At 36.9% G+C, this 144,179-nt stretch overlaps 1 protein-coding gene and 1 long non-coding RNA gene across 5 annotated transcripts; both read left to right on the top strand.

The window, feature by feature from the left end:
- The first annotated feature begins 78,338 nt into the window (after window positions 1–78,338).
- Window positions 78,339–114,496, top strand: LOC129483164 (dol-P-Glc:Glc(2)Man(9)GlcNAc(2)-PP-Dol alpha-1,2-glucosyltransferase). Of its 4 annotated transcripts, none has more exons than XR_008657918.2 (4): window positions 78,365–78,692; window positions 79,883–80,080; window positions 111,779–112,180; window positions 112,282–114,496. XR_008657918.2 is itself a non-coding variant. In XM_063640401.1 (4 exons), exons 1-4 carry the CDS (start codon window positions 78,522–78,524, stop codon window positions 88,647–88,649), a joined length of 471 nt encoding a protein of 156 aa, XP_063496471.1. In that variant the 5' UTR covers window positions 78,365–78,521; the 3' UTR covers window positions 88,650–91,981. The 4 variants fall into 4 exon arrangements, 3 of the variants coding, with proteins under 3 accessions (XP_055136152.1, XP_063496471.1, XP_063496470.1); XM_063640401.1 differs by lacking the exons at window positions 111,779–112,180; window positions 112,282–114,496 and adding exons at window positions 85,971–86,013; window positions 88,591–91,981; XM_063640400.1 differs by lacking the exons at window positions 111,779–112,180; window positions 112,282–114,496 and adding exons at window positions 81,134–81,285; window positions 81,787–84,166.
- Window positions 114,497–116,115: 1,619 nt separating this feature from the next.
- On the top strand, window positions 116,116–132,230 carry LOC134736808 (uncharacterized). The gene is made up of 3 exons (XR_010121146.1): window positions 116,116–116,202; window positions 125,173–125,223; window positions 131,696–132,230. It is a non-coding gene; the product is annotated as an uncharacterized lncRNA (long non-coding RNA).
- Window positions 132,231–144,179: the final 11,949 nt, after the last annotated feature.

The raw sequence follows: 144,179 nt of genomic DNA, 5'->3' as shown, positions 1-144,179 counted from the left end.
TTTTGACCAGTTTCTAAGCATTTCTGAGAAATATCTCTGTATCCAGTTTCCAAGGCCCTAAAAAGTCTATTGTCTTGAATTTGGTACTTTTCTTTTTTTAATTTATTTTTAATTTTTTGAGACGGAGTCTCACTCTGTCACCCAGGCCGGAGTGCAGTGGCGCAATCTCGGCTCACTGCAACCTCCGCCTCCCGGGTTCATGCCATTCTCCTGCCTCAGCCTCTCCGAGTAGCTGGGACTACAGGCGCCCGTCACCACGCCCGGCTAATTTTTTTGTATTTTTAGTGGAGACGGGGTTTCACCGTGGTCTCGATCTCCTGACCTCGTGATCCGCCCGCCTCGGCCTCCCAAAGTGCTGGGATTACAGGCATGAGCCACTGTGCCCAGCCTGAATTTGATACTCTTTTATGACCTGGATGGTTCTGACAGTGAGTGGTCTGATGACTACAATTATATATTCATTTTCTCCAACAATAATAGCTGCAAAACATTAAAATAAAACTTCCTGCTAGTCATAAATTTTGTTCTTCTGACCCCCAAATAATCCTGACTCCTCGTGACCTACATATATAATTGACATGGAAATTGTCACAACCAATTGAGTAGTAGATAGGGCATGGCACCCAGGAGAGTCTTACCTTCATAGCTAGGCTGTAACTTATAGAAATAACATTAGAAGTTGATCTTTTGCACCAACTGTGGTTAGTGTTGCCTAGAATATAGTCTGTACTAAGTATCACGGCTTAGATAAACAGAAAAAAGGTTATTTTGTTACCAAATTGTATTTCCTGCAAAACTAGCTTCACGTTACCAAGTTGGCTCCTTCTCTAGGTCTTTCTTGGTGATCCCTAGACTATTCAGTTCAACTGGGATATAGAATAGGTGGACATTCAGAATTAATGAGAGGTCATTACATTAATAGCCTTTGCTAGTTTCATCATCCCTTTCAATGTAGCATACAGGGCTGCAGGAATTTCGAATTCAATTCATGAAGCTACTAATAGTATCCATTGCCTAATTGTGGTATAGATCATCAAAGGAACTTAAGTCTGAGAAAGACCCTTTCTGGCACCTTCACCCAAAAGCCCATGCCTATAATCAATAGATGTAATCAATGGGAATAAAATGGTTCTATATAGCATTTGTAAAACTGATCTCAAGGTTCAATCCTATATTAACATACTTATTTCTGTCCCCCTAAAAAATGAGTCCACACAGACTGTACCTAAAAGTCTCACACATTCAAATACATTGAATATTTAACTATATTGTCAGATAATCCCTATGCACTGTGGCAGTGCTGGTTTATAGAAGGGACAATTGAATAGCCCATTTTATGAACACATTTAGCCATACGTGTTGGGTTACACGTCATGAAAATTTAAGGTACTTCTTTTACACCCAGTTTTATACTGCCTTACTAGTGAAATGAATATCCTGGTTGGAAGAAGTGTAAGTTCTATGTCTTTATTGTTTCAATTGTTCTCTAACAATATTCCCCATTTCTATATCTTCTTTATCTGAAATCCTTTGTGGTGATAACTGGGATGGCATGAGCTAGTCTGAATCCTAAATACAGAAGACCTTCTGTCTTCTGTATCAGTCAGAGCCCAGTGAGGAAACATAAACGACACTAGTTATCTGTATAGAAAAAGATTAATATATAAAAACATAATAATTAGGATTCGTTTTCAACAGAGTAACTGAAAAGGAAAAATAACAGTGAATTATCAGGGGGATAGCAGTGATAGGAGGCAGCAATCATCCCTATGCCTGAGGAAACAAAGGCAGAAGGTTAAGATTAGTAAAACTTAAAACTGAGGATGAAGACACCTGCAGATTTGAAACACAGAGCTTTGAGGATGGCGTGCTCACCTGGTGCTGGTTCCTCTAAACACCAGAAGGTGTTTACAGGAGGGGCCCAACAGCAACTTTGTCTCAGATCTCTGAAGAGGGGGTGCCTGTAAACTTACTCTGAAGGTAGTTCTTCAAATTAAAGAATATTTGCAAATTAGACGCCTCTGCTGCTATGAGAAGGAATTGTACTCCTGGAGTGAAAAATCATTACTAGAATGAAACACGCAGGAAAAGAAAGCAGTCATGAAGCAGATAAATGCACAGGGAGGAGTAAGTTTCTTCTTCTTCTTCTGGGCTTTCAATGTCTCTCTAGCATACCTTATCAACAAAGCCTAAAGAATACCAGTTAGAAAAGTAGAATTGCGGTGTATAGAGATTGAGCCCCAGGAAAATAGAGTATGGAACAGTGTGTTTGGAGCTCAGAGACAATAGCTTCATGAATGGCACCGCTGTTCCCTTGTCTGATCCCTCCTGGCCTTATGGGTTTCGTATCGGTTAGATTTACACTGGTCCCTATTTCTGTTAACAAACAAAGCACAGTTTAATAGCCCTGAAGGATTCAGGAATATTAAGAAGAAAATGATTGATTACTGGTGCTGGTTGCCTGAGTGGTAATTAGGTATGTATTAATCAGAGTTCTCCAGAGAGACAGAACAAATAGAAATGGCTCATACATATATACATATATACATAGGTATTTATTATAAATGATAAATATATTAGTAATATATATAAGTAATATATACATTAGTTTTATATCTATATTATATATTAGATGTCATTTATATATATAATATATATATATATATATTTGAAAGGGGAGTTATTAGGAAAATTGGCTCACATGATTATGGAGGCTGAGAAGTCCCATGACAGGCTGTCTGCAAGCTGGAGACCCTGGGAAGTCAGTATCATGGCTCAGTCCAAGCCCAAAGTCCTAAGAACCCAGGAGGACACTGGTGTAAGTCCCAGAGTCCAAAGGTCAGAGAGTCTGGAGTTTTGATATCTAAAGGTAGGAGAAGAAGAGTGTATCCCAGATCCGAGAGAGAGAGACACCAATTTACTTTGCCTTTGTTTTTGTTCTATCTAAGTCTCCAGCCATCGGATGGTGGCTGCCTACATTGAGGAAGATCTTCCACGCTTGGTCCACTCAAACTCTCAGGATTATTTATTTCATCTGGAAACGCCCACAAGCATACTAAAAAATAATGCTTTACTAGTTCTCTAGGCATTCCTTAATATAGTCATATCGACACCTAAAATTAACCATCACAAAGTATAAGCTCTTCACAAGGTGTGTGTTTGTGTGTGTGTGTATATACACACACAGACATATATATAATATATATGTAAGAATATGTAAATATGGTTTGAAATGTGATATATACATGGTTTGTCCCCATACCTCTTAAATTCATTCAGCCATCTATGAGGTCATCTATGAGGAATATATAAAAATATCAAGCTGCCAATTCCCCATCTGAGGATCACATTGATGGAATTTCTCATGTTCATTTTGAAATTAGACATGATTGGAACATTTGTCTATAACTAATTACCCCAAATAGGCATACAACAACCAGTTATGTCCACTTGCTTTACCACAGTACAAGTCACTGGTTACAACTCTTGTGTTGGTGTACATCAAGCAAACAATATCTGTGTGATGCTGATTAGTCATGGCTAGGCAAACTACATGCATTTCAGCCTCTTACCATGAGAATTCTTATATTGTTTCACTCTGTTACCAGTTTTGGTCAGCTATAGTAGAGCATCTTTTCAGTGGTAGCCACCAGAATACTTGGCATTATCACCAGTATATGAAGCTCTGTTGTGTTGTTCTTTAACAATATTCTTAGAACAGTGGCATTGTAGACAATCTAATCCTAAAATGGGCAAAAAAAATGAAAAAAAATCTAAATAGCTAAAACACATGAAAAGATGATATATTTTCTTAGTCACCAAGGAAATGCTGTAAAGCAATCTCACTTCACATGCGCCAGAATGACTACAATTCCTTTTAGTTCTACAGGGGAGATGTAGAACAATTAAAATGTTCCTACTTTGCTGGTGGGAGTACAAGTTTGTACCACAAATTTGGCAACAGTGTCTGTCAGAACCCACTAAAGTTAACCACATGTATATCCTATGACCCAGAGTGCCACACCTAGTTATATCTGACAGACTTGTGTGTATGTACAAAAAGATGTACAAGAAAGTTCTTTAGCAGAACTATGAATAATAGACAAAAACTAAAAACAATGTGAATGTGTATTAACTCTGAAATAAATAAATTGCAGTCTTTCACAAAAAAAAAACCTGGAAAATAAATTGCAATTATACCTAACAGCATAAATCAATATCATAAAGCTAATGTGGAATTCAAGAAGCCAAAGACAAGAATACATACTATATTATCCTAGCTATGTAAAGTTCAATCACAAGTAGAATCAAACTATGGTGAGAAGCTATGATAGTGGTTGCAGTTGGGTCTGGTATGGGGCTAAGAAAAACTTCTGAAATAATAGTAATATTCTGTTTCTTGATTTTTGTGCTGTTACATGGGTGTGATACCTTCATGCAAACTTACTGAGCTGTATAAGATGTGCACTTTTCTGTACAATCTTTAAAGTTTTCAAGTAGAAGGGAAGAAAACGATGAAACCTTTGTGATTTATCTGATAGAAGTTCCCCAGAAGACACTGGAACTATCCACACTGTAGCTTCTACTGCTACATGTTCATGGTCCTGATATACTCTGCCTCCACCTCAACCTTTGGCATGTTCTTGGATATAACACCATTATTTAATGAGAAAGAAAACTCTGCCCAGCAACATGTTTTTACATAAATATTGCTCTAGTATAAGTTAGGACACAAATGGAATTTCTAGGTGCAGAGTAATCAACAGATACTCAATAATAGAACAAGCATTGTTTTTCAAATGGGGGTGGACTAGCCAGAATCTACATACGAGCGCTATACCATTCTCACGGTGTCTGTTGTACCTCCAGTCAGGGTGTATTATCATGGTAGGTAACTCAAGGATCATGGGAGCTTATGAGTCATTCGAGGTACAGTCAAGTCAGTGGGAATGGCCCTGGTCACTCAGGTCTTCACACAAAGTTAGCCTAAATTGGTAGGCAATATGAAAGATTTTCATTCTGCCTACATTATCAGAACCTGTACTTGGTTGTTCACTTGGTATTTTAGTGTTTGGAGCCACGGCCATACATGAAACACTTATGTACTAGTGACATATTCAGTTAATGGAGACAAAATTACCTCCACCTTGTGGAAGGCTCCATACCATTCAGCATGAGGTCATTGTTCTGCCTTATCTGAGAAAGGCCCTGTGATCTCTCCCAGGCAGAGAAGGTCAGGAAACCTTGGCCACATTCTCATTCTGCTTTAAAATGAAACTCTTTAGGCATCTGTTTCGGGTTCTCAGCTTTATGAACAGTTTTCTACCTCATGCTGTGTTGTCCACTCTACATTGTACTCTTTCTGTACAGGATTTGGAAAAACATGGCTTTTCTTTATATTTAAAGAATGTCAGTGGAAGACTCTCTAGGGGAATACTCATCTCATGAGCCAGTGTAGCCATAAACTCAAGCAAAGATTAAAAGAAAAATATAAATGTAACTAGATATAAATTCTTTCTCAAGATACCCGTCTTGGGAGATAATGTTTTAATAATTATTTTTTCAGACCTGTTATGACTCTCTGATTTTATTTCAACTAGTTTAAACCAACAAGATGGTCTATTTTAAATAAAATTATTTCTGAAACATAAAATATTACACCAATGTAAGCTTTATATATGTCAATTAAATGTGTTTAATTTGTGCTTCAAATTGATATTCTGCAGTAGAAATAGCAGAAAATTATTTCTGTGACTGTCCCCTCTGAGAATCTTTAAAAAAAAAAACACCTCAATTAGCTTATACTAAATTTTCACAAATCACAAAGCTCCAAGACACAGTTCTTTTCATAATGTTAAATTTCTTATTGTTAAGAATAAATATTTTAATTTTACATTAAAAAGCTATTCAGAACATTATATGATCTTCACATTTACAGTTAATTATGACCTTTGTCATCCTGCATCTTTTAAAAAGCCATTCCTATAGTGCAGAGGGCAGAATAATGGTCCCCAAAAGATAGCCATGCCCTAATTTCCAGGATTTGTGAACATTTTATACTATGTGGCATGATTTTGCAGATGTTATTGAGGTAACTGGATCTTGAGACTTTGTGCTTGATTATTCAGGGGGACGCAGTGTAATCACATGAGTCCTTAAAAGCAGAGAGCCTTTACTGCTTTTAAGATCAGAAAGATGAGGCAGAAGAAAAAGAAGAGATTCAAAATGTAGGAGAAACTTGACCCACCGTTGCTGACACTGAAGGTCGAGGAAGGGGACCACAAGCTAAGGAAGCCCCTAGAACCATGGGTAGCCTCTAGAAAGGAGGCCAGCCTTCAGCTGACAGCCAGCAAGAAAACAGTAACCTAAGTCCCACAACCACAGGAACTGAATCCTGCCCACAATCCATGTGAGCAAGGAATAGGCTATCCTGTAGAGTCTCCAGAAAGGAACACAGCTCTGCCAATACTTTGATTTTACCCCAGTGAGATTCATGCCAGACTCATTACCTAAAGAACATTAAGATATTAAATCTGTACTGTTTTAAGCTGCTAAGTTTGTGGTGTTTCCTATTTTTTTTTTACAGCAGCAATAAATAACTAGTACATGGCCTGAAAGTTTTATAATGTAAGGTAAAGATTTCTCAGACCTTCCCTTTCCATAGTTAAAATAGGCACTAATGAATTTTTAAATGGAAAATTACTAGTTATTTCCTTGAAGAGGCTTCTCTGGCCTCCTATATCCTTTGATATTACTCGTTAAGAGTCAGGAGAGGAGTTGTATAGCATAATTGGGCAATGAGCAAAAAGCTCAGGCCAATTCTTCAATTCCCTCTGAGGAATTAGCTCTTCATTACTTTTACAATATTTATTGAGTATCTTAAGATTTGTGCACTGTTCTTCATGCTGAAAATACAGAAATGAATAAACTTTATGTCATTGTAAAGATTACTTTCTAGTATGGGAAAGGGAGTCAGATATCAAACCAGTAATGTAATAAACATGTAATATTATCAGGGGAAATACATGCTATGAGTAAAAGTAAAGCAGTTTAACCATTCAAGGCCACAAATGAAAATAACCAGTATGCTGAAATTAGGATAACCTGAGACGACGCTGTGGTTCCAAGAAAATGGGGCATTTTTATGCTACCTATTCTCCCATCAGTTGGCCATAGACAGTTGGCTGGTGCAGTTGTAGGAAGTGTGCCACAGAGAAGGGCAGCTAGAGTTCCAGTTTTCTGTTTGGAAGACCGGAAAGACGATCACACCAGAGAAGAAGAAATTGCTGGGGAAATTATGAAGTAAAAAGAGCCTGGGAAAACAACCTTATAAATGTATGTTCTCTTGGGCTCAGCCCCGTAATTCTTCAATTTATTTAGGCAAGGTTAGAGAAACATCTCAGAGCAAGATGGCCAAGCAGAGAAGGCAGCAACGTGTGATATCGTGGATATATTCCGGCAGCCTCTTTTGTTTTCTGTTTTCTAAAACCTCAACCTCCAGACAAGCCAACAAATGCAATGGTTGTAGAAGTGACAGAGGTAGCAGTGAGGGCAGCAGGCCCTTAAAAATGGGAGATGGAAGAATTTCTTTTCTCATCAAAGGAGCTATGGTCTTAGGAGGATAGGTGAATACCCTTGCCCCTTACCTTTTTTTTTCTCTCTTTCTGTTTTCCAAATAGTTGTCCCCCGATGTGGGCACAGTCACAGGCCGGGCAGACATTAGTCACCAAAACCCAGATTTCTGGCTGAAGAAGCAAAGAAAGGAGCACTAGGGATTTATCCAAACTGAACAACAGAGAGGAAAAAAAAGGTTTTAAAAAGTGCATAGAGCCCCAGGAGCCTGTGGGAAAAAACCAAAAGATCAAACACTCTGGACATCAGAGTTTAAGAAGAGGAAAAATAATGTAGTACAAAAAACTTTAAAGAAATAATGGCTGCAAACTTTCTAAATTTGGCAGAAGGCATAAACTTACAGTTTTGAGAAGCTCAGCAAAACCCAAAGTGGATAAACTCCACAATGTTATGTCCAGACATAAAACAATTCACCTCCTAAAAACTAATGACAAAGGAAAGAAAATCTTAAAATTATAGAAAAACAGCATGTCACTTATAGGGAAAAAAATGGCTTGAATTTCCATTGATTTCTGATCGAAAACCATGGAGGCCAGAGGAAAGTAGAACAATATTTTCAAAGTATTGAAGGAAAAGAATGGTAATTCCAGAATTCTATATACAGACAAAATGTACTTCAGTAATAAAAGTTAAATGAAGACATTCTCAGATGAAAGACGACTAAGAGAATTGGAGACCTGTTCTGAAAGAAATTCTTCAGTTAGAAGAGAAATAATGCCAGTAGAAAACTTGAACTATCTGGAAGAAGGAAGAGCAAAGAAATGGTAAATATCTGGGTAAATATAATGGACTATCTTCTCCTTTTGAGCTCTTTAAATATGTTTATAGTTGAAAGCAAAATGTATAACATTGCCTAGAAAGAAGTTCAATACATGTAGACATAATACAAAGGAAAAAGTGCCAAGAGTTATCATTCTACTTGAATTGGTAAAATATTGATTCTAAATAGACTTTGAAAGCCAAAATACTAAAAATTCTAAAGAAATAATAAAAATACAATTGAGAAATTAAAATATAATAGAAAATGTTCAAACATTCAAAATAAGGAAGGAATGGGAGAGCTGTGAGTGGAAATGGCAGCTTCTGTTTCGTGTGAGAAGGAAATGAACTACTTTTCTTCGTTTCACTGTTACATGAGAGAATGACAAAAAATAGAGGTAAAAATAAGATGATAAGAAATTGAAACAGTACCTGCCATAACACGGGAGGCATACACTCCCAAGAGAGAGACAACAGTGGTGGGTGGGGCAGTGTCAGGGGTGGTTTCACAGCATAATGATACTCAGATGTTATTGAAATGACAGAAGAGAGATAGTTAGGAGTCCAGTTAGGACTGTAAATGAGGAAAGGGGAAGAATTATTGAAAGAAAAAAGTTGAGAAAATAATATTTGGTGTTTTGTTTGAAATAATTCTAAATTGAAAGATGAGTCAGTGATATCAAGGATATTGAATGAGAGAGGGATAGGCTGGTAGGAGAAGCTGCAGAAGATATAAAGGATGTGAAAGAATGAGGCAGGCTCTGTAGGGTAGCCCATTGAATACTACCCTATGCAGTGATCACTTACTACAATGCTATTTTTTCATATCTTCGTCTCTCCTGCTCTTGCTCTCAACTCTATCTTCCAGTATACTTGATATGTAGATTGTGGATATATTGTGTATACACAAACACATACCCAAACACACAGGCTCTGGGTATAATTGAACGCTCTTACCTTATATTCTCTCAGACTGCATGCCACACTCTGAGACAGTTATTTGTGCATCACACTTAAGGAGAGCTCCAGTGACTGCTGAAGTACACTGGTCTACATGGAATGTGCTTTGTAATATATGTAGTTTACTCCAGTAAAACTTGTTTATCACAGTCTAAGTTGTGCATTGTCCAACAGTTTTGACCCATAAACTAGTTGTGAAATAGTTTACAGATGATAGTGTAGAGATGATAGAGTCACAAACACTCCAAACCACCATAAAGTTTTCCTTTTAATGCCCAGTAAGGGGTGTATGTCAATATTTAATTAGCACAAAAATAAAGAGGAATTAGAATGTAAAGTTAATGAGAAATTAAGAATTCGGTATATCTGAAGAACAAAAATATATTTCTTAAAACTCATGATAATGGGATGACATCTTTAATGCTTTTCCCATTTAGAAAAAAAAAAAGTGCAGCTCGCTGCCAGAGTTTATTTAATTTTACGTAAACATAATCTTTGAGGCTGAAGCAAATCTGACTGATTTTCACTGTGAAAATAAAATGTAAAAACTATTCTTGGAGTTATTTCTAAACAGAACTAACATCAGAATCATCTGAATCATCAGAATCATCTATTTTGAAAAAAAATAGGATTCATCAACTGAATCTTTGGCCAACAATTGTTTGAAAACAATGTTAACATCACACATAGGAATGCTACAGTTTCTAGGATTCCACATTTTCAGGAACCAGGAATGACTATATTTTGTAAATGGAAATACCACTACTAAAAGCAGAATGCTGTACATAGTATGACGTCTTTTGTTTCCAAAGTGGGCTATACTAGGCCAATCTGAATATAACAATAAAAGTGAGATATTTCATGGCAAAGTTATCTTGGGGTAAATGTTGCAGCTGCAAACACCGCTGGCAAGTATTCTCATGGCAAACAGGACAAGGGTTAATGTTACTTCAAACTGCATAGTGCCATTAGTAAAAGATTGGCAGTATCTGTGACTAGCTATTTAAAAAGCTCAAAATAAGTGTCATAAAGAGTTGAAGGTTACACAAATATTAACTTAGAACTTTAGAACTAGAAGATATCTTAGAGAATACTTGGTCTAGCCCTTCATTATACAGATAAAGAAACTCAGTTACTAACCTAAGATCCCAGATTAGAAAATGGAAGAGCCAGAGAAAATTCAAACTGAGTCAAATAAGACCCAATATATCTGTCCTTTAATTTTTTGAGGATAAAACTGGAAGCTAAATGTCTTAAAACTCATATGACTAACAATAAAATGGCATGCTTTTCTATTCCCCCATTAATTTTTTAAATAATTCCAACTTTTATTTTCGATTTAGAGGGTACATATGCACATGTGCAGATGTTTTTTTGTTGTTTTTATTATTTATACAGGGTTTTTCTCTGTCACCCCCACTGGAATGGTATGGCAAGATCTCAGCTCACTGCAACTTCCACCTCCTGAGCTCAAGCAATCTTCCACCCTCAGTATTCTGAGTAACTGGGACTACAGGTGTGTGGCACCATATCCAGCTATTTTTTTCATTTTTTTTATAGAGATGAGGTTTGACTGTGTTGTCCAGGCTGGTCTCAAAGTTCTGGGCTTAAGTGATCCCCCCTCCTCAGCCTCCCAAAGTGATTGGATTACAGGTATGAGCCACCACACCTGGTCAATGCAGGTTTAACTGGGGCTATTGCATGATGCTGAGGTTCGGAGTACAATTGGTAGTGCCACCCAGGAAGTAAACAAAATAACCAATAGTTTTTCAACACTTGGCCCACACTCTCCCTCCCCTCTTCTAGTAGCTCCCAGTTTCTACTGTGGCCAACATTTTTCCAAGAATAAACAATGTTTAGCTCCCACTTATAAGTGAGAATATACAGTATTTCATTTTCTGTTCCTGTAATAATTTGCTTAAGATTATGGCCTCCAGCTGTACCCATGTTGCTGCAAAGGGCATGATTTTGTTCATTTATTGACTGCATAGTATTTCACAGTGTATGTGTACCACTTTTGTTTTTTTTCAGTCAACCATTGATGGGCACCTAGGTGGATTTGATGTATCTGCTATTATGAGCAGTGCTGCAATAAACATATGATTGCATGTGTCTTTTTGGTATAATGTTCTATATTCCTTTATGTATGTACCCAGTAATGGGATTGCTGCATCAAATGATAGTTATATTTTAAGTTTCTTGAGAAATCTCCCAACTGCTTTTCGCAGTGGCTAAACTAGTTAATACTCCCACCAACAATATATAAGTACTCTCTTTTCTCCACATCCTCACCAGATGTGTTGTGTTTGGCTTTTTAATCATATACATTTCTGATCGATGTGAGATAGCATCTCATTGTGGTTTCTATTTGCATCTCGCTGATCATTAGTGATGTAGAAGGGTATTTTTTCATATGTTTGTTGGCTGCTTGTATTTCTGCTTTTTAGAAGTGTACTTTCATGCCCTTTGCCCATTTTTAAAGGAGGTATTTGTTTTTTGCTTGTTGAATTAAGTTCCTTATAGGTTCTGGATGTTAGATCTTTGTTGGATGCATGATTTGTGACTATTTTTTCCCATTCTGTAGGTTGTCTGTTTACTCTGTTGATAGTTTCATTTGCTGTGCAGAAGCTCTTTAATTACCCCACTTGTCAATTTTTGGTTTTGTTGCAATTGCTTTTGAGGACTTAGTAATAACTTTTTTCCCCCAAGGCTGATGTCCAGGATGGTGTTTCCTAGATTTTCTTCTAGAATTCTTAGAGTTGTAGGTCTTACATTCAAACAGTTAATCCACCTTGAGTTAAATTTTGTATATGGTAAAAAGTGGACATCCAATTTCATTTTCCTGCATATGGCTGGCCAAGTATCTCAGCACTATTTATTGAATAAGGAGTCCTTTCTCATTCCCTACTTTTGTCGAATTTGTTGAAGATTAGATTACTGTATATGTGCAGCCTTATTTCTGGGTCCTCTATTCTGGTCCATCAGTTCATGTATCTGTTTTTGTACTGGTACTATACTGTTTTGGTTATGGTAGTCTTATAGTTTTAAGCCAGGTAATGTGATGCCTCCAGCTTTTTCTTATGATTGCTTTGGGTTATTCTGGCTCATTTTTCATTCCATATGAATTTTAGAACAGTTTTTACTAGTTCTGTAAAAAACAATGTTGGTAGCTTAATGGAATAATGTTGAATCTGTAGATTGTTTTGAGCAGTATGGATATTTTAATGATATTGATTCTTCCAATCCATGAGGCATGGGATGTTTTTCTGTTTGCTTCCTCTATGATTTCTTTCAGCAATGTTTTATAGTTCTTGCAAAGATCTTTCACCTCCTTGATTAGATGTATTCCTGGGTATTTTATCTTTTTATGGCTATTGAAAATGGAAGAGCCTTCTTAATTTGACTCTGCATGAACATATTGAAGTATAAAAATGTTACTGAAGGCCCAATGTGGTGGCTCACAACCGTAATCCTAGCACTTTGGGAGGCTGAGGCAGGAGGATCACTTGAGCCCAGGAGTTGGAGACAACCCTGCACAATAAAGTGAGACCCTAACTCTACCAAAAAAAAAAAATCAAAAATGAGCCAGGCAAGTTGACATGTACCTGAGGTCCTAGCTATTTGCAAGGCTAAGACGGGAGGTTTGCTTGAACCCAGGAAGTTGAGGCTGTAGTGAGCCAAGGTCACAGAATAGCCTTCCAGCCTGGTAAAGAGAGTGAGATTCTGTCGAAACAATATTAAGAAAAAAGAAATGCTTCTGATTTTTGTACGTTGATTTTATATCCTGAACCTTTACTGAAGTCATTTGTCAGTTCTAGGAGCCTTTTAGTAGATTGTTTAGGGTTTTCTAGATATAGAATCATATCATTAGTGAAGAGAGATAGTGCGACTTCTTTTCCTATTTGGATGATTTTATTTCTCTTGTTAGATTGCTCTGGCTAGCATTTCTAGTGCTATGTTGAATAGGAGTGATGACAGTGAGCATTCTTATCTATTCTAGATCTCTGAAAGGGGAATGCTTTCAGTTTTTGCCTGTCCAGTATGATGTTGGCTGTAGGTTTGTCATAGAAGGCTCTTATTGTTTTGAGGTATGTTCTTTCAATGCCTATTTTCTTGAGGGTTTTTTTTTTTTTATCATGAAGAGGTGTTAGATTTTATTGAAAGCTTTTTCTGTAGCTATTGGGATGATCATATGGTTTTTGTTTTTAATTCTGATTGTGAATCACATTTATTTATTTGCATATGTTAAATCGACTTTGCAATTTTTGAATGAAGCCTATTTGTCTGTGGGTCTGTGGTAAATTAACTTTGTGATATGCTGCTGGACTCAAGTTTGCCAGTATTTTGTTGACGATTTTTGCATTTACATCCATCAAGGGTATAGGCCTGTATCATCATCAGGTATATTTGAAGAACAAAAATACATTTTTTAAAACTCATGATAATGGGATGACATCTTTAACGCTTTTCCCATTTAGAAAAAAAAAAGTGCAGTTTGCTGCCAGAGTTCATTTAATTTTACATAAACATGCTCTTTGAGGCTGCAGCAAATCTGACTGATTTTCACTGTGAAAATAAAATGTAAAAACTGTTCTTGGAGTTATTTCTAAACAGAACTAACATCAGAATCATCTGAATCATCAGAATCATCTATTTTGGAAAATCAGATTCATCAACTGAATCTTTGGCCAACAAGGATATTGGCCAGCATTATCATTGGATGATGCCTGCTTCACAGAAGGAGCTAGGGAGGAGTCTCTCCTCCTTAGGAATTGTTTCAGTAGAATTGGTACCAGCTGTTTTTTGTACATCTGGTAGAATTCATCAGTGAATCTAGGGCCTTATTTGGTTCATAGGGTTTTTATTATTATTATTACAATTTTGGAACTTGATATTGGCCCATTTAGAGTTTCAATTTATTCCCGATTCAATCTGTGGAAATTGCATGTTTCTAAGAATTTACCCATTTCCTCTAGATTTTCTAGTTTGTGTGCATAGAGGTGTTTTGTAATATTCTGAGGATCTTTTGTATTTCTGTGTATTCCTCAATTATGACAGAACATTGGATTGTCTTTTGTTAACTCAATATCATCTTCACCCCTGCTAGGAATCCCTCTAAATAAATTTCCCAACATCTTCTTCCCTATGTGGTTCGATGTTAACATCTGTCAATGAGAAACCATCTCACGCTGTTTAGAAGATGTGACTAAAAGAGACAGTTGCAGGCAGACAAGTAGGCAGATGGCAGTTATATGATTTTCTGTCAGTCTCCTGTGAATCACTCACTACAGTTTAGCTGAAACATATGATAGTAAATTTTTGTTAATCACTTGAGTTGGTTCTGCAAATTAAGACAGTCAGTGGGAGGCTCCCAGAGGTTCTTAAATTCCCAGCAATTTCTAGGTGAAATCCACCTCAGAGTTCCAATTGAGATTATCTTTTCTGAATTCTGATTCCTCATCCTAGATAACAGTTATAGCCTCTAATTTCATGTGTTACAATTCTTTGTAATTAGAATATAGAATGTTTTCCATTTTCTTGCCTGAAGCCTGACTGATATACATAGACAAGACTCAATATTTCCACTACCAAAAATTAGTCCTATGCAAAATTTGGCTCTGTTATTTCTGGGAATACCTAAAATTGGATCTTAAGAGCATATAATAGATACAGTCACTGCAATGTATCATGTATGACACCCATAATCCCATTTTACACCTTGTAAAGACAATTGGAAAAGCTTAAGCACTGTCACTGCCCATGAAGACAAGGAATATTATCCATCCTGAAGAAGATTTTTATCTATGCTCTCACCACATATGTCATTTTCATCCAGAGGAAGGTAGAAGAGCCTCCTCCCTAGGTTTGAGACACGCTTTTCCACTGGAGGTCTTCTTGTACCCAGAGTTTTACAAATCTCTCTGAACACTCTCATGAAATTATTTCCTTCCAAGAATCTCACCAAATCTCTCATGAAAAAAAAAAGTTATTTCCTTTAACCAGATGACTTCATTTGCAGTACTGGATTGGGGACACTCCATAATATCTGCATAGTCCTCCTCCATTCCATTTTCACTCCCACCCACCCCTACCACAAAAATAAATTTGTTTCACCTAGTAACCAAAAATCCTTTTATCATATTAACCAATGCAAACCTCACAGGATGTTAAAATGGTATTTTTCTTGTCTCCATTTTAGCTGAAGCATAAAGACAATACATACATCTTCCAAAATGACAGCATTTTACTGCACTTTTAAAGTGGATAAAAGAAAAAATAATTCTTAACTCCATCATTTACATTAAGGACAAAAAGATTCCTAGAAAACTTATAAAGAGGGTATTTGGAAGTAGTTATTGCTGTGTGGGAAGCTTCAGTCTGCTCCTTGTCAAGGTGAAGGGCTAGGATTGGGTTTCCTTTTCTTCATCCAAGCCTAGTGTGGAGGCCATGAGGATCTGCACCGTAAACTTCCAAACTAAAAGCCCAGTTTCTATATACTGAAATCTATTGTGTTACCCTCAGGCAACAGCCTAGAATTAGAAGAATACTGTGGCCAACCCATTACAGATAAATATGGGACTTCTCTGATAGCCAGCTTTGGCTTACGAGTTCCTCCAACGGCCTTTGCTGAGCTTTCCTTAGACTGCATTGCAGTCTGGAACCCTTCCAACTTGGCTTCCTTCCTCTCTTTTTCACTGAGTCAGGCTTTTATTGCGGGTTTGAAACTTTCTCAGCCTTCTCCAACTCCTTCCCATGTTATCTCACAGACATCTTTGTTAATAATATCCTTGCACATTTAATCCCCTCTTGGCATCTGCTTCTTGGGAGATCCAAACTAATTTAGGTGGCAGTAGCAGCATAACAGATGGCTGATCTGACTTACCCACTGCCTGCCAGGTGAAGATTCTGTCTTGGTAAGTAGGGCATGGCTAATCCCTGGAGCAAAGTGATGGCTCAATTGCTAAAACTATCACAACCAATGACAACCTGGGAAAATGTCCCAGTGTATGGGAATGCTGTGGCGAGGGTAATGATGCAGGTACTTGAAAAATGGAGGGCTGTGGGGAGGTAACAAACAATGCATACAAAAATAATGGAGTTGACTGGTTACTGCTAAATTATGTTGACACCCTGCAGAAGGATAATGGGATTCTGAGGGCTTTTAGGAAGCAGTTTATGGCTAATTATGAAAGCCAAAAAGTCTCTGTGGTGGCTTATAAGGAGGTCATTATTTCCAACAGTAGAAGAATATATAGTTGAGCAGCAGGCTCAAGGCCTCATTAACAATGGACTCTGGAGCTTCTGAGATGTTTAAATGCTCACTAAATCAGGTCTGTTATGCAAAGTTTATCTACCTCCTAGAGAAAGCGTGAGATCTTGAAATATGGGACAAGTATATCTGGTTAAATGTCCCGAGTACATTGACTCTAACTCCCCTGGATCTTTGGGGCTTGCAGAAATACCTCACTCTTCCCTAGTAATTGCTAGTACTTCCACTTTCCCAAATGGCAATAGATCTCTCCATTCCCAGGAACTGCTCTCACATCCTCTCTGGCTACCAGGCTAATAACTGACATTAAATCTCTGTGTAACCTGGCTAGAAATGTGCTAAGCCTGGTATTGAGAGGTGAAGCTGGCTGGGCTTCTGGGTCGGGTGGGGACTTGGAGAACTTTTCTGTCTAGCTAAAGGATTGTAAACACACTAATCAGCACTCTGTGTCTAGCTAAAGGTTTGTAAATGCACCAATCAGCACTCTGTTAAAACGCACCAATCAGCGCTCTGTAAAAATGCACGAATCAGTGCTCTGTAAAACCGCACCAATCAGCGCTCTGTAAAATGGGCCAATCAGTAGGAAGTGGGCGGGCCAAATAAGGGAATAAAAGCTGGCTACGCAGTGCCAGCAGTGGCAACACACTGGTGTCCTGTACCATACTGTGGAAGCTTTGTTCGTTTGCTCCTCACAAAAAATTTTGCTGCTGCTCACTCTTTGGGTCTGCACTATCTTTGTGAGCTGTGACACTCGCTGAGAAGGTCTGTGGCTTCACTCCTGAAGTCAGCAAGACCACAAGCCCACCAGGAGGAACAAACAACTCCGGATGCACCACCTTTCAGAGCTGTAACACTCTGCAAAGGTCTGTGGCTTTACTCCTGAAGTCAAGTGAGACCACGAACCCACTGGAAGGAAGAAACTCCGGACACATCTGAACATCTGAACATCTGAAGGAACAAACTCTGGACACACCATCTTTAAGAACTGTAACACTCTCTGCCAGGGTCCGTGGCTTCATTCTTGAAGTCAGTGAGACCAAGAACCCACCAGAAGGAACCAATTCTGGACACAGTATGGGATGTAATAAACTATACATTTAAAGAATTGCAAAAGTTAGCACATATTTACCAGTAAGTGATAACAGGGCACTCCTGGCATTGGATTTTGAAGATTCTTTATCAAAGGGGCCAGATGTAAGACTGGATACACAAAAAGTCATTGATTTGGGAACACTTTCTTAGGACACAGGACTCAACAGCCTAGCAAAGATCCCAGGGGATGGAATAAACTGCCAAGTTCTTATAGAATTGCTAATTAAAATGCTCACATTCATGAGCATAATGGGCCCCCAAATAATAGAAGCCAGGAGGCTGCAATTACCATAATCATCAGTAAACCTGATACATTTCCCTTGTGTTTGGAGGGTGAGTAGACTGATGTCTTACTCCCTATGAAAAATCTAAATGGCAAGAGAATGGTTGGCTAGGATATGATGGATAAGCTGAAAGAGAGGTAACTTAATTGGGCAGGCTACACAAATAGAGCTTGTTATAACAATAAAACACAAATGTTTTCTATTGACTAGGTGTGGACCACCATAAAAGACATAGCCAGAGTGAAATCAGCTTAAATCTTGGCCAGCAGGACTTTCTAGAAAGTGCAGAGACCTCAGCAAACAGAAGCTGAAGGTATTTCCACTTGCATAAAGGATAAGAAAGAAAGAAGTGACAATCCAGAAGAGAAATACGTTCACCCGGTCAAGGGAACTGTAGAGAAAAGATTGCCAATAATGAAAAGAAGTCTCCACAACCCACGCAAGAATATCAACGAGATGGAGATTCAGGTTTAATATCTTCCAGAATTCTAACCTCCATGTGGCCTAAGCTCTAAAAGAGAAAAGATATAAAAGTTTACACCATCACAATGTTCTACATTCTAATTATTAACTGAGACAGTGTTTTGTGACCCATAAAGCCATCACCATCACAGTGCTTGCCTAAACTTGTCTTGGAGCAAGGGAATTACTAACCCAAATAAGTGAAAAAAAAACTTGCTTCGGAATTGCCTCACATGAGTCATAATTGATTCACTTTATAGTTAAACAAATTGGGGAAAACACTGATGAAGGTCTTGGTCAGTTAAGGCAACTGGCTCCCCAATAAGCTAACTAAAAATACCATGTTACGTAATTAAGGTGTATGCAAACAAGGTTAGACTTAAAGCTCTAATGATTTATATGGCAATGTGAAAATGATATAGAATGACAAAAGTCTGGCTTAAACTTCTTATAACATTTTTCATTCATTTAATTATCATATTTTTATATCCATAAATTGAATGACAAGAGTCTGGCTTAAAATTCTTATAACATTTTTCATTCATTTAATTATCATATTTTTATATCCATAAATTATGTTGAAGCAACTAAATGTTATTATTTACACATTTTTGTCCCCAATACACCAATGTTGCACATATTGATTATGCTACTCTGTAGCTCTGTTTTCTAGTTTTCATATCCGATTATTTTCTTTTTCAGATTATTTCACTGTCTTTTTAAGTAAATAACATGGGTCTCCAAAACAATAGGAAATGAAGAAACAAATCATTGTACAATTGTTACCTTTTCTAGTCCTTTAAACTCTCCCACAACCTCTAAAATTGCCTTTTCTTAAACTCAGAAAAGACAGAACTTTGGAGATATGGCCTCTATTTCTATACCTTCAAGATACCATAATCTTATGGTTCCTCTCGCATCTCACCTGTAAACCTAGTTGACTGCTTCTTTTTAACACTCCATGAGAAAGTGGCTGACTTGCAATTAGTACTGGTGGTTCTCCACAGATCAGTAGGTGGTTTGGAAGGTTTAGAAAAACAGGCGATAAAAGCATTTCATTTAAATTTAAAAATTTTAAATTTTATTGAATTACTTTTATTTTTTATTGTTTTTAGACTCTTTGTTATCCAAACTGGAGTACAGTGGTGGTATCATAGCTCACTGCTGGCTCAAACTCCTCGGCTCAAGCAATCTTCCCACCTCAGCCTCCTGAGTAGTTGAGGCTACAGGCACACAACTAATTTATTTTATTTTTTAATAGAGATGGGATCTCTCCATCTTGCCCAACCTGGTTTTGAACTCTTGGGCTCAAGTGATCCTCTTGCCTTGGCCTTCTGAAGTGCTAATATTACAAGTGTGAGAAATTTAACAATTTTAAAACATGAAATTAATTTATTTTCAAAATATTTAATATCACCTTGTCTTTAAAAAATAATTACCTTTTAAAAATGTATATGCATTAGAAATATAGCGTCTGTTGGTCTTGGCTACATAAATTTCACAGGGTGTGGTTGATTTTATCTAATATATTCACAATATTTAATGTAATATTTTAGTTTTGTTATATTTGTATTAGGCTATGTTATATACCAATATATGGTTTGTGAGTTAAACAAGTAAAACATACTATGTTTTATTAAACATGAAATTAGAAGAGCTTCAAGATGGCCGAGTAGAGGCATCCAGCACTCACCTCCTCCAAAAAGAACCAAAATAGCAAGTAGTTAATCACACTTTGAATAGAGAATCTAGAGAGAATTTTGGAGTTCAATAGAGAGATGATGGGCAACACTTAGGGCACAGGAGGAGAGAGAAGCAAGGCAGACACCTCCTCCAGGATTGGCTGCAAGACAAGAGAGGATCCCCAGTGCAGGGAAGGGTAAGGGAGAGATCCCCATGGTCCACATTCCCACCATGAACTCCTGAAGCCCTAGTCCTAAACCATTATGGGCCCTGAGACTACCAAAAGGAGCTGCCCAGAGATCAAGCAATGGCATTGCTACAGAGAAGGATCTCACCCTCCCTTCCCACTGCCACCCTACTGTCCCAGGCTTAAAGAGCTGCAGCATGTCATCATTTTGAGAGCAGACTGCAGGAACCCCTGCATCTATACTCCCTGGAGTCACTGACATCTCCCCGTTTCCAAAGGTGGGGCAGCAGAGGTGCAACGCCAGCTGGATCCAATGAAGTGGCAGGGTCCCCAGTACTCTAGCACACACAGCCTCTCCTGCACCTGGGGAACAAGTTCTGCAGCACAACAGAAAGACTACACTTGGGACAAAAGGAGCCAAAGCACATACACTCTAGAGCCTGATGACAGCTTGCCTTGGGAGGCCACCAAAGACAGCAACCCTGACCCCACAGTAGCAGAGCATATGCCTTAGTACAGGCTCTGCTGTCACCTGATAGTGTTGCTTCTTCTACCCTTAGAGGCTGAAGTGCATGCCACTGGTAGTGACCCTACCAGCTTTGGCAGCAGGGCTGTCATGTACTTGCACATACCCTAAGGAATGGCTTTCCCTGATGCTGCCACTGCCACTGCCACTGCCACTAAGGGCTAACGTGCATGCTACCCAAAGCCTGAGAACCTCCTGCTTATGGCTGTGGTCACTAACAGAAATCCCAACCCCTTCATTCTAGGAGGCCAGTGTTACTCTAATACCAAAACCAGACAAGGAAACAGGAAGATAAAATGATAGACTAATGTCCCTGATAAACAAAAATGCAAAAATCGTCAATAAAATACATCAAATCCAACAGCATAATACACCATGATCAAATGAGATTTATCCCAAGAATCCAAGGATAGTTCAATATATGCAAATAAATAAATGCGATACATCAACAGAATGAAAGACAAAAAACACATGAGCACCTCAATTGACACAAAAAAGCATGTGATAAAATTCAACATCTGTTCATGATGAAAATGCTCAACAAAGAAGACATAGAAGGAACATACCTCAACATAATAAAGACCATGTGTGACAAATCCACACGTAACCTCATACTGCATGAGGAAACACTGAACACTTTCCTCTACAAACTGGGACAAAACAAGGATGCTTACTTTCACCACTCCTATTCAACATACTGTACTGGAAGTCTTAGCCAAAGGTATCAGGCAACAGAAAGAAATAAAAGGCATCCAAATTGGAAAAGAGAACATCAAATTGTCCCTCTTTGCAGATGATATAATCTTATATTTAGAAAAACCTAAAGACTGCACCAAAAAATTATTAGATTTAATAAACAAATTCAATAAAATTGCAGGATACAAAAATCAACATACAAAAATCAGTACCAATTCAATACACCAATAATGAAATGGCTGATAAAAATAAATAAAGCAATCCCATTTACTATGGTTACAAAAACAACAAAATACCTAGGAATAAATTTAACCAAGGAGGTGAAAGACCTCTAGAAAACTACAAAACACTGATGAAAGAGATAGAAGACATAAACAAATGGAAAAACATAACATGCTCATGAATCAAAAAACTAATATTGTTAAAATGACAGTACTACCCAAAGCAATCTACAAATTCAGTGCAATCCCTATCAAAATATCAACGTCATTTTTAACAGAATTAGAGAAAAAGTCCTAAAATTTGTATGGAACCAAAAAAAAAGAAGAAAAAAAAATAAAGAACCCAAACAGCCAAAGCAATCCTGAGCTGGAGCTATTTAAAGCTGAAGGCATCACACTACCTGACTTCAAAATATAGTACAAGGCTATAGTAACCAAAACTGCATGGAATTGGTGTAAAAACAGATACACTGACCACTTGAACAGACAAACTTTCAGGAAATAAATCCATGTATTTACAGCCAACTGATTTTAAACAAGGGTGCCAAGAACATACACTGGGTAATGGAGAGCTTATCCAATAAATAGTGCTGGGAAAAGTAGATATCCATGTGCAGAAAATGAAACTAAACCCCTATTTCTCACAATGCACAGAAATCAACTCAAAATGTATTAAAGACTTAAACATAAGACCTGAAAACACAAAATCAGAAGAAAATGTAAATACTACAGGACAAAGATTTTATGACTAAGATCTCAAAAGCACAAGCAACAAAAACAAAAATAGATAAATGGGACTATTTTAAGTTAAAAAGCTTCTGGACAGCAAAGAAACAACCAATAGAATGGAGAGACAACCTGTTAAATGGGAGAAAATATTTGTGAACTACTCATCTGACAAGAAAATGATATCCAGAATATACAAGGAAATCAAACAACTCAACAGCAAAAAACCCAACAACAATAAACAATCTCATTAAAAAGTGAGCAAAGGACATGAATAGACATTTCTCAAAAGACATACAAATGACCAATGGGTATATGAAAAAAATGCTCTATGCAAAAAATGCACAACATCATTAATCAGGGAAATGAAAATCAAAACTACAATGAGATATTATCTTACCCCAGTTGGCATGACTGCTATCAAAAACACAAAAAACAGATAATGGCAAGGATACAGAGAAAAGGGAACTTTACACACTGTTGGTGGGAATGTAAATTATTACAGCCATTATGGAAAACAGTATGGAGATTTCTCAAAAACTAAAAATAGAACTACCACAATGAGCACAAAGTAATTCTTTTCATTATAAAGTTGATAAAGTTCATCATTAAACACAGAAAAGAACCTAGTTTATAGGGCATCTTTCAAGGTTGCCATTCTCATAGCAAAAAAAAAAAAAAAAAAAGTATTAATGCTGAGAAATATGCCAAATGATGTAAAGGCAAATATGCTCAGGGAAAAAGCAGAATAAACATTTGGCAAAATTGTTGAATAAATGGTATTTGTTCTTGTGGCATAATATGTAAGACATGCAATGTGAAAGAGACAACTATTTCTATGTTTGTACAATAGCTTTACAAATTGATAAATTTGTTGAATCTGGAATATAAATCAAGCCTTGATGTATGTGAGAAAGGAGCCCTCAACCACTTTGTTTTCCTGTGTATTAAAAACTTATGCCCATGCCAAAATGGAAGACTTAAAAAAATACTGAACTAATGCTATGGACTGAATAGTGTGCCCTAAAAATTCATACGTTGAAGCCCTAAGCCCAAGTGTGACTGTACATGGGGATAGGATCTTTTGGAGATAATTAAGATTAAATGAAATCATAAGAGTAGGATCTTAATCCTTTTGGACTGTGCCGTAACAAGAAGAGAAAGATCGCTCCTCTCAACCCCCAACCTCTGCCTCTCCATGTGAGGACACGATGAGAAGATAGCAGGCTGCAAGCCAGGAAGAGAGTCTTCATCAGAACACAATCATATTGCCACCCTGATTTCACACTGCCAGCCTCCAGAACTGTTAGAAAATTAATTTCTGTTATTTAAACCACCTAGTCCACGGGATTCTGTTATGGCAGCTCTAGCTAAGATAATTACTATCAACTTTTAAGAGAGAGCTGGTCTAGGGAGTTTTGGTTATATGAACATGGATAGCAATGGTTTTATTGAGTGAATAATAAAAGTAGCATCTGAAAGCCAGTCCACTAATAGTTTTAGCTACAGAAAATTGTTAATAGTAAATAATATGCCTCCTGATTTTGAGTGACTTTAAAAATTACAGCTACAAAATATACATCCTTTAAGATGATGTGCCAGGAAAGGGCAAGTAGACACATTCTGTATTTTCACACTAAAAAACACTGAGCAGTGATGACTTCCAATACTTCAAAACAATTCTTTTTAAGTTGGAAATATTTACAATAAATATCTTCATAAAATATCAGTATAGTTAATTCTGTAATTTCAAGTGCATTTCCTCAATTACACTTTAACAAAATAGTCAATGTTTTCATTAGTACAAATATATCACTTTAGGATCAAATGTCACATAATTTTTTTAAAAAATGAGAAGACAAACTGCAAACTTAGAGAAAATGTTTGTGAAAGACATATTTGATAAAGGCCATCTTCTAAAATATACAAAGAAGTCTTAAGACTGAACAGTAAGAAAACGAAGAAACCAATTAAAAAATGGGCAAAAAAATCTAGATCGACAACTCACCAAAGAAGACATAAGGATGGTTTTAGGTCTTATATTTCAGTCTTTAATCCATCTTGAGTTAATTTTTGTATAAGGTGTAAGGAAGGGGTCCAGTTTCAGTTTTCTGCATATGGCTAGCCAGTTTTCCCAATGCCACTTATTAAATAGGGAATCCTTTCCCCATTTCTTGTTTTTGTCAGGTTTGTCAAAGAAGAGATGGTTGTAGATGTGTGACGTTATTTCTGAGGCCTCTGTTCTGTTCCATTGATCTATATCTCTGTTTTGGTACCTGTACTGTGCTGTTTTGGTTACTGTAGCCTTGTAGTAAAGTTTGAAGCCAGGTAGCGTGATGCCTCCAGCTTTGTTCTTTTCACTAAGGATTGTCTTTGGTATACAGGCTCTTTTTTGGTTCCATATGAAATTTAAAGTAGTTTTTTCTAGTTCTCTGAAGAAAGGCAATGGTAGCTTGATGGGAATAGCATTGAATCCATAATTACTTCGGGCAGTATGGCTGTTTTCGTGATATTGTTTCTTTCTGTCCATGAGCATGGAATGTTTTTCTATTTGTTTATGTCCTCTTATTTCCTTGAGCAATGGTCTGTAATTCTCCTTGAAGAGGTCCTTTACATCCCTTATAAGTTGTATTTCTAGGTATTTTATTCTCTTTGTAACAATTGTAAATGGGAGTTCACTCGTGATTTGGCTGTCTATTATCAGCGTATAGGAATGCTTGTGATTTGTGCACATTGATTTTGTATCCTGAGACTTTGCTGAAGTTGCTTATCAGCTTAAGGAGATTTGGGGCTGAGATGATGGGGTTCTCTAAATATACAATCATGTCACCTGCAAACCAACAATTTGACTTCCTCTTTTCCTAATTGAACACCGTTTATTTCTTTCTCTTGCCTGATTGCCCTGGCCAGAACTTCCAATACTATGTTGAATAGGAGTGGTCTGAAGAAAACCTAGGCAATGCCATTCAGGACATAGGCATGAGCAAAGACTTCATGACTAAAACACCAAAAGCAATGGCAACAAAAGCTGAAATTGACAAATGGGATCTAATTAAACTAAAGAGCTTATGCACAGCAAAAGAAACTATCATCAGAGTGAACAGGCAACCTAAAGAACGGGAGAAAAATTTTCTAATCTATCCATCTGACAAAGGGCTAATATCCAGAATCTACAAAGAACCTAAACAAATTTACAAGAAAAAAAAAAACATCAAAAAGTGGGCAAAGGGTATCAACAGACACTTCTCAAAAGAAGACATTTATGCAGCCAACAAACATGAAAAAATGCTCAGCATCACTGGTCATTAGATAAATGCAATTAAAATCACAGTGAGATACCATCTCACACCAGTTAGAATGGCCATCATTAAGAAGTCAGGAAAGAACAGATGCTGGCAAGGACATGGAGAAATAGAAACAATTTTACACTGTTGGTGGGAGTGTAAATTAATTCAACCATTGTGGAAGACAGTGTGGCAATTCCTCAAGGATCTAGAACCAGAAATACCATTTGACCCAGTAATCCCGTTACTGAGTATATATCCAAAGGATTACAAATCACTCTGCTATAAAGACACATGCACACATATGTTTATTGCCACACTATTCACAACAGCAAAGACTTGGAACCAACCCAAATACCCACCAGTGATAGACTAGATAAAGAAAATATGACATATACACCATGGAATACTATGCAGCCATAAAAAAGGATGAGTTCATGTCCTTTGCAGGGACATGGATGAAGCTGGAAACCATCATTCTCAGCAAACTAACACAGAAATAAAACCAAACACCACATGTTCTCATTCATAAGTGGGAATTGAACGATGAGAACACATGGACATGGACACAGGATTGGAACATCACACACCGGGGCCTGTCAGGGGCTGGGCCGCTAGGGGAGGGATAGCGTTAGGAGAAATACCTAATGTAGATGACAGGTTGATGGGTGCAGCAAACACCCATAGCAAGGTATACCTATATAACAAACCTGCACGTTCTGCGCATGTATCCCAGAACTTAAAGTATAATTTTTAAAAGATATACAGATGGCAAATAAGCATATAAAAAGATGCTCCCCATCATATGTCATCAGGGAAAAGCAAATTAAAATTTATTATCTTTATTATTTATATATTGATTTGGTAAGATATTACTTTTAAAAAAGCTATTAGACTATAAGTGCCCCCAATATTTATATATGTTGCCTCAATGTTCAAAGCTTATCTCTTTTTTTAGCAAGTTGATCTGTGTCTTAACTTTAATTCTATGCTAATTAGAAAATCTAAGAAAATAACTAAAAGAAAGGACAATTTACCCAGTCCATCAGTGGTAGTCATGGCAGGAAACAGAATGCACAAACTAATTATTGCAAAGAGTTTAATGGAGAAAGTGTTCATAAACATGTGTTCAGGTTTATAGGAATCCATTAAAGGATCGTGAAATATCCTGAGGCAAGTGACATCATTCGTTAATACTGCTAGGCCTGAGAAGTCCAGGAGAGCTGACAAGAACACAACTAGCTTACAGTCCCACCAACAGTGTAAAAGTGTTCCTATTTCTCCACATCCTCTCCAGCACCTGTTGTTTCCTGATTTTTTAATGATGGCCATTCTAACTGGTGTGAGATGGTATCTCACTGTGGTTTTGATTTGCATTTCTCTGACGGCCAGTGATGAGGAGCATTTCTTCATGTGTTTTTTGGCTGCATAAATGTCTTCTTTTGAGAAGTGTCTGTTCATGTCCTCTGCCCACTTTTGGATGGGGTTGTTTGTTTTTTTCTTGTAAATTTGTTTGAGTTCATTGTAGATTCTGGATATTAGCCCTTTGTCAGATGAGTAGGTTGCAAAAATTTTCTCCCATTGTGTAGGTTGCCTGTTCACTCTGATGATAGTTTCTTTTGCTGTGCAGAAGCTCTTTAGTTTAATGAGATCCCATTTGTCGATTCCATTGTGGAAGTCAGTGTGGCGATTCCTCAGGGATCTAGAACTACAGATACCATTTGACCCAGCCATCCCATTACTGGGTATATACCCAAAGGACTATAAATCATGCTGCTATAAAGACACATGCACACGTATGTTTATTGCACCACTATTCACAATAGCAAAGAGTTGGAACCAACCCAAATGTCCAACAACGATAGACTGGATTAAGAAAATGTGGCACATATACACCATGGAATACTATGCAGCCATAAAAAATGATGAGTTCGTGTCCTTTGTAGGGACGTGGATGAAACTGGAAAACATCATTCTCAGTAAACTATCGCAAGGACAAAAAACCAAATACCGCATGTTCTCACTCATAGGTGGGAATTGAACAATGAGAACTCATGGACATAGGAAGGGGAACATCACGCTCCGGGGACTGTTGTGGGGTGGGGGGAGGGGGGAGGGACAGCATTAGGAGATACACCTAATGCTAAATGACGAGTTAATGGGTGCAGGAAATCAACATGGCACATGGATACATATGTAACAAATTTGCACATTGTGCACATGTACCCTAAAACCCTAAAGTATAATAAACCAGTATGTATTAATGTAATAAAAAAAAAAAAGAACACAACTAGCAAGATAACTAACTCTAGGAGCTGGGCCTCTTAACAAGACTTGTTTGGTCTTTGGTAGAGGAACACAGCCTCTTCCAACCCCAGTACAAGCAAGAGAGGAGCAGAACCAGGGGAATATACACGGAGGACCTCTTCTTTCTCCAGGATTATGATCTGCTTGTGACTGTTGATTTGCAGAACCCAACTAGAAGTCAAAGGGCAAGGGAGCCTTGGTGTAGTTGTGGTACATATAGGCCAAGTCTCTGAGGTATGGATCAAAGAGGTGAGGGGTGTGGTGTGTGTAGACAAACATGTTGTTGGGGGCAGATACACACACACACAGCTACTCTGATGAAAACTCTACAAAAGATCTGGAAGATAACTGAATTTAAAAATCAAGAAATTCATTAAGAAATTAAGGCTGGGTGCGGTGGCTCACACCTGTAATCCCAGCACTTTGGGAGGCCGAGGCAGGCAGATCACGAGGTCAGGAGATCAAGACCATCCTGACTAACACGGTGAAACCCTGTGTCTACTAACAAATATAAAAAATTAGCCAGTTGTGGTGGCAGGTGCCTGTAGTCCCAGCTACTCGGGAGGCTGAGGCAGGAGAATGTTGTGAACCTAGGAGACGGAGCTTGCAGCAAGCCGAGATTGTGCCACTGCACTCCAGCCTGGGCTACAGAGCGAGACCCTGTCTCAAAAAATAAATAAATGAATAAAAACCTGAGGTTCCCATTATTAGATGAATTGTTCAAGGTTACACAAAAATTGACCTCTAAATACATTTAACTATTTGTCTACCATAATTCTCAACATTTGTTGACATCTCAAAGAGATAGAAAAATTAGGAGGAATCATGGTCTATTTAAAAATTTTGTAAGCCAGAGGGGTATAAGAAAGCCAAAGCAGGAGATCTAGGGCCTTATTTTTACTAGAGAATATGAGAGAGAGAGAGAGAATAAGAGAGAGCGAGACAATAAGAGAGACAGAATAAGAGAGAGAATAAGAGAGAGAGAATAAGAGAGAGAGAGAATGAGAGAGAGAGAGAGAGAGAGAGAATAAGAATGGATATGAATATATAGGGAGTTTAGCTTTTGTTAAAATGATGCATTAACTTTGGAGAACATGCTGCACAGTAGTAACCATTACTCATTTTGAGCATTTTGCTCCAAAGTCAGAACATGTGTGAATTTAGATTTTCTTGAAGCTCACATGCAGACTTCAGTTTGGGAGGCATGATGGCATGAACAGCTCTGGCTAGTTCACTTTATGCTGACTCTCAGATAAAACAGAATCTTGATTTTGGCAGCCAGAGGTTTTACTGTTTTGACCCAAGGCTCTATCCATCCACGCATCCACCCACCCACCCACCCTTTCACCAAGGGTGGTAATAGGAGACTCAATATTCACTTTTAAAACCAATTTCTCATTTTTGTGTGCCTGTAAACAAAAGGCATATATAATGAGAGTCACTATGATTCTTTTAAACTGTGTTTATTATTGCTTTCTAAAGAACGGCAGTAACAATAAGAAGTACATTATGTAAAAGTGATTGGAAAATTAAAGTGGAAACGGATAGAACACTACCAGGCAGCCTCCATGGTTGGGTTGACATTTCACTCTCATTTTTACAAACACCTAAAGAAGATTAAAATAAGTTTCTGAAATGTAGTCTGGTTAAGCAACATTTTTGTGTCATTTTAATGGTTAAAATTAGTGTAGACTCCATTGCAATGTCAACGAAGTATTGTTAAGGAAAGGGACTGACAGTGCCGATTGGTGGCCTGCTCCCGAGAAATTGAACATAAAGCAATGCAAAACTAAACAGAAGTTCCAGGAATGTAAATTTGGCTTACCCCTCCTATAAGCCAACTTCTTAGCCTGGAACATGGCTTCTTATGGCAAACCATCCATTCTTGATATAAGACAATGATGTTTGAATAAAATAATTTTCTATGGATTAGCTGTCATTTGAGTGGTTGTTTATAATTTAATTCTGTCTTTCTATGAAAAACATTTTTTCCTTTCTGTCAAAACTAAAACCATTACTTCAATCCTAAACACATAAATTTTGTTTTTTAAATGTCACTACAAACAATGTCACAGTAACTTTATGAGTCCAAGCTGAATCAAAATTATTTTTAAAAAAATTTAAATGGAACAATTATTACATTGCTTCATGCATTTCCAATTCTTTTTTTTTTTTTAGAAAAGAAATTATTTTATTTATTTATTTTTTTTTATTTTTTATTTTTTATTATACTTTAGGGTTTTAGGGTACATGTGCACAATGTGCAGGTTTGTTACATATGTATCCATGTGCCATGTTGATTTCCTGCACCCATTAACTCGTCATTTAGCATTAGGTGTATCTCCTAATGCTGTCCCTCCCCCCTCCCCCCACCCCACAACAGTCCCCGGAGCGTGATGTTCCCCTTCCTGTGTCCATGAGTTCTCATTGTTCAATTCCCACCTATGAGTGAGAACATGCGGTGTTTGGTTTTTTGTCCTTGTGATAGTTTACTGAGAATGATGTTTTCCAGTTTCATCCATGTCCCTACAAAGGACACGAAATCATCATTTTTTATGGCTGCATAGTATTCCATGGTGTATATGTGCCACATTTTCTTAATCCAGTCTATCGTTGTTGGACATTTGGGTTGGTTCCAACTCTTTGCTATTGTGAATAGTGCCGCAATAAACATACGTGTGCATGTGTCTTTATAGCAGCATGATTTATAGTCCTTTGGGTATATACCCAGTAATGGGATGGCTGGGTCAAATGGTATTTCTAGTTCTAGATCCCTGAGGAATCGCCACACTGACTTCCACAATGGTTGAACTAGTTTACAGTCCCACCAACAGTGTAAAAGTGTTCCTATTTCTCCACATCCTCTCCAGCACCTGTTGTTTCCTGATTTTTTAATGATGGCCATTCTAACTGGTGTGAGATGGTATCTCACTGTGGTTTTGATTTGCATTTCTCTGATGGCCAGTGATAAGGAGCATTTCTTCATGTGTTTTTTGGCTGCATAAATGTCTTCTTTTGAGAAGTGTCTGTTCATGTCCTTCGCCCACTTTTTGATGGGGTTGTTTGTTTTTTTCTTGTAAATTTGTTTGCGTTCATTGTAGATTCTGGATATTAGCCCTTTGTCAGATGAGTAGGTTGCAAAAATTTTCTCCCATTGTGTAGGTTGCCTGTTCACTCTGATGATAGTTTCTTTTGCTGTGCAGAAGCTCTTTAGTTTAATGAGATCCCATTTGTCGATTTTGGCTTTTGTTGCCATTGCTTTTGGTGTTTTAGACATGAAGTCCTTGCCCACGCCTATGTCCTGAATGGTATTGCCTAGGTTTTCTTGTAGGATTTTAATGGTTTTAGGTCTGACATGTAAGTCTTTAATCCATCTTGAATTAATTTTTGTATAAGGTGTAAGGAAGGGATCCAGTTGCAGCTTTCTACATATGGCTAGCCAGTTTTCCCAGCACCATTTATTAAATAGGGAATCCTTTCCCCATTTCTTGTTTTTGTCAGGTTTGTCAAAGATCAGATAGTTGTAGCTATGCGGCATCATTTCTGAGGGCTCTGTTCTGTTCCATTGATCTATGTCTCTGTTGTGGAATCCAACTTACAAGGGATGTGAAGGACCTCTTCAAGGAGAACTACAAACCACTGCTCAATGAAATAAAAGAGGATACAAACAAATGGAAGAACATTCCATGCTCATGGGTTGGAAGAATCAATATCGTGAAAATGGCCATCCTGCCCAAGGTAATTTATAGATTCAATGCCATCCCCATCAAGCTACCAATGACTTTCTTCACAGAATTGGAAAAAACTACTTTAAAGTTCATATGGAACCAAAAAAGAGCCCGCATCGCCAAGTCAATCCTAAGCCAAAAGAACAAAGCTGGAGGCATCACGCTACCTGACTTTAAACTATACTACAAGGCTACAGTAACCAAAACAGCATGGTACTGGTACCATGCATTTCCAATTTAAGGTAACAATATATAGTCATCCAGATAGAACTCACTATGACTCAATGGATCTACCTTTATGATACTTCTTTCTAAATGTGCTATGTATATTGAGTACTATGACAGAGCAGGAAGTTGCTCAATAACAAATAGTTTTTGAATTGAACATTCTATATGTAGAGTTTACTTTCATAGCTCTAATCTTAACCTTAGCAGTAGAATAATAATTCCAGAGTTAACGGTTAAATAGATCTTAAAGGTGTAAAAGACCCACTAACTTTATGCCATAAATTATGAGGTACAGACTTCTTTAACTATATACTTGTTACTGTTCTTATAAAATCCACTTCAGAGATGGAGAAAATTCCTAGAACAGCATCCTTCTTTGCTGCTGTGTTCATTTTATTCATTGCAATAAAACAATTCTCATTTTGAAAGGCTTTGAATAGAAACCTCATATAAACTCTTCTCTATTCCATTATGTTCGCCACCTCTTACTCTAAGAAATATTTATTTTGGCAGGCAACTTCAGTCACGCAGATAGGTTAAGTGGTAAGATATTGACCATGGCTTATTGGAGAAGTGATAAGGCAACAAATCCCTTTCAAAAACATCTTCCCTTCCTACAAAACATACCACTGATAATTTCACTAATATCGTACTGTATTCCTGGCCATTTTAAAATCAGAATCAGAAAATAATTTCTGAAAAAATGTAATTAAGTCAATTTCCTTATTCAACAAATAGGGAAATTAAGTATCAGAGATATTCAATTATTTGGCTAAAGTCAACTAACCACACAAATAATAGATATAGGACTATGGGCTGTCTTCTGATTCCCCATCAGTATACTTTTGCTTCATTAAGCTTTCTTTAGCTTGAGTCACCAAAAAATGCTTAGCTTGAGTTAGTGATTTTAGCTTCCTCTTTCAGTTTCTTGTCTACCTAATCCAAAGCGTATACCCTGGTACAGCAGGATGTGTTAATAATTTGCACATACTTTGCCTTGGCTTGTAATGAAAAAACTATGGCAAACACTATCATCCATATATTTTTGATCCATAAGCTGCAGCTGCCCTGAATGACCTTTAGGCTGAGATGGGGGTCATTGTTACTTCAGCAAAAGTCAGGGACAAATTTCATGTAACCTTTCTAAGGGAATAATATTCCCTGTAGGTAAGCTTCCTGCAGAACACATGTCTGAGGATTTAGTCCTCTACCAGGTGTTTTCCATAAGCACTGGGCTGTTCCTGATAACAACTCCAAGGTGGAAATCATGGGGTTTTCATGAGACAGGACTTGTTTACACACACACACACACACACACACACACACTACAATTCCAGAGGACACACGTGGAACTGTTGGAAACAGAACTTAGAATTGTTAGAGATCCCTTCATGAGACACATCGCAGTGGTTGCCACAGCTCACACATACACACACAATGTGGTCTCCCACTGGACTTCCCAGTTTAATCCCAACAATTCAAGTTAAGTTCAGCCCCTGTCAAAGGGACTGCCCCAAGGCAGTCAGCTTCAAGTAGCCCTGCTTGCTGATGCCAATTCATCTGTTCCACAAGGTGTAGGCATCGGGAAATGTCCTTTGAGGAAAGAGCAGGAGCTGGGGCCATCCCCTGGTCTCTCACTGTAAAAGACTTCAGCAAAGGGATGGTTTGTTTGAATTCAAGGTGCTTGAAGCAGCTTGGAAAGTAGCGTGGGATAAATGGCCCATAAAAGCAACCTAAAGAGCTATACAGGTGATTTCCTCCTGGGAGGAAGGCTCCAGGAGCCATTTCTGAAAGACAAGTGTCATTAAATCCCCTGCCCCTACTGCCCGAGGAGCCTAATGTGTTTCCTCCTCAGGTGCCCTGGATTTTGCTATTCTTTGGTACAAAGTCTTCAGGTCCAATTTCATTAACTATAACTACATTTTTTCTGTCATTCCCTACTGAACTTTTCATCCAAAAAGTCGATGCAAAAGAAAAAACAAAAGGAGTTTCACAGAAACTTTTTCATGCAATCTAAACATATTGAAGTCCAAATTTCCGAAGTCCCCTTTACAGCCAGGTCGATGTGGGGTTACCTTTACGAGAAAGACAGTCACATCGTTCTGCCAAGGGGAATGCTCTGAGGGAATTCCTGAAATTTACAGTGTTTCTAGTTAATCTAAATCATTCTTCATCCTTTTTGTTCAAATCATAACCTAATTTTTAAAAAAGCCTGGTGAGATCGGCCTTATCATATGCCATTGCTTTTTATAATTTCTCTAATCTTGTAAACAATACTGCACTATTACACCAGCTCTATAATGATGAAATTGAAGTTCAGGAAGGTTTAGCGACTTTATAGGTAGCAGGTGGTCCCAGTATGAACTTAGTTTTGACTGTACCCAAACGTGGTGTACACTACACTTCAAAAATCTTTAAGCTGCCCCATAGAGGGGTTTTAGGTGCAGAAGAAAAGTGTGTGAAGTAGGGGCTGATTACAAAAAGGTGAAAAGAGCACATTCTAAACCTTCCACCCCGTTTGAACTAGATCACCTCCTCCTTGATGATAGATAATAGACAGGTAGATAGATGGATTCTGAAGAACATTTTGTTTGAATAGATGTTTAAGAACTAGACAGATTAAGTAAGCTAAGTAACTGCAAGGTAACTAAGTAGACTTTTAAGAACTTTTTGTTTTGGTAGATTTTTTAAAGAAAAAAAAATAAACCACTAAGCTTCACCATGCTGTATCTGCTTAAAAACTAAAAGGTAAAGACGCTCCCGTGTCAAACTTCATATACCACAATAGGCAAAAACATTCACGCACTATATATTTGAAATTTTCATTAGCGTTCCTAAAGATTGGTTAGAAGGCAGAATTTTGAAGAAAGAATCTCTATAAGTATGTGCATGGACTATTTAACCCAAAGTCTCTTTATGTATCAGTTTAGGAATTTCTCGAGAAAAGCAGCATTTATATTTACTGCAGTTACGGTTACACATCTATAGAGGCAACATGTGGAACAATAAAAATCCAGTATTGCCATATGTATCGACCACCTCCTTCAGGATAAGCCCTTTATTAGGCCTTGTAATAGATAACAAAAAAAAAAGAAGTCATTGTAGTATGACTAAATTTGGCTCTATTAAAACATGAGTTAAGTTGAGTTGCAACCTATGATAAGAGACCTACTTCATAAACATATAAACTCAGGTTTGAGTGTTGTAGTAGTAAGAAGTAATGATGGTATAGGTAGTGACATTAGTAGTATTAGCAATTACTGTAACAGTCAACATTGTCAACGGTTTAACCTGTGTTAAGCTATGTAACAAAAAGTTTTTATGCAGAAAGCTGACTCATTTAATTTCCACTTTAATTCTCAATTCTCAACTTCAGGTTTAGAAATACAGTATTAAATATAAAGCAACTAAAACTGAAAAGAAACAGATTGCTAGTAAGTTAAGCAACAGCTTCTCACTAACAGGCAAGCGTTCAGGTGCAGACCTCTCTGACTCTAGAGTCTGTGCACTTATACTACAGTTCCTCAGAGAAGACATCTGAGAAACCCGATTAGGAAGAGACAGAATAAGATATCCAGGACAAGGTGAGTCCTTCCTCAAGTCAGAAAGAACTACAGAAAGAAATCTGTTTAAAACAGGCCCAAGGGATTTATTTTGGACCTCCACTTCTGTCCAAAAGAGTGAGTAAAAGGAACTGGATTTATCTTTCTACTTAACACAGCCGAAAAAAAATTAATATATGAAATAGGCACTGGACACCTAGCCAATTAATGACCATGATTCTTGAGAGGTGGGAACAAATCAGGTGAGTCTATGATTGCTGCAGCTTACTGCCATGAAAGACACAACACAGGGTGGGGAGCCCAGGCAGATGCCAACATAGCCAAGACCAGGGAGAAGAAAAAAAGCCAGACTCAAAAATTCATAATAAAGTTCAAGGGCCTATAAGCAACAAAGCAATGTTGAAAAGGAACAAACATGAAAGACTAACCCTACAGCATTGCAACACTTAAAGTTATAGTAATCCAGACAGTGTGGCACTGGAATATAGGTAGACACATATACCAATGGAACAGAATAGAGATTTCACAAATGACCCAACACATATAAATGACTGATTCTTAACAAAGCTTACATGCAATCAACTGAAGAAAGGGTAGTTTAAAGAAATAATGCTTGGACAATATTCATATGTAGAAAAATATTATTTAATACATACTTCATCATAAAAATAAACGAAAAATGAATTGTGTAATTAAATGTAAAACCCAAAATAAGCTGCTAAAGGAAAACATGAGAAAATATTTATTAACTTGCATTAGGGAAATATTTCTTAAATACGATGTATAAAACACAAACCCTAAAAGAAAAAGTGAACAAATTGACTTTATAAAAATTAAAAGCTTCCACTTTTTTTTTTGTTTCTTTTTGGCTAGTCAAGTGAAGCAGTGGAGGTGGAGAAGGAACAAAGAAATCTGTAACTGGTAGCTATCAATTAGTTCTAAACACCACTGCATTCAGATGATCAAAAGTTTCTACTTTTTAAAGACACTTATAGGAGAAAACATTTGAAAGCATATATCTGATAAAGAATTGTATCCAGAATACACAAATAACTCATACTCAATAATAAACAGAATAGGAAATATGCAAATATTTGAAAAAACAAAGAACTGTGAATGGTACATAAACACATAAAATGATGCTCAACATATTTATTAGATAAATGCATATTAAAACCATAATGGTATACCAATATATGCTTTTAGGATGGCTAAAATGTAAAAGGCTCTCTCTACCAAGTAGTAGTAAGAATGTGAAGGAACCAAAATTTCCATGCACTGCTGGTTTCAATGTAAAATACTACAAAAACTTTGGAAAACCGTTACTTAAAATGTTAAATTTAAAGAAAAATTTCTGAAATGATAAATATACACTGACCATCTAATCCAGGCATTCTACTCCTGGATATTTACCTCCTCTCCTCCCAAAATGAGAATGTATATCCACACAGACTTGCACACAGATGTTTACAGCAGCTTTATTAAAATGTCCAAAAGTCAAAATGTCCCTCCAGAAGTGAATATATAAACAATCGTGGTACATTGATACATCAGTACTAAATAATACAAACGAATGAACTATTGGCACACAACAAAATGGATGAATCTCAAAATAATTTCACTGAGTTAAAGAAGCCAAACAGAAAGGAGGACATACTATGTGATTCCATTTATATAAAATTCAAGAAAATGCAAACCGATCCACAGTGACAGAAAGCAGAATAACGGTATTCCGGAGATGGTAGGGTGAGAACGGGAGAAGGGATTAAAAAGGGGGCACCAGGAAACATTTGGAAGGAGATGGATATATTTGTCATCGTGATTGTGGTGATAGTGTAATGGGTTATATGACATGTCAAAACTTATCAAATTTTACACTTAATATATGTGAAGCTTGTTATATATCCGTTAAATCCCATAAAACTATTTTTAAGAAAATAAGAGACATTAACCTCAAATATGTCCTGGTGAAATCAATTTAAACTGCAATTTGACCATGAATAACAGAAAAGGCTCAGTAGCTATTTTGTAATTGTTATTTCAATGTAGTTTCACTGATTTTCATATTTTGATTTTTGAAAATGTCTCCATTAGACTCCTTTCTTTCTGTAAACGACTTTTTTGAAATAACTTCTCTTGTTTATATCTAAAAAGGTCAAGTTAAATTGAATGGAAATCAAAGTTTTCCATATCTATCTTCAAACTCGGAATTGACCAGGTTATAATTGATCCCGGACACTCTGTCACAAAGAAATCACTTACATCATCTTCTGAAGCCCACCGAGATGCAAATTAACCAGCTATTCCCAAGAGAGCCGATTACACTGGCTTGTCAACTTCAAACACTTAATTAACAATTTCTTGGGCTGACCCCTCTTAGACACCTAGAATCTAAGAAAATAAATATAAAAATTAGGAAAGGATTTTAAATGTGTCATATCTTAGCATCAATTAAGGAAAATGTCAGCGTATTTAATGCTGGACTTTTGAAAGGTATTGAATAGATTTGGTATCAAAATAAATTATTAATTTTGGAATAAAGAAATTCATGGCTATAATACGATTGAGAATTATACTGTGCTGTTTCCGTGCTGATCTTGTGTTTCCTGCCCTATTCCTCCATCGGGTCCTTTTTACACTATTCTATACAATTCTATCTACTATGCAATTATCTGCTGTGATCACAATCACAGTACAAAACGATGTGAACTCCACTTATCCTGCAAGGCACAGAGGATCACGCCCCGCTAAAGAAGAAACTTTGGAAAAGATAGGCCATATTGTTAAATAAAGGACATAGAAAAGGAGGACTTTGGTAATTTTGCAAATATTGAGATAAAATATGATATTTATGATGCTATATAAAGTATTAATATTTGCAAGCTAATAGGAGATACATATAATACTCTGTTCATGCAATACTTGGCATATATTGCCTTTTGATTTGCTAGAAAAATTCCTTTGCCTATATAAAAAGCAGATTGACAGAAAAATCAATGCTTACAATTCAGAATGTTTGTCCATGGGATTTTTATCTCATAGTTTATCTAATATTATAACTCACTGTTTGTTCTGTGCATGGAGACTTGGTACATGTTGTGTGTCCTTCAACAGTCACACCTGTTTCTTACTGTTTTGAAAGATATCTCAACAATTTGAGGTGCATGTCCCTCAGGGTGAATCCACTACATTGCCTAAAATTTAAGTCAGACCATTTGAAACATACCGTCTACATATAATGATCAAAAATCTATTTTCAAGTATTTTAGCAGAAAAACAATAAGACAAAACATGATTTGTAAACATATTAGGCTAATATCAAAATCTAAGGAGAATAAGAATAATGTACCAACTGGTCTACCTCCTGCAACATTATGGTGGGTAGGCAAGAAGAATAAAGCACCTTATAAACATAATAGACATCCCAGGAGATCCTAAGGGTATGGTTAGGTATCCTATAAAGGAGAGCATTCTTAGAGAAAAAAAAAAAAAAAAGGATTCCAAGCTGCAACCTGTGATCTACTTCCTGACTAAGCTTTCCTTACTCAGTTAGCCTAAGTATGTAGAAGAGATTCAGTAGCTGTTTGTAGTCATTTGCTAGGGCTGCCTTAAGAAAATGCTATAGACTGGGTGGCTTAAACAAAATATTTATTTTTTCACTGTTCTGGAGTGTAGGAATCTGAGACCAAGGTGTCAACTGGGTTGATTTCTTCCAAGGCCTTACCCCTCAACTTGTGGGCAACCACCTTTCATCTGTGTGTTCATATGATCTTCTGTGGGTCTGTTTAATCTCCTTTTTTAATATTTTTTTGAGACAGTGTCTTACTCACCCAGGCTGGAGTGCAGGAGTGCAGTGGCATGATCACAGCTCACTGCAGCCTTGACCACCTGAGCTCTAGTGATTCTCCCACCTCAGGCTCCCTGGTGGCCACAATTACAGGCATGCGCCACAATGCACAGCTAATTTTCTGTGTGTGTGTGTGTGTGTATTTTTTGTAGAGACAGGGTTTCACCATGTTGCCCAGGCTGGTCTCAAACTTCTGAACTTAAGCGATCCACCTTCCTCAGCCTTCTAAAGTGCTCAGAATACAACATGAGCCACCACAGCCAACCTCCTTTTAAGGAAAACAGTCACATTGGATCACAGTGCACCCTAATTTTACCTTAATTATCTCTTTAAAGGCCCCATCTCCAAATACAGTCACATTCTTAGTACTGAGAGTTAGGGCTTCAACATATGAATTTGAGGGATAATATGGTTTGGCTGTTTCCCCACCCAAATCTCATCTTGAATTGTAGTTCCATAAGAGGCTTTTTCCACACCTTTCGCTCTGCACTTCTCCTTCCTGACATCATGTGAAGAAGGACATATTTGTTTCCCCTTCCACCACGACTGTAAGTTTCCTGAGGTCTCCATAGCACTGCAGAACTGTGAGTCAATTAAACTTCTTTCCTTTATAAGTTACCCCATCTCAGGCAGTCCTTTATAACAGCATAAGAATGGACTAAGGGGAGACACTATTTGGCCCACAACATCATTCAATGTGATACCCCATCCTGATATCACACAGATGCCATTCTGTCTATCACACACACAAACACACATGCACACACACACACACACACACGAGTCTTTTAGGCTATTATGTTTCACTCCAAGTTTTATAAATAGTACACATAGTATATACTACTATTAACAAGTAGGACATAGTAAATATTGAATGAAGAACTCAACAAATTTGGTGAATGATTTTATTTCTTTAAGTATTGAATATTTTTGTTAATGTTTGTGAATTTCTCCCTCATTGGATTGTTAACAAACTTGGAGAATTTGTGAAGTTACAGAGAAAGCAAGATGAAACAGAGAATAATTATTATAATCATCATTATCTCAGCCATATTGAATTTACCCCCAAAACTAAATGAATTATATTAAATATATAAGCCAAAACAAAACTGTTAATATCCCCTTTCTCCAAAATTTGGCCTTACTTCTATCTTCCCCTGAGAAAACAGATCCACCACTTTTATTAAACCAAAAACCTGAGTTGTCCGTGAATCCTTTCATTCACAAAACACCCACATTCATTTTATTAGCAAGTTTCACCAGCTCCACTTCAAAAATGTATCCCAAATCAATTCACTTTACATTCACTTTACTCTTATTTCTACCACTCTTGTCCAGGCCCCCATCTTTTATAATACGGACTACTCTAGTAGCTCTCCCCACCTCTAAATGCCTTACTCACTCAGGAGCCAAGGTAATCTGGCTAAATATTAATCAGATAACATAACTCTCCTATTTAAAGCTTCCTAGTGTCTTAGAATTAAATCCATACGCACTTAAAAAGAATATCATGACCTGGCCTCTGCCTACCTCATAGGATTTCCCTTCCACCATATGCTCCAATCATACTGTTCTTTCTATTACCTACTATGTAGGGTTTGCCTTGGAGTCTTAGTTTCTAACAGATAGAGCAGGTCTACTAACTGTTCTCTGATTAGAAACTTCTTCTGTTTAATCTGGGTATAGCTGAAATGTCACCTCCTCCAAGAAGTCTTTTTCTTATTCTAGTCTCAAGTGGCCTCCAAATCACTCTCTATTACCCTATTTTAATTTTCTGTATAGTGCTTATTGTTGTCTAGTATTTTTCTTTTTTTATTTTTTCTCTCTATGCATTACATGAGAATTTTGACCTTGCCTATCTTGATTGATGCTTTAACCCCAGAACATAAAACAATGCATGGCAGAGTGGTACCCAATAAATATTTATAAAATAAATGAGTTACCATCTGTTCTTTAGAATGACAACATGGGATTCTTGACCTTACAAGATGGTCATCAAAATTCACCCTATAACTTTGTTTCTATAGCTGCTCTTAAGATTCCTGAGATCACTAAAAGAAATGAACAGGACCAATTGCGCATATCTTTATTTCTTTTTACTCTTCAGTCAATGCTTTGCAACAAAGACAATGACTATGATATCTGACCCTCAGGAGCTCTGATGAGAATCTACTCTTGTCCAATTCACTAACCTAGTCACTAATGACTTTTGGCAGCACAGGCAAGAGCTCTAAAAGAAAGCAAAAATCAGGAAATTATTTCTAGCACATTTTGAATATTTATGAACTGTTGCTCATGGAAGTAACTATTAGTAGCTCAATGCCATGAAAAAGAACTTTCTATACAAAAACATACGTAACAATCACAATTCCAAAATGGCATAAAATGCTTTTGCTATCCTGACTTCTTACAACCATATCTACTAGAAGTTTTTGACTAGAGTATAATATTATATTAATAAGTTTGAGTTAGTGAGAGAGAAAAACTCATTACCTTCTAATTCTGTCAAATTCTGCACAGTTGCCTAGATTTACTCCTTTAGAGAATTGTAAGGAATCAACAGATTTTTTTTTTTACTTTCCCTGGGGATAAAGTATGACAAACTTCATCAATCTAAGAGAAAATAGTCACGATACCCTCTCCAGTAATCACCAACTTCTTCTTGGGGTATAGCAGAACATAAGAAGCACCTTGAGAAGCAGGGAAATATTAACTTTTAATGTATTTGGGCAACAAGATTTAAAGTCATCTGAATTAGCAGGATATATTGTTCGAGGAAGAGCTGGTGGCTTTTAATTAGTGCTTAGTTTAGAAGTACAAAGTTGAATGTGCCTTCGTTTTGTTGGTCCTCTTCCAACTGATAAATCATTTTCTGTCTCCAGTGAATGGGTTTAGCTTTGTCTTACCATAGATATAATTGTGAATTTTACTCCCAACTGAGCCATGAATCAATAAAAGTTTATAAAAATCTTTGTTTTCAGGCTTAAAATATGATCTTAAAGACTACACTGTAGACCACTGAGTTTTTATTCACTATCCTGCTGACATTTTTAGTAATGAATCCTCATGCATTTTTGGCTTTCCCTTTCTATTCCTTAGTCACAGTCCCTGTCTCCCTTAAAGTTTATTTCTTTTTCTAATTCCCCATTCCCCTCACCCACTGTCACAGTCACAGATCTTTTACCAGAAAACGTATGAGCTGAGAAACATTCAGTGTTTATCATACAGATGTCGAAAGAATAGATATCCCTTGATAAGAAAAAACATTAAAGTGTCATTTTCTAAGAATTTCTTGGATTATATATCTTAATATATATGTAAGAAAAATAATTTGTCATTAATTATAGTTATTCATTAAAGCTTTCTTAGTCAAACAAGCATCATGAAATTTATAAATCATACTGAGTTATTTTGGTCAGTTATCCAGTTAGAAATTTGCTCCCCAAAGATGACTCTTGAGGCTGCAAATACTAATTGGCTTTCAGTGGGTAACAGTGAGTATATATAGTCACACATTTAAGGAAAGAAGCCAGGCAGCTGGACTCCCCACTACTCAACAACGGTCTTGTGTCTAATCCAAAAGTACTACTTGACAGGAAAATCCTTATTGTCACGATTGCTCATGGTTGATGGTGTTTTTCTAACAAAGTTAGCTATTCACCTGAGGGCATCTTATTTCACACAAAGAGCAATGACTCACAGGAACTGGGAAGAAAAAGAAACTGACGAATTTCCTGAATACCTCTGCTACTGCTATATAATTAGCATTTGGCTATATGTATTATTTTATTTTTAGATGACATTTTAGGGAACACTATTAAATCATAACAGGTAGCCAAAAGGAGGCGGCCCGTAATCATGCTAAGAACAGAAGTGTAATGCAAAGTCAAAGAGTTGAACAATTTGGTTTGAAACCTGGCCCTGACATGTATTAACTATATTTCATTTTGAAAACTGCATAATCTGAGTTTTAATTTCCTGATTAGTAGATAGTAAGTACACTTAGTTTACTGAGTTCTTAAAATGATAAATGAAATAAATAAGGAATATATGGCACTTTGCAGAGTTTGTTTCACATTATATAAATAAGAATTGTCTATCATTATCATGAATGTTAACTAACTTGACTAACAGTTCATCAAGCCATTTCACCCTATGAGAAAGGAAACAGACATAGAGGATTAAATAATTTGTCCAGATTACAACTAGTTAGTAACAGCCAAAACTAAAACCCATGTTTCTAAATTTCAGAGCTGCATTCTTTCCATAGCTATGACTCCTTCCTCTGATGTTTCTGACATTGCTCCATGGATTTAATCAGACAATTTAAATATAGAGTTAGAATTGTCAATTAACTCACTGACAACCTCATGCAGCTGGTGAAGTGGGGGGTCTTTCTAAAGAAGACAGTGTTTATGTATTGAAATAAGGAGACATGGATAATCTGTTTTGATGATCAGAAGAGCAGACTTGTTCCAGAAAATCAAGATGCTTTTAATATAAGATGTTTTTTACTAGATCCTGTTCTTTTTTTGTTATTACCATTTGTAAGGGAGGGTTGGGAAATCAGGAATGGTTGCTGTTGGCAGCTATGAGGATTGCGTGTGTAGCTGCTACTGACATTAGCTGCTACTGACATTATAGAAATCAGAATAAGGAGTTTTGTTAGGAAGCATGAATCCAGCTATCTAGCACTGTAGCTAGCAATAATTATGTACATGTAGTGATAGTACACACATAACTGAAATGGATGTTTAATGATGTGCTAGCAAGTCAACTAAACCTTTTAATGGATTTTGTTGTGGGTGAGTTGATATAAATGGGGATATCTTGAAGTAAAAGAAAGTAGAAGCAGCTCATAGAAAGGGATATTAATTATTTTCCTGTAGAGGGACATCTTTTTAGTCTTTTTCTCTTACCTTCTCTCCCCCCTCCCCACCGTCCACACACACATAAAAAAGTATTTCTAAAGGAAAGAAATAATATTTACATTAGTATAAAAACAGCCCAAATATCACAGGTGAAGAGGAAAAATAACTAAATGACACGGAAAGTAACCATCAGAAAGCCATCGCAAGCAGCACAAAGAAAAATAGTGAGTTTAGTTGCACAGAAAGAAAGAAATCCGAGTAGAGAGAAAGAAAGCAAGCCAAAGAGTCACGATAGTATAGTGAAGAATAGAAAGTAAGGACACTGGAGGAAAAAAACAGGTGACAATTAATACTCTAGAGAGGAGACCGAGTTGAAAGCAGCAGAACACCCAGATGGAAGCCAATCCGTGAGCTGATTTTAGAGCATCTTTCTCCTTTGGTCACAGTAACTCTCCTCCTTTATGCACCTTCTCTGCAGATACCTGAAATACAAGGTAGCTATGACCTGCCAGGTCCTCTTGTTAAGAGGTTATCAAAATAGATATCTCATTTATGAGATAAGCAGATTTCATATAGGTGCTGAAGTTCCTAATATCATCAAAATCCCATTATTTTTGGAAATAGTTAAAAACAGAGAGGGAGCCCACCTGTTTCTGTAATGGTCAGTGAAGCTATTCAGATCACTCATGCCACATCACGGAAATATATAGCTAGACAAACATTTTTAATTAAAAATAACTTTAAATCTTTCATAAAACCATTATGGAAACGCAGTGAGGAAGAGCCAAGCCAAAAGTGAAGAGAATACAAGGACCCAGACTGAGAGGAAAACATTGAAGCTACTTTTGCCCTGAGAGCATTTGCTGATAACATAAAATTAGACTCCTAGTTTTCTCCATTTTGTGAGGTGAGAGCAACGTAACTTAGAATTCAGAACCAGCATAAGATATATTTTAGCAGATTTAGATTTCAGCATTTCTACTCCAAGCTGGGATTCCCTAAAGGTTGTGCCGTCAAGGTTAAGGAGAACAGAAAGTGAGGCAGTTATTACATGGGGAATTTCATCCCAGGCTTAACTTTCTTGGATCAGGGAATTTCAAAACCTAAACTTGGTTTAAGTAGTTACTGACTAGTAATGTGCTCTGGTGCTTGACAGAACCAAATGATGTCTCGTTTGGAGGAAGCTGTCTACATGATACATCACAAATCAATCTTGCAATTTTTCACATGCAATATTGAACATACATTCAACGATAATAGGGAACACAAGAAACTGGAGAACAAAAATGAAAGAATTAGAACCAAAGAGACATGAAAAACTAGAATTAGCAAATGCAGATGATAAAGCAACAATGCATATAAAGAAATGAATGTGTTTGGCAGTTTTTAAATTTTAATACATAACTGTTATGAGAGCTCTTTTAAGAAATTTAAGGTGCAAGGAAAAAATAAAAAGGAATTAATTATTCCTAAAATATATAAAGTAGCATGTATTAATATGTATGCATTACAATGATTTAAAATGTAGTCCTCTTCCTGGACAAATATTAACACAATATCTTTAGACTAATTAGGAAAAAAGCTTTAAATCGACAGGTTTTACTTGTGGTATGGGAGGGTTTTTGGCGAGATATCTATACAATTGAGTATATATAGCAGTGAGAATGAAACAATGATCTAAATTTCTATTAATAAAGATTGATAATTGGTCAAACATTTATTGCTTAAAGCCAAAATGCTAGCGATCTTTTTCTAAGGGTACCTTATTGAATTTTCTAAGGCTCACCTTTAAAAAGGGCTTAAGTGAGAACTATGGATAGATAAAGGGATAATTTTGGAATAAATATAATACAACCTTAAGCATGTAGAGACCCTCTAATTAGACAATGGATCTGTCTACATGTAATGATAATTCTATCTAGAGTCATGCTTCTTAAACTTTGAGACAGGATCCCACTCTGTCACCCAGGATGGAGTCTGGTGGCATGATCATGCCTCACTGCAGCCTTAGCCTCCCAAGTTCAATTGATCCTCCTGTCTTAGCCTCCTGAGTACCTGGGACCATGGGTGTGCACCATCATGCTTGGCCAAATATTTTTTTATTTGTAGAGATAGAGGTCTTACCATGTTTCCCAGGTTGGTCTTGAATTCTTGGGCTTACGCAGTCCTCCCACGTTGGCCTCTCAAAGCGCTGAGATTACAGGTGTGAATCACTGCACTCAGTCTTTCTTATACTTTAATGTGTACATGAATCACCTGTGTATCTTGTTAAACTACAGATTCTAATTCATTAGGTCTGGGGTAAGCCTGAGAGTGTACATTTTCTAACCAGCTTCCGGTGACGCTGATGCCGGGGGTTTTGACTAACAAGCAATGGTTCTTCAACTTTAGTCTTCATTAGAATCACCTGGAGGCTTCTTGAACTAGATCTGATCTCCACCCACAGAGTTTTTTATTTAGTAGCTCTAAGTTGGAGCCTGAGTTTTTTCATTTCTCAAAAAAAAAAAAAAAAAAAAAATCCCTGGTAACGCTAATACTGCTGGTCCAGGTGCTGGATTTTGAGATCCACCAATTTGTTGTATAGGATTTGAAACAGGCAATAGAAAATGCCAAAAACACAGAACGAAATAGCTTTGTTCATCATCCAAGGCTCAAGCCAATCAAGTTTCACTGGCGAAAGCACCACGAGGAGCCTGGGCTAATAAGCTCTGCCAGATATCTTGACTACTAATTAGCTCTAGTGATTGCAAACATTCCACTGGTATGCTGGGACACACTAGCTTCCTGAGCCTAGTCAGGAAAACAGTTTGAAGCTTAGGAATTAAACATAACTCTATTGGTATTATTTCATATGTACAAAAAACTTATAATCAACTGTAGCCATTTTTACAGAAAAGGAGGGCCAGGGAGGTTGCTTGAGATCACACAGCCAGTGGCACAATTAAAATCAGCAAGACCTCTATTATGATTGTGTAAAATGAAATATTATTCCACAGTACACGGTGATTCCACCCAAATCTTTTCTCCTTGAAGCAGATGTTCCTTGAAATGTAAGCTTACACTATGAGTTTGGGGAAGAGAAGTCACTCAATTATTTTCTGAAAGTAATTAGGCAGAAGATCAGGAATTATTTACTGCCAAGGTATTTAAAACACCTCTATTAACAGAAAAAAAGGAGGGGCAGGAAACTGGCTTTTATTGAGCAGCTATAATTTTCAGACCCTATGCTACATACTCTGTCCAACATATTTGTGTTTGATCCTCATAACACAGTTTAAGGATGAAGACCTTGGACCTAAAAATTAAAGTCACTATTCCAACGTCAAACACCTAAGAAAAAGAAGAGTTATTTATTCCATTTCTAAGGAATAGAACCCAATGTGCCATACTCTTGGCAAGCAGAACATTGGAGGAGGTAATGAAATGGCCCCTGGGTAGAGAAGTAGTCCAGTGATTTAGAAGAAAGACTAAAGATTGATTGAGTCCATTTCATCTACAGAACATATGCAAAATCAGCCCCCCTTATATTGCACCTAGACACATATATTCAATCACTAAATTGTTTTATAAGGATGTACCCTAGAAATGCTGCACCAGAAATGGACAAAGCTGAAATTACCTTTCCTCGAAAACTGATTTCTTCAATTGTAGGCCTTATTGTAGAAAATGGCAACATCATTTTAAGCAATGCTGAAACCTGGGAGTCATCTTGACTCCTCCTCTTCCAAAACCACTACATCCACATCTGTCACTAATACCTTTCAACTCTACCTTCTCATGATATCTTAAAACATCTATTCCTCTCCATCTTACTTCCCTCACCAGAATTTAAAAGTAATTAACTATGTTTTATCTTGACTATGAGAATATTTTGCTAACTGACCTTTTGTGGTATGAAAATATTTTCCTAAAAGTCACGTGATCTGCCCACCCCCTGGCCCCTCCACCAGGATCCTCCAAATAAACACCCTACGTAGTATATTCATTCTACCATGGTCCTGTTCCTGATATTTTTCTCAGCCTTGGTTCTCTACTCTCCACCAAGCTCATTGAATCATATTAGTTTCCTGAACACAAAATGCTATTCCACACTTTTTTGTCACGGCCAACCTGCCTGAAGGAGCACAAAATGTAGTTTATAGGTCCTAGATAAACAGCCTGTTATCCTCTGGAATAAAAAAACATTAATCAGATGCAATGTCAGACTCACTTGAAAGATTTCTTAAGAAAACTTTGAGTCTCCCGAATGCCACAAACCTCAGTCACGAATCCAAGCAGAGGTTCTCTGAGTGTTCCTTTTAATTTTTCTTTTACCTAATCAGAATACCTAATCAGAAAGGTTATCTGCAGCGTGCCATCGGTGCTGGAAGGGGTAGTAGGGTTTCAAGAGCTCAGAAGGTCCTCCAAACCTGTCAGGGTAGAAAATAAACACAAACCAAGTGCCTACTTTGGGCCAGGTGCCCTTGATGCCTAAAATCTAAAGGAGTACTTACCAAAGTTTTATGTGCATAGGAATCACCTTCAGTCTTCTAGGGTGGGGCTGAACTTCTGAATTTTATTGCACTTACTAGTGATATTATTGGTGTCCTTCCACAGAGTACAATCTCAGTAGCAAAGTTCTAGTCTATTACAACACATCCTGCTGACATGGCATTGGGTTTGAAATCCCCACAATTATTATTTCTTTGTAATACCCTGAGAAAAAGATGGTCTGCAGCTGATGGTATATTATGCATGTTTAGACATATATTACCTATTCGGGCACCCCATAGGGACTACAGCAGCCATGAATGAGATACATACACTTAGATTAAAGGAAATAAGGTGATAGGATGGCAAATTTTGCCCATAGAGAAAGTAAGGAGGTGGCAGTCTGAGGAATGCAAGGAAAAAAGGATGAGAAACACCAGTGACAAACATCCTCACGGTCATCATAACTATCATTTTGTGAATATCTGTTATGTGCCCAGGTGTGCACTTTTAAGATAGGCTTTGACTAAAACATATATGAATCATTTTCCTTTTCTGCTTCTATTTTGGCACAGAAAACATTTAGGATGTTGTAATATATGTAATGAACAAAAATTTTTCTTTGTCTTTTGAAGCTGAGCAGTAGGTATAAAATATTGTTTTGTTTCAGAAATGACCTTCATCCACTGACCTGAGTCTAAGCATGAAATGCTGCTTCTCCAACTGGCTGGATCATGTCTTCCTGGAGCAGATGGGTGGGTTATTTTTGCCCAAGGGCTAGGAGACTTTGATCCCAAGAAAACATGCACTTAAGGCATTTTATGTGTGCCCTGACTGGCCTGAAGCTGAGTCCCCTAGGGAGGCTGTGCTGCATTCCTCATTTCCAGTGAAACAGATTAACTGAGTTGTTTGTGCCCCAATCTAACAAAGAGCATCTTAGAGAGGAATACAATCCTGTCCATGCTAATATATATATATATATATATATATACTATATAGTTATATTATAGTATAACATTATATTATATATTATACTTAATATATATGATATATATAATATAGTATATATAAAATATAGTATATATTATATTTTATATATATGACATGCCCAGTATCTTTGTTAACAGTTTCCAGAAAGCTTCCTAGAAAATCAAAGTCAGTAGCTGTTATAGAGCCCTAGGAGAAGGCAATAAACTAACTTAGTGGCCAGAGTATCTTCTATATGTGTTTCCTGTCCCTTCAGCTACTAAACAAAATATTTAACAGGATCTGAGGCTGAACAAGACACCAAATCTATATGTGCATACTCAGTTACACACGTAGAATCACAAAGGCTGCATTTGCACCTACATATGACATGTCAAGCTTTCTACACAGTACATTTTGTATTAAAAGGCATAAAAATAATCATTAAAATTGGATTCTCCAAAAACTACAAGATAAAAACTATCCTTTGAAGTCTGTGTTACAAGGCTCTTCACCATTTTATTCTAGCTAACCTGTCACAACTCATCTCTTGACTTGCATACTGGTGCCTCTTATAATGCTAAACACCTGTAATATTGAACTATCTGTTGTTTTACGAATGTTTCAGGCAATTTTATACCTTTATCGGTTTTGTGTGACCTATTCCTTCTGCCTTTCTCCGTATTTTTTTTATAGTAAACTCCTATTCATCCTTCTAAGTCCAGGTTAAATATCACTTCCTCCTGGCCGTCTGCTTCTTCTCCTGAATCAATCCATATTTGATCATGGTGCTATACTTCATATGTTCTTTTCTTATTATACTTATTACTCAATAAATTATAGCTATTTGTTTATATGTCTGTCTCCTCTACAACCATGAGTAATTTATTTGTTTTCATCTTTATAACTTTAGTACCTAATATAGTACTCAAAAATGCTTGTGAAATTGAAATTAAATTGAAGAACCTAGAAGAAACTGCAGTAGAATCTAGTTCACTGTTGACCAAGCACCTTTTAGAATGGAAAGAGATTTTAACAATCATGAGGTTCAGAGGTCGAATTATACAGATATGGAAATGAAGGCCTGGGGTGGTTTGTTGACTTGCTAAAGCTCATAGTTGGTTAATGGCATAGCCTGAATTAGAATTTGGTTCTAGGCCATACCAGTGCTGCCACAAGTTGTTTTTCTTTTTGTTTGTTTGTTTGTTTGTTTTAGAGATGAGATCTCATTCTATTTCCTGGGCTGGAGTACAGTGGGATGATCATAGTTCACTGCATTCTCTAACTCCTGGGCTGAAGTGATTTGCCTGCCTCAGCCTCCCGAGTAGCCCTAACTACAGGCACACACTGCCTCATCTGGCTAATACTTTTTATTTCTTATAGAGGTCGGGTCTCACTATGTTGACCAGGCTGGTCTCAAGCTCCCGGCCTCAAGTGTCTCTCTCCTCAGCCTCTCAAAGTGTTGAGATTGCAGGCGTGAACTACTGTGCCCAGCTCACAAGTACTCTTTGAACATGTAAAACAAATGCTGGACTATCTTTTATGAATCTGTCTGATGATATGCCTCACATGTTCATGGATTTGGTGCTATTATAGTATCTTTCCTTATGTAAGCAATAAGCATAATTCCGTTATGTCCGTGTTTTCTCCATGTGACAAGAAGGTGGTAACAATAATTTTAGTTTTATCTTGAATAAATAATGCCATGGGACATTCAATTGTACACTATGCCTCCCTTCCACTTAAAGTGGCCAAATTCATAAACCCATGAATATATTTATTATGGAAAATATTTTCCCCCCTTATTCAATGCTGTACTGTTTTTCTATTCTATGAATTACAGAATGAAGGAGAAATTGGCCACATACTAATTCCTCAATTGTAGGAGTCCATAGTAATGTCCCACTCACAGTCTTTAACTCTTTAACTCAGCGTAGGCAGGGCGGGAGAGATGGGTGATACTGAAGGGCCAGAGTCAGCAAGGTTTTCTCTTTCCCTAAAGAACCAGGTACACAGAAGTAAAAGGGAAGGAAAGACTCTGACAATACACTTCCACCTGTTCCTCACCCACCTTGAGTTGATGCAACCTCAAACAATGATAACAACGGGCTGAAATCTATGGAACCAGAAAACTAGTTCTGAGTCTTTGAGTCTCTAGTCATGTGCATGAGGGGGCTCCCTGATTTTCCAATTTTTCTCACTTATAAAACAGAAAATTTGAACAATAATAATTCAAAAAAAGATGGCATATGGAAGAGGTATTATGCTAAGCACTTGGTGAATATTACTTTATTTAAAAGTAATAAATACTTGTTTATTTATTATTTGCTTGTTCATATTATTTTCTTCATTTTACACATGTTTGCTAAAGATGTGTTAGAGATATGGTTCAAGTCCACGCTTGTCTAAGTCCAAAACCCACCTTCTTAACCACCTTTTGATACATTCTCCAAAATTGCATGATCTAATAAAACTCGAAAATCAGCCTGAATGTATACGAAGTAACATAACAAAGAAACTCATTAGTATTCTACCTTCTGGGGAGGTAGTCACCCCTTCCACTCTGCACACTAGTTTCTACAAATTAGATCAGACAAACATGCTAAATACCACACAGCAATATGTACAGCCCACAACTCTGCTCAACAGCATCCAGCTACCTCTGAGAGAAAGAAGTGAGCTGTCAGTCTCTAGCAGTAAGTCTTGTACTGTGCAAGTGTAATCTTAAATTATCCATTTCACCTTCTGTAAATCCCAATTTTGTTTCAAAAATCAAGACAATCTACATCATCCCACTCTGTTAAAAGAGGAAAGGATAAGCACATACATGTGTAATCAAAGCCCGTTCCCATACATTGATGTGGCACTTAAATGAAGAAGCATAGAGACAGAAGGGACAGTAGCAGTCATTGAGCCTAAGCTTTAGAAGAAAAATGGACGACCCAAGATTGGCTTAAGTTTTAAATATGTATACAACAATCAATTGCTGCTTCTTTTCTAGAGGTCTCCTTTGATCAAATTATAGATGTTGCTTATTTACATTATAGATACAGAAGGAAGTAGGGGAGGACACAACCTGAACTGGTAGCTGATAATCCTTTTCTCTATTTTTGCCTGGATTTCCAGCTTCTGTGTAACCTTGGTTAAACCGTGTCTTTTCTTAGGACCTCATTTTCATTTACAAAATGGGGAGGTTAGACCAAATTGTTCCTGAAGTCTTTTCCATTTGTACTAAAAGTAGATGCTATATTTATGTGTTAAATAAATGCACTGCTAAGTGTGTGATTACTGAAGACCGCTCACATGCAGTGATCTATTGATTCATTCATTCATTCAGCAAATACTTATTGAGAGCCTACTGTGTGCCAGAAACTGATATATATGTTCAGAATACATGAAAGAACAAAACAGACAACTTATGCTTCACTTCACTTGACTGTCACCTTTACTTTCAGGCAATGCACAGAAAAAGAATCCATGTGCACTACTTTAGAGGAATCAAAATGAGATGCATCCCAAAGAGTCTGGAACATTCTTTTTTGGCACAGTGGTTTTAAGTATACTGCTCCTTAACCTTCTTTAATGCTATAATAAGAGTGTTATGCTGTAATGTGTACCTTTCTTAGGAACAAAACTTTGTTTTCCAACTCCCCTATGTCAGCAGTGTTTGTCAGCATAACTGGCACCCATTGCCTTGTTGGTAATGGTTTCCTTGTTCACTGGCTGGCCTTGGGGTTATCTCTACCAGAGTCACTGTATGTCCTTCATTTGCCCACTGTTGCAAAGGTTTTCCTGAAACTTTAGCAGTGCTCCCTTAAAATGTTCTGTTATTACCAATTTGTATCACAGGAAAAAAATCATTCACATGAGGGGATAGGGCACAGGATGGCCAACCAGATGCAGTCAAGAAGCACCACTCCCACCAAGAGAGACCAAATTATTGAGTAAAGCATCATAATTTGGGCAGATCTTTGGAGATAAAACAGTAAGAGTGGATGGAGAGGCAATGCGGAAGACCAGGTTGAAGAGGGAGGAAGGTGAGAACCCTGTGTGGGGTGTCCACATGCCAGGGTGAGTTCCTGGCCCCAAATGGCACCTGGGAAAGGGGTGAGTGAGGGAACTGAGGGATGCATTATGCTTGCAGCAGACTTCTAAGATCCTAGCTACAGGGAATCTTGTATCCCCCATGGATGTGTGAGCTGGCAGCGGATTTCCCTGGGGAACAGGCAGAGCCAGCCCTTTGGACAGCAAGGGACCTGGGAGCTTTTGTGAGCCGGGCAGGTCCAGCAGACAATGGCCATAGATGCCAATTCCTCAGAGATCCCCATTCTCCTCCAGGAGGCAGAGCCTCAGCTGATCTCCAAGCCAGGAGACAGTGGGGCTAGCTTCCCTGTGAGACCGAGACACATCTGCTCTGCAAGGCTTCATGCCTGCTGGTCCCTCCCAGGGTCCATGCCTAGTCATCCTGCAGGGGAGGTGCAGGAGTGGGTGCACAGTGCAGCCCCCACAGCCCAGCCTGAGTATGTTGCTGCACCTGAGTGCTTTTCCGGTGACCCAGGAGCATATAAGATCCCCCGGGAGAGTCGGGACTGGAACCTGAACCCCAAGATGTCCCACTGCCCCCAGGGCTGCAGTGCACAACTCAGGAGTACAGAGCCAAGATCTGTGGCTGATACTCAAGCAGGGGAGAAGACCTATCCCTCAGAGCAATGAGAGAAACAAGAGGCATGGGCTTCTGGGTAGGGTAGGTGCAGTGCATGCCTCCCTCCATAGGGCTGATCCAAAGACAGTGTGGCATATCTCCCTGCCACAGTCTCTGCCCAAGTTGCCACCATAGCTCAGAACATCTGACAGAAGAAATGCAGGAGCAGCACCAGCTATCTGGAGGGGCCTTCCCCAAGGCCCAGGAGCAAACCTGGTGAGGGGGCTATCTCTCTCCCCTACTACCCCACTGCCAAGGATGCTTGCTAATGTGAGGAAGTACAAAAGAGCCCACAGGCTGGGAATTAATCTAGCCATGGTTCATTATTCCTAAGTGTCATCTATCGGATTACAGTTCAAACTACAACACCAAAAATTTTTTCTGATAATATAGACACCTGTGAAACCAGGCACACTAGTTCACTCACACATAAAAATCCTACACAGAGCATTTGGCCCTCTGAAAACATCCAGAAGCAAAGCCAACTGACTATACTCAACTTAGACCACAGTTAAAAGAACACTAACTCTCCCCAGTGAGAAAGAATTAACATAAGAATTCTGTCAGTACAAAAAGCCAGAGCCCCTGTATTAGTCTGTTCTCAAGCTGCTATAAAGACATATCCAAGACTGGGTACTTTATAAAGAAAAGGAGGTTTAATGGCCTCACAGTTCCACATGGATGAAAAGGCCTCACAATAATGGCAGAAGGTGAGGGAAGAACAAAGGCATATCTTTCATGGCAGCAGGCAAAGAGAGAAATGAGAACCAGGCAAAGAGAGAAATGAGAACCAGGCAAAGAGAGAAATGAGAACCAAGCAAAAGGGGTTTTTCCCTTATAAAACCATCAGATCTTCTGAGACTTATTCACTACCATTCACTATCAAGAACAGTATGGAGGAAACTGCCCCCATGATCCAGTTATCTCCCACCAGGCCCCTCCCACAACACATGGGAATTATGGGAGCTACAATTCAGGATGAGATTTGGGTGGGGACATTCTGCCTCTGGCCCCTCCCAAATCTCATGTCCTCACATTTCGAAACCAGTCATGCCTTTCCAATGGTCCCCCAAAGTCTTAACTCATTTCAGCATTAACTCAAAAGTTCACAGTCCAAAGTCTCTTCTGAGACAAGGCAAGTCCCTTCCACCTATGAGCCTGTAAAATAAAAAGCAAGTTAGTTACCTCCTACATACAATGGGGGTACAGGCATTGAGTAAATAGAGCTGTTTCAAATGGGATAAATTGACCACAACAAAGGAGCTACCAGCCCCATGCAGGTCTGAAATCCATCAGGGCAGTCAAATCTTAAAGCTCCAAAATGATCTCCTTTGACTCCATGTCTCACATCCAGGTCATGCTGATGCAAGAGGTGGGTTCCCATGGTCTGAGCAGCTCTGCCCTATGGCTTTGCAGGGTATAGCCTACCTCCTGGCTGCTTTCACAGGCTGGCGTTGAGTGTCTGTGGTTTTTCCAGGTACATGGTGCAAGCAGTCAGTGGATCTACCATTCTGGGGCCCAGAGGACAGTGGCCCTCTTCCCACAGCTCCACTAGGTGGTGTCCCAGTAGGGACTCTGTGTGGGGGCTCTGACCCCACATTTCTCTTCCACACTGCCCTAGCAGAGGTTCTTCATGAGGGCCCTGCCCCTGCAGCAAACTTCTGCCTGGGCATCCAGGCATTTCTATACATTCTCTGAAATTCAGGCAGAGGTTCCCAAACCTCAATTCATGACTTCCATGCACCCACAGGCTCAATGCCATGTGGAAGCTGCCAAGGCTTAGGGCTTGCAACCTCTGAAGCAGCAGCCCAAACTGTACCTTGGCCTCTTTTAGCAATGGCTGGAACAGCAATGGCTGAAGCAGACTTCAGAGAGAAGGGTGGCCCTGGGCCTGGCCCATGAAACCAGTTTTTCCTCCTAGGCCTCTGGACCTGTGATGGGAGAGGCTTCCCTGAAGACCTCTGACATGCCCTGGAGACAGTTTTGGGGATTAATATTTGATTCCTCATTACTTATGCAAATTTCTGCAGCTGGCTTGAATTTCTCCTCAGAAAATGGGTTTTTCTTTTCTATCCCATCATCAAGCTACAAATTTTCTGAACTTTTATGCTCTGGTTTCCTTTTAAAACTGAATGCTTTTAATAGCACCCAAGTCACCTCTTGAATGTCTTGTTGCTTAGAAATTTCTTCCACTAGATACCCTAAATCATCTCCCTCAAGTTCAAATTTTCAAAGATCTCTAGGGCAGGGGCATAATGCCACCGGTTTCTTTGCTAAATCATAGCAAGAGTCATCTTTACTCCAGTTCCCAACAAATTCCTCATCTCGGATGAAGATCTGAGATCATCTTGGCCTAGATTTCATTGTCCATATCATTATCAACATTTTGGTCAAAGCCATTCAGCAAGTTTCTAGGAAGTTCCAAACTTTCCCAAATTTTCCTGTCATTTGAGCCCTCCAAGTCTCTAGGAAGTTCCAAACTTTCTCAGATTTTTCTATCTTCTTCTGAGTCTCCAAAATGTTCCAATCTCTGCCTGTTACCCAGTTCCAAAGGTCGCTTCCATATCTGTGGGTATCTTTACAGCAGCACCCTACTCCTAGTCCCAATTTACTGTATTAGTCTGTTCTCATGCTGCTGATAAAGACATACCCAAGACTGGGTAATTTATAAAGAAAAGGAGGTTTAAGGGACCTCCTTTCCACGTAGCTGGAGAGGTCTCACAATCATGGTGGAAGGCAAGGGAAGAACAAAGGCCCATTTTACTTGGAAGCAAGCAAAGAGAGAAATGAGACCCAAGCAAAAGGGGTTCCCCCTTATAAAAGCATCAGATCTCATGATACTTACACACTATTATGAGAATAGTATGGAGGAAACTGCCCCCACAATTCAATTATCTCCCACCAGGTCCCTCCCACAACACATGGGAATTATAAGAACTACAATTCAAGATGAGATTTGGGTGGGGATACAGCCAAAGCATATCAGTCCCCTTACCCCCAAACAAATATAATAGCTCCCCAGCAATAGTTCATAACCATTCTGAAACAACTGAAATGACAGATATAGAATTCAGAATTTGGATGGTAAGGAAACTCACTGGTTTAGGAGAAAGTAGAAACCTGATTTGAGGAAACTAAAGAATCCAGTAAAATGATCTAAGAGTTGAAAGATGAAATAGCAAATTTAAGAAAGAACCTAATAGAACTTCTAGAGCTGAAAAACTCACTACAAAGACTTCATAATACACTAGGAAGTATTAACAGCAGAATAGACCATGCTGAGGAAAAAAATCTCAGAGTCCGAAGATCAGTTCTTTGGCTAAACTCAGTGGGACAAAAATTTTAAAAAAGAAGAATTAAGAAAAATGAAAAAGCCTCCACAAAATGTGGGGTTATATAAAGGGAGCAAACCTACAATCCATTGGCATTTCTGAGAGAGAAGAAGAGAGAATATGTGGCTTGGAAAATATACTTGTGGATATAGTCCACAAAAATTCCCCTAATCTCACTAGAGAGGTTGATATGCTTATCCAAGAAATACAGAGAATCCAGTCTAGGTGTTATACAAGGCACACAGTCAACAGATTAACTAAGGTCAATGCAAAAGAAAAAATTCTTAAATGCAGCTAGAAAGAAGGGTCAAGTTATCTAGAAAGGGAACACTCTCAGGTTAGTAGCAGACCTCTCAGCCAGAAGAGACTGGGAGCCTACGTTTAGTGTCCTAAAAGAAAAGAAATTCCAACCAAGAATTTCGTATCCTGCCTCACTAAGCTTTATGCATAAAGGAGAAATAAAATCTTTCTCAGACAAGCAAATGCTGAAGGAATACATTACAACTAGATCAGCCTTATGGGAGGTTCCTAAGAGAATGCTAAACATGGGGTCAAAAGAATGACACCTACTACCACAAAAACACACAAGCACATAGCCCACAGTTATGCTAAATCAACTACACAATCAAGTCTACCTAACAACTAGCAAACAACATGATGACAGGATTAAAATCACAGATGTAATTATCAACCTTGCATGTAAATGAGCTAAATGCCCCATTTAAGAACATAGAGTAGCAGGCTGGATAAAAAAGACAAACCCTAGCATCTGTTGTCTTCAAGAGACCCATCTCAGATGTGATGACACTCACAGGCTCAAAGTAAAATAATGGAGAAATATCAACCAGGCAAAAAGAAAACAATAACAGCAACAACAACAACAACAACAAAAAACAGGAATAGCTATTCTTAAGTTAGATAAAACATTTTAATACAGAGCTAAACTGAACTTCTAGAACAGAAAACCCCTCAATATTGACTTTAGACTTTAATGAAAATTAAGAACATTGAAGGACACTGCATAAAGATAAATGGTACAATCCAAAAAGAAGGTTTAACTATGTTAATTTAGTCTGCTGCTAACCTGATGGTTTTCCCTCCATATATAAATTGACCCTTTTCTCTAGATGCCTTTAAGATTGTTTTCTATTTCATTGACTATCCAACATTGGAGCACCTAGTGTCATAAAATAAGTTCTTCCTGGTCTACAAAAAGACTTAGGCAACCACACAATAATAGTGGGGAACTTTAACACCATACTGAAAGCATTAAACAGATCATCAAGGCAGGAAACTAACAAAGAAACTCTGGACTTACACTTGACACTTGACCAGTTGGACCTAATAGACATCTACAGAACACTCTACCCAAAAACCACAGAATATATATTCTTATCATCTGGACATAGACCATGTTCTAAGATTGACCACAGGCTGGAAATTGAACAACTTGTTTCTGAATAACTTCTGGGTGAACATCAAAATTAAGGCAGAAATTTTTTTAAAAAATTGAAATTAATGAAAATAGGGACATAAGTTACCAAAATTTCTGGGATGCAGCCAAGGCAATATTAAGAGGAAAGTTCATAGCCCTAAACACCTTCTTCAGGAAGTTAGAAAGATCTAAAATTATTAATCTAACCTTGTACCTAAAAGAACTAGAAAACAAAAGAACAAACCAACTCCAAAGCTAGCAGAAGATAAAAAATAATCAAAATTAGAGAGGAACTTTAATGAAATTGAGATGCAAAAATCCATACAAAACATCAGTGAAACCAACAGTTGGTTATTCAAAAAATAAATAAATAAGATTAATAGATTGCTAGCTAGATGAAGATAAAAATGATCCAAATAAGTACAATCAGAAGTGACAGAGATGACATTACAACTAATCACACAGACATACAAAAGCTCCTTAGAGAATGCTATGAGAAACTCTATGCACACAAATAAGAAGATATGGAGGAAATGGATAAATACCTGGAAACCCACAGTCTCCCAAGATTGAATCAGGAAGCGATTGCAACTCTGCATAGACCAATATCGAGCTCTGAAATTGAATTGGTAACAAAAAAAAAAAAAACCCTACCAATCATAAAAGACCCTGGATCAGATGAATTCACAGCCAAATTCTACCAGAAAGACAAAGAACTGGTTTCAATCCTACTGAGACTATTCCGAAAAATCAAAAAGGAGGAACTCCTCCCTACCTCATCAGCCTAATACCGAAATCTGACAGAGATACAACAAAGAAAACTTCAGGTTAATACCCCTGGTGAATATAAATGCAAAAATCTTAATAAAATACTAGCAAATTGAATCCAGCAGCATATCAAAAAGTTAATTCACCATGATCAAGTAGGCTTCCTTCCTGAAATGCAAGGTGGGTTCAAGATAGGCAAATCAATAGAGGTGATTCACCACATAAACAGGATTAAAAGCAAAAGCCATGTGATCATCCCAATAGATGCAGAAAAAGCTTTCAGTAAAATGTAATATCATTTCATGATAAAAACCCTCAACAGACCGGGCATCAAAGAAATATACCGCAACATAATAAGAGCAATCTATGACAAACTCACAACTAATATACTGAATGGGTAAAGGCTGAAACCATTCCCCTTGAGAACTGGAACAAGGCAAAGATGCTCACTCTCTTTTAAAGAAATCATTCACATGTAACTAACTATCACTTAGGAAGGGCAACTTTTATGGAAAAGAAATGATACATGCCCTCTCCAAAGAATCTTTTTTTTTACTTGATTTGTAGGAATCGGTCATGGAGTAAGACTGTTAGTAACTCCCTTCAAACTTAGTAGCAGGGAATAGAATGACGGAAAGAGTGTTTATTAGATTGCCACTCTCCAGTTGTATAACTTCAGGAAGGGCATTCAACCTGTGAGTCTCAGATTTTAGTGGTAAAATAATATGTATCTCAGTGTTGCTATGAGGATTCAATCAGATAATATAGAAGTGCCTAGCACCTATCACCAAACATTACCTAGACAGTATACCCATTACCATAATATAAAATTGAATAGCCAGTTGCAGTTTATGTAAGAGTACTCAAATATAAAGAAGGTTGTAATTATGAAGATAAAGTCTAGGTAATGAACTGATTGTTTCACTAACGTTTGAATTTTTACATCTATGGCCTCTAAGTTCCAGCACAATAAATGGTGGCTTCCTTTCTTAACCTTTCCTAATATCCTACCCAAGTTTCTATAATAAAATCAGCTGTTTATCCCAATGGACAATTCTAACTTCCTAGGTGTTAGGAGCACCTATCTCATTTACCAAATCACTCACCAATGAATCAAAAAAGCAACCGAAAACCAAAAGAAAATGCCAAGTATTGGGTTCAAGCCCTAGATTCAACTACTTTACCATCTACATGACTTTAGGCATGTTGATCTTTCTAGACTCAAAATTTTTCAGCTGTAAAATGGTAATCTACAGTTGCTTTACAAATCTTTGTAGGTTTTATGTAAAGATAAAAAACTCATACTCTTTGGCTTTGTAAATTTGGGTCTTTCATAAATACAATTAATAGTATTGTTTCTCTTATTGGTATATATGAATATATTCAACTTAAGTAAAACTAGTTTATGATTCTATATTTTTACAAGGTGCAACAGATTTATTTTTTATTCTTACAAATTATACCCTACAGAGAAATTAAAACCTGGAATCTGTGAAAAGGCAGCCAATATTTTTCTCTCCTTATCCTGGAAAACCAGAAAATAGCAGCATAATGAGACAAGCATAGTAATTACACTATTTGCAAAACTAATTCTATGTGATATGATGAAGATGCCCTCCTGGCCCTCAATAAAACATAAATAAGAAATTTTGTCTTACAAAGCATTATTTTTAAAAGATAGTAATTCACCTCTTATGTTTGTCTTCTTTCACTTTCCACTCTAGGATTTTGTATTATTTTGCAAAGTAGAGATGATTCATTTCTGAAAAATGGCAACCATTTTCAGTGTTGGCATAGGAGGGTGACAATATCGTTGGTGGATAATTCTGAGCACGTGTCTCTATACAACATCCTAGATTCTCCAGCCTCTTTTCAGGACCAAATGTGTCTATTTCATTTTTTTCTTCTGTTTTCTAATAAAAACCTAAGTTGTTTTTGAGCCAGATTATGGGATCAATAAACCAAACACTTTAAAGTGTATATATTCAATCTGTAACTAATTGCCCATAAAACATCACTGGAAATTAAATGAGACAGAAGAATGTATTTATCAGAAATCCTCTTGAGAGTGTCCTACATGTTACTGAATTGAATGCTCCTTTATTGCGATGTATGCTGGAAGAAAGGGGTTTTAAATGAAGCACAACATCCCTCCCCACACTCTCCCCCAAGTCCCTCCTCACAAAGCGGTATGAAATGGACCCTAAACTACCTTGTAAGGATGTCATCAAGGTGTCAGCAGTATTGTATTCCTTCTGGAGGCTTTAGAGCAGAATCCATTTCCTTAACCTTTCTAGTTCCTTAGAGGCCTCCTGCCTTCCTTGGCCTTTGGTCCCTTTCTCAAATCACTCTGACCTCTGCTTCCATCATCATGTCTCCTTCTCTCATTCTGACCTTCCTTCCTCCATTTTCTAAGACTCCTTGTAATTATGTTGGACCTACTGAACAGGCTCATGATGCTTAACCTAACCATATCTGCAAAGTATCTTTTGCCACTTAAGGTAACACATGCACCAGTTGTAGGGATTAGGAGGCAGACACCCTTGGGGACCCATTATTCTTCTTAGCATACTGCATATACTATTCTGGGATAAAAAGGATGTGAATTTAAACCCTGAATCATTATTTGTTCTATAGGACTTTAAGCAGATTGCTGAAGTAGTAACCTCTTTCCAAAGCTATAAATTGGTGATCTTAGTTACAACTGCCTCATAGAGTGATTGTGAGAGTCAAATAGGCCACAAAGCTAGTTGAATAATGCCAACACAGTGACTACATCTTATTTGCTAGACTAATATTTCTCAAATTTCAGTGACTAATGACCCTTTTTTAAAATTTTATTATTATACTTTAGGTTTTAGGGTACATGTGCACAATGTGCTGGTTTGTTACATATGTATCCATGTGCCATGTTGGTTTGCTGCACCCATTAACTCGTCATTCAGCATTAAGAATATCTCCTAATGCTGTCCCTCCCCCCTCCCCCACCCCACAACTGTCCCCAGAGTGTGATGTTCCCCTTCCTGTGTCCATGAGTTCTCATTGTTCAATTCCCACCTATGAGTGAGAACATGCGGTGTTTGGTTTTTTGTCCTTGTGATAGTTTACTGAGAATGATGGTTTCCAGTTTCATCCATGTCCCTACAAAGGACATGAACTCATCATTTTCTATGGCTGCATAGTATTCCATGGTGTATATGTGCCACATTTTCTTAATCCAATCTATCGTTGTTGGACATTTGGGTTGGTTCCAAGTCTTTGCTATAGTGAATAGTGCTGCAATAAACATACGTGTGCATGTGTCTTTATAGCAGCATGATTTATAGTCCTTTGGGTATATACCCAGTAATGGGATGGCTGGGTCAAATGGTATTTCTACTTCTAGATCCCTGAGGAATCGCCACACTGACTTCCACAATGGTTGAACTCGTTTACAGTCCCACCAACAGTGTAAAAGTGTTCCTATTTCTCCACATCTTCTCCAGCACCTGTTGTTTCCTAACTTTTTAATGATGGCCATTCTAACTGGTGTGAGTTGGTATCCCATTGTGGTTTTGATTTGCATTTCTCTGATGGCCAGTGATGATGAGCATTTTTTCATGTGTTTTTTGGCTGCATAAATGTCTTCTTTTGAGAAGTGTCTGTTCATGTCCTTCGCCCACTTTTTGATGGGGTTGTTTGTTTTTTTCTTGTAAATTTGTTTGAGTTCATTGTAGATTCTGGATATTAGCCCTTTGTCAGATGAGTAGGTTGCAAAAATTTTCTCCCATTGTGTAGGTTGCCTGTTCACTCTGATGGTAGTTTATTTTGCTGTGCAGAAGCTCTTTAGTTTAATTAGATCCCATCTGTCAATTTTGGCTTTTGTTGCCATTGCTTTTGGTGTTTTAGACATGAAGTCCTTGCCCATGCCTATGTCCTGAATGGTATTGCCTAGGTTTTCTTCTAGGGTTTTTATGGTTTTAGGTCTAACATGTAAGGACTAATGACCCTTTTCACGAAAAAAAGTTCTCTTCAGCATTGATAAAATATTTAAATTTTTTTTTACTTAAATAAGTACAGCATAAAACTGAGTTAGCTTTTGTTTACAATTCCTAAACAAATATATGAAGCAAATTTACCAGGCAAATTAATAGACTTAAGCAATGCTTGTAACTTAAATTGCGTACTTGCTACTATGCCATTGGACTTTTCCAGTTAGACATTCTTATTTACTCTATGTGTGTGTGTGTGTGTGTGTGTTTGTGTGTGTGTAAGTGTATTCTGAGATGAGATGAGGTCTCACTCTGTCACCCAGGCTGGACTGCAGTAGTGCGATCTCGGCTCACTGCAACCTCCACCTCCTGGGCTCAAGCCGTCCTCCCACATCAGCCTCCCAAGTAGCTAGGTGCACCACCATGTCCAGGTAATTTTTTGTGTTTTTGGTAAATATGGGGTTTTGCCATGTTGTCCAGGCTGGTCTCAAAATCCTGAGCTCAAGCGATCTGCCCACCTCCGCCTCCCAGAGTGCTGGGTTTACAGACGTGAGCCACTGTACCAGGCCAGTGTTCATATTTGCTGTAGTTTTATGATACCCAAAAGCTCTCACCATCTTTCAATATTCAAATTATGCATTGGGAAACATTTATGAATAGGATGGTCAGCTATGTTATCATTGGGCCTCCACACATCACAAGCCTGGGTATAAACATAAAATCAAACACAAGTGCCTAGTTCGCATTGCAGTATCAACTCTAAGAACATCTAGCACTGCATTTTCTAGTACGATAACCACTAGCCATTAAAGAGAAGTTAATATAAAAAATTAATATTTAAGTTAATATTTAATTAAATTACCAGCCTGGACAATATGGTGAAACCGCTCTCCACTAAAAATACAAAAATCAGCCAGGTGTGGTGGCACAGGCCTGTAGTCCCAGCTACTTGGGAGGCCGAGGCAAAAGAATTGCTTGAACCCAGAAGGCAGAGGTTGCAGTGAGCCGAGATGGAGCCATTGCACTCCAGCCTGGGCAACGGAGCGAGACTCCATCTCAAAAAAATCAATTAGGCCGGGCGCAGTGGCTCACGCTTGTAATCCCAGCACTTTGGGAGGCCGAGGCGGGTGGATCACGAGGTCAGGAGATCGAGACCATGGTGAAACCCCGTCTCTACTAAAAATACAAAAAATTAGCCGGGCATGGTGGCGGGTGCCTGTAGTCCCAGCTACTCAGAGAGGCTGAGGCAGGGGAATGGCGTGAACCCGGGAGGCGGAGTTTGCAGTGAGCCGAGACTGCGCCACTGCACTCCAGCCTGGGCGACAGAGCAAGACTCTGTCTCAAAAAAAAAAAAAAAATCAATTAATTAATTAGTTAATTAAAGTCTCTGTTCAACTACCCTAGTCGCACGTGGCTGTGATTATCATATTAGACAGCATAAAATACATTTTAATTATTGTGGAAAGTTGTGTTTTAAAATTTTTATAGAGAATTATGTACCTTTAGACAACATCTGAAAAAACTGCTGCTTAGGAAACACTGTAGTAGATGATTGGCCATGAGAAAAGGAGTTATTTCTATTGTATTAACTGCTTTTTTCCCTAGTGCTTAGTGCTTAATAAAACACTTGTTGAAAGATTGAAATTCCAGTTTAAAAGGCAAACTGTGTATATAAGTTATGTTTTCAAACTAAGTTCTGTGATGGAATAAATGTACTAGGGACAGAGATAAAATTCTCAAAAGAAGACATTTATGCAGCCAAAAAACACATGAAGAAATGCTCCTCATCACTGGCCATCAGAGAAATGCAAATCAAAACCACAGTGAGATACCATCTCACACCAGTTAGAATGGCCATCATTAAAAAATCAGGAAACAACAGGTGCTGGAGAGGATGTGGAGAAATAGGAACACTTTTACACTGTTGGTGGGACTGTAAACGAGTTCAACCATTGTGGAAGTCAGTGTGGCGATTCCTCAGGGATCTCGAACTAGAAATACCATTTGACCCAGCCATCCCATTACTGGGTATATACCCAAAGGACTGTAAATCATGCTGCTATAAAGACACATGCACACGTATGTTTATTGCGGCACTATTCACAATAGCAAAGAGTTGGAACCAACCCAAATGTCCAACAACGATAGACTGGATTAAGAAAATGTGGCACATATACACCATGGAATACTATGCAGCCATAAAAAATGATGAGTTCGTGTCCTTTGTAGGGACATGGATGAAACTGGAAAACATCATTCTCAGTAAACTATCGCAAGGACAAAAAACCAAACACCGCATGTTCTCACTCATAGGTGGGAATTGAACAATGAGAACTCATGGACACAGGAAGGGGAACATCACGCTCTGGGGACTGTTGTGGGGTGGGGGGAGGGGGGAGGGACAGCATTAGGAGATACACCTAATGCTAAATGACGAGTTAATGGGTGCAGGAAATCAACATGGCACATGGATACATATGTAACAAACCTGCACATTGTGCACATGTACCCTAAAACCCTAAAGTATAATAAAAAAAAAAAAAAAGTGTAGATCTTTTGCTTATCAAAAGATACATGAACCTATTTAAAATAAATGCTTTTCACATAGCTAATTATTTCACCATGTTTATCATAAATAAAAAATCAAATTTTAACTATTGTTGTTCTATGAATAATGACCATCAATTATTAGGTTAAAATATTTTGATTTATTAATCATGCTAAATGAACACTGTCAAAATAACAGATTTTATGGAAACTAAGACAACATCAAAGGTACAATATACATGTTATTGGTACTAATTAATGTCTTTACATATCTACTAACTTCACTGTAGAGAATAAATGTTTCTGCAAATTTATATACAAATTCTAATTTTAACAATCAAATCTTTCTTTTATTAAACTAGGGCATTTGCTGTGGAAAGGAACCCTTACTCTTTTTGGTGTTGTAGTTCTTGTTTTGTTTTCAAACAATGAAAACATTATGTAATTTGAAAAATTATCCCAATGCTGTTTGCGTTGTAAATCCATGTTTGTTTATTAAAGCTTTTACTCTTGAGACTATATTGATAACAATCTAAATATTTTACCTTCATCTTATATAAGCTTCACATGTTGGTATTAAAAAATCCTCTTGTAATAAACACAACTCTAAGAGATTAATGATTTACATGCTAGAGAAATGAAATAAGCTTATCAATGTTGAAAGAGATGTATGTATCCTACTTTCTGGAAAATAACATATTTCATTACTTGGCTGTTTGATTTACAAAAATTTTAGATTGTATTGGAAGTCCCATGAATGTGCCTGGTAAAATATAATGCAATACTTATATTTCTCTTGAGAATACTCTAATGTAATATATTTGTATTTCTCTGAATTTGAAGGGAACAGCCTAAAACTGTATGCTATCAAAATGCAAATGTAACATAATTTTGCCAGGAACCTACTCTCCCCATCAGGAAATATAGACCACAATAATTTAATTCATGCTGGAAAACAATGCTTTCCATTAGCACAGTTTTATTTTCAAAACCAGAATAAAGTGTGGATTTAGAAGTAGTCTCAGTCCTCACCTTTGGAAAGATTCAGTTTTTTTTATTCAGGCTACAAGTACTTGTAAAAGAGTGTATAAAAATATTTCACCTAACCACATTCATTTTGGCTACCTAGTTTAATGTGAATTACCTTGAAAGAGGGGATTAACGGGCATGACAATGCGCAATAGATAAATATTCTTGAAAAACAGTGACTCTTAAAGAGTTAGTATGTTTTTCACTCATCTTGGAACCTGCAGTAATATTGATGTCCTTGAACAAAGTGATATATTTAGAACAGATGACTGGCTGCTATGGGGATTTAAATAAACTATGATTTTAAAATTGTCTATTTCTCTACTTTTTAATTTTCTTCTGAAAATAAATTTGAATGCACTTCTTCGAATCTTTCACATTTTCATACCTCTTTACATTTTCCTGTGCTGATATCTCTAAATGGAATGCTCCCTCCTCCTACCCACATCTCCTTTTTTGTGACATCTAACTAAATTATATTATTTTAAATTTTAAACCTGAGCATCTTTGTGAAGCTTTCTCTAATACTAGGGATAAAGCATCTGGCTTATGAGTATTTTTTCAGGTATATCAACTTTCTCAGAAATTTTTCAGACAAATTTTTAAATTTTAAATGTTTAAATCTTCTATAGTTAATATACGAATCACCTATTTTATTGAATGACTATGTGTCAATAACAAAGATTCACATGGTGCTTTTTTCTTTAATGAAATGCTATAAATTGACTTCCTATAGCAATAAAGTGAACAAAGTTTGGTATCTCTTTTATATTTGTAGTAATTTACTAGTAAGTCAATATTGCAATGTATCAGAATATTCTTCACCAGCAGGTCAATATAAAATTCAGGAGATCATATAAAAGACCAAAATGTAGTCACAGAGTCTTCTCACACTAATAGTAATTGGTACAGTTGGGACTGACAAGTTCTTTGGCCTTGGAACAATTGTAGAATCCAGAAAAATTTTCTAAGACACAAATAAAAGATGTGCTACAGTTTACTATTCTTCCAAAATTCCACGTGTCAAATAATTGAAATAGTACCTGCCTGCAATATTGAAAAAGATAAATGATAGCAGTTCCAAGGAGACTGATTTTATAACAATTTTAACTCTTCTGGATATAAACTTCTGTATTAATTCAAATACATGGTGAATTGAAGTTGCTAAAAGAGAAAAGCGGGTATTAATACCTATGCTATTAATGCTGTCATTTTCATGAGTCTGTTTCAGATTTATCCTTACACATTAATAATACTAAGAGCTCCCAAAGCAGAGATCGAATTAAATTTTCCAAATAAGGCAATACATTTGTGAGCATACTTAGAACTATCATAAACAAAGCTAAAACGTATTCTTTAAATAAATGAACCAAGTAAATTTGTGTTGCTGTGACCCTGATTTAATAACATGGAATTTTTACATTACTCACTTGCTAATCAAAGAAATGTTATAATCTTTGATGAAGTATCCCTAGGTTCTGATTTATTTCTTTATTTTAATAAGTCAGGATATATTTTTTATGAAATGTTATTTTAAATGGCATTATGATCAACAGATATTTATTAAATATTTACTAGGAGCATGTCAAACAAAAGACTCATTACTCAAGCTCCACCAAACTGTTTTCCAGACTAAATTAGTTACAGATTCTTAGGCGAACGACAATGCACGGAGTTATGCTAATGGCTTCACCATGTTCCTAGTTCCTAAGACCCAATCTATTCCCATCTCCTCAAGTAGCCCTCAATGACTTTAACTACTTTTCTTCTTCCCAAACTTAGGTGACATTATATCCTAGGACAGCTTTCAGTTCTTTTATTTATTCAAGTGTTATCAATGAGTAATGTATAGTTCAGTAGTTATTAAGGACTACTGAATGTTTGATACCGTGTTAAGCACCAAGTGTGTTACTTGCTACCAGGTGTCTACGTGGCAAATAATGTTAGCAACGTAATAAATGCACTATATTAAGTGGCGTTACAGTAGCAACAACATCAAACATTTATTTCTCATTGATAGTATTGTAGGCACCTGTGGGTTGGCTGCTATGACTCTGTGAATTTCCATCTCAGAACAAAGGCTAAAGATACAGTCCCTATTTAGTACCTGACATTCTTATGGCAGAGGAAAAAGTGAAGGAGCTAATTGTTTAGTGGCTTTTAACATTCCTGCTTGAATGTAATACACAGTTGATTTCTACTGTTTGTGGTAGTAATGTTTGTAAAGAATATTATTTATTGTGTATTAAAATATATTATTTGAAATATATTAATATAATTAATTATATATTATTAATTATATAGTAAAAGATAATTAATAGTGGTGTTATGAATAATCAAGTTAAAAAATAAATAGCCTTCCACAGAAATTCTTATATTTGCAGCCTTTTGCCTAGGTCGGTGGCATTGAACATAAGGTGATTACCAAGTGCATAAGCATTTGACCCAAATGCATTTGTGATAATTACTTATTTTTCATTAATGAAAGCATGTAATATTTTCAGTAAAGCTGTTATATTTTATATTACATTGAGAAATAAGAGGTTTATGAATAGGTAAGTTGAATAAAAATATTTTGATCAGCCATTTAACACATTAATTAATTTGATTCAACTTTTGTATCTGGCTAGTTAGGATTTAAAGAAAATCTGTCTGCAAGACTTTCACTTATACCCAAGAGGGATTATGCATAGAACTGTACACTTAAAATGTGTGAATTTTACTCTGCATAAATTATATCTCAATAAAAATAATTTTCAAAAGAACATGTATCTGTATAGATATTTTAAGTTGTAGTAAATAATATACGTTTTATGAAACAAGTTTTTGATTGCCAGTATTACTGCTGTTTAAGTTAAGGAAATGGTTGGGAATGGTATAACAGGATTCATGGCATTAGAAAGCCAAAAGTATTGATTTAATTTCTCTCAACTTCAAAAAAAAAAAATAAAGAGAGAGAGAAAAACAGAGAAATAAAAAAGTCTCAGTTCAAGAGCTGATTACAAGGTCTGCCATTTGTAGTGTAAGACTATCATCACATCTGCTTAGAAATAAGACATACATAAAAGTGTTGGCCAGGATACCAGGTAGCAGAGAGAAGGAACTCCAACCTGCAAACTGATTTATTGGCTGCTTCTGCCTCATTATAACTAATACATGTCCATTTTCTGAGGAATTTGGCTAAGATTTGCTTTCACTGCAATGAGCTATCTGATAATGTGTTTGCAGAGGTGGAAAAGTAGAGTGCTCTACCAATGAAGAATACCCATAATCACGAAAAAAAATTAAAGTTCCGACACATAACAAAAAGCCAAATTAGTGTATGCTTGCTTGGTAACCCTCTTGACACTCAGAAAGCACTGAATTCTCAAAAATAAAAGAAAGGGCTAAGTTTAGGTTGAGTGTTGAGCATTCTACTAAATGATGTTGGCCAAACAAAAACACTATGCTAAATATTTATTATATTAAATTTTTAAGTTACCAGGTCAAAAATATCACCTTACACATCTTCTGGACATAGTACAAAGTTGTTTATTTTATTTCATTTTTTAAGTTACATTTCCATTTGTTACAAGGTAATAGAAGATTTCTCAAACTACACAGGGTAAATAACTAGTTTTATTCTAAATTTCCTACCTATCATGGATTAATAATTCTATGAAATATAACAAAAATGAATTATTAGGAAAGTGAAAAAAAAGACATATAAAATATAAGCTCATTTTTAGTATTAATTCTACAAAAATAAAATTACTCTGCCATACTGCTATAAAAATTTCTAAAAGCTTATTCTTAATTTCTGTACTTATATGTTCAAAAATAGTAATACAGGGATCTGAACAGGCACCAGTCCACAAAACACACTTTTAAATGAACATCTGTGTTTCTTCCAAAGGTAAAATAAGTGCGATAAGCTTATAATTGTTCTAAATAAGGGTCACTATCTTTGCCAAACTTCAATTTGTTTTCCCAAGATTTAACTATTTTCAATAGTTTGACAGTTACCTTGGTAAACTGAAATAACAAGCCTATGTTGCCATTTCTTGACTTTTTCTTATTTTTATTTATTATTATTTTAACTTTTATTTTAGGTTTGAGAGCACATGTGAAGGTTTTTTACATAGGTAATCACATGTCATGGGGATTGGTTGTGACAGGGACTTCTTGACAAAAAACTGGACAATTGACTTGAATTAAAGTTTTATAAATGAGAATATTCAAATGACCAATAAACATATGAAAAAAGCTTGTTTTCATTCGTCATTAGGTAAATACAAATTAAAACTACAATGAGATGCCATAACACATGCAACAGAATGGGTAACAAAAAACTAACAATACTAGGTGTTGATCAAGATATGAAAGAAGAAAAACGTTCACATACTGCTTGAAGTATAAATTGGTACAACCACTTTGGAAGACCCATTGTTAATATTTAACCTAGAAAACGCACAGATTTATGAGACAGTCATTACAATCCTAGGTATATACTCTACAAAATGTATGCTTAGGTAATCAAGACACACACACACACACACACACTTCAAATTCTAGTGGAGATCTGTTTTTATCTTGTGCTAAGTGCTGAACCCTGAATGTTAAAAGTCTTCCTCTCAGTATTCCTGCTCCATCCTCAACTTTCAGCACTGTTTGCAAGCCTGCACCTCAGAGGGATTTTTCTCCCCATGCTTTGTCTCACTCCCCAACACAGCAGTTGACTTCTTGTCCCTCAGGGCCAGCCAGGTTCACAGCGGGAGGTGAGGAGGTAGGTTCAGTGCTCCTGGCCCCTCTTCGGTGGTAGACACATTCTGCTTGACGCCCTACCTGAGTGGGGGAATGGAGGGCTTTCAAGTTGCTCCTGTTCCTCCCCACTACAGGAGCCAAACTGTGCCTTGCATGTGTGGCAGTTTTAGAGCCAGGGAGTGTTCGTGCCTGTCCACTAGGAGCACCATACCTCTGCTTTGAATTACTGAAGGATGGAGGCCTGAAGACCTTCCTGCCACTCCATTGAGGGCAAAAGATTTTTACTCCTCTCCCTTCTCCAGGACCTTTGGCTGCTTCCTGGGGTGGAAGTATCTCATCTTCCTCAGAGAACTAAGGCTTTTTCTTCACATGATTGAAGGGCCCAGACAAGTGTGCAGTGTGTTGTTCATTCCCCAGAGGCAGCCAATCAACCCATGTGTGCCTGTATCTCCATCAGCGTCTGGTTTCTCACCTGCTCCCAATATTTTTTTGGATGATGACATGACTATTGTAAGACATTTTCACTACCAAAAATAATAGTAATGAATTGTTAATATTGTAAATAATGAACTTTAAAAAATTACAAACATAGCCATCCTGAGTGGCAGTCGCATTGGGTGGATATTTGAGTGCTGATCAGTAAACATGACTACAATCAGTAAACATAAACTAAAACATAACTGGAATCAGTAAACAAACTAAAACCTAACTGGTAGCAAAAGTAACAGATTGGTCCCGATTCTGTTGAAGTTGTCAGCACCCTCTAGTGGAAATATGTTTTTTTAAAAAGCAAGTTTTTAAATGCAGAGATCTTTCTCACGCATTTTTGCAGTCACTGAAATTTGGCAGTTACAGAAATTAACATTTGGAGGCACTAAAAAACAGTGTAGTGTTTCATTTTATTATAGTAAATCAATGTAAATCATTTAATACAGTTTGTTGCCTCATTCAGAAAACCAACCCAAAATGAAGCAAAAACGAAAGAAAATCTAGAAAGAACAGGAACCACAGGAGATCAGAAACTACTGATTCAATGTTTCTGCTTTGTCTGGTGAAAATAAAATCTCTATGAGGGTTTCTGCATTTAAATTTAATTAATGAAAAGTCAGGTGATCTCCATTCTCACTAAATTGAGAACATGCATGTGTTTAAAGAGTAATATTTTGAATGTATGCCAAACTTTTAGCCTGTGCAGGGTACCTAATGCTCAGCCTAAGGATGCCCACTTGTTTTACTCTGCTTCTAAAGCCAAAAGGGAATTAACCAGAAACCCTCCTCAATATTTCACAAAAACTCCCTCTTTTCCGTAATAACAATTGTATCATAAATCTCACTCTAACGTCTGAAATTTTAAAATTAGTAAGATCATATTACTTTGTCTCTTAAACTGTAAAATTATTTAAGAATTAAAGTTAATTCAATGTCTTCTAACTTTTTACTTTGGTTGATTTAATAGTACTGTAATTTCATCAGTATAATAGCCCAATTCATTTAATAATCAATTTATGATTCTCTTAAATTTTACGCAGTTTAAAGGAAAAGGAATTCATGAAGTTTCCTTTCCTGGAATGTTTCTTATCTAACTGGCAGCAATAGCTGTAGGACTGTGGTGTTTCAGCTACTTATTTTAGCAAAAAGCACAGTTCCCCTTCACATAGTTTTTTGAGAGAAAAGACATCTGTCTGAATAGAAATATATGTAACTAAAAGCCATTAAATTGTAAGCATTTAAGCTCCTCTTCTTCAGCTGCTGAGGAGGAACATCGTCTATATGTTCCTTGGCAATGAACTTTGTTTCTTGGTAGGGCGAAGCCTGGAGATGAAGAATCGGAGAAGCCAAGGGACAAAGCAGCATGAGTGATCAGAAAAGCAAGGGAAATGTAGAGGACAGCAGTATTCTCAAACTTTCATGTCCATCAGGTCCACCTGGGAATCTAAGGGAATCATAATTGATTACAAAATGAATGTTAAAACATTTATTACTTGGCTCCCTCTGCTATCAGATTTCTTTTCCGGTAGGTCTAAGGCAAGACTTAATTATTTGCACTTCTAACAGGTTCCCAGGTGATACTAATGCTGTGGTACTTTATTTAGGAAGTTTTGCTTTGGGTTGTATGGTATATCTTTCTAAATGACCAAGTGTATTAGTCCTTTTTCACACTGCTATAAAGAACTGCTGAAGACTGGGTAATTTATAAAGGAAAGAGGTTTAACTGACTCACAGTTCAGCATGGCTGGGGAGGCCTAGGAAACTTACAATCATGGCGGAAGGCGAAGGGGAAGCAAGGCAACTTCTTCACAAGATGGCAGGAAGGAGAATGCATGCAGGAGGAACTATCAAACACTTACAATACCATCAGATGAGAACTCACTCAGTATCATGAGAACAGCACAGGGGAAACTGCCTCAAGGATTCAATTACCTCCATCTGGTCCTCCGTTGACACGTGGGGATCATGGAGATTATGGGGATTATAATTCAAGGTGAGATTTTGGGTGGGCACATAGCCAAACCATATCACCAACCATCTCTCTTTGTCTGAGACTACAGAATTTACCTGGCCTGAGACTTTCAAGGGTAAAACTGGAAAGTCTGCCACAAACTAGAAAGATTTGTTCTATGAAAGTTACCAGAATCAAAATGGGGTCACTTGCATAAAAACCCTGAAAAATGTAGCTAAGGAAGACCAGAAAAGGAGGGTGTATATGCATGTATGCCTGATAACAGGAACTACAACAAAAGACTGCACAAACCACAACTTTGCACAAAGGCCACCACAATCTCACAAAAAATTACTTCTGTGAGGTCATTTGCCCAGCAACTGCTTGTCCAACCTCAAACTGGTGCCACCCTTTCTACCAGTCCTTATAACCAAGGATAATTGTCTCAAAGCAATTTATGTAACCCTCTTCATTTTTCTTTTAACATTCCTTGTCTTCTTTTACCTCCCTGACTATGTTCATTGTATTCTAACTGTAATGCTCAAACCCAAATAAATATTATTGTTTTTTAGAGGAGTCTCTCCATGTGTGTGTTACTTAGGTTTAACCAGTCCCCTACACAATGTCTTCAAGACATTTTCAGTAGAGCTAAAATACTTGCTAATGCTTTTGTACTAAAATATTGTGTGTGTTTTTTTAACTGATTCATTAATTTTAAAATATAGATTTTAAATTGATATGTTAAGATTGACCTCAGGGGTAGAGCTGCATTTTAGAGGTTATCATCTCTAAAAATCACGCTGATTTTTGGCCCAGGGTGCAGTACTCTGCTGTAGCTAGAACGAATTGTCACCTAGAAAGGAGTAAACCATCACTATGATTAGCAAGTGGCCAACGTTTTCATTCAGCAACAAGTGAAAAGGGGTGCAATAAGAGGCAGGATGTTTCTTGGACTAAGACTTCAAAGTTATTACAGTTACAGCCTTTGGGGAAATTCACTGTTCAGATATGGCTGTTTCAAACAGTTAAGTATATGCAATGTTATGTGAGTTCATCAAATTAGGAATATCTTAATTGATCAAAGTAAGCTAGGTTATACAGGAGAAATAAAGTCAAAATCTTAATAGCTTATAAACAAAAAAGATTTATTTCTTGCTAAAACAACCTATCCTTAGAACCCTAACAGAAATTGCCCATTTTTCTGCCATAACTTATCATAATTCAAGTAGCACAAATAAATAGTTGATGTGCAATGACAATAGGATTGCTCATCCTAATGACTCTTTTTCACAAACATCTATGGAAAATGGCAGTTGGAATTCTGAACGGAAAATATAAGTTGAAATTAATGCTGATCTAGTTTTAAATGATAGGTCTAATAAGATGTAATCTATTTCATTAAAACCCCAGAGGTAGCTATTTTAATAGGTCTTGATTTAGGAGCAGAGCTTTGGAAAGCATTTCAAGATTATCAAAGATGTTGTAATCTAAGAGTAGAAAAGTGACAACAGCTTCATCAACTTGCAGATAGTAAAAGTAACTCACTAACAAACGAGTGACGTACTCTACAAAGACTACTGGGCCCATGGAGCTTCTTAGCATTCTTAGGTGATATGTTTTACATCAATCGTTTCCAAATGCGAAGATTATTATTCAGTGATTTGAGATGGCACTCTAGAATCTAGTTTTTCACAGTGATCCCCCAGCAGATTTTGATGTAATTAGTCTGTAAGATGAACATTTTTTAAAAAGATGTAACTTGTATTTCAACTTGGTGTATGGAAACGGAGGAGAGTGGAATGTAGATGTAAAGTTATTGGGACTAGTGAAACATGCAGTTCAGTATACGTTGTAGGTTATTTTAACCTATAAGGCTATGAAGTTATTTTATTACACTTGGTCTGATGTTCTAATTCCTACACTTGGTTCTGACACTAATTTTTTCTGTAATTTTAGGTAAATCATTCATTTTTCTAAAACCAGCTTCTTTTATAAAATGAAGTCAAGTAGATTATTAACAAAAATCCCTAGCCATTCTAGAACCCCATATTTCCTTGAAACTTTCCATTCTATGTAAAGGGATGTGTGCAGCATGTATAGGAGTCAAATGTTTAACATAAACTATTGGTGGCAATTGTTTTGAAGAAAAATGGATAGCATAAATGTCTAGTCTTGTTCTACTCCCTTTAAAAACTACCCACTATTTCTAGGATGGGTCAGTAAGCTGCAGAGTATATATAACACGATTTAGCAGGTCAACAGGTCGGGAGCTAATTACTTGTAGATCACATCAACCTCTTGAAGACTGAATCATCTGGAGATGTGTTACAAGTGACTTAAACAGATACGTACAGCGTGGACTCAATAATAAAATGAGAGATAATGGTTAAAACAAAGCTAAGCATCGCATCAGAGTAGGATCCTGACATGATTTTATTCCAGTAATGTAAATGTTCCCATCCCCGCCCTCATTCACCACTACCTCCTCTTATCATTGAGGAAACAGGCAGAGACAGAATGGAAAGGCAGTCAGCTTAATTTAAGAAACTTTCTTAAGTTCAGAAATACTGAATTAGTTTTAACCCCGAAAAAGAGCTCAACTGAGAACTCTGAGGTTTGCAACCTTAAATCCCGACTAAATTCTGATATATTCCTGCCAAAGGCAACCTGATGGAGGTTACCTGAGAAATAGTTTTTCTACAAAACATGGCCAACCATGCTCAAGACAAAATTACAACACATAATTTATCTTTGGCATTCTTCAAATTATTTACCTCATCTCCTGCCCCCAGCACCTAATCCCAGAATACAGGAATTTAATGATGTCTGCACAGCCTATAAAAGTCCACAAATTTAAGTGCCTACTGTGTGAAAGCCATTTGGGGGACTACAAACATAAAGGATGTATAATGCCACCCACTAAGATGTTCACGCTTATGATTAGTAGGAAAAACAGAAGGCTGCCTTACAGATATTAACAACCAAATTTACAGGCACACCTAAAACATCCCAAATACTAATATATATATATTTTTTCCAAATCCTACAGGGTAATATGGCTATGAGAGTGCACTAGGAATGTCAACTTAACTAAATCCTCTGAGAGTATCCACATTTTGAAAGAGTTCTTTTTTAACCTAAACAAACGAACAAACACTCCTCTCACTGAAGTTCATTCGGCATTGACGGGTCTCTGGTTCTTCAAGTTTTCATCTGAAAGTCTCAGTCTTTGCTATCACAACCAACGCCCCCTTCCTACACTCCAAAATTGATGAAATGAAATGTCTTGGAATTGATGGTTTAATTAATTCGGATCACTGGAGAGAAAGAACAGAAATACCAGGGGAAAAAATGTGCAAATTTTAGGGCTTGGAATTGGAAACGTGGGGAAACGTCGCCACCTTCTGGTAAGTGATGGAAATGAGCAGAAAAAAAGATTCAAGCTGAGAAGCGGCTTTTTTTTTTTTTTTTTTTTCTAAGCAGCAAGCCACGCACCTCCCGCGCTGGCGAAATCCGAGACCCGCCCTTTCCGGAAGTTTTGACACTTTGTGCGCCCCAGGCAATGCGATTGAGAGCGTAATCATCCGGTCCGTTATCTAAACCCGTCACTCCGGGAAACAGCGACCCGATCTTTCCGGATCCGCGCTCTCCCAGCATCCTTTGCCTTCCGGTATGTGGCCCCGTCGGGCTAGTCCCGCCTAGCGCGCCCATTTCGAGCCCGTTTCCAGCTCGGGTTTCCGGGCTCAGAATTTTCCAGGAGTGGGTTCTTGGGCAGTGGCTGTGGGAGCAGGAATGGCGCAGCTAGAGGGTTACTATTTCTCGGCCGCCTTGAGCTGTACCTTTTTAGTATCCTGCCTCCTCTTCTCCGCCTTCAGCCGGGCGCTGCGAGAGCCCTACATGGACGAGATCTTCCACCTGCCCCAGGCGCAGCGCTACTGTGAGGGCCATTTCTCCCTTTCCCAGGTGAGGTCCCCAACCTGTCTCCACCCCAGGAGAGGCCTGAGAGGTCTCAGCGTCCTCAGCTCCTTCTCCCATCCTTAGACTTGTCCCGTTCCACCCCTCCACCAGCCTCAGAACATGAAAGAAACTGGGTATAGTCTTTTGTTCCTGTGGCTGAGATCTGTGAAATATTTATTAAATGAATGAATAAACAGCAGATCTGTCCCCCAGGAGGAAGTGATCTGGGAGAATACTTAATGGGGAACCGAGCGCTCCTCTTGGCAGCTGACGGTATCGATCCCACTTTGTCTTTCCTTGTCTTAGGATTAAAGGCATTCGGGTGCTCCTTGGAAATATCAGAAAACTTCCCTTTAGCTCACCTGTCAAGCACCTCACTGTGCATTTTAGGGGTGGGATAGGGTAGACTGGAAGGATCTTCAGCTACCAAAAAGTGACAATTTATAATCACAAATTCCTTCCCTGGCTATTTGTAGTGAACTTTTAACTGGATAAACTGGCAACCAGTCAAGTCACATCATTTTTGAATATATATTTGACTGTGCAAGTATGTACATATAAATATCAAAATAAGCATCCCCTGCTTTCCTGGTGACATAATATAGGGTACTGGCTAGAAATATAAAGTCTGTTTTAGAGAAAGATCTGATCTTAAATCATGGTGCTGTGATTTACTAGTTTTGTGATCTTGGAGATGTTCTGAGTTTCAGAAATTCAGGTTACTGATCTGCAAAATGACAATCATCTTTACTATAGGGCATATTGTAACGTTGATACAGAGGGTTTGGCACAATTTCTGTCTCAGTTTATGTTAGCTGTCGTCATGGAGCCTGTGGTCCAAATGTTTTCCTAAACGTAGAGTCCCAAACAGTGTTTCCATGCTTTTAAAAACTGGAACATTTGCAGTTTATTTCTCAAAATAAAGGCTTTCAAAGAACATTTCTTGGAAAATAGAAATAGATTTTAAGTTGTTGTTGTTTATTGGTTGCTGCTACCTGAACCATCACTAAGCTGGTCCCGGGGGCAAAAAATAAGGAAAACTAATCCTGTTCTGCCAGGGACTTACTTAATCTTGTCATAGAATAACTTCTCAAAATTTCTGATTGTTGCTGGAGATGAGACTTGGACTTGACATATTTGTGTCTGTCTTGTTCGTATTACCTCTTGTTTTTACCTCATTTTCTTTCATTTTAAAGTGGGATCCCATGATTACTACATTACCTGGCTTGTACCTGGTGTCAGTTGGAGTGGTCAAACCTGCCATTTGGATCTTTGGATGGTCTGAACATGTTGTCTGCTCCATTGGGGTGCTCAGATTTGTTAATCTTCTCTTCAGTGTTGGCAACTTCTATTTACTATATTTGCTTTTCCGCAAGGTACAACCCAGAAACAAGGTATGTTTCAAAATACTTAATACAAGTTTATGTGTAGTCAGGTCCACAATTACAACGAATTAGTTTTATGAGATTTGGTGAAAAATGTCTTTAACACTTTGTAACTTTGTATTTTTGTATATTATGTAAAGGTAAATTTAAATCCTCCATCTCCATTTTAGAATAAATTCGTATTTAAATACTTGAATAACTTATTTGTAAAATCTAAAGTAAATATTTGTTAAGTGAGTCAAACCAGTTCGATGAATACTTACTGAGCTTATTGCATGTGCTAGGGGCTGAGACTACAGCGATAAATGAGGCAGTCTTTTTCTTGTAAAACATATATATTCATTAGGGAAAACAGACTTTACCTAAGGACTTTTGATGTGATAACAGTGCAGGCCCCGGAGGTAGACTGCCTGGGTTAGAATTCTCTCCCTGCCACTTAACCAGTTTTGTTACCGTGGACAGGTTAACCCTTAGTGGCTCCATGTCTTCATCTATTAAATAAGAATAACAATAGAATCTGCCTTATAGAGCTGTTATAAAGGAACAGAGAAACTTAATAAATGGAAGATGCTTTGAATAGTGCCAGATATATAGTAAGGGCTCAGTAAATATTAACTCTCATAATTATTTTTAACCTTAAGAGATGATTTCAGTAGTGTCAATTATGATAGAGTGGTAAACATAAGATGCTATGAGGATACGGAGAAGGAGCAGGGGAACACTTACTGCTTTTCTGGGAGGGAGGGGAGTATGTGGCATTCAGTAAGTCCTCACAGAGAAGACGGTACCAGAGCTGAGTCTTGATGAATGGATAGGGCTGTGTAGGGTGGGGAATTAATCCTGGGGAGACAACCAGCATAAGCAAAGGAAGAAAGGCATTGAACAATGAGGTGCGGGGAATTGGTCTTGGAATTACAGGATTAGAAAGTAGAGGGATGTAAGGCTAGAGAAGTAGGTCATGAATGCCCTTATATGTCACAGAGAGGACTTTGAACTTTAGCATGTGATGGAGAGACCTTAATTTTAATCAAGGAAATGGCATGGTCTGATTTGGTGATTTAGATTAAGTGCAGTATACAATTCAAGAACATAAGAACACATTCAAATTCTGAAACAGCACGTCAGAAAGGCCGAAAGAAGATATGTAACTTTAGACTGGCTCACTTTTCAGAAAAATACCTGTTATTTCATCATGAAAATTTCATCTTGAAAAAGTAAGTCTGGGTATGGTAGTATAAATACCATATGCATGTTTACATTCTCCCTTGTGTAGAGTTATGAAGCATTTCCTTAAAGGAAAGTGGTGATTACGGCTAAGTGAATCCTTACTGAAGGCACTAAAACATAAGCTTAGGGAAATGAAGCCAGCACTGTGTCCTATTTACCTCCAGAGTCCCCATAGAACTTAGCTGGTATGTTGCACTCAATAACTCCTTAACTAATCATTGCCTGATTCAAATTGTGTTAAGCTATAGAAGATTTGGCATACACATGGTCTCCAAACTGATAGATATACATAAAAATTACCAGGAAGTGTTCTTATAAATGTATATTGTGTTTTTGCAAAGCCAGAGATAAGATTAATATTGATTAATTTTATTTAAAGAAGGCTTGAGTAGTTGAGTAGTTTTTAAATAAATTTCTTCATTAGGTAAGCAGAAATAGCATTTTTTAATCATGAAAATAATTTTATCTGTGTTTTTTCTTCCTCCAAGGCTGCCTCAAGTATCCAGAGAGTCTTGTCAACATTAACACTAGCAGTATTTCCAACACTTTATTTTTTTAACTTCCTTTATTATACAGAAGCAGGATCTATGTTTTTTACTCTTTTTGCATATTTGATGTGTCTTTATGGAAATCATAAAACTTCAGCTTTCCTTGGATTTTGTGGCTTCATGTTTCGGCAAACAAATATCATCTGGGCTGTCTTCTGTGCAGGAAATGTCATTGCACAAAAGTTAACTGAGGCTTGGAAAACTGAGCTACAAAAGAAGGAAGACAGACTTCCACCTATTAAAGGACCATTTCCTGAATTCAGAAAAATTCTTCAGTTTCTTTTGGCTTATTCCATGTCCTTTAAAAACTTGAGTATGCTTTTCCATTTGACTTGGCCCTACATCCTTCTGGGATTTCTGTTTTGTGCTTTTGTAGTAGTTAATGGTGGAATTGTTATTGGCGATCGGAGTAGTCATGAAGCCTGTCTTCATTTTCCTCAACTATTCTACTTTTTTTCATTTACTCTCTTTTTTTCCTTTCCTCATCTCCTGTCTCCTAGCAAAATTAAGACTTTTCTTTCCTTAGTTTGGAAACGTAGAATTCTGTTTTTTGTGGTTACCTTAGTCTCTGTGTTTTTAGTTTGGAAATTCACTTATGCTCATAAATACTTGCTAGCAGACAATAGACATTATACTTTCTATGTGTGGAAAAGAGTTTTTCAAAGATATGAAACTGTGAAATATTTGTTAGTTCCAGCCTATATATTTGCTGGTTGGAGTATAGCTGACTCATTGAAATCAAAGTCAATTTTTTGGAATTTAATGTTTTTCATATGCTTGTTCATTGTTATAGTTCCTCAGAAACTGCTGGAATTTCGTTACTTCATTTTACCTTATGTCATTTATAGGCTTAACATACCTCTGCCTCCCACATCCAGACTCATTTGTGAACTGAGCTGCTATGCAGTTGTTAATTTCATAACTTTTTTCATCTTTCTGAACAAGACTTTTCAGTGGCCAAATAGTCAGGACATTCAAAGGTTTATGTGGTAATATCAGCGATATTTTGAACTGAAAATGGACTTAATAATTAGACCATTTCTACAAAGAACAACTGAATAGGTGGAAAACAGAATTTCTTTTAGGTGCAGTGGTGATCCTCAAATTACATTAGTTTTTTAATATATATTTTAAACATATGTAAGAAATTAAGTGGCAGAGAAGTGAGAAAGCTTAAGACCTGCTTCAAAAGCCTGAAAAATGGGAAAATAAAATTGTTTTCAGATATCTCATATCACTCTCATAATGTTGGCCCCTTAAAAAGCTTGGGAATGTTTTGTATGTACAAGTTTATTAAAACTGGGTATGCTTCACGTTACTTTCATTACCATTGAAAGTAATGGCAAAACCACAATTACTTTTTTACCAACCTAATAATAGTGTATTAGCAAATATTTACAAATGGTCAGGTGATATTCTTGATTGAAAAGTTGCTTAACATTTCAGTAAATATAATTTTAATTCTAAGTCAAAATAGAAATGCATACATAGTAAATGATAGAGACTCATATATGCCTGTCTAGGCATCAAATTGTTGATTATTGTTTACAATCTAGAAATGATGAAGCTCTTTCACTAATTCCTAATATGAAATGTATGATGGCCAAAGACAAATTGTGTTGATTATAATCCTTTAAAAGGGGGATTTCCTTTCTGAAATACATATTGTATTAGCTTCCCAGGGCTGCCATAACAAATGACCACAAACTTGGGTGCTTACAACAATTTTCCTCACAGTCTGGAGGCCAGAAGTCTAAAATCAAAGTGTCAGCAGAGTTGGTTCCTTCTGGAGGCTGTAAGGAAGAATCCATAAACAGACATTCTATGTCTGTTTCCTAATATCTTGTGGCTGTCTGCAATTCTTGGAGTTCTTTGGCTTATGGACAGATCTTGTCCAAGTATTGCGGACAGCAATCTTCACTGCAGTCTCTGCCTCTGTGTTCACAGGGCCTTTCCCTCTGTTCCCTTCTCTTTATTACCTTTTAAGGACAGTGTCTTTGAATGTAGGGCCCACCCTGATCTAGGGTGATTGTGTCTGGAGACACTTAATTATGTTTACAAAGACCCATGTTCCAAGTAAGTTTATATTCACGTGTTCTGAGTAGACATGTCTGTTCGTGGGATGCTTTTCAGTCTATGACAGTTACTAAAGGACATTTTAGGATAATCTTCATGTGATTGTTAGGAGACTACCTTTTTAAATTTTTTTTATTATATATCAAATTATAGTTGTATATACTTATGAGATGCAAAGTGGCAGTATGATTTTCGAATATAATGTGGGATGATTAAATAAAGCTAATCTATCCATCACCTCAAATATTCGACATATTTTGTGATGAAAACATTTGAAATTTACTCTCAACAGTATTGAAATGTACAGTGCTTAATTATTAGCTGTATTCACCATGTTGTATAATAGATCTAAAAAAAGTCAAACATACTCCTTCTATCTAATTGAGGCTTTGTGTCTTTTGATTGTCATCTGCCCATTCCCACATCCCCGGCCTCTAGCAACCATCATTCTTCTCTCTACTTCTGTGAGTTTAATTGTTTTAGATTATGCAAGTAAGTGAGATCATGTGGTATTTGTCTTTCTGTGCCTGGCTTATTTCACTTACCATAATGTCCTCCAGGTTCATCTATATTGTTGCAAATGACACAATTTCTATCTTTTTATAGGCTGAATAGTATTTTATTGTGTATATATGCCACATTTTCTTTATCCATTCATCCATTGATGGACATTTAGGTTGATTGAATAACTTGGTTATTGTTACTTGTCTGCAGTGAACGTGGAGTGCTAGTGTTTGATTCCATTATCTATTTAAAAAAATGTCAGAATTGAAAGTTGAGAAATCTTTGGTCTGACCTTATTTTGTAGATTAGGGAACAACTGCTGGGGTAGGATTATTTTGTGTTACTTTTTGAATTTTGTGTTTATTATTTTGAGTGTATTTTTTGGGTTGTCATTCCATTACAGGAAAGTATTATTTGGGCATGTTAAATTTGACATGTAAACTTAGAATTATGAATAGAACACTTCTTTTAACATAATTTTATGTTTCCAGACTTTAAAAGTAGCTATAAGTGAACAAATTACTTTCCCCTCAATGTCAAATTTTGCTTCTCTGAGTTTTAAGTAATGATTCTACATTTACAAATATAAAATTGTTTGCAGGTGAAAATTACAAGTATAATTTGGATGATAAATACAGACCATTTTTTGGTCGTACTCTAGTACTCAGAAAATAGAGTTGCATTAGTTATAACAGTGATTGTAGAAAAACGTGTTTTACCCAGACTTTTTAAAAATTAGATGAGAGAGGACACTCAAAGAAATTATACTTTTGTCATTAATTTACTATAATGGAGAACTAAATCCGGGAAGTCAAAATTGAAAAAAGAATGTAGAATTTAGGGAAAATAACTTTTTGTCTGATAATATTAATGCAAGGATTTTGTATTTAGGAATACTTCTGAGAGGAGAAGCGTCCACTCTGATCTAGTCTGGCAGAACTGAGGAAAATATTCTACCCTGTAATTAAAGAAGACTGCTCTTTGGAGGGTTCACTGTTCTAGATTTTTGTTTTTTTTTTTTTTTTTTTTGAGGAGAAGTCTCGCTCTTGTCCCCCAGGCTGGAGTGCAATGGCGTGATCTCGGCTTACTGAAACCTCCACCTCCCGGGTTCAAGCAATTCTCCTGCCTCAGCCTCCTGAGTAGCTGGGATTACAGGTGCCTGCCACCACGCCTGGCTAATTTTTCCTATTTTTAGTAGAGACCAGGTTTCACCATGTTGGCCAGGCTTGTCTCGAACTTCTGACCTCGGCTTCCCAAAGTGCTGGGATTACAAGCGTGAGCCACTGTGCCCAGCTGTTCTAGTTCATTTTTAAGTGTTGAGTCCCTGCTGTTTTAAGAGCTGTTTTGGTGAAAATCTACATTCAGAGAGAAACAGATTAATCTTCCACATTTTTAATAAAAATAAATAAAATACAGTACTTGGCATTTTAAGAAAAGAATGCCATGTATTAAAAGGTGCTATTTTCAACTATTTATTATTTTAAAACAGGAATGCTTATCAATACTTTTGAATTTAAGATAAATGTCTTGGTTAAATTTTCTAGGCAGTTCAAAGATGGCCATTTGCTGGTGAATTTTCCAAAACAGGTAACAGATAAAATGATTATGTAAGAACTTGGCACAACAGATCGTTTTGCCTTTAGCTGTTCAAGAAATGATACCAAACTCAAGGTCATTCACTTGAAACAACTGAGAAGACCATTCTTAGGTGTTTAGATCTTTGCTTTTAGAAACATTCTTAGTTATATTTGTGTTTTCAAGAGTTATTGAGTGGATATTTTTTCATGAATTTTTAAACAGACTTAGCTGAATTCATTAAAATAAGGTGATTATGAAAAAAAATATTGCCCTGCTCGAGGGCATATGGAGCCCTACAGTTACCGTTACTAAAGTCTGTGAGTATGTCTATTTTGAAAAGTGTCATAAAAAGATCTAGTCCATAAATCGTTATAGCTTCAGTAATACATCATTTTGAACTGATTCGATCTTCTGTGAAATTCTAGAGATATGTCATCTTTAGGTAAATTAGTAGGATTTCAGGTATGCTGTGAATTTTGTTACGTTTGTGTTTTCCATTAATGGATAGTCAGAAATCTTTTGAACTGCGTCTGACTATATTTAAATGATTTGGAAAGATAGTATCTCTCAGTTTAAACATAGCATCTCATTTTGGCAAGATACATTATTTTAGCTGTCTGGCCTTTTCTTTGTCTTCTTAGAGATATTTCTGAAATGTGCATAGCCAATCATAAAATACCTTGTATAAATAGCCTAATGTAATTTATTTATAATAAATACACAGCTTAATGAAATGCATTTCTAGTTTGAACTTAATTGCCACTTGGCTTGATATTATTTTCCTTAGAATTGTTGGAAGAGAGGAGAGAGGAAGGGATCTACCATTTTTATTTATACCACCTAAATAGTGGACTGTTATTTTGGACTCACTTTTAAATAAAATATTTATTCATATGAAGAGATACATTTTGTGTTTATTAGGTTAGTAAGCATTTATTATCTTTGAAATAATTGGAATTTCATTAAAAAGTGAAGCAAGTAAGAATTGTGATGTAAATTTGAAAATTTTTAAATGGAAATTTAAATATGACTTAGGAACCATGGGCTTGTAGAAAAAAACATTTAACATGGGGCTTAAGATTTTTATATTTGGTTGTGGCTCTGGGATCAATAAGGCAAGTGGTTTAGTCTTTAGTCCTCATTTCAGATGAGAATAGTATTTGCCCAAACTCTAGTCAGTGTCTGATTGGTATGTGTATAACCTTATTTTAAAAAGGATTCATCCCTGCCATATACTCATAATATTTATAAGTATGTCATATGCTAAATATTGAGGAAATATATACTGAATAAAGTTTTTAGTATAGAGTGAAGTGAATAGAAAAAATATCCATATAACTGTGGCTAATTTTAGGAAGTAAATCGTGTTTCATAATAAGAGTCATCCTAAACATTTTTCTGCGTAATTTTCTGACCCAGTGTTAAACATTTTTATTTGCTTTAGTGAAAGTTTGTTCAACCCACAGGCCGCATGCAGCCCAGGACGGCTTTGAATGCGGCCCCAACACACATTTGTAAACTTTCCTAAAACATGATGAGATTTTTTGTGATTTTTTTTTTTTTTTGATCATCAGCTGTCATTAGTGTTCGTGTGTTTTATGTGTGGCCCAAGACAGTTCTTCCAATATGGCCCAGGGAAGCCAAAAGATTGGAGACCCCTGCTAGCATTTAATGCTTATACATGTATTTACTTGTAAATATGTTGTTTCTTTGATAGGATATGATTTCAACATAATTACTGTTTATTTAAAATAAGAAAAATAAATAACTTTCAACCATTAAGAGGTTATAAGACTTTAAAGGGAAAGTTTCTTTAATAGGGTATAATTTCAAAATAGTTGCTTTTTATTTAAAATAAGAAAAATCAGTAAACTTCAACCATTAAGAGCTTATAAGACTTTAAAGGGAAAGTTTCTTTAATAGGGTATAATTTCAAAATAGTTGCTTTTTATTTAAAATAAGAAAAATCAGTAAACTTCAACCAATAACAGGTTAAAGAATTTAAAGGTAAAAGACATTTCAACTAATTAGAAATACTTTGTTTTTTTTTAGTTGGGCTACATTTTACCACTCTAGAAATAGCTGTTAATTATTTTTTATATAGGGTGTTTTTATGTATTTAATGTTGACAACTGACATTTCCAATATACAAAAACTTGTGTAACTGAGAAAATTATAATAAAAATAGAGATTGAGAATATATTTTTGACATATATCCGTGAGTCAACACTAGTATTTAATATTTGGGATTTGAAAAATTATTTCTAGGGTAAGAAATTTTGTCACAATATAATATCTGTATATTGTGCCTTTTTTAAGAGATAAGTTTTTGATGAATTGAATGTTAATTAAATTTTATCTCAGCGTATCACCATCAGACCAAAAGATACAGTATTTTTCTAACAAGGAAAAGAAAATACATACATATATGTATTTATATATGCAAATTTGTATATATGTAATATATCATATACATAATATAATATGTATATTGTATGTATGTAATATACACAATATATTACATATATACAAATTTGTATATATGTGTGTGTGTATACGTATTAATTTCCTCTTTTTTTTTGTAAGAATTGAGACAGGGTGTCAGTATGTTGCGTGGGCTGGTCTCAAACACCTGCCGCAAGTGATCCTCCTACCTTGGCCTACCAAAGTGCTGGGATTTACCATGAACCACTGTGCCAGCTTCCAACAAGAAAAATATTAAATGTATTGGTTTTTCACAGTGAAACTTAAATTCAGTTTAGTTGAACCATATGTGTTTGTGTATGGCATATACAAGATGAAAAAGAAAGGGAGGAAAAATAATGATGGTTGCCATCATTCATTGAACACCTGTAATGTTTTAGGCATTATACTAGGTGATTTACAAATATTGTCTCATTTGATGCTACATTTATATTTCTGTGAGGTAGATGTTGATTTCTATTTGACTGCTGAAGAAACTGAAGGTCAGGCAGGTCAGGTGATCTGCCCGAAGTCCACACTGTCACTAAATGAACATAGATTGGTATGACTCCCAAGCCTGTGAGTTTTTGACCATCATATTCTGCCTCACTATGAAAAGTGTTTTTTAAATTAATTAATTTTTTTAATGAAAAGAAGTAGTATATGGAGAGAGAGGTGAAAATCCATGTTTGCTCTCTGCAGTTTCCAGGCCATTCATGGCATGTTATTTTTGTACTGGATATAGTCATTTTTTAAAATGCTACAAACTGTTCAAAAGAGCATGAACAACATGATAACTCCTTATAATTTTGTTGTAAGATAAATGGCTAAAAGTATGTGGGATGTTTAATTTGGATAAGTGGAAATTCTATCACTTGATAAGCTCTCTTGAAGAATAATTATTTGAAAGATTGGACTTAATTCTGTATTGCCTGAAGTGTAAATCAGAGGTCAACAATTAGATTGCAAATCATGAAAAGCATGACTTTTCTAATTGTTTAGTCTTTTTAGGGAAACAAGCCCAGAAAAAAATTAAGATTCTCATTCATTGGAGGTAAGATTTCTATTAAAGATACTTTAGAAGAGTTAGATAGCAAGTAGGTAAAATGTCTTTTAAAGGTATCTGACATCTTTAAAGCTCTGTGATTTTTAAATTCTTAATTTTGTTACAGTTAATTTTTTAAAAATTAATTGCTGAGTCATGGTCAAGTATTTCCGATGACTTACATGCTGTCTTTGATATATTTTAAGTTTCTAAACCAAAACTACTATTTAATTCTATTACCCTGTTTTAGAAAAACATTCGAGTTATACAACTTACTAAAAGATATTTTAGCGATGATGTTTTGGAGCACTAGTAATATAGTGTTTAACTTATTTTCTATTTTTTTATCCCTCTATATTAGTGAAATTCTATTTGAAGTTTTCCCCCAGTGATTAAAAAAAAGACTGAGCACTATCTGTAAAAATTTTTAAGGTGGTGTCCACTAGGTGGAGATATTGTGCTACATTTCCAAGTGTTGTAATTAAACTTTTATTAGTGTGAATTAAACTCTTTTATAGTGTTTTATTGTTTTTAACCACAAAGATTTATAATCATTTATATCTATTTATCATAATGTTATTAAAATGTTTCCTGAGTTGTATGAAGCTAAGATACATGTAAAAACAAAACAAAACAAAAACCTCTCTTTTGTGTTTTGTAATCATATATTAGATGATTTAACCTAATATATCTTCCCATATGATATATCTTTTCATATGGCATACTTCATTCATATGACATAGTTAGAATCTTTTCCCACAAACAATGAGTGATGATATCTCATTTGAAAACTCGTGTAACGTATCAGCCACTCTTTTAAAGTGATTTACCCATGTTAGTCTCATAATAACTCTATGAGATCAGTACTGTACACGTGGGGAAACTTAGTCTAGAGAAGTGAAGTGTTTTTTCCAAGATTACAAAATAACTGTCTGAGCTGGGATTATAACCAGGCAGCCTGACTCCAAAATCAATATTCTTAACTCTGTTGATATGATGGAGAAAGGCGTGAAGTCTACCTTCAAATTCATGGCATTTTAGAAGGAAAAATTGTCACAAATAATGTGATTATACTTCCTAGTTTTATAGGTCAGACAAACGAAGTCCACACTAATTTTGCCTCTTCCACAGGGAGATAGATTCTCATCTACCGTTGTGTCTTTTGTTTCTGTTTTTGTCATCATACCTCAAATTGATATATGTTGTAAATATGAATTTAAGGAAGTAAAATACAAAATAACGCCGGGCTGGAGCCTTCAGCCATATTAATATACATTGACATAAAGACCTTTGTTTTAATATGAATGATTCCAGTTATCAAATGGAGGAATAGTTGTTTGAAAATTAATATTTAGCTTCTCAAAAGAGACTCCTATTTGGAAGCAAATTGTTGGTTAAACAGAACATACTTTAGATTTTTGAAAAATTCTCTGTGGAATAACAATCTCTAATTTTTAAGAATGTATGAATATGTGTTCTATGTGCTTTTAAGTTATGTATTACATACTATTCTCTAAAATGGAAATGTTTATTTGGCTTCTAAAAGTCATTTGTGAGTTCATGTTATTTAAAACTGCTTTTCAGTCGACTTATTCTTTATAAAAAATTTTATTCAAATAGCATGTTTTTATTTTGTTTTTAAATAAATTCATGTTTGATAATATTTTATAATGTATTATGTCTAACACATTTTCTTATCCTAAGCCAAGTATTAGAAGCTTTGTATTTCCCTCACACTGTCCGGTTAGCTATTTTCCCCTGTCTACCACCTACCTAATCCTAAGCTTTATTAGTCATTTTAAAATAGAACCACATCTTTTTAAATACCTGTGATGTGTGCTTATAACTAGCCTGGGTGTCTGTATAATCTTCCTTTTATTCTCATAATAATAGAAAGCAGTCAAATTACTGGCTGATCACCTGAACTTGTGGCGGCTCGGGTTTCTTTTTTTAGGCTAGGTCTGTAGGAAGCTCAGAGTATTTACCAAACACATCTAACTTGGCGGGGTTCAAGCCCAGTCTTTAGGTCTTGTGGTGAAAAAAAGAAAGTGGTCCCTACTCTGTGTCTGCAGACATCCAGCTCTTACTTTCCCATTGGGTGTCTTCGAGTTTCTCCCATCATATGCAGCTCAGAGGTCAGCCCAAGACTTATACACAGATTTGGGGATTCCCTTCTTCTGTGACTCCCTCTTTTCTGAGATTTCTCCTAATTTACAGCCACTCTAGCAGTCCTGAATTCTGTCCTTTCACAGCTCAAACCAATCATATTGCACCTTTCTAACTAGAGTGTGCCCTCTGAGGGAAAAGTCATATAAACATGGATCTCACCCAGTGAGATCTTTCAACTGAGTCCATCCAGTTCCTGCCTTCTTTTGTTTACTCTTCAGTGTTTCCAGAAAGATTTTTTTTCCCTTTTTAAATGAGTCAATCTACTGGAAAGCTAATATAATAAAAGCTCCTCTGCCATGACCTGCCTAGGAATCTTGTCTTGATTGTAGTTAACGTGTGTTATGTGTAGTCTTTCTGTTTATTAGATAAGGAAGTTGTGGGTGTTACTTTTGGTTTTAAGAAACTAAAACAGAGAGTTCCTGAAAATAGTTTAGGTGGCAAGAGTAAGTTTTTGGAATATGGACTTCTGTATTAGCCCATTCTCATGCTGCCAATAAAGACATACCCGAGACTGGGTAATTTATAAAGGAAAGAGGTTTAATCGACTCATAGTTCCACATGGCTGGGGAGGCCTCACAATCATGGTGGAAGGTGAAGGAGCAAAGTCACGTTTTACATGGTGGCAGGTAAAGAGAATGCTTACGCAGCACAATTCCCATTTATAAAACAATCGGCCCTTGTGAGACTTACTACCAGGAGAACAGTATGGGAAAGACCCGCCCCCATGATTCAGTTACCTCCCACTTGGTCCCTCCCACAACACCTGGGAATTATGGGAGCTAAAATTCAAGATGAGATTTGGTTGGGGACACAGCCAAACCATATCAAGTTCTAATATGGTCCTCTAACAAAGTCTGACATAGTATTTGTTATTAAATGCAATGACAACTTGAGGGAACCTTGTGTGAAAAAAAGCGGTATCTAGAAACACAAAAGTGACCTACTTCAGACAAGATGAACTCACCTAATGGGGGCTAACTAATGGAAAGTACAACATGATTATCACTGAGGAGGAATATAAGAGCTAGGGTGTTTACATGAGAATAGAAATCACATCTGGTGGAAGGGACAAAGACATACTTCATGGAGAAATTCACATTGGAGATTATTTGTATAGAAACCTGTGGAGACACTGCAGAAAGCATTTCAGGCAGAATAACGTGATGCAAACAAATTACACAGTAAACTACCATATGGCTGAGAAGCAGGTGGTGACAGTGGCCAACACTTATGAAGCGCTATATGACAGGCACCAGTCTAAATTTTGAACATGAATTTAAGCCTCATAGAAATGCCCTAAGGCAAATGCTATTATGATCCCTATTTTTACTGACAAGGAAAATAAGTCATAGGGAATTGAAACAGTTTACAGACAGGAAATGTGGCTCCAGAACATGCCTTCTTAACCAGGGCGCTATACTGATTCCTGCTAAACTTGCATCATCTGATGGCCTGTGCATCCAAAGAACTGAGGTTATTTTTAGGAAGAAAGTAAGAACAGTGCTCTGCTGTATACAGTGAGGAGCAAGGAAAGCATATGTCCCACACACAGACCCACAGATAAATGGGTGTGGAGAGAAAAAGTTACTTAGAGATGATGGGAAGGTTTCAGTTAAAACCAGAAGAATGGCTGTGTGAGACAGGCCCTCCACTCTCCTGTAGATCCTGTTGTAAGTGATGCAGAAGCCAGAGAGAAGGTTGCTCTCCATCAGAAACATGAGGAGTTTCGGAGCCCTCTCTAAAATACTTGGCCTGAAAGGGTTTGAAGCCAGGAGGAGAGATGCAGTCTTAGGAGAAATGTTTCATGAGCTGTGACAGGTACCCTATCAGTCTTTCTCAGTAAGTACTGTTCTATGTAATTTTTATATTTTCCTTGCAACCCTATCACTCTCTAAAGGTCTAGTGAAGAAATCAAATTTAGATGAAGAAACCTAGCTTGACCTAGAATCTTCACTGTGTGTGTGTGTGTGTGTGTGTGTGTGTGTGTGTGTGTGTGTGTGTCTGTAATGTATACATTGGGTCTTTGGGCCAAATACATTGTAAGGTTTCAGAGGTATAAACAGGCCCTGGGCTGTGGAGAACCATGGGAGGGGATGATCTTGATCTAAGTCAGTAGTTTTCACTTAGCCACATCTAGGAATCTCTGTCTTGGTCATAAATTTTGTTCTTTGAAATGCAGGGAAATGTATATCATGAAGTGCAGGAAATGCAAGGAAAAGTAACACGTTAAAGCTAATTGGTTATTAATATTTTAAGAGCATATGAGAATGTCATATTTTATTCCCTCCAGCTCTCCAACCATATCCCCCACACATACCCACACACTGCCTGCCCACATGTAAGCACAAGTATTTCTGGGGATCATGAGCATGAGAACTTTAGGGGTATTGCTAGGAAAAGAAGGAAGAGAGAAAGTAGGAAGACTGAAGACAGAGAAAGGAACCACCAGAAAGGGTAGAAAAAAAGAAAGGAATCCTTTCTTCACATACCAATGACTAAGAATACCTTTCTCCATTAAAATACTATCCAGGAGGCACATTGGAATGAAACACATGTGGAATACTGATATGAAAAGACAGAAGAATATAATAGGATCTGAGTTGAAAGACCATGCTTATCTCTTCACTTGTACTATAAGAATTTACAGTGATGTTCTTTGGTTGGGGTAACTGTGATGGGCAACGTTGAAACCCTTTATGCCAATTTTGTTTTCAAAATGCATTGTCTTAAATTTTCCCTCAAGGTGGCACTCTTGGACATCTTTTCCAGTTATTAGTCTGACAGGAACTTGGTACCATTTTGCTTACCTTCATAATGTCACAGATGCTAGTGATTTTTTCATTTTTTTTTAAATGCATTCTTTGAACATTTTTAGCTTTAAGCAAATATATTTGCTTATTTTTGTCATTGAGCATTTTGAAAACATGGTTAGAAGCTTGAAGCAGACAATCATAGCTGCATTCTATTCCCCATAATTAAGAATATGTAAGGCCTGGCGCAGTGGCTCACACCTGCAATCCCAGCACTTTGGGAGGCCGAGGCGGGTGGATCACCTGAGATCAGGAGTTCGAGATCAGCCTTATCAACGTGGAGAAACCCTGCCTCTACTAAAAATATAAAATTAGCCAGGCGTGGTGGTGCATGCCTGTAATCTCAACTACTATGGAGGCTGAGACAGGAGAATCGCTTGAACCCGGGAGGCGGAGGTTGCGGTGAGCTGAGATCGTGCCATTGCACCCCAGCCTGGGCAACAGAGCAAGACTCCATCTCAAAAAAAAAAAAAAAAAAAGGTATTTAGAGGCCGGGCGCGGTGGCTCACGCCTGTAATCCCAGCACTTTGGGAGGCCGAGGCGGGCGATCATGAGGTCAGGAGATTGAGACCATCCTGGCTAACACTGAAACCTCATCTCTACTAAAAATACAAAAAATTAGCCGGGGGTGGTGGCAGGCACCTGTAGTCCCAGCTACTCGGGAGACTGAGGCAGGAGAATGGCGTGAACCTGGGAGGCGGAGCTTGCAGTGAGAGGAGATTGCGCCACCGCACTCCAGCCTGGGCGACAGAGCGAGACTCCGTCTCAAAAAAAAAAAAAAAGAATATGTGGAAACCTTGATATTTTCTCTTTCCAATTGGAATGCCAGTCAAACCTGGAATTTATAAATAGTTTTAATAAATGTGGAATTTGCTATATATATATATAGTAATAAAAATATAGTAATGTGTATATAGTAATAAAAGTCTTCCAAAAGCTTCTGTATGGGAAATACTTGTTTCCCTTAGTCAGGCCATTAGAAAAGCAGCCTGCCATTCTCTGATAGCTGTGCTATAGAGCAGGTTACTTGATAAGGAATGAAAGCAAAGTGATTCTATTTGTTATGTAATGTGAGTGACATGGAAGGTAAATTTTTAAAAATAGTCATGGATTTTAGCTTTCTGAAAGGAATGCAGTTTGGAAGTTTCTCCAAATCTCCAAATGGTTTTGAGTTACATATAATGCAACCTGACACCTAGCTTGATGTTTGAATTCTGTGTAGCTAGAAAGTTGATAGACTATGGATCTTTTCTGTTTTGTAATGTTTGGTATTATACTGGACCTTTCCTTGTGTTAATTTTTTCTCTTTATTAACATATGAAAAATTCCGTGAACTATTGATCATCCAATGAGATTTTCTCAATTTCAAAAGACAAATAATGCAATTTGGAAGACTGTAAATTTGTTTGCATGTAATCTGAATCTCTAGATATACTCTAATTTTTTTTCAGTAAATTCTGAGTTAAATGTTTATCATTACAATGTCAGAGGATTAACTTAATTTTTCTATCTTCCAAATCCAGTTTTCCTCCATCAAGAACAAATTTTCATCAAATTGAAATAATGGTGTAGTTTTTGGAAGAAAACTAGCTTATTATGAGAAATAATTAGCAGGCATCTAAGAAAAAAATTCTAATTGAATTTGGCATTCATATTTTTTGAGGGTTTTGTAATTGGGGCTTAATATTTGATAAGGGTAAATTAACCAAGATCAAAACCTTTAAAATATTCGAATTGATAAGTATTTTATAATTATTGAAATAACTTTTCTCTAATAAGTAAAGGAGAAATACATTGAACAAAATAACCAACCAACTTTCTGCTACACACTAAATTTTGATAGACTGTCTTTGTCTAAAATAGTTATTCAGCTATAAATATAGAACACTTGAGCTAGAGTCAGAATACCTAGATTCAAGTCCTGGTTCTGCCATTAACATGCTGTGTGAACCTAGGAAGGTGAACCTATTAGATCAAATGAGAAAGGAAAATACATACAAAAATTATTAAATGGCTGTTAATTGCACACAGTGTAAGGGTTATGCATGATTTATTTAATATGACTGAGGCAATACACCAAATAGTTTTATTAACTTTTATCATAATTTTTGTATGATGTTAAATAGTGTTAGATAATTGAATCATTCGTTGTTGCTATTTTCAGGAATGTTTTAAAATGGCTTTTTATATCATTTAAAATGTCAGTTCCTTCTTTAACTTGAAAAGACACAGATTTTGGTCACTTTTTTGTATACTTGCTAATTATTACAGTTAATGACCTTGTCTTCCCAAAGCAGAGATGTTCTAAAATGTTCTAAATGTTCCATTTGATGTTCTAAAATAAATGTTACATTTGGTACATTATTTAGAATTACATTAGTTGGGCATTTTACCGATGCAAGGAAGTAATACGGAAAGTCATTGAGAGTAGAGAAACATGAGTTAGGAGAGGATATTTTGCTTCCATCTGCATAGTCTCTCCCTGGTGGGCCCCAGAACTTTTAGCATTGGAACGTATAGCAAAGCCTCATCAAGAAGTGAGACTTGGGATAAAACTTGGGTTCAAAATATCTACCCTCTTTTTCATCTTCTGTCTCCTTCCCCACACTGAAACCCACAGAGATTCTCATTGGTCTACTCTGGTTCCCACTCACAACACACACACAATAGGCTTCCGTCTGAGCCATACTAGGACTCACTCAATATAACCCATGAATATTTTCCTTTGACTCAGATGCCAATTGATGGTCCTTAGTTATGGCCAGCATAGCAGGATAGGTTACATTAAAATTGTAATTCTCATGTTGCTTCAGCTTTATTTAGAAACAATTCTAGCTGCTGTCATGATAAGGAGGTATGAACAAGAACAATATCCATTGATACAGCCAATATAGCAATATGCCATTTTTATAACAACCAGAAACATTTTAATGTAATAAATACAAGTATATATGTGTGGTTTTATTTTCCCAATTTTTTTTATGGCTCCCCTAAAAATACAATAACTGGACCAATCAATGGTTATTTACCAAGTACCCGAAGCTCTTCATTTGCAGTTTGCTGTAGCAGTATGCATAACTTAATATGCAATGAAAAGATAAGATATAAAGGGACATATAATGTCAGGAAGCTTTTCATGACATTGCTCTCCTCCTCATAACTGAATATGTTTTTCTATACTTAGAGCCATCATCACACCATTCAAGTTGCTAACTTACTCATCTGTATTTCTTACTAGACTATAAGCTTCATGAATCCAAAGACTGTGTCTGTCACATTCACATATAGCCAGCATATAAACATAGCAAATGTTCAAGAAAGAGCTTTTGACTGACTTAATGAATACGAATAACTAGATGCCCAAGGAGACCAAACTAGAATAATCTTCTATTATTTAAATACAAAACTCTGGTTAAATTTAAGTCTACTAAATTTTAGTTTAGCAACACTGTATGGAGTACTTATTTTCTATTCTTTTACCTGAGATGCAACTACCTTAATGCTCAAAGGCCAGTATATTTTTCCACTAGAATGCCTTCCTAAAAGAAAAATAGTGGGGAGGCTATGGATTAGAAAAGAGTCAAGATTTAGATTAACCAAACAATGTGTAGACTTTCTTTTTTTTTTGAGATGGAGTCTCGCTCTGTCTCCCAGGCTGGAGTGCAGTGGCGCAATCTCGGCTCACCAATGTGTAGACTTTCTATGGTCACTAGCATGACCAAACCATATCAATTTATTCAATTATTGCAATATTTGTATTATTAATGCTTTTTTGCAAGTATTTATTTGTATTATTAATATACTTATTAATATTTGTATTAATGATTTTAATATGTAATATATTATATATTCCTTTTATAGAAATATGTCAGAATATTTATTTAGAAATTTGTATATATTTATTATTTAGAAACATCTAACATTTAAAAATAAGTAATATCCTAAATAAACAATGTAATGTTCTAAATAAACATTTCTTAGAAATATATTTGTACGTGCATGCCCATATGTGTACGTGTGTGTGTATGCCAGCTGTAAAAAGAATATTCTCTACTTTGTATTTTTGATAATTAGAATTATAGTGGTGGTGATTTGCTTTGATATAAAACATTTGACAAACATCACCAGTGAATGTCGGTCTGATGCTATTTAAAATTAAAATATTATCACATATTAATATGTATAGAAAAATAAAGACATGAAAAGAAATCAAGACTAAAGATTAAAAGACATTTCTCTTTTCAACATCAGCAGTTGCAGTTGCGGCTCATTTCTCTTTTGCCATTTACCCTGTTCAAAACAATATCCTTTGTCTTGCAGTTATATCAATAAATTCTTCAGGCAGTCAGTTCCAAAGCTGCCCTCTGAAGATGTTGGAGCTCTGAGTCACTGAGGTTTAGTTTGAATTTAATGTTTGATGTCATATTGATGCTTTTTAAATTGTGGACCATCATACCTAAATTTTTACCTAGATCTTTCCAAATCTAGGCATATCAAATAATATTAAAAAGCTAGCATTTATTTTGTTCTCATTCATTTTCATACTTATATTGCTTGGTGTGATTGTGATTTTTTGCTGTTTTTTTTTTTTTTGGCTGATATCAAGGAAGGGATTTTTTTTATCCACATAAATAAGCAAGACCATTATTGGATGTCGTCTACCCACATTACTGTCTGACCCTGAAGACAAATACAGTCAACTCACTTATGTGGGTTGCCAATTAAAAATAGGGAAATCTTATACATAATGAAATAGTTCTTGTGCTTCTCAAAAACATGATTTAATTTGCACTGATTTACTCATACATGATTTGGTATAACAGTTTATTATCCTTACTAAGCAATTCTATAGAATTTTACATTCAAAATCAGTATCTTGTTTTTGCTCCTATAGAACAGAACATAAAGTGAATATCAACAAATTTATAATTACAAACTGAATAGCAATGATCATTATAGTTTAAACTATTTACAACTAGTACAATATTTATATAAATATTGTATCATATAAATAAATAAAACAACAACTATTTATTCAGCTCATAGCTCTGTTGGTCAGAAATTTGGACCGGGCTGAACTGCATGATTTTCTGCTGGTCTCAGTTACACCTACAAGTTCAGCTAAACCATTTTGCATGTCAAAGCAAAGGAGTGTGACCACCTATCGACTGAGGGTGTTGGGAAGCCTGGACTATATGTGTCCAACTTGCTAGCCTGGAAATTTTAACATGGTAGCCTTGTCAGCGGTCCCAAGAGGATCAAGAAAGGGCAAACCAAAATATACAAGTAGTTTTCAAGTTGCTGCTTGTTTTACGTTTGCCACTGTTTCACTGGACAAAGTAAATCACATAGCCAAGTCCAGTCACCATGCAAGGGTACCAACAAAGGGCTTGGATGAAGAGGGAAGAATTTGTAGTTGCTTTTTAAGTCAGCCACAGATGGATTTTGGGGAAACTGATTCATGGATTCCTACTTTGCTGTCTTTTTAAAAATATTCATTTATTGTAATTAGAATTGATATTAGACAGCAGTTGGTAGCTTAGACAGCAGGCATTTCTGCTCTCTTATGCTGCCATGTCGTGAGAACTGGACATTTAGCTCACCTTCATGATGTTATGTACTTTATAATATGTGAATTTACTCATTCTCAACTTTTCCTTATTAGTTCATGTACTATTATTGTGGTTCATCAGTTGAGAACTCTGATACTTTTAGGCATTGGCCTCAGATGTGCTATGTATCATTAAATTATGTGATTCAAAGTCCTGCAAAAATAAAAGAATAATCTCAGCCATAAGTCTTGAACTTGGCTATAAAAGAGTAGATTGCAACTGTCACCAGAATCTTAAATTTTCCTCTCAGGGCATTTTAAATGATTAACATACCAAACTTCTTAGTAAATAGTTGGTTTTATGTATAAGTAAGAATCCAAAATAGTCCCTGTGTGGGCCTACCTTTATTTAAATGATTTTTCTGTGTTCTGAATATTGTGGGGTCTTCTATTTGGAATTATTGTTAGAATTCTGAAGTCCCACTTTGGGGGAAAAAATTATTCATTCCAGAGCCATAGACAACCTGTTTCTTTTTCTGTGGTTTCTTCCCTTCCTACTTCACTTTCCTGAGTTCATCCTATGCCATCTTTCTGTCCCTCCCAATGTCAAAGATCCTGAGGAAAGGGCCTGGTGAAATGGACTCTGGAGTTAGACTGAGGCCCAGCAGCCTAACAAGCCTTAAGTGTGTGATCTTTCTGCCTGTTTCATCCAGGTGTCACTAACTTAGTCCCATGGTCCAGCAATGACCTGTTACTTCTAAGTAACAGAAAAATAACCCCAACTTAAGTACAACAAAATAAAATGAAAATGAATTCATTGGGGAATCAGAGAAACAGCTATAAAGTTCTAAGCCCTTCCTAGAGCCTCAGGGCTAGAATTGGCCTTCAGAATGTTTTTCCTTGTCTTTATTTCTCTTTGCCTGTTGGCTTTTCCTCTCCTACTACTACAGGCAGATTCTTCCATTCAGTCAGGAATAATGACCAGCAGGATCCCTATGCTCATATCAGCTTAGCAGTCATTGAGGAAAGAAGGATTAGGACTGAGTTTCTTTCTTTCATTACCTTTGATTACTCTGGTTCCAGAGCCAAAAAAACCTTTGTTATCATTAAATACAAGTGAAGTACTACTGAATTTTACTACGTGGCAGATATTGTTCTATGAGGTTTCCATGATTAAGTAATTTAATCCTCACAGGAACTATTACAGATAATCATATAAAGTAGGTATAATTCCATATTATACCCACTTTACAGATGAAGATATTGAAGAACTAAATAATGAAATAACTTTTCCGGTCACACAGCTAGTAAATGGCAGAGCCAGGATTCAGTATAGGGAAATCTACGCCAGGGAAAATGCACTTGTGAACCTGCCATGGTTTGGAGGTTTCCTAAGTTTCTACATAGGCCCCTCCCAGGAAATGGCAATTCATGTTCTAAAACCGTTTTTAAAAACTAAAACCTAATCCTCTTTGAAAAGATAGTAAATTTGAAATACATTTATAGGTACATTTTTGACAGTGTGCAATTCAGGACTCAGAGTTGGAAAACAATTAACCTCAGGTTTATTTGGATAGCTGGAAAAATTAAAGGACTAAATGTCATTTTGGCTGGAGAGTAAATGATCATGTAAAGCAAAGACCTGTCCACAAAATTTTATGTTGGATTCATTCCACCTTCATTATGATTAGCCATGTTTGAGGTTTGCGTTGTTTCTTGTTCTATATGTGGGCATTAGTTATCTACTTTATAAAGAATATTTTACTGTAATTTTTAAAAGAAATACCACAAATACTTTGTACTATTGGATGTAAATAAAACACTTCTATACAGTCAAATGACTTATAGTAATTTATAAATTAAAGTTACTTACTGTAGGACAAATTGAATCGTGGAGCAACAGGATTCTGTATCTTTTGAAATCTGGTGTTCTGGAATAAGCTACATTTTCATAAACGAGAATTTATTTTCCTGTCAACTCCCAGTTATTTTTTACTCTTTGTCAACTGACGTTCAGCTTCTTAATTTTATTTGAGCTGCACAGAATATACAAGTTTCTTGTTCTGAAAGCTCTTTTTATCTGTGAAGAGGCTGGAAAGAGGCTGTGCAGGTCAACGACTATCTCTTTCACCTCTGGGGCTGTTTCTTCAAGTCCAAGATCAATTCCTTTTTTTCTGACTACTGCCCCTCACAAACAGTAAACTAAAAGTCTTTTTGAAACTAGTCATCACTCATAAGACATGGTAAACAAAGACAAAGAAGAAAACTAACCATTCTGAAGTGAATTTTTGGCTGAAAACATTACTTATCTTAAACCTCCAGAGACTTTGTTATCCAATTTTATATAGAGTTGGTGGTTGGAAGTGCCATATGGGTTCACATTCAGATGAGAACATATTTTGCAAGCAAAAACAGCCACATGTATAGGTTTGTGAAAATCAAAGTAAATATACTAAAGGACATGTTTTCAGGACTGAATCTAGAAGTTCCTGCAGTACAAAATTTTTTCCTATGTTTTTCCATATCAATAAGTATCAATAATCAGTGATCAATATCAATAAATATTGATCACTTGTGATATGTTCTGAACTATTTTAAATATTGGCCATGCCCTAGGAAAATAGGGTAAACTGACATGTATTGAATAACACCTGTGAGCTAGAAATTGTTATTCATCCATACAGCACATTTACTTTTCAAGGCTGGGGATGAAGCAGTGAGCTAGGTAGACAAGGTTCCTGGTTTCAAAGAGGTTACATTCTAGTAAAAGAGACAGATCATAATCAGGGAAACAGCATTCAGTCATGTGTCACTTAACAACGAGGATACATTTTGAGAAATACATTGTTAGGTGATTTCATCTGTGAACATCATAGTGTACTTACACAAACCTAGAGGGTGTATCCTACTACACACCTATGCTATATGGTATAGCCTATGGCTCCTAGGCTGTAAACCTTTACAGCATGTTACTGTACCAAATATTGTAGGCAACTGTAACACAATGGTAAGTATTTATGTATTTAAACATAGAAAATGTACAGTAAAAATACTGTATTATAATCTTATGGGACCACCATCATACGTGAAGCTCATTGATGACCCCGACATCATTATGTGGCACCTGTCTGTAATTTCAGATACTAGTAAGTGCTATGAAGAAAATGTTAAAAGGGTGATATAATAGAGATAAGTCAAGAGGGGGACCCTGAGAGATAGGTGAAGGTATCTCTTAGAAGGAAATATTTGTGTCAAAACCTAAAGGAAACAGCTGCTTGAGCAAAGTTCATCATGGCAGACAGGAGGCAGGACTAGATTGCAGCTCTGACTCAGATAGATGGAGCAGCGTGCAGAGGCTCATATCATGGAATTTTAGCTCCAGAATGACTGCAAGAACAAATGACTGCAGGAATCCCAAGAGGACCCACAGACCCTCTAAAGGAAGTGGACTGTTCCTGCAGAACCTGGGCGACACCCCAAATACTGTGAGTCCCCAAACTGCAGAAGTGGGAAAGGGAGATCCTCCACTCCCAAACATACACCCCCATGGGGAAACTCAAGGTCTAGTTTGCAGGAGAAGTTTCTGACCTTACCTGGAGCTGAGTCAATTTAGAGAGCCGAGCACAATACAGGGCTAGAGGAAGCAGCAGGAAAGGCCCTGGGAGCCCACTGGGTCCCCAAGCAGGCCATTCCTCCCTGGAACCACAGGGATCCTTCAGGAGGGTGGCCAGAGGTGCAGGGAAAATGCCACAGGGGAGTCTCCAGCTGAACTTTGTAACAATTTGAACCAAGTGAGAAGCCTCCTGGCCAGAATTCAGGGGATATTGGTGCAAGGGCTCAGGCAGGGCTTGCTTGTCTGACATAATATAAAAGAGTCTTGGAACATGTCCTGGGTCCAGGGTCTAAAACCCCTCATGGCCTATGGAACACCAAGCTCTGTGCCAAAGGGTGGAAGGCTGCCCTGCCACACCACAATCTAAGCCCAGGGCATAAAACCCCTCGTGGCTTGGAGATAATCCAGGGCTGCATATGCTAAACCGTCACAGCTACACTTGATGTACCACTACCTTTCTACCCCCACGTCCTCACATCCTCACCTGTCTACCCCTATGTCTGCACGTCCTCACCACCTGCTTCTTTGATTACCAATAAAGAGTGTGGGCTCCCAGAGCTCAGGCACTTTGCAGCCTCCATACTAGCATTGGCTCCCTGGACCCACCCTATGTACTTGTAACTTGTCTTGTCTCATTCCTTTGACTCTGTCAGACCTCGTAGCCCCCACGGCCTGGTGTTGGGTCTGATCACAGCAATAGGGGAGGGCATGAATCTGGCATACAGACTTCACAGGCAAGGGGAAGAACCAAAGCCCTTGCTTTCACAGCTGGGAGGTGGGTAGCCTGGGGCAAGTTCTCAAGCCCTGCTTGCTCACTGCCTGGAAACAGATTCAGTGCTGTTAGGTGGAGGCACAGTGGGAGTGAGACCAGCCCTTTGGATTGCATGGGAGCTGTGTGAGGCCTGTGACTGCCAGCTTCCCCCCACTTCCCCGACAACCTGCATGACTCAGCAGAAGTAGCCATAATCCTCCTAGATACACAACTGCATTGACTTGGGAACCTTACCCCCATCCCCTACAGCAGCCACAGCAAGACCCACCCATGGAGAGTCTGAGCTCAGATATGCCTAGTCCTGCCCCACCTGATGGGTCTTCCCTTCTGTCCCTGATAGCTGAAGACAAAAAGCATATACTCTTGGGAGTTCTAGGGTCCTGCCCACCACTTGTTCCTCTCCATACTACCACAGCTAATGCTTTCTGGAAAGTGCCACCTCCTGGCAGGAGGCCAACCAACACAAAAATAAATCATTAATCCACCAAAGCTAAGAACTCCTGACAGAGTCCATTTTACCCCCCTGCCACCTCCACCAGAACAAGTGCTGGTATTAATGGCTGAGAGACCCACAGATGGTTCAAGTCACAGGACTCTGTGTGGACAACCCCTGATACTAGCACGGAGCCTGGTAGACTTGCTGGGTGGCTAGATCCAGAAGAGAGATAACAATCATTGTAGCTTGGCTCTCAGGAAGCCACATACATTGGAAAAGGGGGAGAGTACTACATCAAGGAAAAACCCCATGGGACAAAAGAATCTGAACAGCCTTCAGCTCTAGAACTTCCCTCTGACAGAGCATACCCAAATGAGAAGGAACCAGAAAACCAGCTCTGGCAATATAACAAAACAAGGTTCTTTAACATCCCCCAAAAATCACACTAGCTCACCAGCAATGGATCAAACCAAGAAGAAATCCCTGACATACCTGAAAAAGTATTCAGGAGGTTAGTTATGAAGTTAGTCAAGGAGGCACCAGAGAAATGTGAAGCCCAATGCAAGAAAATCCAGTACCAATACAAGAATTGAAGGGAGACATATTCAAGGAAATAGCATAAAGAAAAAAAAAACAATCAAAGCTTCAGGAAACAGACACACTTATAGAAATGCAAAATGCTCTCTGAAAAGTCTCAGCAATAGAAATGAAGAAGTAGAAGAAAGAAATTCAGAGCTCAAACACAAGGTCTTCAAATTAACCCATCCAACAAAGACAAAGAAAAAAGAATAAGAAAATATGAACAAAGCCTCCAAGAAGTCTGGGATTATGCTAAATGACCAAACCTAAAAATAATCAGTATTCCTGAGGAAGAAGAGAAATCTAAAAGTTTGGAAAACATATTTGGGGGAATAATTGAGGAAAACTTCCCCAACCTTACTAGAGACCTAGACATGCAAATACAAGAAGCACAAAGAACACCTGGGAAATTTGTCTCAAAAAGTTCTTCACTTAGGCAGATTGTCATCAGGTTATCCAAAGTTAAGATGAGGAAAAGAATCTTAAGAGCTGTGAGACAGAAGCACCAGGTAACTTATAAAGGAAAACCTATCAGATTAACAGCAGATTTTTCAGCAGAAACACTACAAGCTAGAAGGGATTGGGGGCCCTATCTTCAGCCTCCTCAAACAAAACAATTATCAGCCAGGAATTTTGCATCCAGCAAAACTAAGCATCACATGAAGGAAAGTTACAATCTTTTTCAGACAAACAAATGCTGAGAGAATTCGCCACTACCAAGCCACCACTACAAGAACTGCTACAAGGAGCTCTAAATCTTGAAACAAATCCTGGAAACATATCAAAAGAGAACTCTTTAAAGCATAAATCACACAGGACCTATAAAACAAAAATACAAGTTAAAAAGCAAAAACAAAAAACAAAACACCAAGATACACAGGCAACAAATAGCACAATGAATAACAAAGATCAAAGCAGAACTACAAGAAATTGAAACATAAAAAAAAAGATAAATGAAACAAAAATCTGGTTCCTTGAAAAGATAAATAAAATTGATAGACCATTAGCAAGATTAACCAAGCAAAGAAGAGACAAAATCCAAATAACCTCATTAAGAAAGGAAACAATTATAACTGACACCACGGGAATAAAAAAGATCATTCAAGACTGCTGTGAACACTTTTATGCAGATAAACTAGAAAAACTAGAAGAGATGGATAAATTCCTGGAAAAACAGCCCTTCCAGCTTAAGTCAGGAAGAATTAGATACCCTGAACAGACCAGTAACAAGGAGTGAGATTGAAATGGTAATTTAAAAATTAGCAACAATAAAAAAGTCCAAGACTAGATGGATTCACAGCAGAATTCTACCAGACATTGAAAGAAGTGGCAAAAATCCTTTTGACACTATTCCACAAGATAAAGAGGGAACCTTCCCTAATTCATTCTAGGTGAAGCCAGCATCACCCTAATACCAAAACCAGGAAATGACATAACCAAAAAAGAAAACTATGGACCAATATCCCTGATGAAGATAGATGCTAAAATCCTTAACAAAATACTAGCTAATCGAATCCAGCAGCATATCAAAAAGAGAATCCACCATGATCAAGTGGATTTCATACCAGGGATGCAGGGATGGTTTAACATACTCAAGTCAATAAATGTGATACACCACATAAACAGAATTTAAAACAAAAATCATGTGATCATCTCAATAGATGCAGAAAAAGCGTTTGACAAAATGCAGCATCACTTTATGATTAAAACTCTCAGCAAAATCAGCATACAAGGGACATACCTCAATGTAATTAAAGCCATCTATGACAAACCCACAGCCAACATAATACTGAATGGAGAAAAGTTGAAAACATTCCCTCTGAGAAATGAAACAAGACAAGGATGCCTACTTTCAGACCACTCCTCATCAGCTTAGTACTAGAAGTCCTAACCACAGCAATCAGACAAGAGAAAGAAATAAAGGGCATCAAAATCAGTAAAGAGGAAGTCAAACTGTCACTGTTTGCTGATGATATGATCATTTTCCTTGAAAACCCTAAAGACTACTCCAGAAAGCTCCTAGAACTGATGAAAGAATCTAGCAAAGTTTCTGGATACAAGATTATTGTACACAAATCAGTAGCTCTTCTATACACCATCAGTGACCAAGTAGGAATCAAATCAAGAACTCAACTCCTTTTAAAATAGCTGCAAAAATAAAAATAAAAATACTTAGAAATATACCTAACAAAGGAGGTGGAAGGCCTCTACAAGGAAAACTACAAAACACTGCCGAAAGAAATCATAGATGACACAAACAAATGAAAACACACCCCATGCTCATGGATGGGTAGAATCAATATTGTGAAAATGACCATACTGCCAAAAGCAATCTACAAATTCAATGCAATCCCCATCAAAATACCACCATCATTCTTCACAGAGTTAGAAAAAACAATTCTAAAATTCACATAGAATCAAAAGGAGCCCACATAGCCAAAGCAAGACTAAGCAAAAAGAACAAATCTGGATGCATCACACTACCTGATTTTAAACTATACTACAAGGCCATAGTCACCAAAACAGCATGGTACTGGTACAAAAATAGGCACATAGACCAGTGGAATAGAATAGTGAACCCAGAAATAAACCCAAATACTTACAGCCAGCTGATCTTCAACAAACCAAACCAAAACAGTAAGTGGGGAAAGGACACCCTTTTCAACAAATGGTGCTGGGATAATTGGCTAGCTACAAGTAGGAGAATGAAACTGGATCCTCAGCTCTCACCTTATACAAAAAGCAACTCAAGATGGATTAAGGGCTTAAATCTAAGACATGAAACTTTAAAAATTCTAGAAGATAACATTGGAAAAACCCTTCTAGACATTGGCTTAGGCAAGGATTTCATGACCAAGGACCCAAAAGCAAATGCAATAAAAACGAAGATAAATAGCTGGGACTTAATTAAACTAAAGAGCCTTTTGCACAGCAAAAGGAACAGTCAGCAGAGTAAACAGGCAACCCACAGAGTGGGAGAAAATCTTCACAATTTTTATATCTGACAAAGGACTAATATCCAGAATCTACAATGAACTCAAACAAATCAGTAAGAAGAAAACAAACAATCCCATCAAAAAGTGGGCAAAGGACCTGAATAGACACTTCTCAGATATACAAATGGCCAAAAAACATATGAAAAACTCTTCCACATCACGAATTATCAGGGTAATGCAAATCAAAACCACAATGCAATACCTCCTTACTCCTGCAAGAATGGACATAATCAAAAAACGAAAAAACAGTAGCTGTTGGTGTGGATGGGGTGATCAGGGAACACTTCTCCACTGCTGGTGGGAATGCAAACTAGTACAGCCACTATGGAAAACAGTGGGGAGATTCCTTAAAGAACTAAAATTAGAACTACCATTTGATCCAGCAATCCCACTACTGGGTATCTTCCCAGAGAAAAAGAATAATGAATTAACAGCATTTGCAGCAACCTGGGTGAGATTGGAGACTATTATTCTAAGCTAAGTAACTCAGGAATGGAAAACCAAACATTGTATATTCTCACTGATATGTGGGAGCTAAGCTATGAGGTTGCAAATGCATAAGAATGATACAATGGACTTTGGAGACTTGGGGGGAAGAGTGGTAGAGGGGCGAGAGACAAAAGACTACAAATAGGGTGCAATGTATACTACTTGGATGATGGGTGCACTAAAATCTCACAAATCACCACTAAAGAACATACTCATGTAACCAAATACCGCCTGTATCCCAATAACCTATGGAAAAAATATAAAAAGAAGGAAACAGCTAAGCAATGTGTTCAGAAAAGAGTATTTCAATGAGAGAGAACTTAAATGCAAAGACCATGAGATCTGTACAGACATTACCCCCTTTAATCCTCACTATGTTTCTGTAAAGGAGGTAGTGTTAAGCTAATTTTATAGTTAGCAAAATGGAACCGCAGAACTAACATACGGAAGATCACTTTGTCAGCCAGCAAACAGGATGCCATGATATGAGCTCAGGAGTCTCTGACTACCACCAGCCTTCTCTTTCTGCACCCCTATGCTGCTTCATGGGATCTAAAGCACAACTTAAATGCATGTCACTGCAAGGAATTCCAGAGGAAGAGAGGTTCCTATCCCAAATATAGGTAAATCTCCTAGATGGTCCTGGTTCTTTGTTTTCTTTCTACTAATAAATATGCAAGAAAGACTTATTTGGATCTATTTGTTTAGTAATTCATTCAATAGATTTTTTGAGTGCCTATGGTATAACCGTACTATTTGCATTTAAAGTTCAGAATGCAGCCACGGTAAATAGTATGAACTATTTTCTTTCAAGGAATTGACAGTGGTTTTGTTTTTAGTATATTGTCAGGAAATCCGAGCAGTATAATCCGCTTTGCCAAAAGTTACATGGAAGGATATAAAACTATTACAGTTTTAAAGTCTTCCTGTCAGTTGGCCGAAAATTATCTGTAACATTTAATATCTGACTCTGTTTGGAAAGAAATACCGCTAACCACCTTTTTAATCCTCTTTTCAGTGTTTTGGGAAACATAAAGTTGGGATCTTTTCATTCATTTGCAAAATAAAACAGTATTTTTGAAGGCATTGATTTATATGTGATTTAAGGCATTGAATTGTTTTATTATTGAGACTGTCTCTGAACTCTGAGAAATTCCAAGGGAAAGAATTAAAGATCTTCAATTCAGCCTTGCCTAAATCTACTATTTTCAACAAATTTTTTTTCTGCTGTGCTTTCTTGCATATTTCCTTAATAGATAGATAGGACAATGGTACAGCAGAAATAATGAACGTTTGTCTGCCACTTCCATTAAATATGTCAATGCTTTTATGAAAGGTAATCTATGGTTACTTAAGCCAATACCTGTACTTAGTGCTCAGTCATAACCATTCTCATACCTGGAATCTAAAGAGGTAGCATCAGTAATCTGTACACACTGAGCACTTAATATTGCTCAGTAGAAAGAGAAATGCTGCTGTATATTACTCTACATTTTTCATAGTCTTTATAATGTTTTATATCTAAATATATTATCATGTAGTTTCACTGATCAGTAAGAGAGCTAGATCACATAGGCCTTATAAGAACGTTGGCTTTTACTCAAAGAGGATGAGAAACTATTGGGGGATTTTGAGTAGGGATGACATCATCTGGCCTTTGTTTTTAACAGAACAAGTCTGGCTGCTGTTATGAGTGTAGATCAAAGGATGGATGGATAGAAATGAGGAGATGAGATAGGTGGCAGAGCGATAATTTTGATGGCAGATCATAGTGCCTTTGTATAGGGTAATAGAATATGCTAGAGCCTAGAATACAGGCATCAAGCTGTTATGAGCTTGGCATTTTTACCACTGTATCCCCAGGATGTGGAATCATTTCTGGAGTATAGCAGGAGCTCAGGAATTCTTGCTGCATGCATGAATGGATGAATAGATTGACAGTTTTTCACACTTCTGTCTTCTCCCCGTCTGTTTATTACTTAAGTTTTAACATCTAAGCTACTTTCCTCATCCTCACAGTTTTTAAACTAAAGCAAAAGTGAAGCAAAAGCAAAACACCCAAATTTCTTCTAAATTTAATTGAATTCAACGAGTCTTTTTTTAAAGCACTTTTATGTGGTTTCTTTGGGCTATTAAGGACATCAAATGCCAACAGAATGTTCTAAGACTGTGAGATGAGATTGTTGCTTAGGGTCACAGCTATGCCACAGCACCAGAATTTACTTTAAAATTAAAATTGCTACATAGATTTAATTTCCTCCTCAGAAGGGCAATAACTTTTCAATGAATCAGACTCAGCTTTTTCTGCTTACTATAAATGGAACCATGTGACCGTTACATCACCAAGTGCATAAATGGCAGGCTATATTAGAAAAGTTTGGGGACAAGGAGCACAAGAATGTATTTGGCACACAACTTTTTTGTGTGATAAAGAAGAAAAATAAGAAGACATGCAAACAGTTGTATTGATATACATAAGGAAACACTGAATAGATACAGAAGCAACTAAAAATGCTGATTGCAAGGCTCAGGAGATAAATTGGATAGACAGGGTAAAGTGTTTAAGAGGAGATTTTTTTATATCATTTTGATGATCATGTAAATTATTACCGATTTAATTAGTACATAAATAAATAAAAATGGCATCTTTTAAATAGCTGTGGGGGGCAAGGGGGCGGGGACAGTAGGGAAGAAAGGCCTAGGGAAACTTGAAGTGAAGCAAGTGTTCATTTTGCCACTTTTCCAGCCCTCATCAACTGCATTTGGAGCTGAGACTTCTCAGATGAAGTGTATATGTGTTAACATTAGTAAATAATAACCAATCTCATTTTGTTCATCTTTTTTTCTTAAGGAATAAAGAAGCCTATGTTCATAAGAATGCTGATTCTTAAAGGGCTAGAAGGCCAGTTGAAGAAGGCCAATCTGTAGAGATGCCTGGGAATTCTTTGATCTTTTTGGAGGCTAAAGGAAGTAAAATTCTGCTATGGAAATTGTCCTATTATATTTCTGCTTTCAAGAAGGGGCTACGAGATTATGAGGTTTTACAACGTTGTCCTCCTAGTCCTGTGTACATTGCTGTAAAGACTCTCAGGCATGGAGGCCATCACTGGCACTGTTCCTCTCAGCAGTTATTTGGGTGTGAAGTTCCTCACTCCTGCAAGGCTCAGCCTGAAGCAGCATGTCTACATGACCCAGCTGCAGAATCTCCCCACTTGTCAGTAACAGCTGTGAAATCTGCCCCTGTTGTATTTAGGTAAGAAATTTCACCAATGACAGTAACACCTTACTCTTGTGTAGAATTTTATATTTCTCAAAATGTTTTCACCTGTGTTATTTCTTCTTACATATTCACAGAAACTGAAAGATGGAAAAGATCTCAGATGCTGTGACCCCCATGTAACAGATGGAGAAATTGAATCCAAGAGATGAAGTGACCACTTTGCCTAAAATCAAATAGCCATGTAGCAGCCGAGCTAAAACAATCAGTCCTCCTGAACCCTAACTCAGTGATTTTCTCTTACTATCATATAATAACATCCATTGTTTTCCTGAGTCTCCCCTATCATTTTATTATTATTCTTGACCCATTCATATTAGTTTTTTTTCTTTTATGGATTAAAGGCGACCTTAATCAAAATTTGATACTCATGTAAGTATGATATAAAATAACTTATATCTATATTTAATAATTTCTTGTTTTAGTTGATGCTTTCAGAAATTGCCAGAAAACAGATTTTTTTTTTTTTTTGGCACAAGCAGTTAGTTTCATCTTCATGTTCCCTCTCTTAACATGCTGAAAAATTAAGCATAAATAGAAATGCTAATTAGAGTTGTCTTCCTTGTCAATGCTATGATTGATATTTGACCTGTTTCCTATCAGATTTGCCACAAGCTAGAATCTTCTGAGGATTTCTCCCTCATATATATTCTCCACCATTCGGCAGACAGTAATAAAGGGTGTCAAAATCCTGGCAAGAAAATGTTTCTTAAAGTCGTAGCTGATTCTAGACATTAAGTAAGTCAAGTTTCCTATTCCATAGTGAAAGAGAAAAAAAGCTTTTATGTCTAAATTCAGTTTTAATAAAAGGGAAAGCCTTATATCCAGGTCAAGGTCCAATCCACTAAGATTTGAATCTATTGAGATATTGTATCTTAGAATTCAGAGCTTGGCATGCTTAATATTTAGAAACGTGTTAAAAAGTTAAAAGCGTTGCACAGTTAGAATGACATCACTGCAGAGGTGAATATTTTCAAAGGATTCTGATTCCATTTTGACAGCTTTCTTTACTTGACATTTGTAGGCTCCATATTTACTAAAGGGCTGAGTTGGTGCCACAGCACTAAAAGGTACATCCTCTGGTTATTAAAAGGAGTATAATGAAAAGTGTCACTTGGGAACATGTGAGACTTCCTCTTGATTGATTAAAAAAATACTGTTTTCCTCCCTCACTGATAATCTCACTCCATGTTGCCAATATTATAGCAGTTTTCTGTATGATTTCTTACTTGAAAATGCTACAGTAGAAGTGAGAGTCTGAGTTGTTTTCCTGGCTCATTCTTAAATGTATCCCCAATATCTCTTTCGTTTTCTAAACTAGGGAGGAAATTAGGACACCAGCTTCCAACTATCTTAACTGTATTCAGTAAAACTTTTTTTCTACTTAAAAAATTGTGTAAGTTAACTGGAATTGGACATGTTTAAAAAAATTGAAAATAGAATCTTAAATAAATCTAGAAAGATCTCACTTTATCATTAAGAATACTAACTATAAATGTGATCAATAAACATTTTTTATTAAACCCCAAATAATTATAAAAATTGGTTTATAATTTTACATGGCTCAAGGAAAATGAAAATTTTTAAATAAGATATAGAATACTTCAAATTTTCTGTTTCATTTTCTGCGAGGTATCTAGTCTTAGTTTGAGAAAGCCAGAAACTTTCTGTAAAGTTATAGAGAAACTTTTTAAGTGTCCAGTGCCTCTAAATTTTAGCATAGACATGTGCACTGAAAAAAATCTAGAGTTATACCCAAGAAAATGTTTTTGTGCTAAAGTTTAAATTACAGAGAGTCGAACTCTTCATCTGAGGTTTTTCACTGCTTAAAGAGTTTGAGAGGGATTCAATGCTGCCACGTGAGTCAGCCACACAAGCAAACACTCCTACAACAGATATGTACAGGCCTTTCACAAAAATTAATGTAAAATGGATCAGAGTCTGCTATAGTTTGAATGCTTTTGTCAAAATTTATGTTGAAACTTAATTCCTAATGCAACAGTAGTAAGAAGTGTGGACTTAAAAAGGTAACTGAGTCATGAAGTCCCTGCCCTCATAAATGGGATAAGGTGCCCTTATAAAAGGGCTTGGCAGAGGGAGTTTGCTCCTTTCTTGCCCTGCCATTCATGCTACCCATTGAGGACACAGCATTTCACCCCTCCAGAGGATGCAGCAGTAAGGCACATTCTTGGAAGCCAAGATGGAGCCCTTACCAGACATCAAACCTGCTGGTGCCTTGATCTTGGACTTCACCTCCAGAACTGTGAGAAATAAATTTGTCTTCTTTCTAAATTGCCCTGCTTCAAGTATTTTGTTATAGCAGCACAAATGGACTAAGAAAGAGACCTAAATTTAAAATGCAAAACAATAAATTTTCTGGAGGATGAAACATGGGAGAAAATCTAATTGACCTTGGGTTTGTTGATGAGTTTTTAGATACAGCACCAAAGCATGATCCATGAAATAAAAATCTAATAAACCTTATTAAAATTAAAAATTTCTGCTCTGCAAAAGACACTGTTAAAACAATAACAGAATTCATAGACTGGGAGAAAATATGTACAACACAAATATATGATAAAGGACTTATATCCAAAATATACCAGAAAAGCCTTTTAAAACTCAGCAACAAGAAAAAAGCCCAATTAAAAAGTGAGCAAAAGTTCTGAACAAACGTCATCAAAGATGATATGCAGACAGGAAGCATACAAATAGACATTTAACATCATGTGTCAGTAGGAAAATGCAAATTAAAACAACGAGATAACACTATACACCTATTAGATTGTTTAGCATACAAAAAAACTGACAATACCAAATGATGGCATGTATGCAGAGCAACTCAAACTCTCATTAATTCCTGGTGAGATTAAAAAATGGTGGAGCCATTTTGGAAGACTGGTGGTTTCTTGCAAAGCTAAACATAGTCTTGCCATATAATCTAGCATCTGCACTCTTAGATATCTGCCCAAATGCTTTGAAAACTTAAGTTCATACAAAACCTACATACAAATGTTTGTAGCATCTTTATTCATAATGGCCTCAAACTGAAAACCACCAAGATGTCTTTACATAGGTAAATAGACAAATTCAAGTACATTCATATAATGTAATGTTATTCAGCACTAAAACAGGAAGGAGCTATCAAAGTATAAACAGATACAGATGCATCTTAAATGCATGCTGCCAAATGAAAAAAAACCAGTCTGAAAAGGTTATGTGCTATAGGATGCCAATTACGTTACATTTTGAAAAAGGCAAAATTTGGACTTGGAAAACCAATCAGTCTTTGCCAAGGGTTTGGAAGGAGGAGAGTTAAATAGTGAAATGTAGGGATTGCTTTTAGGATGTTGAAAAAGATTTTGTATGATCCTACAATGATGACTGCCTGACACTATGCATTTGTCAAAACCGATAGAATTTTACAGTACAAATCGTTCACTCTATTGTATGAAAATCTTTAAAAGTCATTTAGGAGGTCAAGGAATCTTAGAATGGAACTCAGAATGCAACAAAAGAATCTAACTGTATTACTACAGTCAGGGAAAATGGTTCTGAATTTGGAAATGAATATGGTCTGTAGGAATAAAGACAAAACATAAGCATTATACTCTAGTAGATAAGGTTGTTTCTCACAGAGCTATAGGTTAACAATTCTGAAACCACTAAAGATATATACTGGAATTGAGAAATTAAGTAAATACACAGGGGATGTATTTACTTAATTGGCAGTGATGTTTCTCACTCTTGGTATGGAAGGTTAGAAATAAGCAAAGAAAGGGGCTAGAATGATACGTGTCATAAAGGATTAGACTTGGAAATATACTGAAGATATCAAGATATCAATGTGAACTCATGTTTAGCTTAATGTAAACACATGTGACATATAAAATGTAACTTGCGGGTGGAGCCAAGATGGCCAAATAGGAATAGCCCCAGTCTACAGCTCCCAGCGTGAGTGACGTAGAAGATGGGTGATTTCTGCATTTCCATCTGAGGTACCGGGTTCATCTCACTAGGGAGTGCCAAACAGTGGGTGCAAGACAGTTGGTTTAGCACACCGTGCATGAGCCGAGCCAAAGCAGGGCGAGGCATTGTCTCACTCGGGAAGCACAAGGGGTCAGGGAGTTCCCTTTCCTAGTCAAAGAAAGGGGTAACAGATGGCACCTGGAAAATCAGGTCACTCCCACCCTAATACTGTGCTTTTCCAACGGGACTGGAAAACGGCACACCAGGAGATTGTGTCCCGCACGTGGCTTGGAGGGCCCTAAGCCCACAGAGTCTCGCTGATTGCTAGCACAGCAGTCTGAGATCAAACTGCAAGGTGGCAGTGAGGCTGGGGGAGGGGTGCCTGCCATTGCCCAGGCTTGCTTAGGTAAAAAAAGCAGCCAGGAAGCTCGAACTGGGTGGAGCCCACCACAGCTCAAGGAGGCCTGCCTGCCTCTGTAGGCTCCACCTCTGGGGGCAGGGCACAGACAAACAAAAAGTCAGCAGTAACCTCTGTAGACTTAAATGTCCCTGTCTGACAGCTTTGAAGAGGGTAGTGGTTCTCCCAGCATGCAGCTGGAGATCTGAGAACGGGCAGACTGCCTCCTAAAGTGGGTCCCTGACCCCCGATCAGCCTAATTGGGAGGCACCACCCAGTAGGGACAGCCTGACACCTCACTCGGCTGGGTACTCCTCTGAGACAAAACTTCCAGAGGAACGATCAGCCAGCTGAATTTGCAGTTCACGAAAATCCGCTGTTCTGCAGCCACTGCTGCTGACACCCAGGCAAACAGGGTCTGGAGTGGACCTCTAGCAAACTCCAACAGACCTGCAGCTGAGGGTCCTGTCTGTTAGAAGGAAAACTAACAAACAGAAAGGACACCCACACCAAAAACCCATCTGTACATCACCATCATCAGAGACCAAAAGTAGAAAAAACTACAAAGATGGGGAGAAAACAGAGCAGAAAAACTGGAAATTCTAAAAGCTGAGCACCTCTCCACCTCCAAAGGAACACAGTTCCTCACCAGCAATGGAACAAAGCTAGATGGAGAATGACTTTGACGAGTTGAGAGAAGAAGGCTTCAGATGATCAAACTACTCTGAGCTACAGGAGGAAATTCAAACCAATGGCAAAGAAGTTAAAAACTTTGAAAAAAAACTAGACAAATGTATAACTAAAATGACCAATGCAGAGAAGTGCTTAAAAGAGCTGATGGAGCTGAAAGCCAAGTTTCAAGAACTAGGTGAAGAATACAGAAGCCTCAGTAGATGATGCGATCAACTGGAAAAAAGGGTATCAGTGATGGAAGATGAAATGAATGAAATGAAGTGAGAAGGGAAGTTTAGAGAAAAAAGAATAAAAAGAAATGAACGACACCTCCAAGAAATATGGGACTATGTGAGAAGACCAAACCCACGTATTATTGGTGTACCTGAAAGCGACAGGGAAAATGGAAACAAGTTGGAAAACACTCTGCAAAATATGATCCAGGAGAACTTCCCCAATCTAGCAAGGCAGGCCAACATTCAGATTCAGGAAATACAGAGAACACCACAAAGATACTCCTCGAGAAGAGCAACCCCAAGACACATAATTGTCAGATTCACCAAAGTTGAAACGAAGGAAAAAATGTTAAGGGCAACCAGAGAGAAACGTTGGGTTACCCACAAAAGGAAGCCCATCAGACTAACAGTGGATCTCTCAGCAGAAACTCTACAAGCCAGAAGAGAGTGGGGGCCAATATTCAACATACTTAAAGAAAAGAATTTTCAACCCAGAATTTCATATCCAGCCAAAGTAAGCTTCATAAGTGAAGCAGAAATAAAATCCTTTACAGACAAGCAAATGCTGAGAGATTTTGTCACCACCAGGCCTGCCCTAAAAGAGGTCCTGAAGGAAGCATTAAACTTGGAAAGGAAAAACCGGTACCAGCCACTGCAAAAACATGCCAAATTGTAAAGACCATCGAGGCTAGGAAGAAACTGCATCAACTAATGAGCAAAATAACCAGCTAACATCATAAAGACAGGATCAAATTCACACACGACAATATTAACTTTAAATGTAAATGGGCTAAATGCTCCAATTAAAAGGCACAGACTGGCAAATTGGATAAGGAGTCAAGACCCATCAGTGTGCTGTATTCAGGAAATCCATCTCATGTGCAGAGACACACATAGACTCAAAATAAAGGGATGGAGGAAGATCTACCAAACAAATGGAAAACAAAAAAAGGCAGGGGTTGCAATCCTAGTCTCTGATAAAATAGACTTTAAACAAACAAAGATCAAAAGAGACAAAGAAGGCCATTACATCATGGTAAAGGGATCAAAGCAACAAGAAGAGCTAACTATCTTAACTATATATGGACCCAATACAGGAGCACCCAGATTCATAAAGCAAGTGCTGAGTGACCTACAAAGAGACTTATACTCCTACACAATAATAATGAGAGATTTAAACACCCCACTGTCAACATTAGACAGATCAACAAGACAGAAAGTTAACAAGGATACCCAGGAATTGAACTCAGCTCTGCACCAAGCAGACCTAATAGACATCTACAGAACTCTCCACCCCAAATCAGCAGAATATACATTTTTTTCAGCACCACACCACACCTATTCCAAAATTGACCACATAGTTGGAAGTAAAGCTCTCCTCAGCAAATGTAAAAGAACAGAAATTATAACAAACTGTCTCTCAGACCACAGTGCAATCAAACTAGAACTCAGGATTAAGGAACTCACTCAAAACCGCTCAACTACATGGAAACTGAACAACCTGCTCCTGAATGACTACTGGGTACATAACGAAATGAAGGCAGAAATAAAGATGTTCTTTGAAACCAATGAGAACAAAGACACAATATACCAGAATCTCTGGGACGCATTCAAAGCAGTGTGTAGAGGGAAATTTATAGCACTAAATGCCCACAAGAGAAAGCAGGAAAGATCCAAAATTGACACCCTAACATCACAATTAAAAGAACTAGAAAAGCAAGAGCAAACACATTCAAAAGCTAGCAGAAGGCTAGAAATAACTAAAATCAGAGCAGAACTGAAGGAAATAGAGACATAAAAAACCCTTCAAAAAATTAATGAATCCAGGAGCTGGTTTTTTGAAAAGATCAACAAAACTGGTAGACCACTAGCAAGACTAATAGAGAAGAAAAGGAGAAGAATCAAATAGACGCAATAAAAAATGAAAAAGGGGATATCACCACCAATCCCACAGAAATAAAATCTACCATCAGAGAATACTACAAACATCTCTACACAAATAAACTAGAAAATCTAGAAGAAATGGATAAATTTCTCAACAAATACATCCTCCCAAGAGTAAACCATGAAGAATTTGAATCTCTGAATAGACCAATAACAGGTTCTGAAATTGTGGCAATAATCAACAGCTTACCAACCAAAAGGAGTCCAGGACTTGATGGATTCAGAGCTGAATTCTACCAGAGGTACAAGGAGGAACTGGTACCATTCCTTCTGAAACTATTCCAATCAATAGAAAAAGAGGGACTCCTCCCTAACACATTTTATGAGGCCAGCATCATCCTGATACCAAAGCCTGGCAGAGACACAATCAAAAAAGAGAATTTCAGACCAATATCCTTGATGAACATTGATGCAAAAATCCTCAATAAAATACTGGCAAATCGAATCCAGCAGCACATCAAAAAGCTTATCCACCATGATCAAGTGGGCTTCATCCCTGAAATGCAAGTCTGGTTCAACATACGCAAATCAATAAATGTAATCCAGCATATAAACAGAACCAAAGACAAAAACCACATGATTATCTCAATAGATGCAGAAAAGGCCTTTAACAAAATTCAACAACGCTTCATGCTAAAAACTCTCAATAAATTAGGTATTGATGGGACGTATCTCAAAATTATAAGAGCTATCTATGACAAACCCATAGCCAATATCATACTGAATGGGCAAAAACTGGAAGCATTCCCTCTGAAAACTGGCACAAGACAGGGATGCCCTCTCTCACTGCTCCTATTCAACACAGTGCTGGAAGTTCTGGCCAGAGCAATCAGGCAGGAAAAGGAAATAAAGGGTATTCAATTAGGAAAAGAGGAAGTCAAATTGTCCCTGTTTGCAGATGACATGATTGTATATCTAGAAAACCCCATTGTCTCAGCCCAAAATCTCCTTAAGCTGATTAGCAACTTCAGCAAAGTCTCAGGATACAAAATCAATGTACAAAAATCACAAGCATTCTTGTACACCAATAACAGACAAACAGAGAGCCAAATCATGAGTGAACTCCCATTCACAATTGCTTCAAAGAGAATAAAATACCTAGGAATCCAACTTACAAGGGATGTGAAGGACCTCTTCAAGGAGAACTACAAACCATTGCTCAATGAAATAAAAGTGGATACAAACAAATGGAAGAACATTCCATGCTCATGGGTTGGAAGAATCAATATCATGAAAATGGCCATACTGCCCAAGGTAATTTATAGATTCAATGCCATCCCCATCAAGCTACCAATGACTTTCTTCACAGAATTGGAAAAAACTACTTTAAAGTTCATATGGAACCAAAAAAGAGCCCCCATTGCCAAGTCAATCCTAGGCCAAAAGAACAAAGCTGGAGGCATCACGCTACCTGACTTCAAACTATACTACAAGGCTACAGTAACCAGAACAGCATGGTACTGGTACCACAACAGAGACATAGATCAATGGAACAGAACAGAGCCCTCAGGAATAATGCCGCATATCTACAACTATCTGATCTTTGACAAACCTGACAAAAACAAGCAATGGGGAAAGGATTCCCTATTTAATAAATGGTGCTGGGAAAACTGGCTAGCCATATGTAGAAAGCTGAAACTGGATCCCTTCCTTACACCTTACACAAAAATTAATTCAAGATGGATTAAAGACTTACACGTTAGACCTAAAACCATAAAAACCCTAGAAGAAAGCCTAGGCAATACCACTTAGGACATAGGCGTGGGCAAGGACTTCATGTCTAAAACACCAAAAGCAATGGTAACAAAAGCCAAAATTGACAAATGGGATCTAATTAAACTAAAGAGCTTCTGCACAGCAAAAGAAACTACCATCAGAGTGAACAGGCAACCTACAGAATGGGAGAAAATTTTTGCAACCTACTCATCTGACAAAGGGCTAATATCCAGAATCTACAATGAACTCAAACAAATTTACAAGAAAAAAACAAACAGCCCCATCGAAAAGTGGGTGAAGGACTTGAACAGACACTTCTTAAAAGAAGACATTTATGCAGCCAAAAAACACATGAAAAAATGCTCATCATCACTGGCTATCAGAGAAATGCAAATCAAAACCACAATGAGATACCATCTCACACCAGTTAGAATGGCGATCATTAAAAAGTCAGGAAACAACAGGTGCTGGAGAGGATGTGGAGAAATAGGAACACTTTTACACTGTTGGTGGGACTGTAAACTAGTTCAACCATTGTGGAAGTCAGTGTGGCGATTCCTCAGGGATCTAGAACTAGAAATACCATTTGACCCAGCCATCCCATTACTGGGTATATACCCAAAGGACTATAAATCATGCTGCTATAAAGACACATGCACACGTATATTTATTGCGGCACTATTCGCAATAGCAAAGACTTGGAACCAACCCAAATGTCCAACAACGATAGACTGTATCAAGAAAATGTGGCACATATACACCATGGAATACTATGCAGCCACAAAAAATGACAAGTTCGTGTCCTTTGTAGGGACATAGGTGAAAATGGAAACCATCATTCTCAGTAAACTATTGCAAGGACAAAAAACCAAACACCGCATGTTCTCACTCATAGGTGGGAATTGAACAATGAGAACTCATGGACACAGGAAGGGGAACATCACACTCCGGGGACTGTTGTGGGTTGTGGGGAGAGGGGAGGGACAGCATTAGGAGATATACCTAATGCTAAATGACGAGTTAATGGGTGCAGCAAACCAACACGACACATGGATACATATGTAACAAACCTGCATATTGTGCACATGTACCCTAAAACCTAAAGTAGAATAAGAAAATAAAATAAAATAAAATAAAAATAACATAAAATAAAGTGACCTCAAAATGTGAAGTGCTAAACTTCTGAGATTTTCTATATCTACTTCAGTGAGAATTAAACTGTGTGACAGCCATAAACATATGTACTACTTACAGCTGCTGCACTCCTAACCCTTGCACAGTCTTAGACAATTTCGTTGAGTATGAAGAAGCTCACTGAAAAGCAATTCTCTTTTGTCTGTAAAAACTACTTGGTATAACAGTCATCATACTATCATGGTTAGGGAAATTAGTCTAGGTTTGGATATTAGATCTACCACCTACTCTCTTAGTTTCCTTCTTTATAAAATGGATATAGTAATCAGAGGTATGTCATAAGGTCAATGGAAATATTAAATGTCAAAATGCATTTCTTTAAAACAAAAACAACTTAGTGAAGCCTGGCACAGAGTATGCAATCTACAAACTTCCTCATTAACCCCTGTCATAACTGTTTTTACTTCTTAGTCATATTCCCAGGATAACAGCTCCACTCTTAACTTGCTGTATCTTCTGATTGGCAATCACAGATGTATTTATTGTCAGTTCTATTTATTTTCTGAAGTACAACTGGATCCTTACCACCTGCTATGGTTTGAATATGTACCCTCCAAAATTTTTGCCAATATGATAGTATTAAGAGGTGGGGTCTTCAAAACATGATCAGCCACTAGGAGTCCTCCCTCAAGAAGAATGCAATTAAGGCATTTGAAAACTTCATGCAACATGCTGTTATCACTTGCCCTTCTGCCTTCCACCATGTGAGGGTTTAGCAAGAAGGGCCTAACCAGATGCCGGCATCTTGGTCTTGGATTTTCCAACCTCCAGAGCTGTGAGAAAGAAATTTCTATTCTTTATGAATTACTCAGTCTCAGGTATTTTTATCACAGCAGCAGAAGAACTAAGACACCACCTATAGAGTTCTTCCTGCTCTTTTTGGAATTGCCTCAACCTGGGTATAATCACAGATTTCACAACTTACTGGATGAGTTTGGTCAAGTCAAGCAATCAAGACCTCATTTCTAGAATCAAAAGAATGTAGAAAATATTTCCTTGGTTTCACTGACTTTGGAAATTAGAACAGCTGAATAAAATTTAGAATATAATGATTTCTTCTCTTAAAATATCTAAGTCTCACAGATTCAGCATATGGAGTCTCACTTCCCTATCTTAATATCAAAGGAAATCCAAACAATTACTATTAATGACCAGTTAGCCCAATTTCACGTGCCTTAGAGAAAACTGCCTGTACTGTTTAAAGGGAAGTGATGAAACAGAGCATCTTCTCTGCCTTGATTCTAGCATCAGAAAAGGATGCCACACAAAGACTTTCTTTTGCTCCAGGCAATATCCTAAGATCCCAGAGATGAACAATTTGCACTGCTTACCTGCCGTATGTCCTCTGCTGTGGAGTGCAAGTTAGTCCTAGAGAAGGATTATTTAAAAACAGCAACAATAACTTGGTTTCATCTTTTTCCTTCAGAGACCAATTGTCTATGAATACTTGTTAATATTTAGTGCCAAAATAAAATAGATTGCAAAAGATTTTAGCAAATTAAAGGTAAGAATAGAGCCAGACTTCCTATGTCTGGAATCATATCTCTGTCATCCAGCAGCTTTGTTAATCTGGAGAAAAGTAATTCACCCTTTTTCTGTGCCTTGGTTACCGCATCTTAAAAATGAAGGTAATGATAATACCTACCGTATAAGTTGATTGTAAGGATTAAACAGGATGATATGCATGTAATGCTTAGAAGATAGGAAGCTAGGGAGCACTCAATTATTTTTGGTTGTAGTAGTAGTGGTAATAGTAACAGAGTTTCTTCATGTCTTTCTTTTTATATGCCTTCCTTCTCAACAAGGAGATGTTAAAATCACAAGTCTGTCTCCAAGCGACTTATCTAAATGATGAAACCTGCATAGTTGGTTTTCATTTTAGCAACCAATAAGAAAACACTTACTTGTGATTATAGCATTTTATGCACTCTGCAGAAAAAGCAGCCTCTCTACTTTCACATCTCACTCTTGGGTCTGTCAAACTACCCAGTGGAGCTATCTTTTTGAGTTGCCTAAGTAATTAGGATACCTGAAGTGTATTTATATGTATATGTCAGGATTTGTTTATTCATTTTAGCCAGTGAAGTAGTCAGTAAACATGGTTTACATGGAGAGCATAAAAACTCAGTGACATTTTAATGCCAGCTGGAAGCAAGAAGGAAACTGAGCTTAGGAGTCTTCTTGATCTGGGTTCTTAAAAGTCACTAAGCAGGAAATGCACTAGATATTCAAACCTTGACTTAGATGAATATGTGGTGGGAGGGAGTGTTGGGGGTTAAAGTCCATAGCTAAATTTCCCAGCAGATGCAAGAGTAAAATTTTAAGCTCAAATTTGACTTCCTCCTAGATTCAATAAAGAACTTAAAAGAGTTTTATCCTTGTAGGTTGTACTTCTCACAAGGACGTAGTGAAGATATAACCTTTACCTTGGCCTTATTAAGATCAATTTTCCATTACTGTACTACCTCCAAAATATTTTCTGGCTTATGATGTTGTTACTGGATCTACCTTGTTTATCAGTGTCCTTTCTGTTGGAACCAGTAACTTATGTATGAATTTAAACTTTTGCCTCCTATTTTATTTAATCAGAAACTGGAATCACTTTTTTTCTGGACCACCTGGTGAAAAGAAGTCAATATATTTACAGTTTGTGGAATAGGGGAAGTATTTTATTAAGACTCTGAAACTCTCCTTAGTGAGAGTCCTTGACCTACTTACCATAAACTATCAAATCCCATGTTTAAAGGAAATATTTAGGTTTTGTTATTCTGGCTTTTCTGGATCCTGAGCTATTTTTCTTAAATCTACTCTTTATGTCTTTTTCTGTCTTGGTGGGAAAGAAGTTGGACTTTCAGGCTCTGCATTAATCAAAACAACAAAAATCCTTAAAGGTAAGCCAATCAGATTTTAATTCTTGCTCCCTTTGGAAAACCTGTATGTTTTCTCTTTGAAAGAGTGACGTTCTTAAGGGCAAGGATATTATCCAACTCATTTGTGTTTGCTGTTTCTAAAAAGGGAATACCATTTAGTAAGTGTTTAATTTATATTTAATGAATGATAATGTATAATTCCCTTTGCTTGTCAATTCATATGAATAATGATATTCTTAGTGAGCATAATTTAAATTTTCCATTATGTTTCTCTTATGCAAGGATATTTAAATTTCTCCATGCTCTTTAAAATAACCATGAAGACACAAAAATTTTAAAATATCTTTCTACCATGGAATCCAGAAGCTTTCACTTTCATAGGTCTTCTCAAAAACATACATGGGTCCAAAGATTATCACTGATCTTAGAGGCAGAGGAATTGCACTGGCAGTAGAAAGTAATATAAATAACTTTCATCAATTATAAAAACGTTAGTCTGACAATGCTCCTGGATTTTGTGTGGGATTGCAAAATTTTGGGAATGCACGAGAAACTCAAAGGAGCATTCACTCATGAGTCCGTTAGCGTGCATTCCTTTTCATTGCTTCTATTTTTTTCCCAAATCTTTTTCTCCATTTTTGCAGAAAATCAATGGTAATAACTTAGGTTTATACAATCCTTTTTATCTCAAAGAGTCCCTAGCATTTTGCAAATCAAATACTTGAATATACCTCTACATTTAATTCTTTTTATGTCTCAATTAAATAGAAAACCTAAAGCAACCCACGATTTTTTGTTTTCATGCACTTTGATGTCTGAGGACTGACAACTTTAATTGTGCTCCCTGTAAACCAAGTGCAGAATCTTCCTTAGCACCAAAATAGTCCTAAAGAGCTGTAATTACAATGAAGTAGTCGATAGGCTGCTTTTGATTATAGCAGGTCAAATCAACTTAACCTTTGCAGTATGATGACATAAAAGGCAACACTTACAAGGAGTGTCACTATTCCATCCATGGACTTGAATTAATCAGATTGATGTTTTGACGTTCTTTACCATCTGACTAATTATATAAATAAAACTGAAGTCTAGATTCCAGAAAAAGTTGGATGCAAAAAGGAAAGAGGAAAGACAATTTCCTTGTGAGCATCATGTTCTTCTTTCCTATGGCTGCAGTAAAAAATAAATTCACGTTTCTATTTGTGAGATTGATGGATAGAATCAACTTGTGTTTAGGATGATGCAGGTTTGTTTTTCAAATCAGTATTCCAAATCCTTTGGACATAGAAAATTTTTAATGTAAATTCTGATTATCATGCATATTACAAGGCCATGTTATTTGTAAACTCTGTCACAGCTGAATATTTTGAAACACAAAATTATCAAATCTACAGAGAAGTAAGCATTTTAAGAGCTCTTCTGGGTTCAGATTAATCATTACACCTGTGGAAAACCACTTTACCCCACTGAGATTCTAGCATGTTGGTCAAGGATCATTTTTCTTTCTCTCCCTAAGCATGTCAGTAGAAGTCAAAACTCCAGCTGCTATCTTTAATTACCAGAACAAAAATCCATTATGCAGGTAGTTCAAGTTTTAATTCACCCCCTGTTATGACACTAAAATGTCAAGAGAAAAATATGTGATTCAGAGTATAACATATAGTGCAGAGAAGTTGCCTAGGAGGGAAGTCTGCTAATAGATCTATCATTTGAAAATTAAAGAGTGTTTGGAGTTTCTTCTGTGACTTAATAATCTGTTTCATTTCTATTGTGGGCTGAATTTTAGCTGGCTATTTGCAGCTTCTTTTTTTTATTGCTCAAATTGGTGTCAATTTCTTACTTCTGGTTTAATAATTTAAAGAAAGCACACACTAGATTTGATCTGGCTGTTCATGAAAACATTCGAATTTGTCCCTGATCCTTTCTGCTAGTGTCTAGGTGGTGTTTATCTAGCTGAAATCATGTGTGAAATTTCCAAGCATTATGTTGCTTGTCAAGTTATTCAGAGTATTCCCATGCAAGATATAAAAACAAACGACTGCATCTCTCCAGCCTGGGTGACAGAGCGAGACTCCATCAAAAAAAAAAAAAAAAAAAAAAAAACCAAAAAAAACAAAAAACAGCTGCTTTTATGTAGGTGTGGGAAATGATACTGTGACTTTATTTGACATAAATAATACAAGTGTGGATTAAATACAAATATGAGTATTCCAATAATACAGGTGAGATCCCAAATGGCTATGTTAATGGTCTGGGATTGTGAGTTGACATTTTTATCAGTTTATCTGGATTCTCAACCTTTGACTTTTTGACTTAGTGTCATGTCACTCTCTCAATTTCCCGTCTGAGTAAAAAGATACGAGACTTCCTCTAACACCAATTGAATCTTGTGGCTCATGTCGGGGCCTTCATTGTGAGCTGCATAACCCCACCTTCTCTCCTATTCTTTTGTGATGATAACAGCAACACTGTTTCTATAGATGAAGCAGCCTATGAGCTATTATCTGTTAGGTATCAGCATTTCCTCTCCAAAGGTGATTTTTTTTGCTCTTTCCAGGAGACCTGCTATGAAACATACCTGCTAAAGGAAAGTTTTACAGTTCCTTTTCCACTCAGCAGGCTGAATTTCTAGGTCATACAGTAGCTTTATTCTGCCGCTATTAACGAGTCAAAGTCCCACAAGAAAATAGCTAACTTGGCCCTAAAGAGACATGTATAACAAGGCAGGCATGAATAGAAATGGCTAATATTTATTGAATACCTGTTATGTGCCAAGCATTATTCTGAGTGATTCACACTAGCTAAGTAATTAAATTGTCATCACAATAACCCTATGAGTAGAGAGTAAACCATATATATGGAAGTAGTATATATTATATATAATATATGTATATAATGTCTCTGAGTAGACTTTATATATATATGCATGCATACATACACATGCATACATACACACATGTATATATGGCAACATCATCCTTCCAGTTGCTTAGATCAAAAATTTAGAGTGATCTTCGATTACTCTCTTTCTCTCTAAATCCATGTCCATAAACATACAGCTAGAACCTGTCCATGTATGCTTAACACACATCTAGAACCTATCTGTTTATCATCTCCACTGTCTTCAACTTGGTCCAAGCCAGCAGACGTCTTGCCTGGATTAACAGACTCATAATGAGTCTTTCTTTTTCTACTCTGATCTTACTTTTATCCCAATCTCTTGCAGCACAGTGATCCTTTGAAAACTTAAGTCACATCTTGTCTCTCCTGTGTCAATATCCTACAATTGTTCTTCATTTCATTCAAACACCAAAGTCCTTGCGATGCTCCATCAGGCTCTATGTGATCTGACCTCATCACTCACTGCCATTCACCCTGTTTGCTTGGCCCTGGCCACGGTAGTCTCCTACCATGCACACACCAGATGCTTACGGCCTTCCCTCCAGGGTTCCCTCTTTCTGGAATATTCTTCCTCTAAATATCCACTTGTCTAACAACCACCTTTTTTTGGGTCCTCGTTCAAATATTATTTTCTTAATAAAACAAAGTATGTTCCATTTTACACTCATCATTTTCATTAGTATTAAAAAATAGGTCCAGAGAGGTTAAATACCAAGACTATGCTTTAAACCTATGCAGTTTGAATTTACAGATAGTTTTTTTAAGTGACACACTAGAAGTATTCAAGAGTCAAAATCTAAGCCCTTTTACTTGTTTTGCATATGGATGTGAATTAAGGGCATACATATAGACTTTGGGGCTTGATACAACTGGGAGACATGTACAGTCTTATCCAGGCCTACCTTTCATGACTGCGGCTTTGCCTAGGCTGTTCTGTTATTTGAAATAGCTGTTCCTACTCTTTCCTGCCCTTCATACCAGATTTGGCTCAAATGCCATCTTCTCTGCCGGGTTTTCCACATCCTTGCCAGATCTTTGGCCTATTTTCTATGTCCTTTCCTCACAATATTCAGGCTTCAATCATATACTCACTGAGTTGTACTGTGTTTCATCTGTTTATATACTGTATTCATTTTTCTGACTAATTAGTACTCAGTGAATACTGGTCTGAACGTTGGAGAAATGAACAAATTGTTAATCCAAGTATTTTAGACACAAATTAAAATTTTGCATAAGCCAAGATTTCTGTCTTCAAAAAGCTAAAACAAGTGAAACTGCCTCTGTATGCCTACATACATGTGTACATGTATGCATGTGTGTCACGAATGTACACGCACTTTTGTTATTCCAAATTTGGAGGTATGAGGAGCTTATTTCTAATATATCTCATCTCTCTTATCACCACATTATGTGGCTTCTGTCCAATAAGTGAGGTGCTTTTTATTGTTAAGTACATTCTATAGAAACTGATGAGAAATTCTTGTTAAAGAAAGGTTTTCAGACATACCTATACTTTCTAGAAGGAAAGCCATACATTTAAAATAAAGAGAATATTTTGAAATAAGCTCACCTTACTAGCCCAAATTGAGTACCACCCCTTCCACACAATTTTCTCTGGCCATTATAGCTTGTTTTGCTTGCTCCAAAGATATTTTTCTAGTACAGATCAGATCTGGACTGAATATTTATATCTCCTGCAAAATTCATATGTTGTAGCTCTAATTTTCGGTGCAGCTGTATTTTGTGATAGGACATATAAAGAGGTAATTACAGTTAAATGAAGTAATAAAGGTAGAGACCTAATCCAACAGGATTAGTGTCCTCATAAAAATGAGACTCCAGAGAGTGCTTCCCACCCCTCCTTACACGCCCCACTTCCCACATCTGGCCATGTGCCCTGGGCCAGCCTGCAAGAAACTCAATAGGCTAGAACCTTGATCCTGGCCTTGGCGTATCCAAAACCGTAAGAAAATAAATTTTTGGTGTTTAAGTCACTAAATCTATGGTATTTTTTAATGGCAGCCTGAGCAGAGGAAGACATATACTCTGTTATATTTACGGTGAATATTTCTTTCACAACACTCATTCTTGTTTCTTTAGATGAATAGTAAATTTGGGGGCACAGAAATGGACATCCTTCCTATTCACTCATTCATGTTTGTATTACTTAGAAATAGTAAGCATTTACATTTCTTGAATAACATGCTCTTTTCTTCCAATAAATTAAAGCTTCTTTTTTAAAATTTTATTCCGTCTTATTTTGGCAGATTTAATATTACATTTCTCATCTTTTTTGGCTGTGAAAAAAACACATGGAAATTTCTGGGGCACTATGATAACTGCTTTTGCTCATCACAAACACTTGGCCATTTCATTCTGAATTGTCTAGAGTAAGAAGCTAAAAATGCATATTTCTTAAAATTTCAGGCAGTGATATTAACATTTTTAGAGTCACAGTGCCTTCTGAGATTTCAGTGGAAGCTACGGATCTCATAAAAATGCACATGGGCAAATATATGTAAAATTTCAGCTGTTTGTGGGCCCCATGAAACCCATTCAAGGACTCGCTTAGGTGTTCCTGAATCCCAGGTTATGAATCTCTGTTTTAGGCAATGTAACTGTGTTTATCACAGTAGCTGGGACTAATCAGAGCTTTCTATAAGTACTTGAAAATAGAAAGATTTTGGAGTTACATAATCTGAAATAACATTCTAAGTTTTCCACACCGATACTTCTTGTGAAAGACTCTGAAGTGGGGAAGTGTGAGCTTTTGATATTGGAAGTTTTACAGTACAGAGTAAACTAAGAATTCTGTAAGCTCCCTGAAACAGCCCACTGCTTTCCTGATGGAATCAGCAAAGTAGGTTTCCTGTGATATTTTTAAAATCATGTGGGGAATGTTTCAAGCCCTGATCACAGACTACACATTAAAATGAGTCACGATGGTGACCTACACTTTGAGCCATAGAGACAAACAGCCTTAAGGGAAATCAGTTTCTGAAAAGCAGCTTGTACATTCTGATATATGTCACGTTATCCTAATAGAAGCGAAGGATGCGGAGCGATTAGAGGGACTCCCTGCGTTGGTGCACTTACAAGCTGACTCTGGAGCTCAGTCAATACAAGGACTGCCTCAGATACTGATGGGGAGGGGGTTTGCTCCTGCTTCTCTCTGTGGGCTCAACTGAGCCAGCATTAAAGCTGGAGACTCCTCCTACAGCATATCTTTCCTGCTAACTCCATGGGAGAAGAAAAGAAGAAGCATATGGCATTTGTTCTTACTTAAGAAAAAAAGAAAAAGCTAACCTTATAAACTCTAATTTTTAATGGCTTTAGTTTAAATGTAACAAACCAACCCTTGAGACACAGCATGAAAATTGAAGACTTTTAATGGTACTTTAATTACAATGAAGGGGAATAGAACAGTCCTTCAGTAACCCCACTTATTATGTTAGATGCTAAAAAGCAAGCACACACAAAACAATATGGTTCTTTTGTTACCTAGGGGATGCCCTGATGGATGAAAAAGTGCATAGGGAACAGTATGGATAATGATGTCTCTTGATCATAAACATATTTTTTCTCTTTTTAGAATGAGAAGATTCATTTAAGTCCACTGCTTTGCAAATATGGAATCAGGGGTGCAATATATTGATGGTGTTCTGTGGAGGACAATGTGCAGAAGACATCTTAGACATAGAGAACACAAATTTTAAGTGCATTTGGTATTCAGAAGAAACAGATTTTTAAGAGAGAACAAAATTCTCTCCCAGATCATCAGATATAACAAGTTTGATGCTGCACAAGTGACATTTTTTTGTGTGTGAATGCAGCAGAAATCTGTTTCTCCTGAGTCCCCTGCTATTTATGAATGCAAAGAAGAAACCAACCTTCCCTTCCCTAATTGCACCTGGCAAATAATCAGAATGACAGATTGGGAATGTTCTTAGTTAGTAAATTCCTTAGACAGAGAAAAACACCCTGACACACACCACAATTATATCTTCTCTTCCACCTCCCACATGCACAATCACCATAGCTGTCATTTCTACCACCATTGAGAAAATACCTAAGCCATCCAGGTCTTCTCTCTATGAATGTCTTTATTTCCCAGCTTCATTCTTTTAATAAATATTTGTTACTAGACATGCTTTGGAGTTTTTTTTTTTTTTTTTTTTTTTTCAGTTACTGAACATTTTTTTTTTTTTTTATACTTTAGGGTTTTAGGGTACATGTGCACAATGTGCAGGTTTGTTACATATGTATCCATGTGCCATGTTGATTTCCTGCACCCATTATCTCGTCATTTAGCATTAGGTGTATTTCCTAATGCTGTCCCTCCCCCCTCCCCCCACCCCACAACAGTCCCCGGAGCGTGATGTTCCCCTTCCTGTGTCCATGAGTTCTCATTGTTCAATTCCCACCTATGAGTGAGAACATGCGGTGTTTGGTTTTTTGTCCTTGCGATAGTTTACTGAGAATGATGTTTTCCAGTTTCATCCATGTCCCTACAAAGGACATGAACTCATCATTTTTTATGGCTGCATAGTATTCCATGGTGTATATGTGCCACATTTTCTTAATCCAGTCTATCGTTGTTGGACATTTGGGTTGGTTCCAACTCTTTGCTATTGTGAATAGTGCCGCAATAAACATACGTGTGCATGTGTCTTTATAGCAGCATGATTTATAGTCCTCTGGCCATCAGAGAAATACAAATCAAAACCACAGTGAGATACCATCTCACACCAGTTAGAATGGCCATCATTAAAAAATCAGGAAACAACAGGTGCTGGAGAGGATGTGGAGAAATAGGAACACTTTTACACTGTTGGTGGGACTGTAAACTAGTTCAACCATTGTGGAAGTCAGTGTGGCGATTCCTCAGGGATCTAGAAGTAGAAATACCATTTGACCCAGCCATCCCATTACTGGGTATATACCCAAAGGACTATAAATCATGCTGCTATAAAGACACATGCACACGTATGCTTTGGAGTTTTAAAGTGAAATCCATTTCAAGATATTTCCCCTATAACTTTGAGCAGGAAATGCAATTATATGTTTCAGAATATTTTCTAATCGTCTTTGTGAAATTGGTTTGTTGGAAAAAGCACTGATTTCTGAATCTAGCTCTGCCAATTGTGTGATCTTAGAGAAGCAGCTTGAGCTTTCTTGAACCTGTATTTTTGTATCTAGGAAATGGAAGTGATAATGTTTACTAATTTTCTCAAAGAGTTACTGTGATAAAATTAGATGACATATATGAAAGTACATGGTAAACTAAAAAGTTTTCAAAATAATAATATCATTCTCATTATTTCTATTATATGCAACTCTTTGCTTCTGAAAAACCAGATCAAAGACTAAATTTACATCTGCTACCTGTGGCATTTTATACTTATAAAGTGGCACAAAAATTTCCTATTTGTTTTATACTCTGTGACTTCATGTCAGTTAACAGACAAGAGATAAAGCAGTCTGCTTTAGTCTGCTTAGATGGCTGTAACAAAATAACCTTAATTGAGTAGCTTATAAACAACAGAAATTTATTTCCCACAGTTCTGGAGGCTGGGAAGTCCAAGAACAAGGCACTAGTTGCTTCAGTGTCTGGTGAGGAATCACTTACTGCTTCACAGATGGCAACTTCTCCCTGAGACCTCACACAGTGGAAGGGGTAAACAAGCCCTCCAGAATTTCTTTTATAAAGGCACCAATCTTATTCATGAGGGCTCTGCCCCATGGCCTCATCACTTCCCAGAGGATCCACCTACTAACACCATCACCTTGGGGGTTAGGATTTCAACTCATAAATGTTGGGGGATACAAATATTCAGGCCAAAGCACAGTCCTTGGTCAAGTCTATGAAACAAGTAAGTGGGACATCTAGATTTAGAATACGGCTGTTCTTTAGAGTATATATAAATATAGTAATTCTATACTTTCAATGTTTAAAAATTATCATATTTTATAAATCACAATAGACTAAAATAACACTTTTTGGATCCAGCACCCAGAAATTTAAACATCTCGTTTGATGATTATTCCCTTCCTTTTATTCTTTTGTCTCTGTGTTTAACACTCTACTCAAAGCCTTAGTTAATTTTAATAATTAATTGGTAGACATTTGTCCCCATCTGTGCCAATTTTATTATCTGGGAACTGAGTAATATATCACTTACTTCAGGGGTTTGCTATGAAGATTAAACAAAGTTATAAAGACAGTCTTAGAACTCTTCCAAAAACAAGTAAGCATTGATTACTACTTTTTCATTAGTGTCATTCTCATTCAACAAATTGATTTTCACTCATCATGTGCCAGGCACTTTTATAAGGATTTAGGCTATAAAAGTTGACATAATAAACAAGATTCCAGCTCTTATAGAGTTTATATTCTAGTTTGAGGAAGGGGAAGACAGACAAAATCAATAAGCCTAATTATTGAGAGAGAATGATTACCACTATGGGAAAAATATAGGGAAGGGGGAGTGCATAGGCAGTGTTATGATTAGGGATGGGACAAATGTACAAATTTAAACAGAGTAGTCAGGGTAAGTCTAATTGAAAAGATGACATTTAACACACAATTTGAAGAAATGTGTTAGCCATGCTCATATCTAGCAGAAGAATTATCCAGATACAGGCAATAGCCAGTGCAAAAACTCTCAGGCAAGAGTCCACCTACAGTGTGAGAGTATTAAAGATCTCAGATTGCCTGAAGCAGATGGAGTAAGAGGACAGTGATAACAGGTGAAGTCAAAGTGAGAACACCTTGGAAATCCCTGGAAAGACCTACACTTGGGGGGCAATTGGAGGATTCAAGAGATGAAGCTGCACCATCTGATTGATGTTTTAAGATCCCACTGCCTATTGCATTGAGAGTATTCTCTAGGGAGGTGAGGGTGGACACAGTGAGACCAGTTAGAAAGTGATTAGAGTATCAGAGGTGAGAGATGATGGAGGCTTGGACAAGGGGATAGCAGTGGGAATGGTGGTAAATGGTTTGTGGATATATTTTGAAGGTAAAACCAACAGGATTGCCTTATGATTTGGAGTTGGGATTTGACAGAAGTCAGAAAATAAGTTTTACAATGCCTTACTTCAATTTCTAGACACAAAAAGTTCCAAGAGATTTAGTTGACCTACACACATTTTGAAGTTTGCAAAAGAAGATAAGAATTAACGACAAAAATTAATATGGGCTTTCTTCAAACAACTTCAATATTGAAAAAGAGAATACCAAAGAAGGGTCAATTATTTTGCAAAGAGTGGAGGGGACTATTATCAAACATTTATTTTGCACCCCATGACTTATATTTATGTTATTGCCAGAGAGATAGGGATGTAGTTGCAGATCGAGGAAAAAAGTGAGTTATATGGAGGTGAGACAGTAGAGTTTCTTGTTTAGTACAGACTGTGGAAGCAGGCTACTTTGGGTGTGAATTCTGTTCTATTACTTACTAATAATTTAGCCCTGAACTCACAAGGTTATTGTAAGGATTAGACAAATTATTTTAAGAAAACAGTTTAGAATAATGTCTAGAAATTTGTGTCATATAAGTGTTAGGCATTATTCTCTCTGTGTGTTTTGTGTGTGTATGCATGTGTGTTGGGGTTGTTTTATGTAGCTCTTTTATTGCTTTCTTACACTTCCATTACTCAGTTAGTTTGCAAAATGCTAGTTTATTAAGTTGTAAGTTGATCATTCTCTAAGGGACTGATTTATGCTCAACTCAGATGAATCTTACTCATAAACCAATATAACAACTTAGAAGTTTTCTCTGAAATTAATACTGCCAAAATAACCAAACACACATGTCAGCAAGTATAAAATTCTCCTCCAGAACATTCCTCCAACAATGGAAAAACAATGTCAGAAAGCAAAAGGTGGTTGAAAACTTTAAAAAATGTTCTTATAATGTTGTGGCAACTTGGTACATCGTTTCCTGTAAAAATACTTGGAAAAGAAACAAGAATCCTAATATCAGTTAGTTAGCAAAAATATTTTCTAGATGGTAATGGGGACCTACATAATAACCATTTTTCAATAGGTTGCCATTTTTAGTAGTGCTAGTATATGACAATCTATATTTCTTCTTTGATTACGAAATCTCCTCCATTATTTTAATATGACTCCAGTGCATGTGGTCATTTTCAGGATTTCAACCTATTTTGCATTAATTTTACTCATTACATGTGAATTGATAGTTTCCTGGTTGCCTAGTAATATTGAGGAGTGCACATCCACCTCATTAATAATATACACATAAGTCATGTTTGAAAGTGTATTATTTTTTGGAAGACATATGTAATCAACTAATTTCATGTGTGAATGAATTCTAGTTAGCTCCATTATATGAAGTTGTTTTTCCCAATTGTGAGTATCTAACTCCTATAATACAGTACTGTATTCTGAGACTCACTCTTTACTTTTAGTAATTATGAAAGAAAGAAGGGGAAAGAACAGACAGTGTTGTCTAGGGATGGAATGTGGTTCTCCTTGAGATCTCTTAGTGAGAGAGGATTAAAAAACTATTGCTACTTGGGCAAAGTTTTGCATCTGTCACTATCAAACCCATCAGATTCACCATGGGAGCCATATTCCAAAGGTCTGTGATCTCAAGGTGACAGCTCAGAGCCCCAAAGTGATAAAAAAAAATGCAGAGTTAGCTTCTTTTAATCATTAATCATTTTTGTGTAATTCGATTTTCCTCCTCATTTGTTTTAAACCCACCCAGACATTTTTGTTTTTCTTTAGAGTGCTCCCAGGCATTTATTTTACCCAATGCAATTAAAAATTCATTATGTGATCCACAGCGTTCAGATGAGTTTGGCACTGCTTTGGAAGTTTCAGTTATTTGCCTGGGCCAAGAGGAATTCTTTTGAGAAGATAAAATATGGGATTTTAGCAATAATGATATTGCTTTGGCTTATGTAAGTACTTAATTAGTGCTGCAGGAAAACACATCATTAACTTTCAATAGTATTTTCTGGAACAGAAAATATAAAAGGCAATGTTTATGTTATTTAGGATACATTTACAAGGATGTGCACATATACACACTAACAAAATTATAAAGAGAATTATATTATAAAAGAAAAAATGACTACTCCAAAGTGAAATTGATCACATTTATTAGATTATATTATTAGAAGAATTTGAAATAATGTTTATTGGATCTAATGTTCTGATTCCACAAATTACTCTTACATGTGATGTTTGTTTCAAAGCCACTGCATGCATATCTTATCAAATGCTGCAAAAATAAAACAATATTGCCAAGAAAAAAAATTATTTCGTACCAATACAGAAGAAAGAACACAATTTCTTATTGAGAAGCATTGTCAGATTTATATGGATGTAAGGTAGCATGAAAGTTACTACAAACTCTGGACAGAATTTCACACAAATTTACTGAGTAAAGTAGAAGAAAAACACAATGAAAATGTCTTGTATATTCTTGAAAGATAAATAGACGCACCTGGTGATTGTCTTCTGTAAAGTCCATAATGAAATCATGAATTGATTTGGAAGTATGTTTGCAGCCCTAAGGAACAGAAAAGCCCAAGACTTTGCACTTTAAAATAAAAAATTCAGGCCTCATATTAAGCCTATTATGTTTACAAGCAGACACTCTAAGGAGAGAATGGGGAGGTAGCTGCCTCCCTTGTTTTTATGAAACAAAGATAATTTAATTTCATCATTTCACCCTTACAGAACTGAGAAGAGCAATTTGGATGATATTTATTAAGAAATAGCCAAGTGGACTGTATGTATATGCATATATTATGTGTGTGTGTGTGTGTGTGTGTAAGTTTCTTTCTTGCTTTCTTTGTAAATTACTGACTTTACTGGATCATGAATGGTAGCTACAATTAATTTTACAGAATTTTGATATGAATAGTCAATATATAATTAAAATCACTTTCCATATATTTGAAAGTCGTTTGTGTGGTTATATCAACTATACCATCTGCTGATTAAGTTAGCTCAAATAAAAATATATATATATATGTGAAACCACTTGTGACAGAAAAACTTTAAAAGATTCAAAACAAGGTGCTTATTAACTAAAAATAACCAATTGCAAATTTTAAAGGAAATTGTAAAATAAGTCATTCTAAATAACAAAACAACTCAGCAAATACCGAAACATATACAACTGATACAAAGAAAATTATTAAAATGTATTAAAGGACATACATATGTCTATCAGTGGAGAAATATAACTTATTCTTGGCAAGAAAGATGCAACACTATAAATATATGGTGTTTATAATAAACACTTAAAAAATAAAATATAATACTATTAAAAAATAAAATACAATAAAGTCATAAATATATGACTATTAATCTCTAAGTATGATAAAAATTCAGTGAAAAAGATACAATTTTTTTCCTGACAAACAAAGCATTTCTACAATTCAGCCAAAAGCATACATTTTTTGAGAAATCAGGAAATTCTGAAAAACTGAAGAACTTTTATTCTGTCTCTTCTCATTTGTAAAATATACTGTGTAAAATTTTAGTAATTAAACTAATGTTGTACTGTAATAGACATATATGGGATAAAAGAGATTTCGATAAAAAGATTTTAAATTTAAAAAAGAATACAGATTTAAAGGTGAATATTAAAACCAAAATTATAGGAAAAAATATGATGGTTTTTTAATATTTTATTTTATTTTATAATTTCAACTTTTATTTTAGATTTGGGGGCAGGATTTCATGTGCAGGTTACTTGAGTATGTTGCATTATGATGAGGTCTAGTGTACAGCTGATCTTTTCACTCAGGTACTGAGTATAGTTCCTGATAGTTTTTCAACCTTGCTCTCCTTTGCTCCTCAATAGCCCCCAATGTCTATTGCTGCCGTCATCATGTCTACAATTATCCAATGTTTACTCCAACTTATAAGTGATAACATGTGTTATTTTGTTTTCTGTTCCTGTGTTAATTCACTTAGAAGAATTGGCTCCAACTACATCCATGTTGCTGCAAAACACATGATTTTGTTCTATTTTATGGCTGCATAGTATTCCATGGTATATATGTACTGCATTTTCTTTACTCAGCCCACTACCATTAAGTACCTAGGTTCATTCCACACTGTTGCTATTGTGAATTGTGGTACAATAAATATATGAGTGCTTGTGTTTTTTTGGTAAAACAATTTATTTTCTTTTGGATATATACCTAATAATGGGATTCCTGGGTCAAATGGTAGTTCCGTCTTATCTTTGAAAAATCTCCAAACTGCTTTTCATACTGGCTAAAATCTCCAAACTGCTTTCCACACTGGCTGAACTAACATTCCCAACCAACAGTGTATCAGTGTTCCCTTTTCTCCACAGCCTTCCCAGCATCTGTTGTTTTTTGACTTTATTGTAATAACCATTCTGGCTGGTGTGAGATAGTATCTCAATGTGGTTTTGATTGGCATTTCTCTGATGATTAGTCATGTGTAACATTTTTTTATGTGTTTCTTGGCCACTGTGTGTCTTCTTTTGAGAAGTGTCTTCTCACGTCTTTTGCCCATTTTTAATGGGGTTGTTTTTTGATTGCTGAATTGTTTAAATTTCTTATGGATTCTGGATATTAGATATTTGTCAGACACATAGTTTGTGAATATTTTCTCCTATTCTATAGGCTGTTTGTTCACTCTGTGGATGGTTTCTTTTGCAATGCAGAACTTTAATTACATCCCACATGTCAGTTTCTGTTTTTGTTGCAGTTACTTTCCAGAACTTGGTCATAAATTTTTCCCCAAGTTATGGTTAAGTTTTAAAGCAGAATTTAGATGAGGAGAGGCTTTTTAATATATAACTAAATATAGAGAGGAAAGGAACTTTGGTAGACTTAATTATAAAAATAAATAAATAACAAATAAATTTCTCTATGGCAAAATGTGTGACTAACAAAATTGTAATACAAATACTAAATTTGGAAAATAATATTTGCTACACATTTGATGGACAAGAAATTGATAATTCTAGTAGAGTATGCAAATAGCTCTAAAATAAAAAGCACAAAACATTCAGGCAATTTACAAAAAAATTCAATTTCAATATAATATTTAAAAATTCAACTTGGCTAATTAATAGAGAAAATGAAATAAATAGAAAATTGATTACATACTTTCCACCTAACTGAAGGACCCACCTCCCCCTAAAGAACAAAAAGATATATACAAAAGCACAAAATTGTGAATGTATCATCTCTTGTTGGTAAGAATGTAAATTAATGCACACCTTTAAAAAAGTCATTTGACAATGTTCACCAAAATTTAAATATATATTCACCATGACTCAGGAAATAATTCCAAGGAGATAATTGCCAAGTGGTTAAATATGTCTACTATATGAATGTTTATTGTGACATTGTTTTAACAGGGAACTATTGCAAACAAGCTTAATGTCCAAAACAGGGTCTGCTTAAACAGCTGTAATACTCTTGTATTTTAATTTATTTGAGTAAAGATATTTATCCTGGAATTCTTTAAAGTCTATTAAAATAATAAGGTATAGCTATACTGGTAGTGACACAGAATTAACTTTCTGATGCATTATTTAGTGAAAAAGAGCAGATAACAAAATAATATTTACAAAATAACCTCATTGATATAAAATTCATCTGTGTATTTGTGTGTGTGTGTGTGTGTGTGTGTTTAAATATATCTAAAGGGAGCAATTTGGAAAGATGAAAGATTTGAATGTTTTCTCATCTAGTTTTTCTATATTCCACTGATTATTCTTTTAAAAAATTATAATTGTGATGGATCACACAAACAGAACCAATGACAAAAACCACATGATTTTCTCAATAGATGCAGAAAAGGCCTTCAATGAAATTCAACAGCCCTTTATGTTAAAAACTCTCAATACACTCGGTATCGATGGAATGAATCTCAAAATAATAAGAGCTATTTATGACAAACCCACAGCCAATATCATACTGAATGGGCAAAAGCTGGAAGCATTCGCTTGGAAAACTGGCACAAGACAAGGATGCCCTCTCTCACCACTCCATTCAACAGAGTATTGCAAGTTCTGGCCATGGCAATCAAGCAAGAGAAAGAAATAAAGGGTATTCAATTAAGAAAAGAGGAAGTCAAATGGTCTCTGTTTGCAGATGACATGATTGTATATTTAGAAAACCCCATCGTCTCAGCCCAAAATCTCTTTAAGGTGATAAGCAACTTCAGCAAAGTCTCAGGCTACAAAATCAGTGTGCAAAAATCACAAGCATTCCTATACTCCATAAAAGACAAACAGAGAGTCGAATTATGAGTGAACTCACATTCACAATTGCTACTAAGAAAATAAAATACCTAGGAATACAACTTACAAGGGATGCGAAGGACCTCTTCAAGGAGAACTACAAACCACTGCTTAAGGAAATAAGAGAGGGCACAAACAAATGGAAAAACATTCCAAGCTCGTGGATAGGAAGAATCAACATTGTGAAAATGGCAATACTGTCCAAAGTAATTTATAGATTCAATGCTATCCCCATCAAGCTACCATTGACTTTCTTCACAGAATTGGAAAAAAATACTTTAAAATTCATATGGAACCAAAAAGGATCCCACATAGCCAAGACAACCCTAAGCAAAAAGGACAAAGATGGAGGCATCACACTACCTGACTTCAAACTACACTATAAGGCTACAGTAACAAAAACAGCATGGTACTGGTACCAAAACTGATATATAGACCAATGGAACAGAACAGAGGCCACCAAAATAATGCCACACATCTACAGCCATCTGATCTTTGACAAATCTGATGAAAACAAGCAATGGGGAAAGGATTCCCTATTTAACAAACACTGTTGGGAAAACTGGCTAGCCATACGCAGAAAGCTGAAACTGGATCCCTTCCTTACACCTTACACAAAAATTAACTCAATATGGATTAAAGACTTAAATGTAAGACCTAAAAACCTAAAAACCCTAGAGGAAAACCTAGGCAATACCATTCAGGACATAGGCATGGGCAAAGACTTCATGACTAAAACCCCAAAAGCCATGGCAACAAAAGCCAAAATAGACAAATAGGATCTAATTAAATTAAAGAGCTTCTGCACAGCAAAAGAAACTATCATCAGAGTGAACAGGCAACCACAGAATGGGAGAAAAATTTTGCAATGTATCCATCTGACAAAGAGCTAATATCCAGAATCTACAAAGAACTTTAACAAATGTACAAGAAAAAAATAAACTGCCCCATCAAAAAGTGAGAGAAGGATATGAACAGACATTTCTCAAAAGAAGACATTTATGCAGCCAACAAACATATGAAAAAAAGCTCATCGTCACTGATCAATAGAGAAATGCAAATCAAAACCACAATGAGATACCATCTCGCGTCAATTAGAATGGTGATTATTAAAAAGTCAGGGAACAACAGATGCTGGAGAGAATGTGGAGAAGTAGCAATGCTTTTACACTGTTGGTTGGAGTGTACATTAGTTCAACCATTGTGGAAGACAGTGTGGCGATTCCTCAAGGTTCTAGAACTAGAAATATCATTTGACCCAGCAATCCCATTACTGGGTATCTACCCAAAGGATTATAAATCATTCTACTATAAAGACACATGCACACGTATTTTTATTGTGGCACTGTTCACAATAGCAAAGACTTGGAACCAACCCAAATGCCCATCAATGATAGACTGGAAAAGAAAATGTGGTACATATACACCATGGAATACTATGCAGCCATAAAAAAGGATGAGTTCATGTCCTTTGCAGGGACATGGATAATGCTGGAAACCATTATTCTCAGCAAACTACCACAAGAACAGAGAACCAAATGCTGCATGTTCTCACTCATAAGTGGGATTTGAACAATGAGAACACATGGACACAGGGAGGGGAACATCACACAGTGGGGCCTGTTGGTGGGTGGGGGCTGTAGGGGGATAGCATTAGGAGAAATACCCAATGTAGATGACGGGTTGGTGGGTGCAGCAAACCACCATGGCACGTGTATACCTATGTAACAAACCTGCACGTTCTGCACATGTACCCTAGAACTTAAAGTATAATAAAAAAAGAAAAAAATTATAATTAGAAATAAGGATGCTTTAATTTTAAAAAATCATTAATGAATTTAAAAATATATGCCCGTTTGTACCAGTATTGTTCAGAGAATGAAGAGTAGCTATTTTTTACACTGCTTGTGGGAGTATGAACTCTTTTGCAGTTGCTGAGGCAATATGACAATATAGAACAAAAGTATTAGAACGTGCAAATTCTTTCCCCACCACTTTCAAACCTAGAAATTTCTTTTACAAAAAATGTGAAGAAGGCGTTGTCCCTATTGTGAATGATTTCTGTGAAGTGGAGAGGCTGGAGCAGTCAGCCAGAGGGCCACAAGTGTGCTTCGTTTCACTCAAAAACTGTTTTTGTTTTATTCTAAATTTAAGCCAACATTTAAAATTCGAATGTTTCACAGAAATTATGGGTTCCTAGTTTCTCTTAAAATTTCAGAAGATCGGCCGGGCGCGGTGGCTCACGCATGTAAACCCAGCACTTTGGGAGGCCGAGGCGGGTGGATCACGAGGTCAGGAGATCGAGACCATGGTGAAACCCTGTCTCTACTAAAAAAATACAAAAAATTAGCTGGGCGTGGTGGCGGGCGCCTGTAGTCCCAGCTACTCGGAGAGGCTGAGGCAGGAGAATGGCGTGAACCCGGGAGGCGGAGCTTGCAGTGAGCCGAGATCGCGCCACTGCACTCCAGCCTGGGCAACAGAGCGAGACTCTGTCTCAAAAAAAAAAAACAAAAAAATTTTCAGAAGATCTGGCACACTGGGGACAAATATACCCTTGACCACGAACAGCTGGAACTAAGTAGTGGCTGTCACTTTGAGACAGGCTTTGTGCTAGCAGGTCCCACCATTTCTATACTTATCTCATTTATTTTTACCAATTTGACCTTTAAATTCACAATTCCTGGGTTAAGGTATTTGCTAATCAACTGAAGAGAGACATTTCAATCTCAGGAACTTTCCCTACATGTCTGAGACACTCAGTACTTTTGTCTAGAGTGAGTCTATTTTTTCATTTAT

The sequence above is a fragment of the Symphalangus syndactylus genome, chromosome 5 (assembly GCF_028878055.3).
Source record: "Symphalangus syndactylus isolate Jambi chromosome 5, NHGRI_mSymSyn1-v2.1_pri, whole genome shotgun sequence".
Lineage (NCBI taxonomy): Eukaryota > Metazoa > Chordata > Mammalia > Primates > Hylobatidae > Symphalangus > Symphalangus syndactylus.
The sequence above is the reverse complement of the archived record's forward strand: the minus strand, read 5'-3'. Positions and strand labels throughout refer to the sequence as shown.

Coding starts and splice junctions, on each gene's coding strand:
- LOC129483164 (XM_055280177.2), top strand. CDS start 78,522: ATGGCGCAGCTAGAGGGTTACTATTTCTCGGCCGCCTTGAGCTGTACC. Junction 78,693..79,882: donor GCCATTTCTCCCTTTCCCAG/GTGAGGTCCCCA, acceptor TTCATTTTAAAG/TGGGATCCCATGATTACTAC. Junction 80,081..81,786: donor AGGTACAACCCAGAAACAAG/GTATGTTTCAAA, acceptor TCTTCCTCCAAG/GCTGCCTCAAGTATCCAGAG.